The sequence below is a fragment of the Balaenoptera borealis genome (assembly GCF_965194805.1).
Source record: "Balaenoptera borealis genome assembly, chromosome: 13".
Lineage (NCBI taxonomy): Eukaryota > Metazoa > Chordata > Mammalia > Artiodactyla > Balaenopteridae > Balaenoptera > Balaenoptera borealis.
The window spans coordinates 56,945,009-57,089,187 of record NC_138870.1 but is presented as its reverse complement, the minus strand read 5'-3'; the positions used below and the strand labels follow the sequence as shown (position 1 = coordinate 57,089,187).

The 144,179-nt window shown below is 41.0% G+C and overlaps 2 pseudogenes across 2 annotated transcripts; both read left to right on the top strand.

Annotated features, from left to right (window-relative positions):
- The first annotated feature begins 85,086 nt into the window (after positions 1–85,086).
- On the top strand, positions 85,087–89,312 carry LOC309609566 (lipoyl synthase, mitochondrial pseudogene; annotated as a pseudogene). The gene has a single exon. The product of its transcript is annotated as a lipoyl synthase, mitochondrial pseudogene (transcript).
- A 13,996-nt stretch (positions 89,313–103,308) lies between these two features.
- LOC309609581 (ubiquitin carboxyl-terminal hydrolase isozyme L1 pseudogene) lies at positions 103,309–122,789 on the top strand (annotated as a pseudogene). The gene has a single exon. The product of its transcript is annotated as a ubiquitin carboxyl-terminal hydrolase isozyme L1 pseudogene (transcript).
- Positions 122,790–144,179: the final 21,390 nt, after the last annotated feature.

The window sequence follows — 144,179 nt, the reverse complement described above, 5'->3', positions numbered from 1 at the left end:
CGCCTAATCCTGAGGATTCTGAAAGTGAAGTTGTCTTTGCCAGGCTGGGAACTTTTACAACCAAAATGGAAAAATAAAGGCAGCTTTGAAAACTATAGCAAAAAAGTATGACGGTGCAGAAACAAAGGTAGCATGAGGAAGGGAGATGTCGGAAAGAAGAGAATGGGCTGAACTTATAACCTGACGGTATCCTGAGGGTATCCTGACGCAGAAGGCATTTTCGGTGGCTTTTCAGGTCTGTGGTTCTGGGAGACAGAGAACCACGTGTCAGGTGACTCAGGTGGATCCAGGGAAGATATGGAGAGGAAAATGAAATGAAGTGAAGGGTGTGAAATGGCAAAGGAAACTGACAGATTTGTGCAAAGAGAAACAAGCCAGACAAGGTTCTCATCCACATATTCACATCTCAAAGCACTTGAGCATTATTATGCATGGCTTTATTGCATGGCTATTTTAATACGCTTTATTATATAATTTTTAATAAGACCGTATAAATAGAAATAAGTTTACATGGCCACAAGAAATTTGGTTTAGAGATTTCTCACTTTTGAGAGTAAGGTTGCGCTCTAATCGATGCCCTAAGGGTATTTGTGCATCTGATTTCCCTAAGAAGGTGAACGGACTTTTCTATCACTTGAGGTTTTGTTCCAGAGGAACAACTGCCAAGTGGAGTCACCACCACGTGACCTTGGAAGATAAAGGATGCCTCTGAGAACAGGATTCACATGTAACTATTTTTGCCCAAAGAAACCCTCTTAAATGTATATCTTGCAAGAACTTTTCTGGGCTCTGCTTCAAACTAAATTGGCCTGGATTTTCACGGGGTGCACTGACAAGTGTTCAAGGCTGGACAATGAATCAGAACCTGGTATCACTGGGACGCTATTCAGCACAAGGAAGACAGTCCTTCAGGTCACCCATTGAAACTGGAGGTCAAGGACGTGAAAACTGGCCCGTCGCCTTTGGCGTTTTCTGCATTCCAACCTGTACGACATTATGAAACATAACCGTACCCTGTACAACCAGGTGTAAAGTTTTTTGTCTGGATTAGTCTACCTTTGTTCTTTGCTTCCACAGCACAGAAGACCTTTAGATTTAGTTTTGTGACATTGTACCTTCTGTAACCCAAATGTCCTCAGGCTCCACCAAAAAGTAGATACAAATGAAGTCATTTCAATATTTATGAAATACATTTCCTGCTCTTGCCTGCAGCCGCTGGTACATGCAAATCAACTCCCCCCTCCACTCTTCTCCCTCCCACCCACCACCAGGGAATCTTTGGGTTCCCAAGTATCTCATATGTACTCTGAACAAGCTGGCACCTCTGGTCCCTATGTGACATGGCTTTCCTTTCTCTTTCCAGATCCCTTTCGCCCTCTTCCTGTAAAGCCACTTAAGAACTCCTTTGGTGCCAAGGTTAATGGTGCCCAGCACCACCAACCATGTCCAGGCCAAAGGCATGAGTTCCCGTGGCTCCCAAAGCCAGCAGTTCCAGTGTTCCAGGCTTTTGTTTATCAGGTGTTTACCGAGTGCCCACTTTTCCAGACATCGTGTAGGCACCCTCCGCATCCCTGTGCCCTACTTGGCCACTTGGGCCCCTAAGTGACGCTACTTGAGTATTTTGGAAAGGTCCTGATGAAACCAGCTTCTTTAATTTTAACTAGTAATTCACTGAGCAGGGATTCAAAACCTGTCCAGTAGCCAAGATAGAGGAGAAAATTATTCTGCCCCTTCCACTGACCTCCGCCCTTTCCTCTCCATCAGGAGCCCTTCCAAGCAGACTAACAAACATTTCTTCATTCTTTTCCTAGAAAGTGCAAGTCAGTGCATGTTCATTCATGCAAACTGATTGTCAGAGAGGTCATAAACCCTCCAGTTTCAGGCACAGCTGAGTTCTCCCTCCTAGTTTTAATTTAGCTATGACATTCTGCTACGTTATTCTGTTAACCTATTTCTTAGCTTTCCTACTAGCTTACCAATAACTTAAGAACTTGTCAACTTTATTCTCTTCCCTCCCCACACAGTACCTAAAATGGTGTCTCCCATATCATTATTTAATTGAATTGATAATGACCTTTCACGTGAAACCCTAGTAAATCCCAAGGGATATGACTCCATCTGTTCACAGAGTCACATTCAAAGGAAACACAAGTCGGCCTGCATAACTTGAGGAAAAAATTTATTATCTTCACTACTGGTAAAGTATTAGCATTTGGTATCATGCGTTCACTGTCAAGAATCTCCCAGAAGGCTGATCTTGGTTATCATTCCTTCTCATCACTTCAGTCACTCCTCTCACACCACAGCAATTACAAAAACCAACCAAGCAAACAGAAGCCAAAACCTCTTCTACTTGTACTTATTTCTTCTCCATCTAGCCCTAGCCCTTCTCCACCTTCCCCACTTGTGATACCTCATTCTCTGTTCCCCTTCCTCCAGCCTCTCACTGTGAAAAGCCGCCTGTGAAGTATAGTTTCATTTCTCATTTTGGTCACTTTTTAAATGAGAATCATCAACCTGTAGGGAAAAAAAGGATCTTTCAGGAGCTGACTTGGAAATAAGCCTATGAGAATGATACAGTAATAATTTTTCCATGTTAAACAAAAACAAAGAGGCTGTCTGCTGATCTGTATATTAATTTTAAAACTGAAAAACAAAGTTTGAACTGAATCTATCTTTAGATCTTTCTGGCAATTTTCTCTAAAGACGAAAAGTTCTGACACAAAATATGAGCGGCTATAGAAGGTATTTTTCTGCAGTATTTTGACAAACTACTTCTGTGATATTTTTGCCCTACTAGCAAACTACTTCTGTGATATTTTTGCCTTATGAATTCAGCCAGCATAGAATTGTCAGAGGGAACCTGAGAACAAATTTTAAACACTACACTCAACTCGTGTTTAGGAAAACAATATAGAATGAAGAGCATGCCGTCTGGATACTTTTCTGTGCACCTCTCTACAATAGCCATCTATTACTGTGATTATCTATTACTGCATTAAAAAAAAAAACACTGCAAAATGTATTGGCTTTAAATAATAACCATTTTATTATCTCATGATTTTGTGGGTTGACAAGGCTCAGCTGGGCAGTTCTGACCCATGGGATTTGGGTCAGGGCTACAATCATCTGAGGACTTGACTGGTTTGCGGTGTCCAAATTGGTTCACTGGCACATCTGGTGCCTTGACAGGCATGGTTCAAAGGCTAATGCCTTCCATCTGTCTTTTATCTATCTGAGCTGGGAGGCTGGGTATCTCTCTCTCTCTCTCTCTACTTAGTCTGAGGGTCTCTCCTACTCTCCATATCACTTCTCCAGCAGAATTTCCATGGAGCCTCAGGACACCCAAAAGCACAGAAGCTGCCCGGCCTTCTTCAGACTTAGGTGTAGATCTTCCACATTCTGTTGGTTAAAGCGATAGACAGGGCCTTCCAGACTTAACGTGGAAGGGAGTGAATACTAGAAGATGTGGTTCACTGGGAACCGTCTCTGGAGGTTGGCTACCTCTACCACATACAATTCACTGGAACAACTCAATGTCCCCTTTAATAGGAAGCATTTTCTTCTATCGAGAACATTGTTTTAACCTGATGTTCTTTTTTTCAGTTAAATTTCCCCAAAGTGTCCACCAGTATAGCTTTGGAGTCATTACATACATGTTTTGTTCTGAAATAAAACTGTGTGTGCTTTACTACAGAAAGAGCAATATTCACTATTTTAGATGATTTAGACATCTAGAAGCCCGAAATGAAAGCTTCACTAAAGATCACTAAGTGCGAAAACTCTGATGAATAGAACTATACACTTAAACCTAAAGACATAAAGCAGAGTTTCCCAAAGAATGTTCTACAACATTGGTGCTACAGATTATAAACGCTATTGTATGGATAAGGAGTTTGGAGGAAATGCTAGGTTAAACAAAGTTGATTTTTTTAAAAAAGGAGAAATTTATTAGATCTTTAATATGCAAAGTGGGATAGAGTGTTTTGTTTCCTTAACTTCCTTGAACATGAAACTTTCTGTCTTATCCCCAAGAAGTGAAGTTCCACTAAATACTCGGGGAAAATGATCTCTAAAGCATCATGCGCTGTGAAGATCACATTCTGACCCAGTGCCTTTATGCGCTATACTTCATTGGTGTAAAATATACCCTTAAAGCATGGGAGTTACATTAATCATAATAGCTGATGAGATTATTGAGCATTTATGTGCCACATAATGTGCTAAGTACTTTATATCCAGTTAATAGTGCACCAAGTACATCACACACATTATCCCCTTTAATCCTCCTAATAGATACACTTAATAGATATTATCATTTCCATTTTATAGATGAGGAAACTGAGTCATAAAAATACATGCAATTAAGAGGTAGAGTGATGACTTGAACCTCTGTTGGTATGACGCCATAGTCCATGAGCTTAACTACCGCTCTATACTACCTTCAGTTCTGCACATCAAATCAAGTTTTCTGCTTCTAACGTTAATGTTTCAGTTCACTTTGAGATTCCACAACTTCAGAGGAAACTAATATTCATCAAGCACCTACATCGTGCCAGTCCTTATGCTTTTATACATATTTATTAGGTGGTTTAGTCCTTAAAATAACCATGGAAGAAAAGTATTGAACATTTTGTGAGGGGGGAAAAAAATAAATTCCCTTGCTTTGATATTGAATGTTTTGCCAACATGGGATAAGCATCTCATAAGTCCCTTCAGATGATTTCTCAGGAACTCACTCAGTTCTGAAGTACAGACTACCATCCCTCAAATTCATCTAAAGAATTGCTTCACTGAAGTACCCAGAACATTCAAACTGATTCAAGCTTAAATAAATCCTTCCTCCAACCCTTGAAATATCTACTTGGAGTCCTAGTGAAAATTATACAAAATAATCTGTTTGGAACCTATACGTATTAAATTCTATATCGATGCAATAGCTTCTCTCTTAATTATATGCAAATTAAAATAAATGAATGGAAATTAATAGTACAGCTTGAATCTATACCTCTTTGCACAATGCCATTTCAATATAGCAAAATGACCAAAATACCCATGGAAACATACTTACTTATGATGTCATTTCAAGATGGAATCCTGAGCACAAATTTACAAGGCCTCTGAGGGTTCACTGAAATAGGAAGAAACACTAAAAAGAAACAGTAACAGCACAGTGGGTTAGATGGGGGTGTGAAGAATGGTGGTCATTAGTGAATGAGATATTTCAACACATTTCCGGGTGACAGGAAGCAGGTGGGAGCCCCTAAGCCAATAACTGGCATGGGATTCCCTACAAGAGGCGCTGCAGTGAGGTGAGAGCTTTTCTACCAGTAGCAGTTGGAACAACCCCAAGCTCAGTTTTTAGGGAAGAGGGAAACATAGAGCTGATGAAATGTTTTTAAGTCTATGTGGAAACTAAGGTCTATGTATGAAAAACTGTTTTAATTACTCAATTCCCACCTCTACTCAGAGGGCAGTCAGCCCAGAAATATAACCTAGAGATGAGAAGAATGGACTGCGGAGCATTGGTTCAAAGCCTGCTTCTGTCACTTATTAGCTGTGTGACCTTGGGCAGGTTATCTAACCTCTCTGTGCCTCCATCTCCTTGTGTGTGATAATAATGGTAGCTAATCCAAAGGATTGTTGGGAGGAGCAAATGAATTTATATACGTGATGTTCTTAGTGCTGGCACACGACCGACCGTTATATCAATATTAGCTATCGTCTTTATCAGCAGCAGCATCGTAACCTCCAGAACAAATCTCTTGAATAAACCAAGGAGATTGTCTGTGGTTTATGGTATGTGAATTGGAGTCTCCAAGTAAAGCCCTGCTCAACAGGGAGCTTGGGGGACTAGTAGCTAGCTGCTGGCTCCTTGCCCCACTTACCCTAAGGCGATCCTGTCAGTGAACTCCTCCTCCCGAGCAGCAGAGGGCTTTAAGTTAGACTCCCCACCAAAGGAGAGGCAAAGTGTATCAGGAAATAGAGCCACTAATGTAACAATGAAGTGAACCCACCCCAACTACTTGGTCATTTGTTTGAAATATAAATAGAAAACCAAAGACCACTAAGCACAATTTACCAGCATCTTTGTTTTTTTACTAGTCAAAGTAAGTTTTTATCTTATTTTGATTATGTTTCCAACTTTTTTGAGATGTAATTGGCACGTAACATTGTATAAGTTTAAGGTGTAAAATGTGATGATTTGATATCTGTATATGTTATGAAATGATCACCGCCATAATGTTGGTTAACACATTATCATCTCACATACTTACAAACAGCAAAAACTGATCCCAGAGGAATTGGAGATAATTCAGGGAGCAGAAGAGAAGTTAAAAAACATCAACAAACTCCAACTAGAAATCTCAGATTTGAGATGATTTCATACCTCCCCCCTCCAAAAAAAAAAAATATATATATATAGCCATTAAAAGAAGAAACCAAGAACAACAACAACAAAAAGAGCTCTTTGGTATTGAGAACGTGATTTCTTAAAATTCAGAAAAATTTAGAAGAAAGCTAGAAGTTAAAATTGAGGCGATTCCCCAGGATATAAAGCATGATGACAACAAGATGGAAACTAAGAGAAAAAAAAAGTGAAAGCCTTAGGAGGGCTAATTTATAGGAATTTCACATAAAACTAATGGGTTCTAGGGAAAAAAAGTCAAAATGGATCGGCCAGGTGTACCAAGGATTAGGTTGGAAACACCTCCCGTGGCTGAGGAAGGACTTAATGATTCAGATTGAGATGCTCTGTGAAGGTGGAACAGGGGAATGACGTCCGCAGTGCTCACGGCATTAGGGAACTTCAGGACACTAAGGCCCAAGAGAAGATCCTGAAATGAAAAACCAGTGAGAACAATTACATTATTAACAAGTAATAAGAACCAGATTAGAATGACTAATGCAACACTAGATGCTTAAAGCAACACTAGATGCTTTAAGCCGATGCAGTGATGCTTGCCAAGTGTCATCCATTCACCTTCCTACTAGTGGGTAGGGTGCTGATTGCATGGTCTTTGTGAGCCACACCAGCCTAGACACGAAACTAAGATCAAGAAGGTAATGACAAAATAATTTTTCTTGTTTGGCCTTCTTTAGCAAGAACTCCAGCTAGCCCTCAGAGTCCTCCTAAATAGTTTAGGATTTCCCCAGCATGACCTGCATATCACTCATCTTGACTCCAAAAGGTAGCAACACACCCCAAGTTGCAAGCAACTCTCTTGCAAATGTCCATTTGTCAAGGTTGTTACTGTCAATGCCAATGTAGCCAGAGGGTCTGCCTTTGATAACTGTCCCGAGCGAGGCCGGCTGTCACGGCGCTTCACTGCACAGGCCATATCAACAGTCTGCCTGGACTTGAATCCCAGACCCATCACGTTGCTAAAGTGTAACCTTGGCCTCTCTAGGCCTCACATTTAACATCTGTAAATTGGGGATAATAATATTTATTCCACAGTGGTTTTGAGAAGATTAAATGAGATAATTATATTTAAGAATGTAGCACAGTGCCTAGTACATAGTTAGTGTTTGATAAAGTTTCTGTATATTAGCAAAAACAAAACAAAATCTCACATGTCATGCCATTGAGACCCACCAGTGTACACACCCAAAATGCTGCTGCCCGAGCATTGCACCATCTCCCATTGGTATCAAAGCTGCTGTTGCCTTGGGTAACATTTCACTCAGGTGAGCTGTCAACATAATTCTCTTGATTTATGAATCTATTTACCTTCTAATTTAAGCACCCATTCTGAGTGGTGATAGAAATTTAGTGAATTTAGAGCCCTGCTCCCACTTCCCAGGTGGCATGTAGATTTCCAGGGGATTACACACCACCTTTGTGTTGCCTGGGGGTGGGGGGTGAGTGGCACCTAGTCCTTGGGTTCCCCTCACTGTGCTATACTTTCATCATCAACAAAGCTAGCTGCTCCTTCTCCCCGACTCCCAGTTGGAAGGCCTTTAGGACGTAGGTCTCTGACAGTACCTGTGTTTCACTCTAGAGCTTCAGAGAATTTTCTGGGGCTGGCTCTGATCCTTCACCATCACTGGCTCCACAGTGAGTGTGGTGGACATTGTTCTATGGATGACCTGGCCACCCAGGCAGGTCTCACGACTCTTGCTTATTTCTCAAGCTCTGATAATGGGCACAGATGCACTCTCCTCAGCTCCAGATTCCCTGGTCTTATCTGGATTGTTCTGTTCACTTTCTTCTCCTTTGAGGACTCTGGCTGAGAGTTAAGACAAAGAAAGATGCAGTCCCGTTTGAGTGACCAGCATCTGCCACCACAGCTTCTTTCCAGTCCTTCTCCTTCTCCTACTCTGGGATGACCCTCGTCTCATGGTGGAGGAGGAGAAGAGAAAAGCCATGATTCTACAGTATGTGCTCTCTGCCTGGAGACCTTCGAAGGCCTATTGCTTTTGGCTCCTCAGCTATGACAGCCCTGAGTTGGGACACAAAAGACAAAGCAGAGAAGGACAAGGAAATGCAAAGTTACACAGAGATATTTAGGAAAGTGTAGTTGTTGTCTGCCCCAGTTTTGATAACTCATAGATTAGTCCCAGGTATCATGTATTGAGTGAGAACTTACTAGATGCCAGGCGTTCCTCTAAGCGCTTTGTGTATATTAATTCATTTAATCATCCTAGCAACCTAGGAGGCAGGTAGGATTTTATTCCCCCTTTTCCAGATGAAAAATGGAGGCTTGGACAAGTTAAAGAAACTTGCCCAAGGTCACTGAGGGTGTCCAGGGGAAAGGTGGAATTCTAGCCTAGGCAGTGTGGTTCCAGGGCTGGGACCTCCTCCCACCTATCCCAGATTGTGAACCAAGCAGCCCCTGTGTTTTTCCCTGTCTCTGATTGCAGCGCAGGGCATGAGTCTATGGCTCAGGCAGAGGACTGTTGGAGCAACAGGCATGTCAGGGTCACCCCCTTGCCCACCCTGTCCTTGAAGCCAGTGTGCTTCCTGCACCTCCCCCTTGCTTTGGATGGAGTCACTGTACTTACTATGTGAATCCCTCTTAGATGGCAACTCACTATGCCTCTGTGGGCCCACCCCAGCCCTCTAGACTTCATCAGGATAGGCTGTGATACCTACTTAGAGAAGCAAAACATGGTCTAATGGAAAATACAAGCCCAGCTTCAACCACCACCCCACCATTATAGCTATGAGACATCGATCAAGTTTTTTAATTATCTCTGAGCCTTAATGATTTCATCCCTAAAATGGGGATAATACTTCCATCATAGGGTCATTAAATGTGTGAGGGACTTAGCACAGTGCCTGGAGCATGGAAAGCAAAGCACAAAGTAGATATTTGACTCTTTCTTTCATGTAACTTTGTGATGAGCATAAGGTGCATTCGAACCTGTGGTGACATAAACCTATTCCAGTTGCTCTGTGTGAAGCCCTCTGCTTGAGGTCCTTTTTCCTAGAGGGTCAGTCCCATTTCTGGTTATGTGCATGTCAGAAGCAGTATGCTGAAAGATTCACTCTTAGCAAAGATTTTTTCCTTAGAGAACCACTGCTCCATGTCTATTGGGTTATAACCACGGTTAAGTCAATCAATTTTTCCCAAAAGGAACTGGACACATTATCTTAAATTAATGTGCTTAATAATAATGTTAATAACTACTATCTAAAATGAATCTATATAAATATTTATCTACCCAACTTAGGAGCACCTCAATACATTAGGCAAATGCCAACAGCCATAAAAGGAGAAATCAACAGCAGCACAATAATAGTGGGGGACTTCTAACACCCCACTTACACCAATAGACAGATTATCCAGACAGAAAATAAATAAGGAAACACAAGCTTTAAATGACACAATAGACCAGATAGACTTAATTGATATTTATAGGACATTCACCTGAAAGTGGAAGAATACACTTTTTTCTTAAGTGCACACAGAACGTTCTCCAAAATAGATCACATTTTGGGTCACAAATCAAACCTTGGAAAATTTAAGAAAATTGAAATCGTATCAAGCATCTTTTCTGACCACAACGCTATAAGATTAGAAGTCAATTACAGGAAAAAAACAGTAAAAAACACAAATATTTGGAGGCTAAACAGTGTGCTGCTAAATAACCAAGAGATCACTGAAGAAATCAAAGAGGAAATCAAAAAATACCTAGAAACAAATGACAATGAAGACACGATGATCCAAAACCTATGGGACGCAGCAAAAGCAGTTCTAAGAGAGAAGTTCATAGCAATTCAAGCTCACCTCAAGAAATAAGAAAAATCTCAAACAATCTAACCTTACACCTAAAGCAACTAGAAAAAGAAGAACAACGAAAACCCAAAATTAGTAGAAACCCAAAATTAGTAGAAGGAAAGAAATCATGAAGATCAGAGCAGAAATAAATGAAATAGAAACAAAGAAAACAATAGCAAAGATCAATAAAACTAAAAGCTGGGTCTTTGAGAAGATAAACAAAATTGATAAACCGTTAGCCAGACTCATCAAGGAAAAAAGGTAGAGGACGCAAATCAATAATATTAGAAATGAAAAAGAGATTACAACTGACACTGCAGAAATATAAAAGATCATAAGAGACTACTACAAGCAACTATATGCCAATAAAATGAACAACCTGAAAGAAATGGACAAATTCTTGGAAAAGTACAACCTTCCAAGATTGAACCAGGAAGAATTAGAAAATATGAACAGACCAATCACAGGTAATGAAATTGAAACTGTAATTAAAAATCTTCCAACAAACAAAAGTCCAGGAGCAGATGGCTTCACTGGAGAATTCTATCAAACGTTTAGAGAAGAGCTAACACCTATCCTTCTCAAACTCTTCCAAAATATAGCAGAGGGAGGAACACACCCAAACTCGTTCTACAAGGCCACCATCACCCTGATACCAAAACCAGACAAAGATATCCCCAAAAAATAAAATTATAGACCAATATCACTGATGAACATAGACACAAAAATCCTCAACAAAATACTAGCAAACAGAATCCAACAACACATTAAAAGGATCATACACCATGATCAAGTGGGATTTTTCCCAGGGATGCAAGGATTCTTCAATATACATAAAACAATCAATGTGATACACCATATTAACAAATTGAAGAATAAAAACAATATGATCATTTCAATAGTTGCAGAAAAAGCTTTTGACAAAATTCAACACCCATTTATGATAAAAAACACTCTTCAGAAAGTGGGCATAGAGGGAACCTACCTCAACATAATAAAAGCCATATATGACAAACCCACAGCAAACATCATTCTCAATGGTTAAAAACTGAAAGTATTTCCTCTAAGATCAGGAACAAGACAAGGATGTCCACTCTCACCACTGTTATTCAACATAGTACTGGAAGTCCTAGCCACAGCAATCAGAGAAGAAAAAGAAATAAAAGGAATACAAATTGGAAAAGGAGAAGTAAAATTGTCACTGTTTGCTGATGACATGATACTCTACATAGAAAATCCTAAAGATGCCACCAGAAAACTACTAGAACTAATCAATGAACTTGGTAAGGTTGCAAGATACAAAATTAATGCACAGAAATCTAGTGCATTCCTATACACTAACAACAAAAGATCAGAAAGAGAAATTAAGGAAACAACCTCATTTACCATCGCAACAAAAAGAATAAAATACCTAGGAATAAACCTAGAATAAACCTACCTAAGGAGGCAAAAGACCTGTACTCAGAAAACTATAAAACACTGATGAAAGAAATCAAAGATGGAGAGATATACCATGCTCCTGGATTGGAAGAATCAATATTGTGAAAATGACTATACTACCCAAGGCAATCTACAGATTCAATGCAATCCCTATCAAACTACCAATGGCGTTTTTCACAGAACTAGAACAAGAAATTTTACAATCTGTATGGAAACACAAAAGGCCCCGAATAGCCAAAGCAATCTTGAGAAAGAAAAACGGAACTGGAGGAATCAGGCTCCTGGACTTCAGACTATACTACAAAGCTACAGTAATCAAGACAGTAGGGTACTGGCACAAAAACAGAAGTATAGATCAATTGAACAGGATAGAAAGCCCAGAGATAAACCCATGCACATATGGTCACCTTATCTTTGGTAAAGGAGGCAAGAGTGTACAATGGAGAAAAGACAGCCTCTTCAGTAAGAGGTGCTGGGAAAACTGGACAGCTACATGTAAAAGAATGAACTTAGAATACACCCTAACACCATACACAAAAATAAACTCAAAATGGATTAAAGACCTAAATGTAAGGCCAGACACTATAAAACTCTTAGAGGAAAACATAGGCGGAACACTCTATGACATAAGTCACAGCAAGATCCTTTTTGACCCACCTCCTAGAGTAAGGGAAATAAAAAGAAAAATAAACAAATGGGACCTAATGAAACTTAAAAGCTTTTGCACAGCAAGGGAAACCATAAACAAGACAAAAAGACAATCCTCAGAATGGAAGAAAATAGTTGCAAATGAAGCAACTGACAGTGGATTAATCTCCAAAATATACAAGCAGCTCATGCAGCTCAGTATCACAAAAACAAACAACCCAGTCCAAAAATGGGTGGAAGACCTAAATAGACATTTCTCCAAAGAAGACATACAGATGGCCAACAAATGCATGAAAAGATGCTCAAATCACTAATCATTAGAGAAATGCAAATCAAAACTACAGTGAGGTATATCACCTCACACCGGTCAGAATGGCCATCATCAAAAAATCTACAAACAGTAAATGCTGGAGAGGGTGTGGAGAAAAGGGAACCTTCCTGCACTGTTGGTGGGAATATAAATTGATACAGCCACTATGGAGAACAGTATGGAGGTTCCTTAGAAAACTAAAAATAGAACTGTCATACAACCCAGCAATCCCACTACTCGGCATATACCCTGAGAAAACCATAATTCAAAAAGAGACATGTACCACAATGTTCATTGCAGCACTATTTACAATAGCCAGGACATGGAAGCAACCTAAATGTTGATCAACAGATGATTGGATGAAGAAGATGTGACACATATATACAGTGGAATATTACTCAGCCATAAAAAAGAACAAAACTGAGTTATTTGTAGTGAGGTGGATGGACCTAGAGTCTGTCATACAGAGTGAAGTAAGTAAGGAAGAGAAAAACAAATACCGTATGCTAACGCATATATATGGAATTTCAAAAAGCAGTAGTGATGAACCTAGTGGTATGGCAGGAATAAAGACGCAGACATAGAGAACAGACTTGAGGGCACAGGGAAGGGGAAGGGGAAGCTGGAATGAAGTGAGCGAGTAGCATTGACGTATATACACTACCAAATGTAAAATGGATGGCTAGTGGGAAGCAGCTGCATAGCACAGGGAGATCAGCTTGGTGCTTTGTGACAACCTAGAGGGATGGGATAGGGAGGCTCAAGAGGGAGGGAATATGGGGATATATGTATACATATAGCTGATTCACTTTGTTGTACAACAGAAACTAACACAATGTTGTAAAGCATTTATACTCCAATAAAGATGTGGAAAAAATAAAATAAAAAATAAAAAATAAAATGAATCTATATACAAAACAGATTTACAGTCATTGAAAATAAACTTATGGTTACCAAAGGGGAGGGGGAGAGAGGAACAAACTTAGGAGTATGGGATTAACAGATACAAACTACTATACATAAAAGAGATAAGCAACAAGGATTTACTGTATAGCACAGGGAATTACACCCAATATCTTGTGATAACCTATAATGGGATATAATCTGAAAAAATATATAAAACTGAGTCACTTTGCTGTACACAGCACAATGTTGTAAATCAACTATACTTCAATAAAAAATAACAGCTACGATTTGTATAGTACTCACTATGAACCAAGTACTGTGCTAAGGTTGATTTGATTTTTACAGTGTTGCGAGAAAGGAGATCTTGTACCCATTTTACAGAACAGATCACTGAGATTTAGAGGTTAAATAACTTGTGTATAGTCATAAAGCTAGCACATGGCAGAGCTGGACTCTGAACAGTGGGGTATCCATCAGAATCCAAACCCATGCTCTCCACCACTGCTTTAAAATAATAGTAATAACAATAGAGCATAATGAGAAACTTAGTTTCTATACTCTTTTTTTTTCCCAAAAAATTGCATATTAATCCAAGTCACATGTTCCATTAAGGCTTGTTATATAAGGGCAATGACAATAAAGTAGAACTGGTCTTAGTAGAACTGTTTACAAGACCAAGGAAAAGAAAGTCTAAGAGAATTTTCAATTATCTGAACATGTACTGTACAGAATCTTTGGGAAGAGGATACTTAAAGCAAATTATTGAAATTTTGTTTCCTGGTTTTATTTAAATTTTCAATGAATGTATTCACTGGGCCTCTCTAGCATACTGATAAGAGATAGTCCCCAGTTGACATCTAAATTAAAAAGTCAAAATTTCTAATAAATTCGATGCTGATTTATTTCACAATTGGTGTTCACAATGATACCCCGTAATGTGAATTCATTTGGCCCATTCACTTGGGGCTTCAGTAAGCAAACTTCCTGAGGGGGGGTAGTGGGAGTTTGGAAATTAAAAAATAACAGATTAGATTCAACAGATAATTGACACATCACTGTTTAGAAACTATTATGGCTTTAACAGAAAAGAGAATCCAATACCCACACCCTTTTATAGACCTGATTAACAAGAAATTTTCTCCAAGCAGATGGAGCATGAAAATTGTTGCCCCTTGGAATCAGTTGTCTAAAACTGAGTTTAATATTTTCATTTGGTTTTCCACTGTTATTATTATTATTGCCATTTTAACTTATGCATTACAGCCATAGCATATGCCTCTGGGTACAAGAGGCAGGAAAAACTCAATTTTAGTGTTTGTCTTATTTGCACTTCACTTGAAGCAAGTTGGTTTGCCACATGGAGTGAATAAAGCTGTCATGTTATTTTTTTCAAAAAAGAACACAATAATTATAATAGACTATGCATTCATTACTGAGTAGATTAATTTTTTTCTTCCATTGAATGGCATGAAAAGGGGGATAATTTCAAACTGAATTGTGCCTGGTGAATCATGATGCACATTTCCAACCTAGGCATATAATAGGTCCTGGCTTTTCTACCAGTGTTTTCCAAACACGTTATCTTTTGAAGAATATTACAGGCACCCCTCAGAGATACTGTGGGTTTGGTTCCAGACCACCACAATAAAGCAAATATAGCGATAAAGCGGGTCACACAATTTTTTAGTATCCCAATGCATATAAAAGTTATGTTTACACTATATTGTAGTCTATTAAGTGAGCAATAGTATTATGTCTAATAAAAACCCAATTCACATAACTTAATTTGAAAATACCGTATTGCTAAAAAAAGTGCTAACCATCATCTGAGCCTTTGGCAAGGTGGAATCTTTTTGCTGGTGGAGGGTCTTGCCTCAGTGGTGATGGCTGCTGACTGATCAGGTGATGGCTGCTGAAGGGTGGGGTGGCTGTGGACATTTCTTAACAGAAGACAGCAATGACGTTTGCCGCGTGGATCAACTCTTCCCTTCATGAACGATTTCTCTGTATCATCTATGCTGTTCTATAGCATTTTACCAACAGAACTTTCAAAATTGGAGTCAAAGCAGCAGCAGGGTTTGAGAAGATTATCAACTAAGTTTATGTAATATTTCAACAATCTTTATAGCGTCTTTACCAGGAATAGATTCCATCTCCAGAAACTACTTTCTTTGCTCATCAGTAAGAAGCAACTCCTCATCCCTTCAAGTTTTATCATGAGATTGCAGCAATTCAGTCGCATCTTCGGGCTCCACTTCTAATTCTAGTTCTCTTGCTATTCCCACCACATCTTCAGTTTCTTCCTCCACTGAAGTCTTGAACCCCTCAGAGTCACCCATAAGGGTGGGAATCAACTTCTTCCAAACTCCTGTTAATGTTGATATTTTGACCTCTTCCTATGAATCACAAATGTTCTTAATGTTATCTAGAATGGTGAACCCTTCACAGAAGGTTTTCAATTGACTTTGCCCAGATTCATCAGAGGAATCACTAAAGCCTTAGGAAATGTATTTCTTAAATAATAAGACTTGAAAGTCAATATTACTCCTTGATCCATGGGCTACAGAATGGATGTTATGTTAGGAGGCATGAAAACAACATGAATCTTGCACATCTCCATCAGAGCTCTTGGGTGACCAGGTGCATTGTCAATGAACAGTGATTTTTTGAAAGAAATCTTGTTTCTGAGCAGTAGATCTCAACAGTGGACTTAAAATATTCGGTAACCATGTTGTCAACAGATGTGCTGAAATCCAGGCTTTGTTGTTCCATTTATAGAACACAGGCAGAGTAGACTAAGCATAACTCTTAAGGGCCCTAAGATTTTCTCAATGGTAAATGATCATTGGCTTCAGCTTAAAGTCACCAGTGCATTAGCCCCGAGAGTCAGCCTGTCTTTTGAAGCTTTGAAGCCAAGCATTGACTTCTCCTCTCTAGCTAGTCCTAGATTGCATCTTCTTCCAGCATAAGACTGTTTAGTCTACATTGAAAATCTGTAACCACCTTAATTATCTTAACTAGATCTTCTGGATAACTTGCTGCAGTTTCTACATCAGCATTTGCTGCTTCAGTTTTCACTGTGATGTCATGGAGACAGCTTCTTTCCTCAAACCTCATGAACCAATCTCTGCCAGCTTTCAACTTTTCTTCTGCAGCTTCCTCATGTCTCTCAGCCTTCATAGGAGAGAGTTAGGGCTTTGCTCTAAGTTTTGTTTCAAGGAAATGTCGTTGCTCGTCTGATCTTCTATCCAGGCCACTAAAACTTTCCCCAGATCATCAATAAAGCTCTTTCACTTTTGTATCATTTGGGTTCACTGGAGTAGCACTTTAAATTTCCTTCAAGAACTTTTCCTTTTCATTCACAACTTGGCTAACTGTTAGGCCAAAAGCTAGGCCTCTTGAACCAATCTTGGCTTTCAACATGCCTTCCTTACTAAGCTTAATCATATCTAGCTTTTGATTTAAAGTGAGAGACATGCGACTCTTCATTTGAACACTTAGAGGCGATTGTAGGGTTATTAATTGGCCTAATTTCAATATTATTGTGCCTCAGAGAATAGGGAGGCCCGAGGAGAGGAAGAGAGATGGGGGAATGGCAGGTCATTAGAACAGTCAGAACACATACATATATTCATTAAGTTTGCTGTTGTATATGGTCATGGTTCATGGCACCTCAAAACAATTACAATAGTAACATCAAAGATCACCAGTCACAGATCACCATAACAAATATCATAATAATAATTTAAAAGCTTGAAATACTGTGAGAATTACCAAAATGTGACACTGAGACACGAAGTAAGCAAATACCGTTGGAAAAATGGTGCCAATAGACTTGCTTGATGCAAGGTTGCCACAAACCTTCAGTTTAAGAAAATGCAGTATCTGCAAAACACAAAGCAAGGTCTGGCTGTACTCAGGATGCAACAAAAAGATGTTGTCTGGCTTATATATACTAATTTTCTGCAGGAAAATGTAAATTAAAATATAACCTTTGACTCCCAGAAAGTACTCTATGTTAAATATTCGGCTTTCTTCATTTCTTGGGGACTTGAATTCTCTCTTCCTTTTTTCTCTTTTTACATTGTCTCCTTGACATTCTCAGCTACCATCTAGCCATTGCCAAATCCTTCTTTATATGTTAGAGATCTTAGCTATGTTCATACCAGGATTCAGACATGCCTGGCCCTGCCAGGAGGTTCACTGTGGTCGGCCCCTCAGAGCCCTGTTTGCATGAAGTATTGAGATCTCCCTAGGAAATAGCTCATTATAAGAGTGGAGAGAGTGGAGGGGAAGATGTTTGTTTCAAGATAATGGGACAGGGTTGGAGGAAAGGGTCATTCGGGCAAAACATGATCATTCAGATCATTCATTCCCCATTCAGTGGAGTGGAGAGTATAAGTAAAAACCTTTTAAGAGCTGTTTTACCAAAAATATCTTTAGACAGTGAGAGCACAAAGAATCATTTTCGGTAATGTAGGTAACACATGGTCATATAATAATTAATGTGTATTGTACACTTCCTAATCACAGAACACTTACCATATATAATCTTAATCAAACACATTTTCATAATCATCACAGTGACCCTATGATATGGTCATTTTTTTTTCCATTTTATAGATAAACTATAGAGGAGATATAAATATATCTTGTCTATGGACATGCAGCTAAAAAGTGGCAGATGCAAGATTCTAACTCAAATCTCTGATTTTAAAATGTACACTCTCAGCTACATTGCAGTACTGTCTTCCACCAAGACAAACTGGGGCACATTGGAACGCGGAACAGAAACTGTAGGCTGTAGAAGTCATTCATGTGTGCCTATGTCTGCGGTGTAAGATGGGAGAGTAGCAGACCACTCAGTATGGGAACCGACACCTTCTGGCCCTAGTCACAAGCCTCTCGTGGGCTTCTGGGCAACCTCTTAGCTGCTAAGACAGGAGGAAAGTGGTTCCTGGCAGATGGTAGCCTAGATGACAGCTTTGAGAATACAAGTGAAGTAACTCCTAGGTTTCCAGAATAATTAGAGGGAAATTCAAAAGCATTTGAAGTTCTGGTAGAGTAAACTGGGGACAGAATAAAATGAATTCTGTTTTGTTACCACTTTATGACTCTATTTTTAACCTCTGACTGGTTAGGCCTAGAGAAATAGGTTACGCTAAGAACCCCCCAAGTCAGGATTTATCTGATATTGAAACAAGGAAAATGGCCCCTCGTTTTTACGTTTTGATGCTTCTTAATGTCAGTTTGTGACTTCTGGGAGAGAGAGAGAACAACTCTGGTTTGCTCTGTTTTCTTCCCTTTGAGCTTACTGAGGAACAGGACAATTTCTGCCTCTTTTCCCCCTAACCTCAATTATTATTCAAAAACAATTGCCAGCTACAGGTCCTTTACCAAATGAAAAAAGTGCTCAGTCACTAAGCACATTTGGAACACTGACTCTGAACAAGAGGCACAGAGCAAGGTCCTGGGGCCTTCAAAGATGACTAAGCTGTGGTTCACTCCTCTTAAGCAATTTCATTCTTGTGGGAGACGGACAGGTATGTAACTCATCACACGCAAGACAGAATAAAACAGCTAAGTGGAGGCCAAGTAACAAAATGTCAGGGGGCTTGAGGCATTGAGTGCCGTTTGTGCACAGGGACTTGGCCCCTGTTCTCCATCAATACTGGCTATGTTTGGGGTAAGCACTATTTCACATGATTCTTCCTGGCTTTCCCACTCCATTCCTTCAGTTATTTCATCCATCATGGTCTCTTTCTATAGACACTTCCTTTCTCCCCTTCCACATCTTTTCTCAGACACCCACTAAAATTACTGAGCTCCTCAGAACTACCTTAAAATCAAGCTACTAATGACACATTCTTGCCAACCCTTACTCTTTAGGTCCATCTGTCTTCTTGTCTGCTCAGAAGAGTCCAAAAGTATTTCTCGATCTTTCACAGTCTTTACACCACATGGGGGAAATGCATTAAAGCTAGTTAATAAGACCACAGACTAAGGGCAAAGCACTAAGATCGACTTTTATGTGCCCAATTACCACCTAAGATGTCAACTATGCACCAGGGGGTTCATAATGAGTGTGTGAGACAGAGCGTCTTTGAAATGGTTTGGCCTTTTCTCTTTCCTTTATAACCCGGTGTCTATCTTACTCTACTGAAGAAGCAACTACAAAATGCAGAAGAGAACAGCAGTAAGGAAAAACCTTCATGATAGCCAGGGTTTGTCTGTTCACTGCTTTATCTCTACTACCTAACACATAGGACTAAATGAGTATTTGCTGAAAGAGAGAGAGGGAGATTGAGTTAAACATTGGACTTGGCTTGTACTAGATGAACTCCAAGGTCCCTTCTTACTGAGATTTTATGACCGAGTAAGAGGGAGAACTTAAATTTGAAAAACTACATTAAACTCATCAGGTTGCATTGTTTCCTAGACCGTCCTCTCTGTATACACAGATTGCTAAGCAATGTGATGGCCAACATTGAGATCAAGTCAGGGAGAATAGAATCAAGGCAACAGAAAGAATTTCAAAAGGCCATTTATTTTATCCCCAGTTGGCAACTAAGTCATTCCGTAAAAAGATGTAGGATGATATAATGGAAAGAGCACAGGCTTTGGAGCCAAACAGAGCTGGGTTTGAATTCCTATTCTGCTGCTCACAAGCTGCATGTCTTCGGGCAGTTTAACAGCTTTGAGCCTCTGTTTCCTCTTTTATAAAATACAAACCATAAGAAAATATCTTAGAGGGTTTTGTGGCTTGCACAGAATGACACATAGAAGGACCTCAAATTATGTTAGTTCCATTTCTTCCCAAAAATCTATGCACATAATTAAATATTTAACAGGTATGCCTCACTTTCCCTTAGGATAGCAGCATCTTACAAATTCCTAGTCTTAATTCTACAAATTTTGTAATTCTGGTCTTTACCTTTTTTGTTTTACTTACTTTTGGTTGGAATTTCAGTTGAAAAATATCACTATTGCCAAATCTCCATTTGTACAATAAGCTTTCATAAACTCAGAGATCAGTGTCAAGTCCCTTGTGTGTCTGTTGTAAAACCCAGCACTCACTCCTCATTTGTCAGAGGTTTTTGAAGAAAAGAATTCTTTTAAACACCTAGGGTATCACAAGGTCTTAACCTGCTCTGAGACAGGAACTAGTTTTCACTCTACCAGGCAGAACCTAAAACATTAATAGGAATTCTAAGTGTGGAAGAAATATATCAGTGCTGGAATAAAAGAAAACATGTATTATCTCCTTCTACTAAATGAAGGTTAAACTCTCTCCAAAGACTCAAGTTTAAAATAGTTATTATGCAGCCAGTCAACCTGCAAGGTGACAGGAGACAGAAGAATCTTTGCTTCTAATGGGAAGTGTTTAAAAATGGAGTAAAATCTTCTAGACCAGGGACTGAGTCTTAATCCTTGGTGATTCTCCAGGACCAGGGTCATGCCTGGCACCCAATACTAACCAGAAATCTCCATTACGCCAAATTAAAATAACTTTGTCACCTCCATAAAAACTATAAGACTATACAGTAGTACTTTTAAATAGAAAACCAGAAAATATAGAAGTTAAAACCTAATAATATTAATGTTGTAATTATTATTTTTAAAATGGACTTGCTATTTCCTTAAGAAGAATGTTCCCCTTTTAAGCCAAGAATATCACTTTATTTTTTTTTAAAGCTATTGAAAAAATATTTCAAAGGCTGTTAGTTCTGGGTCATAAGCCACTAACTCTTTTCTGGCTCCAATTAAAAATACTCAGTAAGATTTACCAAAAAATGGATTTGTCTCTGTGGAATAGATTCATTACTCTGTGCTTCTGCTTGCAGTAGACAGAGCCATTCTACTGTGTTTGCTCCAGAGCTGCCATTTCCTTTGGCTGACATTCATTCACGTATACATAGCAATGAACAGTTTTCATAAATGCATGAGGGAAACTTATTTAAAGCGTAAAATACTCCAAATATGTCAAAGTCCTCTGTCATGCAACTCAGTAAGAATGCTGGTAACTACCTTATGGGGTTGCAGTGCAGTGTAAGTGGGATAATGAATAGAAGTCACTCAACATATGTCTGGGACATAGAAAGTAGTTGGTACCAACTTAATGTTATCAGTAATCATAGGAGCAGAGTAGTAAAGACAAGATGTTCATCTATCAAGCAGTCCTGAGTTCAAATCCCAGCTCAACCACTTTACAGCTATGTGATTGGGGCAAGTTTTTTAATCTCTCTAAGCCTTAGTTTTTCCATTTACAAAACCTGGACACTTAGGGCACGTACCTAAAAGCATTTCTGAGAGAGTTAAATTAAAGAATTTAGCACAATGTGGTATGTCGCTTGGTATGTATTCAGTAAATGCCTTTTATTGCTGTAATCATTGTTAATAATAATAATTATTTTTGTCTGTATTTTTCTCCAGGGGAAAATGGTTAATAAACTATATATCAAGAAAAATACTCAGTAAAACGCTCTGTAACATTCTATCTCTGAATACTTTAGGTAGCATGGTAGTATAAATAATTCTCTTTTATTAATTTTTATTTATTTAATTGAAGTACAGTTGACTTACAATATATTAGTTTCATGTATAAAACAGTGATTCAATATTTTTCCATCAATATATTGTACTCCATCTAAAACTATTATAAAATATTGGCTATATTACCTGTGCTGTATATTACATCCTTGTATCTTATTTTATACATAATAGTTTGTGCCTCTTAATTCTTTTCACCAATCTTACCCCTCCCTCCACCCCTCTCCCCACTGATAACCACTAGTTTGTTCTCTGTATCTTCGAGTCTGCTTCTGTTGTTATATTTGTTCATTCGTTTTATTTTTCAGATTCCATGTATAAGTGAAAACATGGTGTTTGTCTTTGCCTGGCTTATTTCACTAAGCATAGTACTCTCCAGGTCCATCCACGATGTTGCAAATGGCAAAATTTCACTTTTTTTATAGCTGAGTAATATTCCTGTGTGTGTGTATATATATATATATATATATATATACACACACACACACACACACACACACACACACACATACATACATATGTGTTTATATATCTATCTTCTTTATCCATTCTTCTGTTGATGGACAGTTAGGTTGTTTCCATAGCTTGGCTATTGTAAATGAAGCTGCTATGAATACTGGGGGGCATATATCTTTTCAAATTAGTGTATTCATTTTCTTCATATACATACCCAGGAATGCAGTTGCTGGATCATATAGTAGTTCTATTTTTAGCTCTTTAAGGAACCAGTAATGCTCTATTTCTTGATCTGGGTGATGACATAGTTCAGGTATTACCCTTAACACTCAGGGACATGTTTAAAATCACATGAAATTCAATAGTAAACAATACAACAAAATTCTATCATATTCTACTTTGTTGAAGTTCATCTTTGACATATAAAACATCATAACGATGTACTGATTCAACCTAATGTGGGGAAAATACACATAACTGTTGAATGAACTAGTATATCCTGTAGCCCCATACAACCTGCACTAAAACATCTCCTTTTCTTCCCTCAACTATAGCTCATTTGTATGACCAATGATGAGTTTGGCTCCACAGCCCTCAAAAACTCTTGAGGTTTTCCCATCATATATTTCATCTTTGGAGCTCTAAGACATTTTACAAGCTAATTCACATGACCCCTCAGAGATTGAGAACTAATTAATATAGGACATTAGTGACATTTTAAGGTCGCAGGCCCCACTTTAGTCTAAGGGTTTGAAAGGCTACTGTTTAATGACAACTGTTCCATTCTCAGAGATTTCCCCTTTGTGATAGAGAGGCAGCTGCAGTAACCTCAGAATGTGCTCCTCATGTTTAAATACAACCCCCAAAACCATGCCTCTCATTTCCAAAAGTTGTAAGAAATATTTCAACGGCATCTCGATGGCATTGGCTTGACCACATGTCTATTTCTAAACCAATCCTGTGGACAGGAGAATATGAGGCTTTGTGTGGCCAAGCTTGGCTGGGATACCATCCCTAGGCCAGGGTTAAAGGCAGCTCCACCAGGACCATATATAGTGAGAGTGGCAAGTGATAGATTCCCAGTTAACTGGGGATGGACTGGATTATGATTGGCCCAAAACTAACAAATGTCTACGACTCTAGGGAAGGTCGATGAGCCATTGGGAGATAGAATAACAAGACTAGGACTCTTTAGTTAGGAAAGATGGAAGCTAAGAAACCACCTAATGGAAATCTTTAAAACCATAAACATTTTATATGGATGAATATCAAACCCTTAATTATTATAATAAAAATGCCAGTTTTGAAATTTTGAAGGTTATTTCAGGAGTAAGAAGGGAGAAACACCCAAAACTCCCATGACTCCCTTTGAAATATGAGCCACATGACCCTCTAATGCAATCGGTGTGTCTCCTGAGCCTGGGTTGTCCACCAGCCTCAATCTCATTCAACTGAACTAGCATGGGACTGCTTTACATGCCGTTTTAAATCTTTGGAAAAGTTTAGGGATTAAGTAAAGCAGAAAGACACAACTGGACTATAAAGAAAAAATGTTTTCCATTATTTCATTTCCACATCCAACAGAGAGAAGAAAATGCAGCTGTAATCCACAGACATGAACCAAGAGAGTGAGAAAAACATGATGCAAAATTTGAGGAAATGGTGCTTGAGACCAAAAACAAACCAAACAAATGGTGGTGTTTTAGAGCTAAACATTTATATTCAAATTTTTTGTTTTTAATTTTTCAAGTTATAGCACATATAAAATAATTATATATTAAATAAAATATTATGTGTTGTTATTATACATAGCCTCCTAGTTGACAGTTGACTATTTGATAAGCCCTTTTGCTTCCTTTCCATCTTACTCTGTTGAAGTAAGTCTGATAAAGTTTGATTTATTCACTGTAGGTTATTTTCTCAAAAAAAGCTAGAAATCCTTAAAAATGTAAATGTGTCCTTTGGGCAGGCTTCATTTTCTTTTCTTTTTTCCTGGGGTATTATTGTGCTTTCCCAGTGACTTAACCACCAAGGAATGATAAAAAGAATGGTCTGTTTCAAACACTTGTGGCTCATTATGGGGACTGAGGGACAAAGTTGAAATAAAAGGTCACAATGAGGTTTGATTGTTCTTTGTGTTCTGTCACAGACAGGGATAAAGGCACACCTTGGAGAAGAAACTGTATAGGAAACTGTAAAAGAAACTTTCCTTTGTAAGTTATGCAAAAAGCACAGATAATGTGCATTTACAGAAAATAAATGTCTTCAGGGTATCAAACATGGTTCCAAACTGTGCCAAGAAAATTTGAAACAAAAGCTTTTAAAAAATATATGGATGCTACATTTCTAGAAGTTTAGGATCTATGAACCCAGGATACACTTTTTTTTCATGGATTTGGGGTCAGTGTGGGGCAGACACTCACTGCCTTGCTCACCTGTGCCCACTGACCTGATCAAAGGTGTGCCAAGAGTAAAACTAGATTTGCTCACTCTACCAAACAGCTATCTATGGGACTCATTCTCTGTGTCAGAAATACAACACTGACCAAGAGAAAGCCTTTGCCTAGTGGAAAGTCTAGTAGGAAGACAGAAATTCAATAAAAAATATTGAACTGTGATTGTAGTAAGAGTCACAGGGCTTCCCTGATGGTGCAGTGGTTAAGAATCCGCCTGCCAATGCAGGGGACACGGGTTCGATCCCTGGTCCGGGAAGATCCCACATGCTGTGGAGCAACTAAGCCCATGCGCCACAACTACTGAGCCTGCGCTCTAGAGCCCGCAAGCCACAACTACTGAGCCCGCGTGCCACAACTACTGAAGCCCACGCGCCTAGAGCCCGTGCTCCACAACAAGAGGCCACTGCAATGAGAGGTCCGTGCACCGCAACGAAGAGTAGCCCCCGCTCACCACAACTAGAGAAAGCCCACGCACAGCAACGAAGACCCAACGCAGCCAAAAATAAATAAATAAATAAATTTACCAAAAAAAAAAAAAAGAGACACGAAGTATAAGCAAGGGTGTGACTGAAGTGTCCAACTAGGATATCAGAGTGGTTTGGGATAGAAGGAGGGACATCCAGGTTGCATCTTGAAAGAGTTAGATGGGGCATGAAAATGGCAAGAAGAGAAAGCAGTAATATCTCAAGCAGAGGGAACTACATCTTCCAAGGTTCTCAGATGGAAAGGAACACGATGTGTTCCATAAGCTAAAAGAAGACCCACAGGAAGAAGGCAGGGTGAGGGTGAGGACTGAAACTGGAAAGGTAAGTAGAGGCAGAACACATGGCATCTTGACAGAGTGAGGATCTGAAGCTTTAGAAACTAACAACAATGGAAATCCATGGGAGAGGTGGTGGGTTGGTTTTTGTTTTTTCCCCAAGTGCATGTCATTGTCAAATTTTTTATTTTGAATGATCCCCTTTTTCACAATTTGGGGAATCAACTGGAAAGGTATACATACAGGTATAGGGAAACCATTTGTGTTTATCATTGTGGTCCAGAAGCTGATGATGGTGACTTTGCCCACTAGTGGTGGCAAAGTTGATAGAGAGAAACAGAAGGGTTTGAAAGATATTTAGGAGGCGGAGTCTATAATTTAGTGGGCTGAAAGGAGGTAGGTGCCTGGCATTGGGACCTCCAAAGGCAGAGGATGATTTAGGAGAGATTGAGTTCAGTTCTTAAAATGTTGTTTGTGTCATATCCAGGTGGAGAAAGGAGTTGACAGTTGGGCCTGGGATGCAGTGGAAAAGTCTAAACTAGTTATATTTGCAAATTTATTTAGTAAACATTTTCAAATGCTTACTAATTACCAGTCACTATCTAAGCACTTTACGAATATTGTTAATCTTCCTAACAGCTCTCTGAGGGAAGTACAACTGTTAAATCCATTTTACCTATGAGAGAACTGAGACCCAGAATTATTAGAGTCGCCCAGCTAGGTCATGAGCCAGAATTCAAACCTGGGGCCATCTGGCTCCAGAGTCCACACTCTTAACCACTAGGCTGCCGGATGGAGCCCAGGAATAGAGTAGGTGTGGGTGAGCTGTAGACTAATAAGAGGAGAGAACAGAGCCCTGAGGAACTCAAACTATTAAAGGTCGGGAGAGGAGAGTGAACTGGCAGAGGAGACCGATCACTTGCACAAATCCGTGAGGCCCATTTATCCTGGCAGGTCTGTCCAGCAAGGCTCACACTCTGAAGTCAGCAGATCCCACAGGGGAGTCAGACAGTCCTCGTCTCCATTAGCCCGGACACGCTCCCCACCAGCTCCCAAGTCTGAGGTTTATCCTGCTTGAGAAACCAGGACAGAGCTACCACGCCACTTTCTAAACTCTGCACGATTGGTGTTCCTCCAAGGCTGACTCTTTTGCCAATAGCTTGACTTGTATTATTTTTGGTAAAGTACCATGTAGCAAGCTGTTTCTTAAAATATTTCCAGTCTGGAGTGCTGTCAAGACAAAAATCAAAAAAGAAGAAAACTGGGAGTGGAGGGTGACAGCTGAAAGAGAAAAAGAATAATGAAAGAGGTTGGAGGAGCCACCCCCCAAAACTGTTGAGGAAAGAACATAATCTTCTAAGTGAGAAGGCTGGAAAGCCATCAACACATTCCAGTCAGTCTTAATCTCAAGGGACTGCCACCCACTCATGCCCATATCATTCCTAAGTAAGCAATTACCCGGTTCCTTTTCAGTGATGATGTTAGTTAGTTGGTGCCTACTCCCAGTAGAATTTCACAGTACCTCGGCATCTGAAAGCTGTGTAGCGTCATATTTAAGAGCACAAGCTTTGGAACCGGCACGGTGTGTGTGAATTCTGGCTCTGTGCTAAATGTATGACTTCAGGAAGTTACTTATCTATGGCCTCAGTTTCCTTATCTGTAAAATGGGGATGATAACAACACCTACTTCATAGGATTCTCATGAAATATCTGATCTAGTATCTGACGCACAGTGTAAATACTCAAGATGCATGAATTAACCTTCTTATTTTTATTACTATTAGAAGGGCTGGTGCTCTCCAAATGCTTTTAGCAACATAAAACCATGGTATTTTCAAGAGTACCAAGATACTGTATTAATAGTCACTCATGGTCACAAGCCATTAAAGGAGGGTTTTTAAACTTAATTTGAGCAGTACAAGTTGAAAGACTCTCAACTATTGTTTGTATCAGGGAGCATTCAATCAGAGAAACAGAAAGATTGTGTGCGTGTTCACACATGCATGTGTGTGGAAAGAGAGAGACAGACAGACAAACTGATATTTGTCATAGAGATTTGACTTTATGCAACTGTGGGATCTGGTTCGTCAGTCTCGTTAAGTCTGTTGCTTCCTGTCTGAGACTGGAGCTTGAAGCCACAGGTCAGGCCGGCAGGAAGGGAAGATGGATGTAGAGTCAGGAAGAGCAAGGACAGCCTGGAACCCACAAATATGAGCTGGAGCCCCGAGGACAGACTGAGACTTACCTCAGTTCTCGTTACCTCTGGCCGTGGTTACATGGCTGCCCTGCAGCAGTGGGGCCCCTCAGTCCAGGGACTGAACACACACAGCTGGTCCAGGAGTCAGATACGCTAAGGAAGCCTCAGGAAGAAGGTAGGCAGTTGTAGGCCCACGTGCTGCTTCATGTGAATGAGGTGAGGAAGCAAATAGACAACAGTGTGTGTAAACTACAAAATGGTGGTTGCCTCACTTTGCCCTCTAAATATCCCGTTAAAATCTCTTCCCGTATGCTAACACATATATATGGAATCTAACAAAAAAAAAAAAAAAAGGTTATGAAGAACCTAAGGGCAGGACAGGAATAAAGACGCAGACATAGAGAATGGACTTGAGGACGCAGGGAGGGGGAAGGGAAAGCTGGGACGAAGTGAGAGAGTGGCATGGACATATATACACTCCCAAATGTAAAATAAATAGCTAGTGGGAAGCAGCTGCATAGCACAGGGAGATCAGCTCCGTGCTTTGTGACCACCTGGAGGGGTGGGATAGGGAGGGTGGGAGGGAGGGAGACGCAAGAGGGAGGGGATATGGGGATATATGTATACGTATAGCTGATTCACTTTGTTATACAGCAGAAACTAACACACCATTGTAAAGCAATTATACTCTAATAAAGATGTTAAAAATTTTTTTTAATTAAAATAAATAAATAAAATCTCTTCCCACCCCAAATGGAAAGGGAATTCCGGGAAATGTCATTCAGCTGAGCCAATTGTCGATACATTACAAAACCACTGAAGGGCCCTTGCCATAGATATTTGCTAAACTGCCATGTGCCCAGTGCTGTGCCAACTGTTTTACCTTCCTTATCTCATCCATTTTCACCACAACCCCATAAGTCTGTCTGTCTATCACAAGTGAGGAAACTGAGGACAAGAATTCCTCTTGGGTAACTTGGCCAAGGTCAGATGAGAGTTATATAAATAAGTGATGAAATGCACAGCTAAGTTTTGGAGTTAGTGTCTGCATTAACCAGATTTTCTATAGTATTAGAATTCCTCTCCAAAATAGCTTAGCTAATAACTGCAACAGATAATCATCATGACGTTCCTATCCCTGCTCTTGTTAAAAATAATAGGGCAAGATTGGCCCAAGGTGCTGATGCACCTAACGATACTATTAGACTCTTGGAATCTTATGAAAGTAAAGTAATTTTCAGGTACTGTTTATGTATAAATATTATTCTCTTAAAAATGAAGTAGATATCAACACCAAATGGAATTAAATTATTCCTTAGGCTCAATCTATTTCATTTCAAAAGCTATGAATTAATTTTAGTTAATTCTAAATGTAAGTCATAGCTAGTGTACCATTATCTTATATGTGGGCATGTAATTTGCATCAATTTGCACTGAATTTAATAAGAATTTAAATGGAAATCCTCACTTCCTCTTAGTTAAGAGTAATCAATATCTTTGAAGCTGAGATCCCTGCAGGCAACCATGGGATGCCGCCCACAGAGGCAAAAATCCCAATTTACTAGTTAAAAGCTAGCTATAAAGAAAATGTGAGGTAATTGCTGAGTAAGATACAGATCCTGCTGCAGATAATAGCTATAAAGTCTGGATATAAGGTAAAAAATTGGTAACTGAAGTCACTAGAGAGTGAAGTAATACAACCCTATTCTTATGGGGAGTTAATGCTCGTAAGAAAGGAGTTGTATAAAGTGAGTTTCCATTATTGTCCTTTTAGCCTGGGACCAGGTATGGTCAGTAGTGTTTCGGTGACAGTAGGGGCACTGGTGAAAAACTGCAGTCTTTTTGTCCTGGGAATTCAAAAGCCCAAATCTGAGGAAACCAGTCACTGAAGAGAGATGGGGAGCTCTGTAAGAAAAATGGTCAGAGAGGGGTTCTCCAATTTCTATCTGGCTCTTACTCTTAATCCCTGCTGAACCATTCATGTGCAGAACAGATGCAAAACAGTTTTGCTAAGACAAAAAATAGGAGCCGAGTTTGGACCTGCTACACAGAAATTGAGTTTCTAGTTCAAGTATGAACCAAGAAAATTGTTTGCTAAAACAAAGTAAAGTCATCAGAGAAAAGTATTAGACTCCACTCTCCACAACTTAACATTCATATTGTCCTGGATACAATCACCATCACTTGACAGGTGAAGAAGAAAAATGGAACATACTCTTTTTTTTTTTTTCCAAAGAGCAAGACTTTTTCTTATTTTTTCAAACATAGGGTGTTAGTGGTACAATAGTAATATTTTTTTCACCCATACTCTTAAGAGAACATATTCTTAAGAGAAAAATTAAATTAATCCTAAATTAATCCAAATGTTAGACTTAGCTGCTTGGAAATCCTTATCTGTTATCATGATTCTATGTGGTTAAGTTCTTAAAAAATGCTCATAATGGCAGGATAGGAAATTTCAGCAAAGATATTAAATCAATAAAAAGAACCAAATGGAAATTCTAAACCTGAGAAATAAAACATCCAAAATAAAAAATTATCAGATGGACTTCAGAGCTGAGTGGCAATGACAGAGAAAAAGGTAAATGAACCTGAAAGTAGATCAACAGAAATTATCCAAAGTTAATATCAGAGAGAAAAAAAGATTTTTAAATGAATGAAACTTCAAAGACCCAGTAGATTATGTCAAATGGTTGAATATACATGTAATTAGAACCCCATAAAGAAAGAAGTTAGAGAACTGTGCACGAAAAAAAATTGAAAAATAATGGCCAAATTTCCCCAAATTTGATGAAACATATAAATTTACAACTCAATATGTTCAAGAAACATCAAGCATGACAAACATAAGAAGTCTTTGCTTTGGAACATCCTAATCAAACTGTTGAAACCTGAATATAAAGAGCAAAACTTGAAAACAGCAAGAGAAAAATGACATTACATACAAGGGAATGATCATTTGATTAACCAGTTGCTTCTTGTCAGAAACTATGGAGACCAGAAAAGATTCCAAAACATCTTGAAAGTACTGAAAGTACTGAACCACTGTCAGCGTAGAGTTCTATATCTGGTTAGGGCAGGGGGTGGGGGGAACCTTCAAGAATGAAGATGAAGTTGAAATAAAGATATCACATAAAGGAAAACTGAAAGAATACATCACCAATAGGCCTGCAGTACAAAAAAGCAAAATATACTGAAGGAAAATAATTCTGAATGGAAGTCTAAATCTTAAAAAAGTGTCACAAATGAAAATATCTGCATAAATACAAAGACTGTATTTTTTGCTTTTTCTTCTCTTAATTCCTTTACAAAGCATATGGGTGTTTAAGAATTTAAAGGGAGTGCACGAGACCACCCTCATTCTGATACCAACTGGAACTTCCGGGTCCCCAAGACCAGGATTCCATAATTCATTAGAAGGACTCAGAGAGCTCACTGAAAGCTATTATGCTCATTGCTATGGTTTATTTCAGTGAAAGGATACAGATTAAAATCCATCAAGAAAAGAAACACATGGCAGAGTCCAGGAGAGTTCCATGAGCTTCCAGCTCTCCTTTCCCAGTGGAGTCATGGAAAGTGCTAACTCATCCCAGAAGTGCTGTGTGACAGCACGCATGCAATACTGCCAACTAGGGAAGCTCACCCAAGCCCTGATTCTCCCTTGCATAGACATGGTAGGTCACCTGCATGGTTGACCTTAGTTTCCAGCCCTTCCAGAGGTTGAGCTAATACCACGTGACCCAAAGTTCCCACCATCAATCACATTGTTAGTATCTGGTGTGGCTCAAAGCCCCCAGATGCTGGATATCAGGCAGGACATTCCAAGAACTTGGGAATCACCTCACAGGAGCCAAGGGCAAAGGCCAGATCTCTCTTTGAGCAAGACTAATTCTTTACTGCACAGTGTTTAAAGTCAAAATTATAATATTGTCTTGTGGTGTTGATAATGAATGTAGATGCAGCCTAGGGGACAAAGAGGAGATATGTATCCCTGGTTTGAAAGGGTTCTGTATTTTATATCAAGTAGTATGAGGTTAGTTGTAACTCGGTCTGCAAAAAGTTTAAGATCTACTGTATACTGTAATCCATAGAACAGTCAAAAAATGCAAACAAGTATAGTTTAAAAGCTGGTATGAACATTAAAATGAATTTCTAAAAAATTAAATACAGGCAAAGAGGAATATAAAACCCTATTTTCAAGAGCATCAGAAAATTAAAATATTTAGGAATAAATTCAACAAAAGATTGTAAGACCTATACACTAACTTCCTTCCAAATGTTCTGTAATTTTTAAAGAAGATCTAAATGAATGAAAGCCTATTCCATATTCAAGGATGAGAAGATTTAATATTATCAAGATTTTAATTCTCACCCAAATTATCTGTAGATTCAATACAATTCCATTGAAAATCCTATCAGACTTATTTCGAAGACATTGACAAACTGATTTTAAATTTTATATGGAAAAGCAATGGACCTAGAATACCTAAAACAATTTTGAGGACTTAAATGGTTGGAGGAATGACACCATCTGATTTCAAGTCTTACTGTAAAAGCTGCTGTCATCTATACAGTGTGATGTTGACATAAGTGTAAACACATAACATCAGTGGAACAGAAGAGAGCTCAGAAATAGATCTGTACTTCTAAGGTCAATTGATTTTTTTTTTTTTTTCCTTAGCCAAGATGTCAAGGTAATTTAATGGAAAAAATGATAGTCATTTCAACTAATATTGCTGAACCCAATGGATGTCTGTATGCACAAGACGACCCCTACCTCAAAACAAACACAAAAATTAACTCCATGAATTGGATGTAATGTAAGTGCTAAAGTTATAAAACTTCTAAAAAAAAAAACACATTTTTTTTTTGGTGAAATTGGATTAGGCAAAGATTTCTTAGGCAGCAACAGAAAAGCATGAAAATAGAAGAAAATTAGATGAAATGGACTTCAATTTTTTTTAATGTAAACTTGAAAAATACATTTAAAGTAACTAGAAAGGAAGTCACAGACCAGGAGAAAAGATTTGCAAATCCTAGTGCTTGTATCCAGTATACAAAGAACTCTTCCAACTCAATAAGAAGGCAAAGAATAAAATTTTAAATGGGCAAAATATTTGAATGGGCACTCTATAATAGAAGATATACATCTGGCCAAAAAGATGTATTGAAAAGATGTTCAATATCACGAGTCATCAGGGTAATTACAAATTAAAACCACACTGAGAAACTACTAGACAACCTAGCACAATGGCTTAAATTTAGAAGAATACCAAGTTTTGACAATGATGTGAATCAGTCAGAACTGTCATACATTGCTGGTGGGAATGCAAAATGGTACCGCCAATTTGGAAAACTTTAACCATTTCTCACAAAGTTAAACATATATATAACTGAACAGTCCTATTCCTAAGTATTTACCTAAGATGAATGAAAATGTATGACCGCACAATAACTTGTGCATGAATGTTTATAGTAGCAGTGCTCATAATAACCAAACAGTCCAAATTTTCATCAGCTGATCAATGAGTAAACAAATTATGGTGTATACACACTATGAAATACTACCCAGCTGTGAAAAGAATGAAATATTGACATGCAGCAAAACGAGTGAACCTCTAGAGCCTTATGCTATACGAAAGATGGCAAATAAAACAAACTACATACTGTATGAGTCTATTTGTATAACTTCTAAAAAAGGCAAAACTATAGTAACAGAAAGCAGATCACTGGTTGCCTGGATGGCTAAGCTCAGGGAAGGGAATCAACTGCAAAGAGAAATGCATATACTTTCTGGGGGGATAGAAATGTTCTATGTTTTGACTGTGAAGGTGGTTATATGACTGTATACACTTGCCAAAGTCATCAATCTGTATACTCTAAATGGGTGAATTTTCTTAAAAGTAAATTATGCCTCAAAGCAGGGGAATAAAAATTAAAAAATAAAAATAGAAAATATAGGATCAATTCCAGGACCTACTCATGAAATATGTCTGTAGGGTCTGCTGGTGATGCTTGTGAAATAAGATATCATGCAAAAGAAAACAGGACTTAGGTCATTGGAACTAGGGGTTTGGGATTCTTATCCAATTCAGTCTCTAGAAATGTCTTCTATCAAGAGACAACTTCTCTAGATCTCAGTTTCTACATCAAAAAAATGAGGAGCATATTTAGATGGTCTCTGACGTCCCCTACAAATGACTAGCTCGTGTGCTTCTTCTACTCTAGTTCTTGCTCATGTCAAATATCACTAATTAATCATGGCCAAACTCTCATGCAGCCCAGAATTCCAGACTCCTTGTCAACACAGCACTCCAGGCAACTAGTACCAACTGCCAAATTGTGACTTGTGAGAAATTTTGTGTGCTATAGCTGCTCTAGAAAATAAGTGAATCTCTATAACCAGTATGAATAAGGATCTTAGGAACATATCTCAATCGTTGCTTACTGTAGTGCTAAATAGTTCTATTAAGCTAACTCAAGATGGAGACTGGGGGGCTTCCCTGGTGGCGCAGTGGTTGAGAATCTGCCTGCCGATTCAGGAACACGGGTTCGAGCCCTGGTCTGGGAGGATCCCACATGCCGCGGAGCAACTAGGCCCGTGAGCCACAATTACTGAGCCTGCGCGTCTGGAGCCTGTGCTCCGCAACAAGAGAGGCCGCGATGGTGAGAGGCCCGCGCACCGCGATGAAGAGTGGCCCCCACTTGCCGCAACTGGAGAAAGCCCTCGCACAGAGACGAAGACTCAACACAACCATAAATAAATAAATAAACCCAAAAGTTAAAAAAAAAAAAGATGGAGACTGACTAGTGATTTCTATATGACAAGCTAGTGTAGAGCAAACCATGGTGCAAGGAAGATGGACGAAATACTCTTAAGTTTGTATTGAAGTCAAGCTTTGGAAATGTGATCTAAATGTGGAATTCAAATAAACCCTACCAACATCTCATGGGCTTGCTGTCATGCCCATCCTCCTGCATGAAGCCATTCTTTTCTGATTACTATACACAGAATAATTTATCATCCCTGAAATCCTTGCTATTTCTGATCATTCATGCAGTGTGACCCTGATACTGTCTTTTAAAAAAATTACTTTCATATATGTATCACCCCAAGCTGGGTCTAGCTCAGCAGAAAATTGTGCCATGATCTATTAGTGATGTCTGCATGGGTAAGGAGACCATGTCATGTGCCACCTCGCCACCCCTTTTCTGAGCACACTTAAGTGGTTTACAAATATTATCTCATTGAACCCTCACAGCAAAACTCTAAAGTAGGTAATATTTTCTCCATTTTGCAGATGAGAAAATTGAGTTTCTGAGAGGTTGCCTAAGTTTCCCAAAGTCTCTCCCCATCCCCCCAACCCGGAGCCCCACCATTGTAAATGATGGAGTTGAGCTTCAAAACCTGAACTTTCTCTACCATTCTGTGCTGTTTCTCTTTATAACACCTCCCACACACTCAGTTCCTGACAAGAGGCTAGCACAAAACAGGTTCTTAGTAAACGTTTTTATAGCCTTAATAAATGGGAGCTATGCCAACGTGGCACACAGCAACCTAAAATAGGGGGTTATTTTTTAGACAGGTGTGAAGCTGAAGGCAAGTCTGAATCACAATGACAGAATTTTTTAAATGGCAGCCACATTGGAAAATAAACAAAGTATTTACATATCTGTAGATCACAGAGGGCCGTGGCCAGATAAACAGGTCTTCAAGTGATTAACAGAAGAGTCATTTTTAGTACACTCAAGACAACAGTGTTAAAATCTATATGATAATTAATCTATCATTTTTTTCATGGCAAAAACTGTCATCAAATGAGATTTTAACCATATTACTTGGTGCTTAAAATTCTTCTTTGGGTTTTCATGCGTATCAATGTCCACAGCTCAGTCCTAAACGGTCTTCATGATCAGATCAATATCTTTACCTTTAGCCCTATCCTTACATTCATTCATCTGACCAGCTTCACCTCAGTCACACCAAGTTACTTAGCCCCTTCACGTATCGTGTGGTTTTACATCTTCTCTCTCTTCACATACGGCATCCTTTCTCCCTGAACTGCCCTTTTACTCTTCTTTACTCTTCGACACTGATGTAAAGCTTCACCTCTTCTCACAACTCTCCTCTGACCCCCCTGAGCCTAGTCAAAGGTCCCTCGTTCTTGCTCAGAGTAGAACCCTGGATTCGTCAGAGCACCTTTTCTTTGTTTTTCCTTTCTTTTTTCTGTTTTTTTTAAATTGGAGTATAGTTGCTTTACACTCCTGTGTCAGTTTCTGCTGTACAGCAAAGTGAATCAGCCATACATGTACATATATCTCCTCTTTTTTTGGACTTCCTTCCCATTTAGGTCACCACAGAGCACCGAGTGGAGTTCCCTGTGCTATACAATCTGTTCTCCTTAGTTATCTATTTTATATATAGTAGTGTATATATGTCAATCCCAATCTCCCACCTTTTTCATTTTAATTGTTGATTGCATTTTCACTCTTGTACCTGATCATAAGCTCTTTGAAAATACAGATCACATCTGATTTCATAACTACATCACCCAGCATAGTGTCTGACACATAATCGGAGCTCAGTAATTAGTTTTTGAATTAATATCAGTTCTGTTCCTAGATGACACATGGATATAAAGGACAAAGGAAAAGAACAACTATTTATCATCAGGGGTGGGCACGGGAAGGCCTGTGTGTCTAGAAGATGCAGTAGTTTATCTCCAAGTTTCTATTAGTCAATCTGGTGAAGACTGCAGTATTCACCAAATTACATTTCCCAGTCTCACTTACCATTTGGTTGGTTACATGAAGAGTTATGGTGAATGGAATATATGCAGGAAGAATGTAAGCCACTTTTCAGCATTGCTGAGAAAAATCTCCCGTGCGTAATCCTCCATTCTTCTCGTGGTCTTCCTCCTATCTCCTGTTGGGTGATGCTAGCGTGACTTTGAAACCTCAGTGCAGTGGAGCCACAAGATGGAAAGAGACTGGGTCACTGAGTCACTGCTTGGGTGAGAGCTGGTGCAGAGCGGCCCAATTAGAAATATCCACCCTGAATGTCATATCGCTGAGATTTGGGGGTTATTTATTACAGGAGCTTATGTCACTTATCATGACTAATAAAGTCAAATAAGAATTCTATTTGCACCCATATTTCTCTTCCACAAGATTCTGCAGATATCTGAAAGAGAAGCTTTTAAGGCCTTAAGGGAGAATCATTCAATTAAGTAGCACTTATTAAATCTTCAAACTGTGACGAGCTCACAAAAGAGAAACTAGAAGTTGCAAAGGAAAACATTTCAGAATAGACCAGGTGGGATGCAGACCCAGAGAGGCCCTGAGATGTGTGGTGTGTGCGCTGTCAGAGGTTTGCCTGTAGAGGGGTTTCGAGCTGGCCACCTTACCGTCCCCTTCTGGCCTATGTAGCTGTACAGTCAGCAGAAATACAGCTTGCTTGGCTCTTTTAGTGACCAGCTATGGAGAGAACCAAGTTAAGATTGTAATTTCAATGCATCCTGAGACTTTTGTGTGTGGGAAAGCCAGGAAAAAGTGTGGGTGGCAGGGGAGGGGTCTCTCCTTGGAACATTGCCCAAAGGGGGCCTCTTTTTCCCATCAACAGGCCCCTTGCCTGATCCTTTCTACTCCCAACTCCTGTTTTCCTCCCTGCAAGCGATAGTGTTTCTACCACTAAAGCCACACTCTGCCTGTCGAAGTAGCAGCCAAAGCCAACTCTAAAGCTGTCGTTCCTGGCAAACAAGAAAGTGGAGAAAACCCGTGAGTGAGGGCACTTATATAAGCAAACAACCTGAGGCCGTTACCTTTAGGTATCATTACACAAGGGATGACTTCCCTGTGATACTCCTGGGGACATCTGGTTCAACTCTATTTCACTTGCATAAGATCTTAAAATAGAATGTGACAAGACAGGATAATGCAAAGCTGAATGGATATTGTAGGAGCCTAGGAATTACCGGGTGTGATCAGACCCATGGCTTGGTACCAAGAGAGCCCCAAACCGAGTCATCACTCAATTCTCAAGAGTTCATCTCTAAAGGTTAACGTGGAGGACGTCTCTTGGGCTGACTTCTAAAGTTCTTTGTGATTCTCTCTTATTGAGGAGCAGCTCTGCAGCAGCCATGGAAATGCACTACTCAAATCTCCTGCTGTGAGAACGTAACTGATGGATGGCCCCAGTCCATCACAACATTCATGCCCAAGGCCACCCTTCCCACAGTCTGCTCTCAGCCAGTTTCTGAGTATGAAAGGGATACTAAGGCAAGCTAGTTTTTGCAAGGTTGCAAGGATTTTCTGATTCTTGACTTTGGCTCAAGGACTCCCACTGGCTTGGCCAAAACTTTCTTAATGCTGCAGTCTTAGATTCTGCCAGTCGAACCTTGCTTTCTTCCTTCTCTTCCTCGTGGGGATTAGACCAGCATGAATGGTGTCCTCCGTCCCTCCTCTTTATCCTTCACAGGTGTTTCCCCCAGTAAATCTCTTGCATGTCTAATGCTATCTTGACGTCTGCTTCTTAGAAGGCCCAAACTAAAGCAAGATCACATCTACAGGTGGTGTTCCAAGAATGAGTCTGTGTTCTAGGATCTTGCCATAATTGCTGTAAGACTAGACAACTGACCAAAATGGGACCATGGAATACTCAGTTCCAGGAATTTGGGGTGCAGAGGACAGAGACATGAAAACTGGGGTCCATGGAGCTCAGGCATATTCAAGAGCTCCTTGGAGAAAAAGCCTATGGGTTCCAATGTCAAGATCCTGAAGCTGCCTTCATACCTTTTTCTCCTGTATTTTTGTTTTTAACTATTCCTTTATATTTTTATGATTCTTCAGTTTCCTTCCACTGAATTCCCTCTTCTTCCTTTTTCTCAAGCTAGTCATAGTTGATTTCTGTCACTTGCAACTAGATGAGTCTGAAGGACACACTGAAGCACAGATCAGATTTCTCCTGTCTTTTATGGTGCTGCAAAGTTTATCCAGATCCTTTCCTAACTCATTTATGTATCAGTCCTCTGATGCCATCTCTGTGGTATTAAGTTTTACCCTCTGTGTGAAGTAGTCTTTATTTTTAAGTTGTGAAAAATCTTCATTTTTCCAAGGTATTGAACATAAATCTAAAACTCCCAAAGTGTTTAAGTTAAAAACAAAGAAACAAACATGACTCGGAAAGGACAGTTTAATAGTTAGAAGTTATAGGAAAGGATTTGTCAAGCATCATTTGCTAAACCTCACACAAAAACAGAAGGTGCTCAGAAACTATAAAAGGGAGTATCTTGTCCTACCTTGGGCAGCTAGTTAGGAAGGTCAGAAAGTAAGATTACTTAAAGCAAGATATTATTTTCTGTCTGGGTCTTAGAGGAATTTTTTTACCTTTCGAATGTTGAATCACTAATAAAATAGAAAAGATCTTAGATAATGTGGGGGGGGGGGGAAGAACCACTGCAAGAAGACACAAAATGAAGCAAAAACAGAAGATTACAGATTATGTTCTCTGATGACACTTTACATCTACCCACAGCTCTTTGTCTGGCAATGTCAGCCTGTTTCTAAATGCCCCTGAGGGACATCTATGAGGATGGAACTCATCAAAGTGCAAATGACAAAATGGCACTAAATCATATCACTTGTTCACTGTTAACCTAGAAATCACAGTCAGAGCAGAGATTGGCAGCCCAACGTTCTATAAACTGTTGGAGACATCCATGTGCTAAAGCAGGTCACACCACCTCTGAAAGTACAGCTGCTGCTATGTTTTCAGTTTTATGAGAAAAGTTTGTATTTCTTCACTTGGTTTTCTGAGTGATTCCAAACAGATGGGAGAACTTTTAAGGGTTGTTTTTAAAGGCTCCAGAAATCTCTTTTGTTTTTCTTTCTTTTTAGTCAAATACCAGTCCATTAACCACACTTAATGAGGGAAAAGTGAAAAAAGTTATAAGCATAATATACATTCAGAGACATGGAATCTTTGTCAAATAAGCTGCTGTGTGGTCTAGATTTTCCATCTAAAGAATTAGGTGATACACTGGGAGTCTATTTGGCCTCAAGAGTTCCCAAATATGTTTCCAAACACCAGACAAGCTTATCATTCGGGCTGAGTGGCAAAGTCTAGATATATAGTATTATACATCATTACGTTGAGTACAGCACCCCAAAGTTCTCCTGGGTAATTTCAAAAGCTTTTTATTTCGTTTGGAAACAGAAGAAGACAGATGATTAGTCATCTGCTTAATCTCCAATGACAGAAATAAAGAGCACAATTTTATTTCTGGCCTGACTTACTTCTGTCTTCATCTTCTTAGAAGCAGAGGAAAAATGGCAATCGTTCTGTGGAACATTCCTTCCTGTGTACGCTAAGCAGAGATCAAAGCATACCTTTCCCTCAGAGGCCCAGTGACATATTTTCCTCCACAGAGGATCTGGAGCAAGGTGAGGTCGCTGCCTCATCTATGTGTGGCTAGGATGTCAGCCCCAACTCTACTAGGCCTCCTAAAATTACTTCATATTGACGGATAAGGTCTAAATCACAAAGGTTCCATCCCCCACCTCTTAATCACGGAGAGTCCCAACTTTTACGTGATCCTCTTTCTAGTGAATTGGGGCAATCTCTAGGGAATGCTTCTGTGTTCTACAGATTTGGCTTGCTTTGTACTTGGCCATGCACTAACTCTGCACTGCTGATTTCTTCTCTCCTTATTAGGTACGCAGCTCATGTAACAGCTCAGCTCTGCCCGCCAGTGGGCTCCGTGGTCTTTGCTCCCAGCATTCTATTAGCCATTGCCCGAACAAAAACAAAACTCTTCCCAGGGACAAGCAATAATTTGTAATGCACTTAAAGGGCAGTCTAAGTCCAGTTGGAGAAGAGGTACAGCTACACACAGTAACAAATGAACCAACGTTCAGAGGGCTTCCTAGGAGCCATGCTTTCTGTGATTTTTCTTTCATTCTTGCTACAACTCTGAGTCACATACTACTCTTATTAACGTAAATTTACAGATGAAAAACTGAGGCACAGAGAAAGTTTTTTTTAAAAAAAATTGTTAAAGTCACAGCATTTAGTAACGGGTAGAGCTAGGATTTGAGTCCAGGCAGGCTGGTTGCAAATACTGGGGCTCTTCACCATGATGCTGTATTTCCTCTCTGCCTCCTAGTTAAGTAAACGTAATCTGCAAAGATGCACCTTTTGTTTGCCGTTAAAATAACATATTGCATTATCTTCTCACATCTTTTGGCCTCTTGGAGCTCAAACTTTTCCCCTCCGGAGTCTTGACTCCCCATGTGCATATCTAACAGAAACCCACAGGGATGGTCTGCCCCAAAGATAAAGTCTCCAGCTCTTTGTGAAACGTGAAGCATTCTACCCAGAATTCTGAAAGTTTTGTTTTTATTGTCTTGCTCGTTTAGTTTAGTTATGTCTGTTTTCGGAGTCTGTCCTCTTCAGCTAAAAGAGGTGACTGGCTCTTCCCTGTACAAAAGGAAGCTAGGGGTCCATGAGGCACCTGCCCCACCCCCATTCCAGTGGACTTGGTTTCAGGTTTTTAAATCCCTCTTGACCACCGTCCTTCCTTGGTGAATGCTCAAAGTCAGTGCCTGTAGCCACTGATAATATGCATAGTTCCTTTAACTTGGGTGGCCCCTCTCCGCTGGCTTGTCCCTACCTCTTTGAACTCTTCTTGGTTTTATCTTCTGTCCCAGGAGCCCATTCTTGGTCTGCCTTTCTTCCCACTCGGACCATGCCCATCCCTTCAGCTAGAACAATATGCGGCTGTTTCCCAAGCCTAAGTCTTGAGTTTCCATCTCTTCCCTGAATTCCTCTTCCATATAAATACTAAACTGCCTTTAGGATATCTCTACTTGGATGCCCGAAGGTCACCTCAAATACAGCACAACCACCTCGGCATTGCACTAGCTCTTTCTCTGCCTTGGAGTGATCTTCCACTGGAAGGAAGGGAGGGAGGGACGGAGGGAGGGAGGGAGGAACCATCTCCTTGCTCCCATCTCAGTTTTTCCCTCCCCCAGCCACTCTGCTTCCAATGCAAAGATCTAAAATGCACATCCAGTCATGTGGGTCATAATTTTAAACAAATCCTTCAAATCCCTCCTCTATGCATAAATACTTCCCATGGTCCTGGTTTTACATGCTACCCTCACCAGCCTCACCAGCCTCATTTTTGACCACTGTCCCATGTGCATTTTGCGCTTTACCCAGCACTTCCCAAATAGATGGGCCATGAACAAATGGTCCTGTGGCCAAAGAAATCTGGATAACTCATCACACTGTAAAAGGTAGACTGAAGCCTATAAAACTTGTTAATAGTTTATTTGAGCAAAAATCAATTCGAATTGGGCAGTACTGAATCAGTAGTTAGAGGTACTCCACCAACAGGAGCCAGGGGCAAGGTGTTTCTAGAGAAGACAGGGAAGCAAAGCAAGGAAATAATTTGATTGGCTCCAGGTTCAGCAGTTACACTATTTGGGAAAGCCTAGTTGGCTGTCTGTGATTGGTGGTTCTTCTTACCCTTGAGGCATTTGCAGTAGTGATTCTGGCTTGGGTTTTGTTTGCTTAGGTACACCACCAAGGCGATAGAGCCACCTCAGTGTGCTGGCTTCCTTGTTTGATTTCTTTAATGATATTCTATCTCCATTTCAAAGAATCACAAAGCGTGTTGGCATATTAAGAAAATCACGTCATTAATAAACCCAATCAAGCAAGCATTCAAAAAGGAAAGCTGTTTAAGTTTGTTTAGTCCAGGTTTCTCAAACTTTTTTTGTCCAGGAACCCCATTTTCTGAGGAACAGCTATGAACGAGATCTCATGGAACACAGTTTGGGAACTACTGCTCTGTAAGACCCCTTATAGTTCCTTGAACACCCTGGCTCTCTCATTCTTCCAGGCTTTACTTTTGTAGTTCTTGTGTCTAGAAGGCCCATCCCACTTTTGATGCCTAAAAAATTCCTATAATTTCTATAAGTCCATCCTACAAAGCTGAATGCAAGGTCACTTCCTCTCTGAAAACTCTCCTCAGGGAGAATTAGTCACTGCCTTCGGACTCCCCATTGTATCTGGTACTCCCCTCTACCACAGCGCTCACCTTGCTTATTGTTCCTGCTATTTTCTGAATCCCCCGCTAGGCTGTGGATTACTAGGGAGCTGGGGTCATTCTATACCCTCCATCACCTATTACAGTATATGGAACATTGTAAGTGTTTAAAAATGTGGGAAGTAATAGTCTATTAGGGGACATACAATTGAAGCTTTTCTCCATGGTATCAAACATGAGGATGGGGAAAACTATGAGGGATGGATTAAATATTTACTCTGATTCAATTATGTGGAAAGTGTTTCACCTCCTTTTGTGGGAAGGTATAAAGGAAATAAAAGGCGCAGCCCAACAGGAGGTAGTCTGGCTAGGACCTTCCCCCCACCTCTGACTAAAATGCATTCAACACTCTGAAAGTGACTTAACGAGTAGTCAAGATTCCTAGAATCAATTATTTCCGTTGTCGCCACTGCCCGCCTCTAGAGACGGGAAATAAACAGCCCACATAAAACACAGATGCCTCCCAAACCACAAGTTTGCCCTGGAAACTGGTTACAGTCATGCCAGCTGCCTGTGTTGTTACTTTCCACAGATGCTATCCACAGATGGGGTTACTTTATTTTTGTAGAAAAAAACAGCCTAAGGAAGCAAGCAAAAAATAAACACATGACCCTTTCCAACTGAATAATGACAAATGTGAACATTTATTTCAGATTTCACATTAAACAGGAAGTCAAGGAGTTGGGGTCATTCAACCTCATACCAGCCAGCATCCATTGTAGAGTATGGACCATAGCAAGTGCTCAAAAATGTGTGATGAGTGGATTTCTGTAAAATGTATCAGATTAAAAGATTTCAAGAGGTGCATAAAACCAGGCTATAAACCTGTTACCTTGCAAGGCTGTCTTAAAATGAGAACTAACCTTGGCTTCTGGTCAACAAAGAAAAGACCGAGTGGGTTAAGGCTGCGGAATTTGTTGCTCTACTATTGAACCAGCAGATCAGGGAATTGGGGGGAAGGCCACAGGGCGGAGGGTGGAGATCGCTAAACAAAGTCTCTTGCCATTCAACTGGTTAACAAGACACCTTACTGTGCAACCAGCCTGAAAGCTATGTATTACCGTGCAAAATGGTTATCCCTGCCCCCTGCTTCTTTTAGCAATGCCCATTCTCTAGGGTTCTGCCTAAGGTAAACATGAAAAGGCCAATCATTTCTAGGTCCTCCAAAGCAACTTAGTAAGTCTGTTGTCTAAAGAACTAGGTGGAGGACAGTGATCTCTCACCAAATAGTCTTTAAAAATATTTTTAAATCAATTGCAAATGACTTAGAGTAACTCTTACTTTCCTAGTGTTGCCCAGGAGACAGTTCTGTCCTATAATTGTACCCAGATCAATATTCTGCTCTTCTCTTTCCTGTTCTGTGTTCTGGAAGGCTCGCCCCGTCAGTGCATCACCTGGGCTCCTCTGCCCTCTGGCTTCCAGTTTTGTGTAGCCTGTGAGAGGCACAAGCAGGAAATCAAAAGGTGGGAAAGGAAAGAAGTCAGGGCATCTCTTCTTGGCCCTTCCAGCTGTACGTGATGCTGGTGGTGGCCACAGGCTGCTTGACTACGCATCCTTCTCACAGCTCCAGCTCCTTCCCTCTTTTGGCCTCAAGGTGGAATTCCACAGTCATTGTCATTGGCTGCCCCACCATTGCTTGTTGATTCCCTTAAATCTTCTCCCACCAGTGCAATAATTTCTTCAAGAAATTTTCAGCTAAACACTTTGAGTGTGCCTTCTGACTGATCCACCATGTTAAAGAGTTTCATTTTTATCCTAAGTATCTCAGAAAATCATTGAAATATTTTAAGCACTGTGGGAGGAATGTGGGAGAAAAGTCATAATTAAATTCGAATTTCAAAAATATAACTCTGGCTATGGTTTGGGAAAGAGATTGGAAAAAGGCGAGAGTACATATGGGTAGATCAGTTAGGAGATGACTGTAGTGGTCCAGAGGAGAAGTGATGGTGGCTTGGACTATGGTGTTGGTAAAGGTGAAGATGGAGGATTCAAGAGATGTTTGAATGTAAAATCAACAGAACCTAGTGATGGATTCAGCATGGAGAGAGGGAGGTAGGTGAGAGATTGAGATGTCAAAAGTCACTCCTTGGTTTCTGGGTTTTGATCATGCTATATGATAAGATATGTAACATTTGAAGATTTCTGGGATAATGTAGGGCATATTCATTTTGAGTTGTCTTTAAGATATCTAAGCAGACAAATGCAGAAGTTATGATTCAGAATAGAGGTCTAAACTTGAGATTTGCACTTGAGAGTTGCCTCTCTGTTGGTGCTAATTAACCCTGTGAATTATGACCCCTGGGAATGAGAAGTGCTTTCAATGTCCCAGATAGTGCTCTTCTGAAAACTCATGAGGGACCCTGAAAATGAAGACAATTGAACAAATATGTGAAGTGAACCTGCCAGTTGTTTTTTTATTGCCCAAATCAGATGCAAACATCTTAATACAAGCACTAAATTTTTTAAATAATAAAAAAAGCTATCTTTCATTAAGTACATATTATATCATTTTTCATTACCCAAGTCTGATGCAAAGTGTTTTAATGCCTTATGAGAGGATGCATGCTAAGTGAACAAAGAGATATACTTATGTTCTCAGAAAGCACATGTTTTTTTACCCTGAAGAACTAGGACTTTATATTGCACACATTTAAGTGAAGTTGTCATGGTGACTAACTGCAGAGGATTGCTATCATTATCTGTACCGTTCCTTGTCCCAGCAGTATGGCCTAGGTTCCTATTCCTCTCACCCATATCCAATGTGAAAAACAATTTTTTCTGCATCCAGAGTCCTTCCTTCACCAATTGCCAGAGAAATTTTACTAGATTCTTATTTCTATAGCCTCTAAGCATATTTACTGGATCTGATCATGCTATAGGATCCCATTTTTATCCTTCTTATAATTAAAATGGCTAAATCTGAACATGGAGAACAAAAATATCCATTTTTGTAAATGCAACCAGACAAGGCCGTCTTTTGACAGAGCAAAAGACATTGCTTTAGTTATAAACGTACATACGTGTCCATACAGACACAAACGTGTACTGAAACATCTCATAAAACAACTTACTTTGCCATTTGCAATCTACTCTGAAATTTTCTATTCTCTCCTACTTAGGTTTTTACAATGCTGATTGAGGTCCACCAGCTTGTTTTCATAATCCACTCTTGGGTTACCACCTCCGGGTTGGAAACATTCTCTAAATCCTTGTTCCTCTGCCAGCGTCACGGTTGTGTTACACCATCAGTGCATCCTTGGACTCTCACAATGACCTGGTGCTTGTCACTGACTTTTGCTAGTTTTTGACCCAGAGTCACTAGGTGAAAAAAGGAGGAAGAAGGACTGGTGACATGAGCTGAACGCAGCTTTGTGTGCGTGTGTATATGTATATATGTGTATATATATACACACGTGTCTCTCTTACAGTTCCAGGGAACTCACCATTTTGTCTGCTCTAAGGAAGTTGATGATTTTGTTTGTTATATCAGACAGGCACCTTTAGGAGAAATTCTTGCCTGGATTTAACTATAAGAGAAGTTGTGTTTCTGCTGAGCAATTGGTACGTGTTTAACTTAAGGGCACAGTATATTCTGAGGATGACCAGCCTACCATTTTCTTGTTGGCTGCCAGAAACCTTCAAGCTAAACACAAGTGTACATTCTCTTCATTTCTATTTTTTTTAATTTTTTATAATTTTTTTTTTTTGGCCACACGGCGTGGCATGCGGGATCTTAGTTCCCCAACCAGGGATTGAACCCGTGCCCCCTGCGTTAGGAGCATGGAGTCTCAACCCCTGGACCATCAGGGAAGTCCCTCATTTCTAGATCCAAGTTCCATTCTTATTCTTATCTTGCCTTCATCCCTATCTATATGCTATTTTGTATTTTATATATCTTTGAAAACCCTCTCTGATTTTTATTCCTCTCAGGAATACAAGTATACACAGGAACAAGGGATATAAAGAAAAATGGGAAGCACTGCAATGAGGTGGTTAAGAACAAGAGGTCTGGAATCAAGTAGCTTGAGTTTTGTGGGCACATTACTTGACCTCTCTACATGTTGGTTTCCTCATCAATTAGATAAAGGAAATGAGAACGTATTCCTCAGAGGTTTACTGTGAGGATTAGGACATAATGCGAAGTACTTTGCAGAGTTTGTCACATATAGTAAGTGCTCATTTAATATTAGCTATTGTTGTAGAAACAAGTATATTTGAGTTTGTATGTGACTGTTTCTGGACGCACAAGCACACATGAACACGTGTGCACACATCCCACTGGTATGCTGGCACGTGGCATGAAGAAACATTAAAAGCTCTTTATTGATCTGAAGCTGGTGGGATGTGTGAAGAAAAGTCTTTTTCATGACATCCTAGTGCCCTCAGAATGTCCACATGAAATTTTTGCTAAGTAGTTGTTATTCGTCAACTCTGACTGCCATAACAGAATACTACAGACTGGGAGGCTTAAGCAACAGAAATGTATTTTCTCACAGTTCTGAAGCCTAGAAGTCCAAGATCAAGGTGCCAGCAAGTTCCCTTTCTCATGAGACCTCTCTTGCTGACTGGTGGACAGCTACCTTCTCACCATGTCCTCAATGGCCTCTTCTCAATGTGAACAGAGAGAGAAAGAGATCTCTGGAGTCCCTCTCTCTCCTTATAAGGACACCGGTTCTATGGAATCAGAACCTTCTGACCTCACGTAACATTCATTACCAGTTAGGGCTTCAACATACGAATTGTGGGAGCGGACACAGTGCAGCCCATAACGGTAGACATTGGCAGAAAGAAGTACAGGAACTGTCAAGGAGAGAGGAAAAGAAAACAACAACAAAACCTAGAGTGAGATTTTTCCAGCATGGAAAGGGGAGGAGAGGGAGAGGAAAAGGGGTCGTGTGAGGGAGGCCCTCCTCCACCAGAACAAACAGTTCAGAGGAGGGCAGGGCTGCTTGTTGACACTATCCCAGAGGCTCTGCTGGAAAAGCCCTGGCTCTCCTCTGCTTGAGAAGCACAGCTGCAGATGATGTGAGCTAAGCTGGGGTGTTGCACGAGATGAGGCATCTTCCCATGCCTTATAGAACTGTGGCTGGTTGGACCAGACCTGCTATGGGAACTGTGTCTTAGTGTCTTAGCTTGCCTCAGGACCATCAAGTGTTCAGTATCCTCAAACAGACCCTCACTACCTTGTCATTTTCTCTTGACCAGTCATCATTAACAAGGGTATTTTTTCAGATTTCATTTGCAAAAATCTCTAAGTAATGTCCTTTAGATGGAATTACAACAGGGAGCAGGTAATGACACTGAGTTAACAATCTACCAACTCTTACAAAGCTAGGGAAGCGAGTGTGTGTGTATACAGGTAACAGGCAAGTTTTATCATAGGAGAATCCTCAAACCAGTCACCTTGCCTAAAATGAGTCAATAGGAAAGCTGATATGAAAACTCCTGAGTTCAAAATAGCCTTCGATTCAAACTCCAGCTAAAACGAAAGTGAACTGGGATCTAGATGGGATAATGATCAAATCTGAGCAAATCTTCCATAAATATCACACAATTTAGCTCATTGTTTCTACCTTTACCAACAATTAAAAATACATCAAAAATGAAGATGGAGAAGGCAGAGGAGGAATAGGGAGAGGGCGAGCAGTGAAGAAGAGGAGTTGAAGGAGGAGGGGAAGAGGAAGGATGGAGAGTTCTAGGTCCAATTGTCGCCCTTGAACTTCCAGTCTTTGAACTTAAGTGTGAATATGTTACACTTTTTGGGCCTCAGTTTCTTTCTCTGCATACTCACGGGCTATTTCATAGCAGTGGTTTTGAAAGCTTTGTTGTTTATTTCTGTAGTTGTTCTTTTGTTCCCTTTTTTTTTTTTTTTGCAATGAAATTCCTTTTAATAAACAAAAGGTTATAAATACTCATATGGAATTCAGACAAAGGCAGAGCCCCTGGGAATGTTAGAAGGGGGTGCAGAGCTCACTGCATTAGGCAGCTACTGCTCTGAGGGACCCCAGAGAGCATCTGCAGAAATCTGGATGCTGGTGTAAGCCCTCTCCAGCCCGACTCTTGCTATTGTCCTTAACCAATCCTCTATCAGGAAGTCTCACTCTGACGCCATCCACAACCCACGCGGTAAGCCTGCTTTACGGTGACTGTGCTTCCTACGTGAAGTTCTGTGAGTGCCACAGGATTGAAATTTTTTTCACTCTATACTGAATTTTACTCTCTAAGAAACAGCAAGATTACAGTGCAATTACAGACGTTTTCAAAAATTTTAACGAATTAATATCTCTATCCTGGACATAAGATGCCCACACCATGGGAGACACTGTGTCATCAGATATACTGGCAAGACTCCAATCACAGCTCAGGTTCAGGCTGCTCCACACCGGCTCTCTCTGCCACAGCACAGCCTGACTCACCGCCATGTAGAAGACCCACACTGAAAAGTCTGGCTTGAAATGATTGCTGGAACACTCCTGGGAACCCTTCCACCACCACCACCATCGTGCATATGCACAGCCGCTGCAAAGCCTAATCTGAATTCACAATGCTGCAAGGAAGAGCCCGCCTAAGAGTTCTGTAACCCAAACCTCTGTCCGGGAGCCAACCATTTAACCCACTGGCATCAGACAGCTCAGCAAATGAACTAAATTTAGAACATCCAAGTAAGCATTGAAGTTCTTTCCTTATTGTTTGGGTCCAAAGAGCTATTCTGGACATCACTCCATTAAACAAAGCAATGTAACACAAGAAGCAATGGCCAAAGTGAATTTCCTTTTGGAAATGAGGGAGGCTCTTGGCTTCTCCGTGGATTAGCCCCGCAGCTGTCACTCACTGGCAAGCGACAGAGCCAGGCTATATATATCAAACAACACGCATTTTGGGGATGACTTCAGGACTCCCCACATTTGACTACTTTTGGTCACAGACCTTCAGAAATAGTCTACTTGGGCCATTTTTTAAAAACTACATCAGGTTAAAACGTTGTTCTCCAGCAATTTGTTCCCAGAACAAGGTATTTCCAAGTAAAGAGCAATTATGTGGAATCTACCATCAGGCCACAGAAAACAGAGTAAACACTTGACGTATTTAAACAATCATGCCTGTATTTCTCTTCTGTTAGCGTAAAGCAACTCACTGACTCCAAGTATTTGTCCCTTTCAGTCCCAACCAATGCTAGGCAGCTGCAAAAACAGCATTTGCAAATTCTAAGATTTCAGAAAAGCTCACAGAAAGAATATGGTTCCCCAAGATAAGATTGCAGAGGCCAACTAGCATATCAAGGGTCTTTGCTTTAGGCTGGAATTATATTATCTTAATGTAGTAAATATTCTTTTTAAATCTCATGCTGATTCAATGTTTTGATTAGCAGTTTATCTAAGTCTGAGTAATTAAAAAAAAAAAGGACAAATTTTTTCATACCAAATGTAGTTTGGTAGATTGTATCTTTTCAAACATGGGACCCAGGAGGGGACAATAATAAAAGGAGTCCTTGAGGGTGAAAATATGGGAAGCTACTGAGAAATCATTCTAAGGAAGTAATTATGGAAATGTAGCCACATACACAAATTATCCCAGTCCTGCCTGTGATAAGAGAAGTATAAAGCAACATGAAAGACCAGTAACAGAAGATTAGTTAATAAATTATAGTTCACCTATATAATGCAAATACTAAGCCATCATTAAAAAAATGCTGCAGATGTGAATTTATTAAAGGGAAAAAATATTCATAATATATTGCTAAGTGAAAAAGAACAGATTATAAAGCAGTTTAATGATGAGGGTAAACCCTAAAGAGGGTTTGTCTCTAGATGGTAGGATTATGTGTATTTTATAATTTTCATTTGGTTATCTATAATTTCTAATTTTTCTCTGTGCTCTTGTAATAAGGAAAAAAATGAAGTGGAATATTAAAAAAAAATCAAAATGCCCTGGCCAGCAGAGAAGGGAAGTTATGAGGCTGAACAACAAATAGCTTCAGGGTCATCAAAAATGCAAATGAAATAGAATAAAATGTTGTTGAAATAAATAGATAGCGAATTAGAGAAAATCCAAAGTATTGAATCTGGGTGACCCGTGTCTTCACGCCTGTGGTCTAGGGTTTTTTCCCATGGCTCACTCTTCTCCCATATGCATAAAGCTTTCTCTTACTTCTCCAGTCCTTCCTTGTGAACTAATATTCAGAATCATATTAAAATTTTATTATACTTTTTTTTAAAGTAGCTCATTTAATTTTGTATTAATGTTAGCCTGTTTTTCTAGTTCTTTCCATCCCCCTCCCCCCTTATTCTCCAACTACTTTGAAAACCCTTTGTACACAGGAAATATCCTTATAGTTTTGTTTTTTACTGTGGGCCTTTTCTCCCCTTGAGTCTCACCATAGTATGGAACATAACCAGTCCAGAGCCTTGCAAGTAGTATGCATTCAATAAACCCTGTCACAGTTGTCTACGTGACCTTTTCTTTCTTTCTTTTTTTTTTTTTAACCAGCCTGTAAATTTCTTGTGGGCTGGGTCATGTCCTTCTTATCTGTGTACCTCCTTTAGTGCCTTATGATAACTTATGCACGCAATAAGAGCTCAGTAAACACTGGTGAACAAAATGTGTGACCAAATTATGAGGACTGACTCTGGCTTCTTTTATGTTTACTAGACAATTCTAAGCCATTTCTGTTTCTCTTTAGCTCAGAAGTTCTCAATGCTGAGCCAGTTCTGCCCCCTGGGGACATTTGACTATGTCTGGAGACCTTTTTAATGTCATGACTTAGAGGGAGCGGAGTTGTTACTGGCATTTAGTGGATAGAAGCCAGGGATGATGCCACACATCCTACAATTCAGAGGACAGACTGCTACAACCAAGAATTATCTAGTCCAAGATGTCAGTAGTGCTGAGTTTGAGAAATCCTGCTTTCACTGTATATGCACTTCTTAAAGTCATGACACTTTTTTTTTCTCCTTTACCTCCCCTCCACACACACATAGCTTTTAGAGAAGGTCTCCAAGATTAAGACTGAAATCTGCAAGCCTATCTGGGCCCAGTTTTGTCATCTGTTTACTGATGGGTAAGACGTGCCCCACCTATCTTTCAGGGTTATTGTGAGGGCAAAATAAAAGAATCAATCTTCAAATGCCTTTAGAGGCAGATGGAATATATTAATAATCTCTGCCAAGATACACACTGAGGGGGAAATGGGAGATTTAGTAGAACATGAATCTCACTCCCTCACCAATAAACACATTTATGTTCTATTCTGAGTCATCTAATAAGCATTTATTAAGCATTCTCCATAGAGAATTTAAAAAATGCTACCAGGTTTTTGATAGAAAGAAATCATGCAATTTTAAAATATGAAAGTAAAATTATAATCATTTCTGGGCTCTAGGCAACTAGAAATATTTTTGTTAAGCTGGAAAATGTTTTCCTTATTTCTCTATATGGGCATAAAGTAGGACTGCAGAAAATGTGGCTAACTTAAACCCAGGACTATTACCATGCCTGCTTAATCAGACAGTGATCATTTTTGCTGAAGATTTTGCTGAAGTCTTAATTTATATGAACTCTGCATCCTTTGGTTTGGCTGCCAACATATAAAGGTTGACACTCCTAATCCATAGATCACATTTGTTGGGAGCTCAGTTCCAAGGAGCTGCCCAGAGAAAACAGCACAATCTTCTGAATGGAAGGTGTGAGTCCTCAGAACTTAAAAATTTAGATCTTAAACAGAACATAACAATGTCGAAAGGCATGCGCAATTGTTTTAAAATAAACCAAGTACACTGACTCTATGGTCAGGCTCCAAAGCATTGATTTGGTCTGTCACAGTGGTCTAAAAACATGCATGAGTATGTCTCGAGGAGCCCCATGCCCGCTGCTCCTGGAACTACAGAACTGTGATTTTATACGCATGCTTAAGAGACATGTTGCGTTTTCCAATTTTTCCCTAAATTTATGACCTTGGTTTTGCAAATAGGGTCCCTTTGAGAATATGAGCCAGTTGGGGAGCTCTGCAGGAGGAATAGCTGTTTTCAAATGTCTACAAGAAGGCAAAATGTCAAACACACTTATGACAATTTTGAGTCAAAAATGTAGCTGTGTGAATTGATAACTTTGTCATCTGTTCAATGAATATTTATAGAGTGACTTTTATGTAACTATAGCAAGAGTAAGGTATTGTGTTCGAGGCAAAGAAGTAAAGAAGAGCTTGCAATCTACCTGAAAATATACATGCATGAAAATATGTCATCCAAGATATGTCATCAGACACTGAATGAGACATGCCAAGTGAGCAGCAAAGCCAACGATTTCTATAGGTGACAAAAAAGGTATTATGCGATATAGAGTGACAGAAAGGATTCATGGGGGATAAAAGACTTGGACTTGGCCTTGAGTGACAGGTAGATGGTCAGGTGAAAAGGAAGGAAAGGGAAAACATTTTTGAGAGGAGCAGTAATGAGAGATATGACGCAGAGGTGGAAATTCATTGATCCATTCAAAAGAACCATCACTAAAGCCATTTTTATTATATGTCCGAGATGCTGTGCTAACTTCCATGAGTATAAAACTGAATTAACCATGCACTGTATAGCCTTATAGAGTACACAGTCTAGTTTAAGGACATAATTACAAACACCCAAATTATAATGCAGTGATCTCCGAAGTGAGGTGCAAACTCTCCAGGGAATGTGCAAGATGATCTGTTGGGGTACAGGAGAAAATAACAGATTTTCTAATTATATTTATTTTAATGGAATCATTTCAATTTGCATAAAATTGAATTTATGCAAAATTCAATAGTATACAAATGTACTGCTACCGTAGTTTACATCATTTATAAATAACTAAACATGTATTAGAGATGAGTGCTCAAAATTATTTGCTGGGAATAGGGCAAGATCAAAAACTAGTGGAAGCCTGCTGTAATGTTGTACCTGTCCCACTGGAAGAGTAAACATATCCTCTGGGAAACCAAATCCCTGACGCTGGACAATGTCCAAATGTTACCGGATGAGGGGTGAGGACGAAGGGAAGGAGAGTGGTGGGAGAACAGGGTAAAGAAGGGCAGATTGGCGACTACATTTGGGCAGTCTTGAGGAACCCAATGTCACGAGAGCAGAGGGGTGTTATCGATGAGCCGAGGGGGCTATGATAGGCTGTGCAGAGGCCAGTTCCCATCTGCAGAAGAAGAATGTCTCATTCCAAAACGCTACAGAAATTCTAGCTAGAGAAGAACTAGGCGACAAAAAGGCCAAGATGGTTTGCTTTGTTTGACTTTGCTGATTCGCAACTAGGTCTAAAAGTCTCACCCTTTCCAGTAAGTTCAACACTCATGGCTCATACCCTTTGGGAGCTTACACCCACAGACTATTTTCTATACAAGAAAGTAGGCTTCCTTTAAGAAACCACATAAGGCTGAATTCCTCTAGCCTGTAACTTCCAAACTAGCCACGCTCTGAGCAGATGTCACTGCCAAGGTGAAATCATCCCTGCTGTCCACCAGGGTCCCTTGGACTTTCCAGAGCAAAGACCATAGGCACATTAATCCTCATTCCTTATGCTCGACTTAGGTATTCAAGTGGAATTTCAAGTCCCCCATATCCCTGATTTAGCCTTAATGTGTATGTGGATGAAAATCAGCTTACAAAATATTGCATTCAAGCCCAGAGGAAACACTGCTCAGTACCTTTATTTTGTTACCACGGACTATGAGAAGTGCTCGAATGGTCCCTGGAGACAGAGAGCATAGTTGGAGTATGGTAATTATGTTGTACTAATATACTGTTGGGTGTTAGGACACAAAGAAATCAGTGTCACTTGTGGCTGCTGGTTTGCCTGGCTGGTAATATATTAAATGCATTATATTCATTGTACTTTAATTCCAACCGGAACCCATAAACCTCATAAGCACAATTAGAATACAGACTAACACCAAGAAGGTGGTTTAACCTACTATATTTTGAAATTATTGTGGCCGCTGGTAAGGAAAAGATATTCCTCTTCTGAGAGCTTTAAGTTACTAATTATCTGTGCCCTCGGGAAGCAGAATGTTAACAGAGGGGAAACTCCAAATTATTCTAGAATAAATCCTTGAATTTTCGTGGCCTATCATAAAAAGGAAGTATTTCCTAAGAAAAATGAAATGTTGATAAATCCTTGATCATCATCGTAACATAGGTAACATTTTTCTACAGAGAAGAACAAGAGTTCTACTAAGATTCTTCTCCATCACACCTCACAGTGACGAGCACTCTGAAGGTCACCTGAGGCTCCTGTGAAAAAAGAAGTGGTTCTGGTGGACCGACTCCATTTCTCAATGTTGAACTGGAATGATCTAATAAGACCACACTGGGGAAAACAGAAAACGGCACAAACTAACTAGAAAAAAAAATTACAGCATGGAGAGTTATTTTAACTCGAAATTAAACAAAATGATCCATCGGCTTTCAAGTTTAGCATTCTCTGGACAAGAAAGGTATATACCTAATTTTTAAAAAATAAGAAAAAATATCTAAATCAAAATGCTTTTGTTATATGATCTCCTAGTGAGAAGATTTGGAAAGAGCCATCTATGCTTTCTCTCCATTCCAATATTACTCTTGCTTCATTTATCACCTGTCTGAAATTTCTTGAATGCCTTTCTCAAAGTGATAACATAGTAATCCATTTGAGTATCTCAAAGACAGCTGGACCACCCTAATAATCTAGGGCACTCAAAAGTTATATTTAATCACATGTAACCTCCTGTGGAAAAGTTCTAAGTTTTGCATTAGAGCACATAATAAATAACAGGCTAGAATCTGGCACTTCCCTTAGTGGGGCTTTGATACTGTTATTTCCTTTTTCCTTCTAGCCTCAAAGCACTTTCTTAGACTTCGGTTTGCTGTAGTTATCTAGGCTCATTGTACAATTACTGCCTATTTGAGAAGGTTACAATATTCTGTTCAATATATAACAGTGTCATAATTTACATTTACCAAGATGGATGGATAGATGAACTGATGGATGAGTGTAGGGAAAGATGAGTAAATCCTATGAGAAGCAGGAGAGTTTGTACACTTACCAACAAATACAACATACCTATGATAGCATTCGTTAATAACATGTATCCAACAACAAATAAATACTCAGACTTCGCTTTCTCTTACTCAGTTAAAATTTAATCCTCACTTGAAATGAAACATATCTGAAACACAGAGTGGTTTAAATTTTCCAGAAATGTATCTTCCAAACACTATAGTATAGATGACTGTATTATAACTAGTCCATATTTTTTAAAATCTATCTTTAGTGAATGAATATGTAATGGCCTTCAGCCATGGGATGAGAAAAAAAAAATCCACCACAGGCTATTAATAGTAAATGTGTACTGTCCGTGGAATCTGAGCTGGAAATATCTTCAGAGATAATCTGGTCTAAAGTCCCAGCCAGTGCAGAAATTCCCAATAAAACATCCTGGACAGATGGTTATCCTGTCTGTCTAAACCTACCAGCAACCAGGAAATAGCTTAGAAGGCAGTTCATTCACTGTGGAAGTCTCAGTTTTCTCAAAACTCTTTCTTTCTCGTGGGATGTGCATTCTTGTAACTTCTTAGTCGCCTTCCAGGCTACTAGATCTGTGAAACTATTCTTTAAGGGACCCAGGCTCAGATCTAGTGACTGCCACTTTCTCTCAAGTGTCCTCCACTCATTAGATAAGAGGATAAGAACAAGATGGGAGAGTCAAAATCCTGGATATCAAAGTTATCCCCCCCAAAACATTAGAGTCTTATAAGGCATGTTGCTTCCAACACTGACATTTAACAGGAATAAATGCAAGGCTGTAACACAATTCAATAAACCGATTGCTTCATAAATGATGGAAGAGACTTAGCAGAAACATGTGTTTAAAAAAAAAAAAACTACTGCTGCTTCTCTTTCCATTGAGACTTCAAATACTGAAGCTGTACCTAATTAAAAATAATTAATGAGAAACTACACATGAGTCAGTAGTGTGACACTGGTAAAAAAAAAAGTCTGAACAATCTTAGCTTGATATTAATAGAAACATAATTTTCTTGAAGGAGGGAAGTGAGATGATCACTTTTTAAAATCATGGTCAAAACACATCCTTGAACTCTGCCTTAGAGGTTTTGGGACAAACTGAACATGTCCAGAAGAGAGAGATCAGGATGGCAAAGGATCTGGAAGCCAGATCAGATGTGAAAAGGGAACTGCAGTGGTTTAACCTGGAGATGGCAGACTCAAGATTGTGTTGTAGAAGAAGGGTTGGTCTCAGAAACAGAGAACCAGGGACACAGATGAAAACTACAGGAAGTCAGATTCCAGCTCACTGTGGATAAAAAGGATTTTCTAATGCAGAAGCTGCTCAGAGACTAGTGGGCTGTTTCCTCAAGCATGAGGAGTCTCCCAGTGTCAGCGGTGCTCAAGCACCATCAGATGTACTCATGGTGGAAATATGGTCAAAGGAAAGCAAGGATTGTGAACAGAGTCAAATGTTTATTGAATGCCTATTACTTGCCAGCTTCTGGGCATCCAGCCTCCACTAAACAAGACAAATACAAGTGCTGTACTCCGAGTTTTTCATCTAATTGGAAGGGGGTTGGATTAAATAGCCTTTAAATTTCCTTTTAGTTCTGAGATTCTAGGATACTATTAGCCTAATATGCTCTATTATACATAGTATTACACAGAACTGGGAAAATGTGTCAAAAAGTGACTTCACAAATACTTTGGAGGAGAAAGCTTTTTATAACATTTGTTCCCTGATTCAACATTTACTGAGTGTCAATTATGTCTTGAGTACTGAAGTGCCCCATAAAGAATAACCTACCCTAAAGGAGGTCACAATTTGTAATTTTAACCACCCTTTAAAGACTGTTTCCTGTAGTACTTTGGCCAGTTCAGAGTCACAACACCAACATGTAAGATGACCACTGATCTATCTTCCATATAGCAAGACAGTTTTGAAAGTGAAAAGGGTGCTATTAATAATTGCATCAAGACAACAGGTGTAAAAAAAGGACTGTCCAGACAAAACTAGGACATCTGGTCACCCTATTAATAAGTCCCTAGAGCAAATGGAAGCCCAGGCCCTCTGAGAATAATAAATCCTCTTTGAAGTTGAAGTAGACTGGGCAGCAATTGGTTTGTCAACCCAGCTCCTCCCCCAACTCCTGGAAAGTCCTCCTCCCCACTTTGCCCATTCCAGAAATGTGATTGTTAGTCAACCTTGATTCATCCACAGGTGGGCACCAGACCCAATCAGAGTCTGTCCCTGGGGACATTTTGAGAACTGGTCCTCTCCAGTAGGGAGACCCACGAGATATCAAACTTGAGTGCTGCTGGTGAGAGAGTGCTCTATGTCCAGAGAATGAAGTCAACTCAGAAGGGCGATCGAGAAGGATGCTGGCAGAGTTTGACTCCCCAGTTTCAATTCTCCTGATGCTCTCTCTACTGCACACCAGTATTTCCTGTGATTTGGTTGTTCATCCTTTCACTTATGAGAGAGATACCAATATTCTTTTAATATTTTTTCCCTTTTTACTCTAGGTAGTTTGACTTGGGTTTGTGGTGCTTTCAATCCAAACTGCACAGACTAATTCAGATGCAAAGAAGTACTTTAAGTAAAAAAGGTGGCTCTCCAAAAGCTTGCCATTTGCCTTTCTCCCATAGGTTTGGGCCTGTTCTAGTTCCCAGGAAAAAAAAAAAGATGTTTAAGCCATTCTGAGGCTTGGCATCAATTCACCTTTGCTCTTCACTCACCCCCAACCTTGAGCATATGTTTGAAAAATAAGCTCACACCTGGCCTCTGAGACCCTCTTTATCTTTGCCACCAACTTGTTTCGCTGGGCGTCTTTGTTGGTCCCTGTTCCTGAGTCTCTGTTCTGGTAATTTGCACTCATCACAGGTCTGTCTGAAGTCAGGGTCCCTGCCATGACTTTAACCATTTCCTTCCCTAGGGACTAACTCCTTCAGCTGTGGATGTGGCCCTGACACCTGCAAAGGATGCTTATTAGACTTTATTGTACTTGGCCTCTCTGTAGCATTGAGGCTTCTGGCCCTGTCTTCTTTCTTGAATTTGTCTTTTCTTTTGACTTCAGTTATTATATCAGCCTCTTCGCATTCTTGTCCCACTGTTCTAAACACTTCTCAATGTTTTCTAAAACCATCTTTTTCTTTGTCCATTGAAAAAATGTAGGAGATGTTGGAGGATCCATCTATTCCCTCTTCTATTCTTCCTAGACAATTTGACTGAATCTCATGGTATCAACCACCACCAATAGGCTGATGGGTCTCTATTTTTCTAGGCTAGGTCTTTCTTGAGCTCCTGGTTCATAAATCTGTTTATTGGACATCTTCTACTGAGAGACCCATTAAGCGCTTCAAACTCAAAGCATCCAAAACTGAACTCATCTTTTCTGCAAAACTATTCCATCTCTGAGATTCTCATTGTCTTTAAATAGCATTACTATCCACCCAGCACCTAAAACAGAAGCTTGGGAGACCATCCTAGCTCCTTCCTCTCCCTGGCACCACATTTTAGAAGTCACTATGTCCTATTAATTCGACCTCCTAGTAATTCTTGAAGCCGTCCCTAGCTATCAACTCTCACTGTCAGTGCCTTAGTTAAGGTCTTCCTCCTTTCTTTAACTATTGCAATGGTAGCTGAAATGGCCTTTCTTTATCCAGTCCCACTTCTTTCAAATAACCTTCCTTTATGCTGCCATCATAGCCTTTCTAAAATACTCTCAAATTCAAAATTTTCCAGTGATAATTCTCTAATTATCTGCAAAACAATGTACAACTCCCAGTAAGACTTGTGAAGTCGCTCTTGATCTGGCCTTGCCACACTTCCTGGACTCTTGTTCCAACACTTCACCAGCCATAAATGGAAGGCCAGCCATACTGAACAGTTTGTCAGCTTCTTAATGGGCCACTCCCTGTTATCTGTTCGTGCAGGTCATAAAAACCATTTGACTCTGCCTGGTTCTTTTGGAATGTCGACTCTCATTTTGTTCCCTCTTGAAACTCACATTGTGAGAAGCTCAAGTCACATGGAAAGGCTACGTGGAGGTGCTTCAGGGTCAGCTGAGCCCAGCCCAGGTGCCAAACATATTAATGAAGAAGCCTCCAGATGATTCTGGCCCCAGCTATCTTGAGTCATTCCAGCCATCCCAGCTGGGGCCCCAGGCATCATGAGGCAGAGACAAACCATCCCTGCTGTGTCCTCTCTGAATTCCTGACTCACAGAATCAATGAGCATAGTAACACAGTATTGTTTTCCGTCACTAACTTTGGGGTAGTTTGTTATTCACCAACAGATGACTGAGACACCCTCTTATAATATTGTGTTATCTGGATTGAATAATCCAGGATACCAAAGTATCCTAGAATAATAGTATCCTAGGATACTTCTCTCTGTCTTCAAGAGCTTGTCCCACAGTTACAGTACGTTCCGCAGTGCTGTGACTGTTGCCTTCGTGAAGGGTATGTTTTATTCTTTTTCTGCCCAGTGCCTAGTACACAGAATATTTGCAATGAATCTTGTTGATGGGATCCCTGAGCCTTCTTTCTATCTAGTTACTTAGTACTGTGTCTTAGGCATCCAGTGGGACCTTCCCCTGCTCTGTCTTTTATTCTCAAGTGTTGATAGGATCCCCTTTGTCTCTCAAAATAAGTCCTTCAGCAACCACAATTCTAGCAGTTCACCCGGCCCCTTGCCTACTGAAAAACTCAGTCTGTTTCAACTCAGCAGCCCCCCACCCCACCCCCTTTGAGCTTGAACTAATTATGGAAGGCGTGGCAGGGGTCCTAAGAAATGTCATGGATCCATGTCTGCTGGTACCTATAAGGAAAAGTGGGGGAGAAAGACATTCATGTTCTGAATACCCACTGTGTGTCAGGATCTCTGCAAGAAGGTCTCCATGTACTATCTGACCTAAGCCTCTCAGCAACCCTGTGAAATAGACATTTCAATTTCCATTTTACAAGGAAAGAATGCTGAGGTTCAGTGAGGTTGTGATCTACATAGGGCCACCTAGCTGGCAGAATGAAGGATCAACCCAAGCCTGCTTGCTCCAAAGCCAATGTACTGTAGTTCCTACAAGCCATGCATTCAGGGAAACTCTTGTGAGAGGGTTGATGGATAAAATTTTACAAGTTGAATTTTGTTTCGATGACTTTAACCACAAAGAGGAATTATTCTCTTATCAAATACTAAATATCTAAAAACAACATAATAACTAGAATCAATCAATAATACTTCAGGATGCCTATGTTTATTCAAGGGCAGGTCTGACTGAGAAGGAGGATAAGGGAAGGGAGAGGAAGGAAGCAAGAACACACAGAAAGCCTGAGGGAGAGGAAGGAGTTGTCTCAAGGTGAGGTCAGAGGGAAACTGCAGAAGGGAAGGCCTGGAATCTAAGACAAAAGACCTTTCCCTGGAGACTTGGGTGGGGTCGTGTCCTGGGGAAGATCAGAGGATTTAGGACATCCTTTTGTATAATACAGACAGGAAACTGAAAACTTCTTTTACCTCTAAGCAGAGGAGCTTGAAAACTTTGTTAAACCAAAGGCTACAAAGAAACATCCTCAATGAAACTTGGTCCATAGGATTATACTTTTCAATTTTCAATAATGTTAATTTCTTATCATGCTTTTTACTTACACATAAATTGATTTTTTTTTTAATTTTCATGGTTGTCAAAAGATTCATGCACAGAAAAGTTTGGATAAGGATCAATTTCTATTTCTTTTTCATTAGATCAATACATTTTAATGAAGGACAATTGATTAATATTTTAGAAAAAAAAATAAGACTCCTTTCCCCAGGCATTATTGATCTATGTCTGAGCCAAAGAATTACCAAAGGCTAGTCTCTGTTTTTCTTGTTGAGTGAGTCCTGGGATCTTGGGTCACACTGCCACTTTGATGCCATTAGAAGATCAAATCAGTGCATTTTGGCAATCTATAGTGTACCTAGCATCCCGTACCTGAATTAGATAGAAACAACTTTTATGTATGTGCACGAGGAACTAGGAAACAAGATCGTATGTTTGTAATCTGGTTTCCTAAGCAAGAAACTTAGAGGTTGCTTGATAAGATCTGGTTATACAAAATTAGTGAGTTTCCCTCTAAATGAGGACTCATTTCTCGCTCTATCCCTCTGAGGTGAAGTTACATTTATGCCAGTGCCCCTGCTGGGGCTTGTTCTACAGTTGAGTGAAGATGTGTTATCTATTTTAAGACATGCACACACATACACACACACAAAACTCTAATTTCCACAGAAGTGCATTAAATGCTATATAAAGTATAGCAGAGAACAAAGACTCCAATGCTAAGTCATCCAGGTGGAGCCATACCAGCTTCTAGGACTCAGTTCTGTTCTTTGCTACATTCCACAGTGAAACAGTTATGGAAATCCTATGATGACTGCTCCAAGAAGAGAGAACTCCATCTCATGTACTTTGTTCTGTATCATTCTCTTCACCCACCAAAGACATATGAAGCTTCTTTTATATCGTAGGGGCTTTACCAGACTCTGGAGATGGGGAGGTAAGTAAGATAGACTGGTGCCCTATTCTTAGGAAGCTTACATTCTAGTGAGGGAGCCAAGACAATAAGAGAAGCAAGTAAATGAATTGACAACCCAGTTACAGATTATGATCATTGCCATGAAGAACATAGGCAGAATAACTGGATAGAGAGTGATTGTGGAGGGGAGGGTGTCTATTTTAGATACAAGTGATTGGGGAAGTCATCTCTGGGAAGATGACAATTGGACTGACCCTGATGGAGAAGAAGAAACCAGCCACGGAAAAGAAGAGCCAGAGTGGAGCATTGTGATCCGAGACTGTCATGTGCAAAGGCCCTAAGGCAGGATACACCATGGCATGCTTTAGAAACTGTTAAGAAAAAAAGATAAAGTGAAGAATTCGAAATACATGAAGCAAAAAATTGACAACTTAAAGGAGAAATAGGCAAATCCACAAATCACAGTTGGAGATTTTAACACATAACAAATTACCATAAAACTTAGCAACCTAAAACAGCAAGTATACATACTATATGTATTCTCTGTATATTCTGTAAGGCAGGTATTCTGAAACATCAGCCCACAGGCTGGGTGGTTCTAGCTCAGGGGCTCTCATGAGGTTGCCATCCAGACATCACCTGGGATTGCAGTCTTCTGAGGCTTGACTGGGACAGGAGGACCCACTTTTACTCTCATGGCCTCAATTCCTCACCAACTGTAAGCAAGAGGCCTCAGTTCCTCACTACATGGACCTTTCCATAGGGCTTCTTGAGTGTTTGTAGGATATTCAGCTGGTCTCCCAGAGTGAAGACTCTAAAAGAGAGAGAAGTTACATGCCTTTTTCATCTGGTCTCAGAAGCCACACACCATCACTTCTATCATATTCTATTCATTAGAAGCAAGTCACTAAGTCCAGCTCACACTCAATGAGAGAAAGAAGGACTATCAGAAATGTGGTTATTTTTCAAAACCACTGCAGGCATACTAATTTAAATACGTGCTGTGAGATACCCAAGTGGTAAGACCAAGTAAGTGGTCTTCCTCGTGGAAAATGCTAGTCTCAAGTGAGAGGAAAGAGGCCTGGGCTGGAGATACAAATTTGAAAGTCATCGGCATAAATGGGAGAGATGCAAATTTGAAAATAGGCAACATCAGTGGTATTACAGATTGGGGGACTGGATAACATCATCTAGGGACAAAGTGCAGCAGAGGAAAGAAGGCCTAGCCCTGAGCTCTGGGGCCCACTCTAACGTTCAGCAGTTGGGTAAAGGAGGAAAAGCCAGTGAAGGAGAGAGCCGAGTAACCAGTGAGGTAAGAGGAAGACAGAAATGTGTGGTATCATGGAGGTAGAGGAAGAGTGTTTCCATAGTAATGATTAGTACAAGAGTAATGACAGCATTTATTGAGTACTGTCTATTGTCCTAGGCATTGTTCTAAGTACTACCTGTGTATATGAACATTTAGTCTTTTTTTAAAAAGGATTCTTTTTGTTTTAATTTGTTTATTTTATTTATTTATTTTTGGCTGTGTTGGGTCTTCGTTGCTGCCCGTGGGTTTTTCTCTAGTTGCAGCAAGCGGGGGCTACTCTTTGTTGCGGCACACGGGCTTCTCACTGCGGTGGCTTCTCTTGTTGCGGAGCACAGGCTCTAGGCGCGCGGGCCTCAGCAGTTGTGGCACTCGGGCTCAGTAGTTGTGGCTCGTGGGCTCTAGAGCACAGGCTCAGTAGTTGTGGCGCATGGGCTTAGTTGCTCTGCAGCATGTGGGATCTTCCCGGACCAGGGATCGAACCCGTGTCCGGTGCATTGGCAGGCGTATTCTTAACCACTGCGCCACCAGGGAAGTACCAACATTTAGTCTTAATAACAGAAGGTAGACACTTTATGATTCCCTAATTGTAGTTAGCAAATTTCTAATCAAGACATGAAATATTTTTCCAAAGTCTTGCAGGTAATTCAGTGGGAAGCTGGGAGAAGGAAGCGGTTGCTGGGTGAAACCAAACCCTGATTAAACCCAACTCTCTGCCTATCTAGTGCCTGTGCCCAGGTGCCTAAGAGATTTTAGATCTTTTCTGTCCTTATCTCACGCAACCTGTTAACAGTTGAGCAAATATCTACTTGGTGCCAGGCACTCTTCTAAGTACTGAAGATACAGTGGCGAGTGAAATATTTTAAAGATCCCTGCCCTTTGGAGTTTCCCTTTCAATGGGAGATACAGATCATAAGATAAATAAATAAAATATACAGCATGTAAAATAGCAGTAAGTACAAAGGTGAAAGATAAAGCTGGGAAAGGAGCACGGAAGTGGTGGGGTGGCCACGCAGACAGTTTTAGATGGGCTGCTCAGAGAAGGTCTCGACAGCAAAAGGACATTTCTGTAAGGCCCTTAGGGGAGGGATGAGCCATGCAGATATCTGGGGAGAAATTTTCCAGGCAGAGGGAAAATTAATTAAAAAGGCCCTGAGGCAAGAGTGTGCCTGGTGTGTGAAGGAAGAGCAAGGAGGCCAGAGTGGTCAAAGCAGAGGAAGTAAGAAGGGTATCAGGAGAGAGCAGAGAAGGAATGGGGTCAGACAGGTAGGGTCTTGTAGACAGAGCCTGAGCTTTGACTTTTATTCTGAGTGAGATGAAAAGGCATCGGAAGGTTTTGAGTAGATGATTTATATGACCTGATTTGAGTTTGAAACGGGTCACTCTGGCTGCTTTGTTAACAATAAACTATATGGAAGCAAGAACAGAAGCAGAGGCAAAACAAAACAAAAACAAAAACAAAGAGTAGAGACCAGTTGGGAAGCTATTGCAGTAATCTAGGCAGTAAGTGATAATGGCTAAATCAGATTATTAACAGTGGAGATGGTAAGAAGTGGTTGGACTCTGGAAATATTTTGAAGGTAGAACCGACAGGTTTTGCTGATGCACGGGATGAGGGATGTGAGAGAGAAAAGGAAGACAAGTATGACTTCAAGGCTTTTGGTCTGAGAAACTTAAGGAATGGAGGTGTCATTTATTGAGATGAGGAAGACTGCAGAAGAAGCAGGTTTTTGGGGGGAGAAAACGAATTCAGTTTTGGACTTATTAACCTTGAAGTGCTTTTTAAATATCCCCATGGAGAAGCTGAATAAGCATTTGGACACATAAATTCATCTGGAGCTCAGGGAAGAGAACCAGAGTAAGATATGAAATAGGAAGTAATCAGAGCACATATCTGGAATTTAAAAAAACATGCGATTGGATGAAACCACCAAGAGGGCAAGTGTAGCAAGAAAAGAGACTCAGTTTACAGACTGATCCCTGGCCCTCTCCAATGTCTAAGGCTATGAAGAAGAACCAGAAAGGAGTCTCACAGGAATGTACAGAGAGGTAGGTGGAACACTGGGCAAGTGTGATGTCCTGGTTACCAGGTGAAGTAAGTGTTCCAAGGAGAAGGGCAATCAAATGCGGCTGATACATCAAACAAGAGCATGGACCTTTGGACTTAACACCGTAGAGGCCATTGGTTGATCTCACTAAGAGGCGTTTTCTTGGAGTGGAACAAGAGATCGGTGGGGTAAAAGCCTGACTGCAGTGGATTCGGGAGAGAATGGGAGGCGTGAAACCAGAGACTTCGAGTGTAGCCTGCTCTTTGGAAGAAATTGGCTACAAAAGTGAAGCCATGTGTAACCATCAGTCCAATCCATTTCACCTGTAATCTGCCATTGCTAATCAAGGGTGTTTTTTTTTTTTTTAAACATCTTTATTGGAGTATAATTGCTTTACAATGGTGTGTTAGTTTCTGCTTTATAACAAAGTGAATCAGTTGTTTTAATTGTTACTACAGAAGACTTGCATGTCCTCCAAGCAGCACGGAGCCTGAACAGTATCTTCGCCCAAGTTCTTTTTCTAAGAAGTTGCGGTCAGCTGTGTCTAGTTCAGTTGAACCAAGAATCAGCTGTGTCTAGTTGGAGCTGAACTGGTTAAGACTGGATAGGACCACGGACTATCCAACTGGGCACACATGAGTATCCCCTCAGTTACCTTTTGATGTCAGAGGGCCGAAAATCCACCTTTAGATGCTGCTAAGCGCCTCCACGTTTGAACGTGCAGAGGCCTGGAGCTTAGCTGCGCCTGCGCAGAACCACGATTCCCGCGCCTTTTTCCAATCACCTTCCCCCACGCTCCCCACGCCTCCCACGCTCCCCAGGCCCCCCACGCCGCGGACCGCCCTGTGGCTTCATTCCTCCTCCCATAAATACCCCCAAGCCCTGGGCATCTGGCGAGGCTGCTCGGAGACTTTATCTCTTCTCCTCGCTTGGCTGCCTCATGAATAAGATCTCTCTGCCACAGACCTCGGCGTCTCAGCATCTGCCTTGCTCTGCGTCGGGCAAAATGAACCTCCAGCTTTACTGAGAAATTAGAGAATTTTTAGACATTTCTCTCCTAAGCCCTGCTCCAGCATACGAGGGCCTGTGCTCCTGTCCTCACCTCCTTCCAGCCCTCCGTGGAAGAGGTGGCTCTCCTGTACTCCTGTCGCGTCCCAGCCTGCTTCCTTCAGACTGGGGCCTTCACTTGTTATCTTCTCTCTCTGTTAATCCTACCTTCTGCTGGTTTTCTCTGCTCAGCCTATAAATGCGTTTTCCTCTTGCCTGTTTTAAACTTCTATCTCTCATGAAGAAATGAAGGTTTAAGCTTGCTGTGTAGACTTCCTCAACTCTCATGCACTTCTATGACTCTCCACTGTGAATTCGACCTTCCTGAGACCCTCGGGCAAAGGCTATCACTGCCACTGGAATTTCGGAGTGGAAAGGGTTGGGGGGTGGAGGGTCTTCACTTTTTTTGTTCTTGTGCGGCTTGTGAAGCTGCAGCCCACTGAGATCCGTGTGGGTACAGCTCTCTCTCTCTCTGAATCTGTGCTAAGTGGGAAGAGGCAGTTCTGGGTTCAAATACCACCTTGGGCTTCTCTGGCTACATATCTTTGGGAAAGTTACTTATTTTAGCTACAAGTTGTCACAGCTGTGTGTCATTAGAGTTAAATATCTGCCATGGATTGAGGATTTACAATTAGTTGGGCAGGGCTGGTTCTTTGTATGCAGTATCTCCTTAGGTCTTATAGCAACTCTGTGAGCTATTTTGATGATTAGTCCCATGTTATAAATTAGAAGAGGGAGGCAGAGCTTAAGCAACTTGCCCCTTTAGTCGCTCGGCCAGTAAGTGGTAGAACTAGCATTCTTAAGCTCTACTTTGTCTCTAAGCCCCTGTTTACTCAGTTGTATATGAAATAAAATACAAGGTTCTTTACCAGAAAGACATTTTTCTCACGAATGTCCCAAACCATAAGCATTACTTTCCCCAACTGTTCCGAGAGCCCCTATCTTAAGGGGCCAAATCCCCCTCTCCAGAAACCTGAGTCCACCTAGATTCCTTCCTCTCCCTGATTCCCTGCACCTCTTCTAATATCCACCTCCCCTACAGTCTACCTCCTTCACGTTACCTGTGTCAGCTGGTCATCCCAGCTCTGGTGACCCTCTGTACAACTCAGATCCACATCACCTTTCCCTACTGCTGTACTCCTCATCTCCGGAGAGCCGGATCTGAGACTTTCTCCCCTCTCCTTATTTGGCTGCGTTTTGAATAAAACCCCTTTTTGCTGCAGACCTCCGCGTCTCACCCTTTTCGGCTTGCTGTGCTTCAGGCAAAATAACCTAGTTCACCTGGTTTGGTAACAAGTGGAAGAAAAAGAAATGGGAGTGAGAACTGGAGGAGAAGTGGGGCAAAGAGAGGATTTTGTTCTTGCCACATTGTTGCTCTTTTTTTCACAAGGGAAGCAACACGTACTTGTAGGGCGCTGGGGATAATGTAGAGTAGAGAAAAATGTTTGATGCACGAGGACAGGGCGGAATTACTAGGACAGTCAACGAGTAGGTGAGAGAAGGTGGGATCTAGCACACAAATGGAGAGGTTGACCTTCGCGAGGACCATGACACCTTAGTTAACACACCAGAAGGCTGGACACAGATGCAAGTAATGGGTCGATTCAGCCGTGTGCACTGTGGAAGTACTCTTAAACTGTTTTCTGTAAAACTGGATAGTAGGAAACAAGGTTATCTACTAGACTGAGAATGGGAAGGTATTGGAGCTCCGAGAAGACAAAGCATAAAATATTCAGGAACTAGGAGTGTAGATAAACCAGAGGAATGTAGTGTAGCCTCTGGGCAGTGTGAAGAACCTGTTAGTAGTGATCACAAATTTAAATTCATGTCAATCAGCATGGGTGTGTGGTTTGCTCCAAATCATCTTAGCTGTACTGGTGCAGAATAGACACCAAGAGCAGTTTCAGTGGAGTAATGTGGGAAGAAGCCAAATTGGGAAGATTTGAAGAGGAAATAGGAGGTGAGGAAGCAGAGATTCCAGATTTAGACAACTTGTCCCAGAAGGAACAAAATATACAAAATGTATGCAGGTAGGGGATGTGGAATTGGGAAACGTAAGATTTCTTTTAAAAGTGGGAGACATTAAAGTATGTTTGTATACTGTGGACTGAGCAAGTAGAGAAGAAATTGATGATGGAGAAAAGGGCGGGGGGAATCAAGGAAGGGGGTAAAGTCCTTAAGCAGGTTAGGGGATAGAGAACACAGATCACAAGTGCAGAAGCTGACCGCTGGTGGGCACAGGTTTGAGCAGGTTTGTAGAGAAGACCGGCAGGAAGGTCAGGTTTCCACTCTGAGGGCTTGTATTTTCTTAATGATAAGACGAGGTCATTAGTTGAAGAAGGCAGGTGTGGGAAGTTGGAGAGAAGGTGTGAAACAACCATCTGGAGGAAGACATAAGTGCACTTCTGTGGAGGCACAGTAAGATTCCTGGCCGTTGACAAGCACCCATTTGAGGTTTTTATCCAAAACTTATAGAGTCAGTCTGGTTCTGTGATTTTTCTGTTTGTTTTTTTCAAGTAGCTACTGAGGGTGGAGAGTTGGGTTCACCAGGGAAACCTACAAGACGACAGAGCTTTCTCCATGAAAAATATCCTACCTCCAGAACCCAGGGAGGGTGGCAGAGAGGGGAGCCAGAGGGTGACACTGTATGTTATTCTGACTGCTGCTCCCTTTAAATGAGTTTCTATTTTAAGAGCCTGGGGATCAATAGTGCTTAATTTAATCAGCTTCTTGCAGGTTAAAAGGAAATCAAAAATCTTTATGAGCACTGGAATAAGTTTTCATCAGAAGCTCAGGCTAATGTGCCGAGAGTGTTGTAGGGCGAGGGAAGATGGCTTCTCTGTTTATTCCAGAAGACAGTTCTGACCCTGCCGGGCATTCTTTGGCTTGGATCCTGTTTCTCTGGATCTTACCAGGCCGTGCTAGTTGCTTAATTCAGGATTTCTCCTTAACCCCAAGCTATGATTTTGAGCATAGCCTACAGAGTCATCCCTGTCATCAGTCCTGACCTCAGCACAGAGATTTTTAGGAGCTCTAGTTCAAAACTCAATGGACCTTAACCTCCGCACTCGGGGATGTGCGGACTTTTATTATATGGTTTCAGCCTACCTTCCTAGTTCATATCCTACTGCTCCAGCTACAGCAGGCTGCTTGTAGATCCCTGATGATCCAAGCAATTCCCCCTCTTCACCTAGAACATCCTTCATTGCCTGTCAACCGGGGCAGCTGTTGTTGTTCCCTCAAGAATCCTTAAATCTCACCCCTTCAAGCTTTCTCTGGTTCCTTTTTTTTTTTTTTTTTTTAACATCTTTATTGGAGTATAATTGCTTTACAATGGTGTGTTAGTTTCTGCTTTATAACAAAGTGAGTCAGCTATATGCATACATATATCCCCATATCCCCTCCATCTTGCGTCTCCCTCCCTCCCACCCTCCCTATCCCACCCCTCTAGGTGGTCACAAAGCACCGAGCTGATCTCCCTGGGCTATGCGGCTGCTTCCCACTAGCTATCTGTTTTACATTTGGTAGTGTATATATGTCCATGCCACTCTCTCACTTCGTCCCAGCTTACCCTTCCCCCTCCCTGTGACCTCAAGTCCATTCTCTAGTAGGTCTGCGTCTTTATTCCCATCTTGCCTCTAGATTCTTCATGACCCCCCCCCCTTTTTTTTAGATTCCATATATATGTGTTAGCATACGGTATTTGTTTCTCTCTTTCTGACTTACTTCACTCTGTATGACAGACTCTAGGTCCATCCACCTCACTACAAATAACTCAATTTCATTTCTTTTTATGGCTGAGTAATATTCCATTGTATATATGTGCCACATCTCCTTTATCCATTCATCTGTTGATGGACACTTAGGTTGCTTCCATGTCCTGGCTATCATAAATAGAGCTGCAATGAACATTTTGGTACATGTTTGCAAATGAAGCAACTGACAAAGGATTAATCTCCAAAATTTACAAGCAGCTCATGCAGCTCAATATCAAAAAAACAAACAACCCAATCCAAAAATGGGCAGAAGACCTAAATAGACATTTCTCCAAAGAAGATATACAGATTGCCAACAAACACATGAAAGGATGCTCAACATCATTAATCATTAGAGAAATGTGAATCAAAACTACAATCGGATATCATCTCACACCAGTCAGAATGGCCATCATCAAAAAATCTACAAACAATAACTGCTGGAGAGGGTGTGGAGAAAAGGGAACCCTCTTGCACTGTTGGTGGGAATGTAAATTGATACAGCCACTATGGAGAACAGTATGGAGGTTCTCTGGTTCCTTTTGTCGTTAACTTCGCCCTTAGTACTTATCTGGCTCTGTAAGCACTGAGCACATCGTGCTGTGATTTATGTGTTCATCAGTATTCCTTGAGGGACTTTGTCAAATTTACCTCTGTAGGCCCAGCACTTAGCCCCATCTCTCACATATGATATGCACTCGAATAAATAGCAGCATCAGATCCAACTTGTGGAGCAAAAAATAATGATTCAAGAAACAGCTTCCACCTTTTTTTTTTTTTAACTAAGTCCTAAACTTGTTTCAAGATCTCTAGCATTTGGGGGGTCAGTATGGTGAAGTAGTTAAGTCTTGGGGTTCTAATCAGAGACTGGGATTTGAATCTCTGCTCCACTATTTATTAACCAAGCACCTGTTTGTGCCTCAGTTTCCCTATATATTTAATGATGAAAATAAGAGTATCAACTTCATAGAGTTACTATAAAAATTATACAAGACAGGGAATTCCCTGGCGGTCCAGTGGTTAGGACTCTGCACTTTCATTGCTGAGAGCCCTGGTCAGGGAACTAAGATCCCACAAGCCGCGTGGCAGGGCAAAAAAAAAAACACAAGACAGTGCATGCAATGTGCTTAGCTCAGTGTTTTCCGTGCTGGGCACATAATAGGTAATAAACATTAGTTATCATAATCATTATTATGAACTAATTATCTGGAAGCCAGATTCTTGCTTATTTGTTTCTGCCTGAGCCCTTGTCTTGAAACCTTAAGTGTCTTATTTCCTCTTTGAATGCATCTCTGCCTTGCATCCCTCGCCTGCTCTCCCCCATCTCTTCCAAACTACCATCCCACCCCAGATGCCTGGTCTTCTAGAGGCAGGACCCTGGCACTTGACCTCTAAACGCTGCCTCCCTGAGGTTCCTATTACCACGTGCCCCCCACTCCCGACCCCGCCTGCCTTTGCAGGCACTGTCATCTCTAGTGTGGTCTCATCCTGAATCCAGCTTCTGCCTGGGCTTCATACCTGGCTGTCAGAACACAGGTCTCCGCCTTCCTTCCCTCCTGCACTGACTCTGCCTCCATCCCCAGTATCTGCCCCACCCCAGCTTTTCTGGGGCCCTCTGGATCTGTATGCAAGGGCCATGGTTAAATTTTCCCCTCCATATCTGGCCACAGTGCACATTTTACATTTGCTGTGTGTACTTTTGCTGAACAATAATGACCAGCCCTGGGACTACACACAAAAGAGTGTACTCCTGACCCAGTTAAATTCTTTTCCTACAAGGATCCCCATTATCCTTGTGCAGTATCCAAAAGGTCTTCAATTTATCAAATTGTTGGCCGTTCTAACCAAGTCATGCATATTAGATTACACTACAGTTTGTTAGTTTCAACCAGAGTCATCTAAAAGACCCAATCATTTCATCCTAGCTGGAGCTCTGAAGCAGAAGCATTCCAGCGGTAGACGATGGTGGTTACACATGCTATGGCTTTCGCTTTTTATTCAAGTGAATTTCCCAACCAGAAACTTCAGGCCTATGCAATATTTTGACTAGAACTCTCCACCCCACTACCAACAGTCTAAGGAAATTAGTGGGTTTTGTAGCAGACGTAAATACTTGGAAATAAGGAGAATCCCATATTCTAAGTATTTCCCAGACCTCACAGTTAGAAACGATGTGGGCCAAATCTGTTTGTCTAAAGTCTCTAAAGTCGATTGAAATGGCAAATTTAACAGAGATAAGGAGCGAGGGAGAAACAGAGACAGAGAGCAAAGCTGCCTCTGGAACTGATCGTTCCTGGATAAACTATCCTTAAAGCAGAGCTACCGTTATGGTAAGTCAGTTCAACAAGGCACTTACTTCCATATCATCAAATGAGTTAACTTTATCTACGAGACTATCTTTTGTTAATTTTTACTCTCATAGAATGTTACTATATTATGTAAATTTGTATGGCCTTATAAGAAATAAATTCACATATAATGATTATGTTCTACTTATACAATTATATTTTACAAAGGAAGACATATATTTAGACCCAGGGGCTTCTGTAATGTGAAATAAAATCCTTTTAGTACCAAAGATACATTTCCTGCAAAACCAAATGGAGGCAATTTCTCTTACTTATGATTTCTTTATACTTAGGAAATAAGGCAATAAAATTATTCCATGCATCATATCAGTGGTTAGTTAACCCGATATGGGAGAAGAGGTGAGGGCTGGAGGGAGGGAAATCGCTGTTTACGACATATTGAGTGATGGTTCATTCAACAATCAGGATTCCTTTCCTCCATGTTAAAAGAAGCCGTAGAGGTGAAAGGGACTGACTCGTTCCCCAACCTGGAAAAGATGCCATGCAGACACTCTGGAGGAGATGGACGGAGAAAGAGCCCAGCTCTCTCCTAGGGCTTCAGCTTCAAGCCCCTTTGGGGACTGGAGTAGAGATTCACATACAACTGCCTTCCAGCAGCCCCTCCCACATGGAGCTGCTATTCTGCAGGGCCTGTTACTAAATATAGCACCTGCATTTCAGACTGACAGAAGAGCTCCTGCTGTGTACACTGGGGAGCTGAATCTTCACACTCTCCTAATATGGTAAGCCCTGCAGCCCATCAGCCAGGGAAGCAAGGGGGGAAACCAGAGGGTGCTAACATGCGCCTTAAGGTTAACTCTTTCATGGAAGGCAGAATGCAAGCTAGCTTGACCACTGGTCACTGCAGAGTCTCCATTTACTAAGAATCTGGAAACGAGGATCCAGTCCCCTTTGCAAATAGTGGTATTTGCAGACAAACACTAGATCAAGGAAGCTGGGCAAAATAAACTGCCTCAACCCAAGGGTCACTGAAATAAAACAGGGAAAGAAAAATCAAGAAAAAAAATTCTCAGGAGGGTGGGAAAGGCAGTAGAAAAGAGGACAGCAGAGGGACTGACAAGTACAGTACATGCCACCTCTGCCCCATAGACTGTGTCAGTATGTCACAGCAGCTGCACCCACGGCAAAATGGCGAGCAGGTGTCCGTGTTGGCCTTTGATTACAGACCCAACAGCGGGCAGAGACTGCAGAGCATGGGTCCCCCGGCCACTGGCTGTTCTTCCCAGCCTGCTGGAGACCCCGCCATCCCAAGGACTGGGCCATTCAGCATTTCAGGGTGTCTCCCCAGAGCCAAAGGACTATGGCCCTTGCAGGAATAATAAGAGGAAGCCCATGGTTAGATAATCAATGTCCCTAATAACTCACTAAAGTGTCAGGGTGAAATACGAAAAGCCTCCTCCTCTCTTTCCACGGGGGAAAAAAGGAAAACCACTGTGGCAGCTGCCCACTCGGAGTGCTGGGAGGACTGGCGAGTTCTTTCTTGAGCGGGGGTGATGGCTAAGAGAACGAATGAAGTTTCAAGACGTCCTAATCTCGCTGCTCTATCCTTCCGCTTCTCAGTGCCCTGCTGGCTTCCATAGTTGAGTAGTAGGGTTGTGAGTCTACAAAGGTTAGGGAGGGTAAGGCCTTGTCTAGGCAGTATAAAGTATTTACTCCCTCAAGGGTCAAATGTGGGAACTCTTTTTTTTTTAAACATCGTTATTGGAGTATAATTGTTTACAATGGTGTGTGAGTTTCTGCTGTATTACAAAGTGAATCAGCTATACGTATACATATATCCCCATATCCCCTCCCTCTTGCGTCTCTCTCCCACCCTCCCTGTCCCACCCCTCTAGGTGGTCACAAAGCACCGAGCTGATCTCCCTGTGCTATGCGGCTGCTTCCAACTAGCTATCTATTTTACATTTGGTAGTGTATATATGTCCATGCCACTCTCTCACTTCCTCCCAGCTTACCCTTCCCCCTCCCTGTGTCCTCAAGTCCACTCTCTACGTCTGTGTCTTTATTCCTGTCCTGTCTCTACTTTCATCAGAACCTTTTGTTTTTTTTCTTTTTAGATTCCATGTATATGTGTCAGCATAAGGTGTTTGCTTTTCTGACTTACTTCACTCTGTATGATGGACTCTAGGTCCATCCACTTCACTGCAGATAACTCAATTTTCGTTTCTTTCTATGGCTGAGTAATATTCCATTGTATATATGCACCACATCTTCTTTATCCATTCACCTATCGATGCACACTTAGGTTGTTTCCATGTCCTGGCTACTGTAAATAGTGCTGCAATGAACATTGTGGTACATGACTCTTTTTGAATTATGGTTTTCTCAGGGTATATGCCCAGTAGTGGGATTTCTGGGTCGTATGGTAGTTCTATTTTTAGTTTTTTAAGGAACCTCCATACTCTTCTCCATAGTGGCTGTATCAATTTACACTCCCACCAACAGTGCAAGAGGGTTCCCTTTTCTTCACACCCTCTCCAGCATTTATTGTTTGTTGATTTTTTGATGATGGCCATTCTGACTGGTGTGAGGTGATTCTCATTGTAGTTTTGATTTGCATTTCTCTAATGATTAGTGGTGTTGAGCATCCTTTCATGTGTTTGTTGGCAATCTGTATATCTTCTTTGGAGAAATGTCTATTTAGGTCTTCTGCCCATTTTTGGATTGGGTTGTTTGTTTTTGTGATATTGAGCTGCATGAGCTGCTTGTATATTTTGGAGATTAATCCTTTGTCAGTTGCTTCGTTTGCAAATATTTTCTCCCATTCTGAGGGTTGTCTTTTTCTCTTGTTTATGGTTTCCCTTGCTGTGCAAAAGCTTTTAAGTTTCATTAGGTCCCATTTGTTAATTTTTGTTTTTATTTCCATTTCTCTAGGAGGTGGGTCAAAAAGGATCTTGCTGTGATTTATGTCATAGAGTGTTCTGCCTATGTTTTCCTCTGAGAGTTTTATAGTGTCTGGTCTTACATTAAGGTCTTTAATCCATTTTGAGTTTATTTTCGTGTATGGTGTTAGGAAGTGTTCTAATTTCATTCTTTTACATAGTTGTCCAGTTTTCCAAGCACCACTTATTGAAGAGGCTGTCCTTTCTCCATTGTATATTCTTGCCTCCTTTATCAAAGATAAGGTGACCATATGTGCATGGGTTTATCTCTGGGCGTTCTATCCCGTTCCATTGATCTATATTTCTGTTTTTGTGCCAGTACCATACTGTCTTGATTACTGTACCTTTGTAGTGTAGTCTGAAGTCAGGGAGGCTTATTCCTCCAGCTCCTTTTTCTTTTTCAAGAGTGCTTTGGCTATTCGGGGTCTTTTGTGTTTCCATACAAATTGTAAAATTGTTCTAGTTCTGTGAAAAATACCATTGGTAGTTTGATAGGGATGGTAGTATAATCATTTTCACAATGTTGATTCATCCAATCCAAGAACATGGTATATCTCTCCATCTGTTGGTATAATCTTTAATTTCTTTCATCAGTGTCTTATAGTTTTCTGCATACAGGTCTTTTGTCTCCTTAGGTAGATTTATTCCTAGGTATTTTATTTTTGTTGCAATGGTAAATGGGAGTGTTCCCTTAATTTCTCTTTCAGATTTTTCATCATTAGTGTATAGGAATGCAAGAGATTTCTGTGCATTAATTTTGTATCCTGCTACTCTACCAAATTCATTGATTAGCTCTAGTAGTTTTCTGGTAGCATCTTTAGGATTCTCTATGTGTAGTATCATATCATCTGCAAACAGTGACAGTTTTACTTCTTCTTTTCTGATTTGGATCCCTTTTATTTCTTTTTCTTCTCTGATTGATGTGGCTAAAATTTCCAAAACCATGTTGAATAATAGTGGTGAGAGTGGACATCCTTATCTTGTTCCTGATCTTAGAGGAAATGGTTTCAGTTTTTCACCATTGAGAATGATGTTGGCCTGGGTTTGTCATATATGGCCTTTATTATGTGGAGGTAGGTTCCCTTTATGCCTACTTCCTGGAGAGTTTTTATCATAAATCGGTGTTGAATTTTGTCAAAAGCTTTTTCTGCATCTATTGAGACGATCATATGGTTTTTATCCTTCAATTTGTTAATATGGTGTATCACATTGATTGATTTGTGCATATTGAAGAATCCTTGCATTCCTGGGATAAACCCCACTTGATCATGGTGTATGATCTTTTTGGGGGCTGTTGGATTCTGTTTGCTAGTATTTTGTTGAGGATTTTTGCATCTATGTTCATCAGTGATATTGGCCTGTAGTTTTCTTTTTTTGTGACATCTTTGTCTGGGTTTGGTATCAGGGTGATGGTGGCCTCGTAGAATGAGTTTGGGAGTGTTCGTCCCTCTGCTATATTTTGGAAGAGTTTGAGAAGGATAGGTGTTAGCTCTGCTCTAACTGTTTGATAGAATTCGCCTGTGAAACCATCTGGTCCTGGGCTTTTGTACGTTGGAAGATTTTTAATCACAGTTTCCATTTCAGTGCTTGTGATTGGTCTGTTTACATATTCTATTTCTTCCTGGTTCAGTCTCAGAAGGTTGTACTTTTCAAAGAATTTGTCCATTTCTTCCAGGTTGTCCATTTTATTGGCTATAGTTGCTTGTAGTAATTTCTCATGATCCTTTGTATTTCTGTAGTGTCAGTTGTTACTTCTCCTTTTTCATCTCTAATTCTGTTGATTTGAGTCTTCTCTCTTTTTTTCTTGATGAGTCTGGCTAATGGTTTATCAATTTTGTTTATCTTCTCAAAGAACCAGCTTTTAGTTTTATTTATCTTTGCTATCGTTTCCTTCATTTCTTTTTCATTTATTTCTGATCTGTTCTTTATGATTTCTTTCCTTCTTCTAACTTTGGGGGTTTTTTGTTCTTCCTCCTCTAATTGCTTTAGGTGTAAGGTTAGGTTGTTTATTTGAGATTTTTCTTGTTTCTTGAGGTAGGATTGTATTGCTGTAAACTTCCAAATGTGGGAACTCTTGAATGTGGGCTGGCCTCACTCCTCACTGTTGGGCAGTGATGACATCAGTATAGCTGGCCAGTGATGTGGGTGTATTTACCTTCTGGAACCCTACATTATCAAAACTGCTTTCCATATTTTATTTTGTCAAGGCCAGAGTCCCCAAGAAGGACATTCTAGGAGGTCTCTAAATTAGAAGTGAGACAGTGGTTGGGCTTTTTGTGACATAAGGCATGGGCCCAGACTCTGCTAGCTACCATCTCCTACCTTGTGAAATGCAGTGTGTACATGGAGGGAATCCCCACTCCCAGCCCCACCCAGTGTGTGACTGTTCCACCTGTCACTGCCTCTCTGAGGGCTCCAAGGACCTCACCCTCTGTGCCCAGAGTGGCTTTCAGTTGGGGGGTTAGATGCGGGCTCTGCTAAGTTTCAGGGTGCAGGTGGGTGGCCTTCCGCTGAGGGCTGAGGTCCAGGCAGCTTGTGGAGGAAAGTCCCCCTACTCGGATGGGAGCCCTGCCTCACTGGCCCTTTCCCTGTATAATCAATAAGGAGATGGCCATCTGTAGCTTTGCTTGGCTTCCACACGGCTCTTTGGCAACTGGCTGTCCTCTGGCACCTCTGTACTCTCTCCTCCCTCCCGTGGACCCCCAAGTCTGGCCCTTTCAGGTCGAGTCCCCCCTAAATCTCTGTGCTCCAAGAAGGGGTGGGGTGGGCAAAATCTGTTGTCCCCTTCGTCCTTAGCACCCCTGCTCTGTTTTTCTTTTCAAGCTCTGTTCTTGCATAAACTCTTAAGTGGAATGTTTGGTTCCCCCTCAGAACCCTTGCTTTTGATTCAAATGAAACCCCATTAGTAACTGGTTCCTGATACAAGAACCAGTTTAGGATGTTTGAAGGGCAGAAATAAACAAACCTGCAATTAACTATGTGTTTCCCTTCTGGTTTTTGGATACAGTAATCTAATTCTCCTTGTATCAATGTAGACCCTCTAGCTACTATATAGAAAGTGTCAGGAAATGTGGAAAAGAAAGAAAGGCATAAAAATTAATATATAAGATCTGATATTGTACCAGTTGAAATGTCTATAGACTATTACAAAAGAAATGATATCCAATTGGCAGGAAAGGAATGCTGAAAGTTTAAAAAGCATTATTTCATTTTCAATAAAACATAGATTAAAAATTCTTCGTCAGAACTATTATCACTGCCCATCTTTGCACCCAAATGGGGAAAAAAATAGGAAGGTGGACACTTTTCCAGAGTTCTTCTTTCAGTGGTCAGTTAACTTCACTAATTCATAAACTAAAGCTACAACTTAACTCCAGCCCACCTGCCCCATTCCACCCAGGGTTGGGGGAGATGCCTTATAGCAAAGCTTGAGACTGCTGTGACTCTTTGCATCAGAAGCCTTAGGCCCTAAGAAAATGTGGACCATGAACTGAACCTGCTTATATTCACAGATGATTTATACTGGAAATTAATATTAACCAATAGTATTCATTTACTTTGTTCAACAATTATATTTTTGAGTTCCTCTATGTGTTATTCTCTGTTCTTGCTGATGGAGATACTGCAGACAGAGGTCCTACCCTTTGGAGCTTTTAGTGGAGGAAACACACACACACGCACAACCCAGAAAAACAAATAACATGATTGTCATCATTACTATGAAGGACATAAATAGGGTGATATGGTGAGTAAAAGAGTATGTACAATACAGGCACTATTTTAGAAAGCATGATCTGAGGAGAAAGACCTCTAAGAAGAGGACATTTCGAGTTAAGACAGGCCTAGAAGTGTAGAGGTACTGATGGAAGAATCTGTTTCAGATGCTTGAAGGACAGAGACGAAACCAGTGCATGGCTCGAGCCTAGGGAAACAAGGGGAAAGAGAAGAGAATGAGATTGGTCATTAGGGAGGGATCAGAAAAAGCCAGGAAGAAGTTGAGATTTTTATTCTAATTTCAGCACGGGAGAGTGTAGCAGGGAAAGGACGGGCTCTGATTTCCAGGTGAAATGTCAGCAACTTCTAAATCGTGCTCTAATAATTAGTAACTATAGCTTTATCAAAGAGGTGACAATGCAGATATGGGTAGATACCTGCACATCATCTTAGCAACTCAAGGCTCTCCCAGTTTCAGCCTCTTGAAGTTTGAAAATTCTGTATCACCAGGAACCTGAGTCATTGCAGGAGTGGATCCATATCCTAGAAGATACGAGTAGGAATGCTCTTTTCTTTTCCCTCTGGGTCAGGAACCAGCAGGATCTTCCTCTGATTATATCCAAGAAAGGTAGCAGCTCCTGCCAACAACCTAGATAAAGGACCACTCACCCACCAAGTTATAGAGAAAGAGTATTCCCCTGACCTTGGTACTACATTTGAGGTTCTAGATTTGCACAAAGAAGGCCAGACTGGGAAAGACAGACATCAGGCGAGGCAACAGTTAATAAAAGGGCACGCGAGGATTACAGTGACTTCAGCAGCTGCGCTGGGGGTGGACTTTCTTCCCTCTGCTTTTGGCTACCATGTTTTTTGTTTTTTTTTTTAATATTTTAATTAATTAATTAATTTATTTATTTATTTTTGGCTGTGTTGGGTCTTCGTTTCTGTGCGAGGGCTTTTTCTAGTTGCAGCAAGCGGGGGCCACTCTTCATTGCGGTGCGCGGGCCTCTCACTATCGCGGCCTCTCTTGTTGCGGAGCACAGGCTCCAGACGCGGAGGCTCAGTAGTTGTGGCTCACGGGCCTAGTTGCTCCGTGGCATGTGGGATCTTCCCAGACCAGGGCTTGAACCCGTGTCCCCTGCATTAGCAGGCAGATTCTCAACCACTGCGCCACTAGGGAAGCCCTTGGCTACCATGTTGATGGCTTTCTTATAGCTTCTGACACCACAGTTCATCAGCACTTAAGTGAAAATATCTCCAATAGACTCTTAGCTGCCACCCCTCCAACTTACTTTCTGATGACATAGCAGGGCCAACAAGGGAAAGGAGACCAGTTGCATTTAATATGGAATGGGCTAAAGAGAGATTTTTGTGGGTGGAGATCCTCTCTTCATGGTTGAACACCTAAACTTTCCGGAGCTGCAAATAGAGGCAACATGACTCCCAGGCCACAGTAAGGCCTCAAGGGTCCCAATAACACATCACTTAATATCAATAAGGTTTCTTTCACACGTCTTCCTTAGTCTCAAGCTACAAAGAGGGTGAATTGGAGGCGTTTATGAAATACTGTCCGAAGAAAAGAAGCATAAATCCCAGGTCTAATTATTAATGCTAGCCAGCTTTCAGATGAGCTGACATGCCCTTTGTAGGGCTTTGGGTTGTTAAAGCCTGTGGATCAATATCAGTTTAAAGGTGGTTTCTCTCTGTTCACCCGTGGAACACAACAGAGGAAAGCGTTCTTCCTCAGATGCAGCAGAGAGATGTGTCTTCAACGTGGGCAAAGAGGTAGACAGCAACCATTTGTCATAATAAACATTAGCTGAGCCATTGCATTTTTTAAGCACAGATTTATTGGGTAGGTTTGCATGAATGTGTGCCTTTGGCAAAGTTCTCAAGGGCTGTCTGTTTCATTGGGGAAAAAACACCTCTCAGCCAAGGCCAAGAAAACGATTTCAGCTAAGAAATGAACTGCTGCGGCTCATAATATAACCCATGAAATAATTGTAGCCAGAGCCAGAAAATGCAGTCATTAGAAAGGCTTCAGGAAGAACCAGGCTGTGACAACACCCCCTTCCCCACCCCAGATAACTGTGCTTTCATCTTTATGGCTTCCACTACAGGAAGATGACCTTAGGTTGACTTTCAAGTCCTAAATTTCTCTATGAAAGAAAATATTAAGAAGGAATAAGAAAATTATAGAAGGGGCCAAAAATTTGAATAGAAGGGGAAATTCTTACGAGTTTACTTAGAAAGGAAATCATTAAATTCTTTCGAAATGATCTTTTCTCTTCAAGTGCAAAAGAAGGACTTGGGGAGGGGAGAGACTACAGGCAGGACACACATGGTCAGATCAAGTCTTCACAGACCAACTGCTGAGAATAGATGGAATTAAAAGCTGGGATTGAATTAGGTCACCTTAGCACTTTGATCAGGGAGCCCGTTTACCAAATAAGATGCTGCTCAATATTTGGCCGTTACAACTGAAGGAAGAGAAGAAGGATTGATTGTTGTAGTAGCCACTGTAGACACGCACAGAGACAGAGCATCTCCTAGGCAGGTGGGCAGGAAGGCTGGTCTGCGTGCTCCGGATCCTGCAGGTGCTCTCCTCTGGCTCCTTTCTCCGTCCCCACTCTGTACCCCAGGGGCAAGCTCTCCACGCTGCCCGCTCCCAGACTGCTGACTTCTGGTTGGGTCTGAGGCTGGAGTGTGAGAGGAGAGACAGCCAGCTTGGGTATTTCCTGTCTGCTCTGCCTCTGCTCCTTGCCTTCCTCTGACAGGCAGCAAGCATCCTGCCAGGTCACTGCCTCCAGGGCTCGTGTTCTCAGTGGGCTCGGTTCCCCTTCCTCCAGCCCTGCAGGTGATAAGGGCTGTCTGCTCTCTAGTCTCTGGCTGCTTCACCATGCACTCTCTGCTCCCTCGCCCCTTCCTCACCACTCACAGTAGCCCCGGGACTACATTCCCTTCGCTTAAATCGCTTGCGTGGAACTGTATTCCCTGCCAGGACACTGAGCCATACAGCCCTGAATACATGTTCACAGAAGAAGACTCCAGCTCTATTCTAAGGCAGATGGTTATGGTATACCATGGGTACCTCATTTAGCTTCGATGCCTTAGTGTGGAAAATAAGGTAACATTCGTACAGAACTTAGACTGGTGGTTCACTGTTTTCTTTAGGCACTTTCAGCAGGATACTCATGTCTTTTATACACACATTATAGGAAGTCTGGGCCCGAGCCCCCAGAGAGCCACAGTCAGATTTACATTTTGGGGGACCCAGCAAGAAGGTGCAGGACAGCAGAGGTGAGCTGCTGCAGGCTTTCCCACTGGTGTTAAGAGAGCTTAAGGACTCTAGAAATATCCCCCAAGGTATAAAGGGATAGAAATATTTTGCATTTATTTTTATTCCTGGCTGTGAATAGGTGGTCAAGATAAGAGAAAGATGAAAGAAAGATACAGGAGAGGAGAGGAAGGGGGATGTGGTAGAGAGGGAGGGGAGGGGAGGGAGAAGGGAGGGGAAGGGGAGAGGAGGAAAAAAGAGAGAGCTATTAATTCTTTCTTAAATTTCAGCCAGGGCTAAATTAAGTCTCTTTTTTAGAAAACTAAATAATCTTACTTGCAGAATTAATGCCAAGAGCTTTGCTTTGAAAAACGGGCCAGCCTACATAGAGATACGTAATTTACAACCTGGAGCTCAGATGCCTTTCACAAACACCCTATCTGAAATACCCCTGTCCTCCATAACCCACTGCCCCATCATGTGTTTTATTTTTTCTCATGACACTTAGCACCACCTGACATGACATTACAGGACTTCTGTGAGTGTCTCTTGTCGGCCCTGCCCCTGGCGTGCCAGCTCTTGGAGACCAGGTATGCTGTGCATGCCTTCACCAGGGCCAGGGCGAGAGTGGGCATCAAGACCAAGGTGAGAGAGGGAATCCAGCGAGTCTGGGAACCTCCAGTGGCCATTCCTCCTGCAAGGCAGATGGCTGAGCGGCGGTCACCAAACAAACACCTATGACTACACTTTGTCTCAGGAAATCGGAATGGGGGACACTTACTTATTCAAGGGCGATTCTCTCCCAAAATTTTTGTGAAAACCCGATTCAGGGTTTCATTCACATGCTGTTAGTGGCAGAGAATGAAGTGTCCCTTTTTCTCTTCCTTAGTGCTGGATTTTCTTCCTGTGAAAATAAGGAAGAAAAGACTCCAGATGGAGAGCCTCACATTGTCGGCAGATTTAGAAAAACTCCCCTGGAATTTGTACAGACTGACAAGCGAGTCATCTTCCATCTTATTGCTTTAATTTTAGGCTTCAGAGATGCCCAGCTCTGTTGTTCAAATAGTTTTATTAAAAATTTGTGAGGAGGGAAAAGAAGTCTCCGTGGGCCTGTCTGATTTCATTATCCCTGGCACAGCACACAAACGGAGCAGGGCTGCCGAAGGCTGGAGATGGCCGTCTGTGGCACTGGGGGGAAGTGAAAGCCTCTGGAAGCTTCCAGTACTGATCACAGATGTTCTAATCTGCCAGGGGATCTCACAGAATCACGAGTCTCAATATATAACTTAGTGCATATTTCTCAGTCATTAAACCACCAGTATCCTAGTCAGAAGACAGACACCCACCTATCCCCAACCTTTAACTTGTCCCTTTAGTCTAACTCCTATTGCTCCTCTCATTAGAGAAATTCCATTCTCTAAGAATTTTCCGAGTCCAGATTGAGCAATAAAATGCCAGCCATTCCTCTGTGGCTTTGATGGATGACCCCAGCATTCCACAAAGAGAGGATACTGCCGTTCAGATTGTGATCCAGACATTTGAGTCCCCCAAAGTCTAGGTACAGACCTGACAATATCCTGAAAGGCAGGGATTTGCCTGATGGCACCAACTGAAGTGGAGCCCCTGTGGAAAGGGCAGATGGGCTTGTGTGTGCCCTCGGAAGGAGCATTAGGTCACATGAAGGTAGTCAGCCCAGTGAGACAAGCTACCTTCTCCCATACATATTTTTCTGGTTGCCAGGAGAGGTCTCCAGCCTCAAGAGTGGCCCTGTTGAAAGATGCTCAATTGAGTTTTGTGAAGGTTTGGAGCAGCCCTGTTGAAAGATGCCCAGTGGAGTTGTGTAAAGGTTTGGGATGAGTAAGGGGATCGTAGGGGGTGTACTAGCAATGCAGGAGGACACGTAGAAAGTAAAGAGCCCCCAGCAGGCCATCTGGATTCCAGCTCCAGCTCACTCCCTGACTCCATCACAGCCTTTCTCAACCCAAGATAAATGTTAGGATCAACAGAGCTTTTAAAAAATACTGGTGCCTGGACATGACCCTCAAAACAATTAAATAGGATCAAATCAGATCCCCACCTGAAATTTCTCCCCACCTGAATTTTTCTCCCCACCTGAAAGTTCTAGTAGAAAGTATAAGGTTATAAAAAGTTTGGGAAAAGTTTAAGTGCAGAATTGCAGAGTTAACGCCAAGGATGAGTTTCTTTGGTTTCTCCGGCCACAGTCTCACGCAGAGGGATGGGGGTGGCATCGCCAAAACCAAAGGGTTTTCACGGCCAAAGAGGAAGGTAGATGGAAGCTGACCCAGGAGAAGGGAGGGCTGCTTCCACCGCTCAGGCCCCAGTGCTGTCAGGCCAGGACCTGATTCCATAGCTGCTTTGGGAACTTTGCAAATTCCTGGGCCAATGCCCAGGGCTAGAGAAACCACCATGTCTACGTAAGGCCCCAAGCATCTACCTTCAGTTCTTTAAGATCACACCTACCACTGAAGATCAAAAGATTCCTCACTCCCTCTACCAAGTCCCTTCCAACTCAGCTAAGAATTTTGTCCCTGCTTAACCTCCTTCCCCTGCTCACAGGAGAAATGAGGGTAGTTCTTTTTTCTTCTCTGTTAGGGGCCTGTATTAGGCCTGGTGATGGTCCCGATTTTGACTCGCAGCATCACGGCCCTATTCAGGGGGTTTGCACAGTGCATGATCTGTATGACTGTAGATGATGACCCTGAGTAGGCCATGATTAGATAAGCATGCCACAGACACAAACGTGCAAATGACTGAACACACACTCACGCACACACACTCACACACACAGAGTCAGTAAGCCACCAGCATGGCAAAGAAAGAAAAATAGCAACAACGAAACCAGAAGACTCATTTTAACCTAGACGGTGATCAAACGGTTCCATGTAAACTGTGATTTTAGTTGCTTCTTCCTCAGCCCTAGAAATTATGCTTTCCTTTGAAGAGCTGATGTAGCACTCTACATGATACATTCACTACTAGAATTCAGTGTTCTGATTCTCTCTAGGATAGTAATAGAGACTGGATACATGTCCTAGTGTCTCATTCTCAAGTTATATAATTAGTAACTACATCATGCAATTTTTCTTTTTTTTAATCCTGCTACAAGACAGCAGCTCATAGGAGGCAAAGCTGAAGTTGTTCAGCAGGTTCAGTTTTTTTTTAAGTACTCAGGCTTCTTTCAGCCACAAGTCATTATTATCTGTTTCTTCTTTATCGTTACCATTATTATTATTACTATTTGACCACTGTTAAGGGAATGTTCTCTAGAAATTTGAGAGTTAGAGAGTGAGAGGGAAAAGGAGTATGACATTGAAATCATCTCAACTACAGCTCTTTGCATCTCCTGAGGAGCCTTTCAGAGAGGGGTTTTCTCTAATTTTCATGATCATGATTTCTATCTCATGAGGTGATTAGGTCTTCTCTAATTTTCGTCAGACACCAGTGCATGTCATGATTCACTCTTTGGCAAATAACCCTGCGGAGGGCAGGGAAGACTAAAGGAGAGACGAAATCAAATCATATTAACTAGTAGGCACTAAGTCTGTAATGGGATAAATCAACTCCCTTTTCTTTTCCTTTTGGTTCTTCAGTTATATAATTATTATTATCCACAGACTCAGTCTATCTTTTCCCAGAATATATAATCATACAGTTTACTTCCTAGGGCTGGACCTTTGGTCTCTGATCTTCTGAAATGTTGGTTTCAGCTCACTGACCACCTTGGGAGACCCACAGAGATCTGCTCATAGTGGGTCATAGTTAGGGACTGACTTGGGCACCAACTGGAGTCAGCAGCTTTGTAAAATTGCACTTTCCCTCAACAAAGAGAAGTAGCTCCTTTGGTGAAAGGCATCTCAGCAGAGCTCATGGTTGAGGTTGATCTATTGTTTTCTTGGGAGGGGGGGCATTTTTTCTGGAAAGTACCAAAGAGCTCTCCATCAGTCTGGTAGTGATCCGCCCGCCCCGGCCTTCCATTCTCTCCTCACTACAAACACACACCACACTTGCTTTCAAGCCTGTCCACCGCTGGGGATGTCCTTTTCTCTAGCATACACAAAAGATGAGAATAGCATCACCACTGACTGACACGTCTCTTAAATTTTGAGAAGCAGTGTTGGCAACTGCAACCACAACAAACAATCCATATCGAGGGCCCACAGTTCTGCCTCGAACATGGGAATTCAGGCCAATTCAAATATTTCCAAAACACCTCTCAGAGCCAAACTCTCAGATCCGCACACTTAAGGGGCAAACACTCCAGCCCTCATCTCAGGGAGCTGTTTTTAAACAGCCCTCTGCACTAGTGTTTGGGTTAAGTATATGTAAGAAAGTCAACACTTCACAGATTTCTAGTTACCTCTAGATCTAGTCTCTGAGATTTGAGGTTGTGCAAATTCAAAGGTTAACACTCTAGACCATAGCTATGTCCATGAGTACAGTCCAGTACTAATAGTAATTAGCATTAAAGAGAACCAAACAATATTCGAGTTGCTTCTGTATCCATTGTGTCTGATGTAATGTGAGGAATGGAGAAATGTGAAATTACGTAATTTTCAAGAGACCAAAATGGTCTGTCAATGCTGAGGAAAAAGATGACCAGGACTCTTCCTGGGTGGCATAGAGTGACCTACACTTACTAGGAGAAATTTCCATACTTATGACAACATTCCTTCCAGATTTTCCAAAACAGTTCCAATTTCTATCAATTTGCCCTCTTGTTGCCATAAATATCCTTGTATTTGTCATACTGTGTACCATATATTTTTGGTTTATAGTCAGCATAATTAAAGCTCACTGCAACTTTTGGTGCATACCCAGGCCGTTTAAAGATAGGTCACTCTCTTTTTTCTTCCATCTCTCTTTTCCTGGGAATTAGTGATCCCTTGGCCCTGCTAGAAAAAAAAGAGAGGTATGTCTCTATGCTGCGGGAGTGCAGTCCGCACCGCGGGCCCCTGGGTATTTGGAAGATATTTATGCAGTCCACTCAAGTAAGTTCCTTGCCAGATTAAAAAAAAAAGGGATTTTTACAGAATGGACCAGACCTTCAAGATTTTGTATCTGGTGATCTAGCAGACAAGAACGCCTGGGATGAATATAAAGGAGGCGTAAAATGCCAGAAAGGAGAACGGTTAAGACTACCTCCATGGCTAAAGACAGAGATTCCCATGGGGAAAAATTACAATAAACTGAAAAATACAATGCAGAATTTAAATCTCCATACAGGGTGTGAGGAAGTTCAGTGTCCCAATATTGGAGAGTGTTGGGGAGGCAGAGAATATGCCACTGCCACTGCCCCAATCGTGTTGATGGGTGACACATGTACAAGAGGTTGTAGGTTTTGTTCTGCTGAGACTGCAAGAAATCCACCTCCACTGGATGCCAATGAACCCTACAATACTGCAAAGGCAATTGCAGAGTGGGGTCTGGATTATGTAGTCCTGACGTCTGTGGATCGAGATGATATGCCTGATGGAGGAGCTGAGCGCTTTGCAAAGACTGTGCCTTATTTAAAGGAAAGGAATCCGACAATCCTTGTGGAATGTCTCCCCCCTGATTTCTGAGATCTTAAAGCAATAGGAAAAGTTGCTCTGTCAGGATTAGATGTGTATGCACATAATGTAGAAACAGTTCCAGAACTACAGAGGAAAGTTCATGATCCCCAGGCCAATTTTGACCAGTCTCTACGTGTACTGAAACATGCCAAGGAAGTTCGACCTGATGTTATTTCTAAAACACCTATAATGTTGGGTTTTAGGTGGGAATGACGAGCAAGTATATGCAATGATGAAAGCACTTCGTGAGGCAGATGTGGACCTTTTGACTTTAGGACAATATATGCAGCCAACAAAGCGCCACCTTAAGGTTGAAGAATACATTACTCCTGAAAAGTTCAAATGCTGGGAAAAAGTAGGAAATGAACTTGGATTTCATTATACTGCAAGTGGCCCTCTGGTGTGTTCTTCATATAAAGCAGGTGAATTTTTCTAGAAAAATCTAGTGGCTAAAAGATAAAACAAAAGTCCTCTAACACTTAACAAGACATTCAAGATCACAGGAATTTTAAAACTTTGACTCCAGTTGGTAACAGAAGTGATGGCAGAATGCCTAGACTTCAGTGGATATATCCCAGTCTTTTTGTCTTAAGAAAAATGTCAATAAGTTGTGCATATTTAATTATAATAATTCATTTGTCTTTTAGCATATCTTCTTTGTCCCAGTAAACAATTGCTTGTTATGATGTAATCATAAAACATCTTTGTAAGAGTTTACTGTTAAGAGTATAATTTAAAAAAAAAAAAAAAAAAAGAGTATAATTTTTAAAATACCTTAAAAACTTCTGGAAAATCAAAAAAAATAAGTCACTCTCAAATTTGGAGACTATAACCGTACTATATTTAAAGGGGGGAGGGAGACCAAATCAAGGTTACAAAAGTTGTATGATTTAAATATTGGCATTTAACAATTTAATACCTTTAACCACCCCCCCATACAATGTAATATATTCTGTTTGCAAGAAATTCATAGAATTCTGTGTGCACACAGACACATACACACACACCCTATGTCTGGTGTGGGTTTCAGCCTTGTCCTTGGATCCCCTCATCTCTGGCTAGAAGTTTATTTGGAGAGCATGTTAGACATCTAAATGAAAGGTGCTTCATGACTTTGACCCTGCAGGGTAGGAAAAAATAATTTTTCCTCTACCTTTCTAAGTTATTGGCCAGGGCCCCTGGAACAAAAGACCGATTACCAAGAGAAAAACTCGAAGAGAAATTTATTCACATGTATATCTCACATACATGGGACACACCGAGGGAAATGAGTAACTCAAGGAGGTGGCTTAGAATTCAGGCTGAAATACCACCTTCTGCTGCATCAAAGAAAGGACTGTTGTGGGGGCAGGTCAGGGGTGGGAAGGTGACCAAGAACAGTGACACGGCAAACAGGGTAAACTTCGTTACACAGATCGCAGCCTGTGCCTTCTCCACGGATAAGCCTCTTCTGACTTAGAGCCAGCCTTCTCTTCCTGGTCCAGACAGCGAGACCCCCTCACAAATGGATATTTCCTTTACAAGTATAAATTGTCCTTACAAAAGGGCAGCTTTTATTCTGTTTTTCAGAGCTTCTCTTCTGTCTGCTCTTTCTCAAAACAATCCTTATGTCTAGAGGCCTATTTTGGGGTGGTGTACGCTGGTGTCCTACAATAATACGAAATGCCCTTCTGGCCCCCAGGTGAGGGGCCTTATGGTGAATGCTCATAAAGCAGCCCTGAATATAAGCACAAGTCCCAGTAAACACAGTCATGAGCCTGATGGGAGAACAGCAGTCTCCAGAATCCGGGCGGGAGCTCTGTCCTCCTAACGCTTGGCTTTGGTGCTCAGGGCCTGGGAAGAGCTGGACAGAAAACCCTGCGGCCTGGAAACAATTTCACAGGCGGATACATTTTTGAAACTGAGGGATTGTTAGAGCTCAGACTTTTGTGCTCTTTTCCACAGTAGCTTTCAGTGGAGCAACATGGAAAGCCCAGACAGAGTCAGCTTTCCAAAGCTGTCTGTCTTCCCACCTGCTCCTGCTGGGTGTCCTGGGGTCAAGGGAGGGAAGCTGGCCCATGAGAGAGGACCATCTACTTGCCTACCCCACTGGGAGAAAACCTGCTAAAAGCAAAATGAAATCTTCCCCTGGGGCCATTACTCAGTAGGCCCAGCTCTGAACACAACGCTGGTGGGGAGTTTTAGGGAAGTTTTAAAACATAGAAGTGGGCATTTACCTGTGTATATGTACCAGCATTGGAAACCTCCATCCTCACAGGCCCTATTCCTGAGGCATCAGCACCAACTAAAGTTGTGGTCAGATGCTTCCTACTAAATTAAGGGAAAGAAATATAACATGGCAACCTGTCCTAAGTAAGACATAGGAATCCCTGTACATTCCTCCTCTTGAATCACTCCCTCCTTGCAAGCAGGGATTGGGGCTGGTTTCATGGAATATCCTTTCTAGATTTTGAATGCAGCTCCTCCCCCATGACTCTGTCCTTCCCAACAGCTGTCCAGGGTCTGGGGCACTTCATTAGGTGAAGCCTTGGGTCAACTGTATGTCAGATTCCCTAACCCCACATTTATTTTAGGGATTAAAGAATGGAGGGAGTAGGAAGCAAGGGATACTCAGAATTTAAACATTTTCCCAGATCCTTTGCCCCAGGTAGCATTAAAAAGCCTGAAAACCAAGTGCTGTACTAATCATGGGGCCTGTGTCTGGGAGCTTTCAACCATCGGCCTGCTCAGAGCGCTGAGGAGCAAATAAAATTGCCAAGGGTTTAACAATTATAACAGCTTTTGTTCAGCACCTTTTATGTGCCAGACACCATGCTGAAAGCTTCTTATACATGAAATTATTTAATTCCCCTCAACTCCTGAGAAGTTTATATTATTTCCCCCCTTTTTTTGCAAGAGAAGAAACTGAGGTTTAGAAAGGGCAAGAGGCTCGTCCAAGGTCACACAGTGAGGGTTGGTGAACGCAGGGTTCAGAACCACACTAACTCCAAACAGCAAGGTGACAGAAAGGGAATATGTGATTCAGAAATTCTCAGAGCATTTACCGCTTATCCCAGTCATTTGGGACTTTTCACATAATCTAAAATGTTGCATCAATTTTCATTTCAGGTTTTATAATCACACCAAGACTGCAAATTCCTTGAGGTCAAAGACTGGGTTTTCCACTTCTCTGTGTCTTCAAAGTGCCTAACATAGCAATTTGCACAACATAGGCAATTAAAAAATATGTATTAACAAATCTAAATGTGGTAGAGGTAAATTAGTAATTATTAAGTGAGTTGTTTAAAGAAAAAAATGAGCCTTCCAAAATAAAAATGGAAGAGGGTTTGTTTTCGCCATTTCCCAGGATGTGGGTCATTTTTAAAAGGCAAATTTTCAGCCCATCTGGAGTTCCAAAGGAGGGAAATAACCCAGGTTAATTAACTTCTGAAATAGCTCCACTGCGAATGAAGAGGGCAAGTGGAAGCCTCCGCCAGCATCCTGAATATGTCAGCGGGAAATGATCCCAGCAAAGCTTCAGTGTAAATCAAGCTTGGTTCCCCGTAAGCCCCAGATTCTCACAACTTCAGAGACGCATCCTTTGATCTTTTCACCCTCTCCTGAGGGCTTATAGCTTCTGCAGTGGCCGGAGGGCAGGAGTCACAGAAGCTCAGCCCTGGTGCCCACGTGAGCAGACAGGGGCTGTGTACCATCAGGAGCCAGTGAGATAAGCAGCAAAATCCTTTAAGCAAAGACCCTGGGGGCAGAAATGCCAGAGACGAGGTACTGGAATGTTTAGAGATTTCAATCTGCAAGGAGAGAGAAGGCTTCTAACATCCCAGCCTGAAAGAAAGCCAAGTAAGGGGGTCACGCTTCTTTCCTCCCTCAAGGGTTGCATCTTCTACGCTGTCCCCTTTTGAGCGGTGTGCCTGTGCCCCTGGCCTCACGTGCACCGGAGTGTGCGTAAGCACATGCAGCTACCCTAACTGTGCTCAGTTCCCTCTTTCTTTTCTTTATCAAAGTGCACGGCTGTGATTCTCCTAGACGGTGCTGGACTCCAGGCGGCCGTCCCCCTTCCTAGGGGCAGCTGCACACCAGACAGTATAAAACGAGGACGGTAACACCAACGCGTTCGAGCGAATAAATCCCCCTCTCCCTTTGGTCCTCTATTAATGCAGCAGTATCTGTCACCTAGATTTTGTTCTTTCTCCTTCAAATACACAAGTAGGAAGTGTCATCCCTTAAGACATCTTTCTGGGGATGGGGAGGACTTTTTTCCAACATTTGTCTGACACCATTTCTGGCCACAATCTGTGGCCTCTTTGTGGGCCATCACCCTCCCAGATGTAGGTCTCAGCCAGCAGTGCACCTCTGTGCTCAGGGCCCGGGAGAGGGGAGGGCCACCCTCCCAAATGTTCCCTTGGTAGCGCACACTACTCCTCTCCCTGTGAGGCCAGAGCCTGCCACCGAGCTCTGGTTTCTCCCACTGTGATGGGGTACGCTGCCAGTAGGGTCCTGGTGCTGTGTCTGCCATTTTGAAAATGAAAATATCTGCTTCTAACTCCAGTGACCATCTGTTTGTAACCTTTACGCCTATCCACAGGCCAGCATGAAACTGCCACTGTAGCCTCTGGGTCTCCTGGACTTTCACAGCGGACTAGCCACCAGCTTCCTCTTGCAATCTTTTGAACAGCCAAGAGCCGTTGTCACGAGCTATTCATCACTACAAGCATAGTAGACATTTTTAAAGGACTGCACATTGTATGTCACTCCCAGTCTTCCACGGTGAGGAGCAAGAAAGAGGAAGAAAGGATCAGAAATTAAAATACGAAAATTTGCAAACCCACAGAGTTCATTACACCTTTCAGAATATAACTGGGTAGATTGAAAAGAATTGTTCATGTTATCAAAGCAAGTGGAAGAAATAGGATTTAATATTTCTGGATAACAATGACATACCAGAAGAGGAAGAACCTTATTTAAGGAGTAAAACCTGTGGGAATTTAAAAACACCTGAGGATGTGTGATATCCATCTCTGGAAGAGATGGGATGATAAGAGATGCAGTAATGATATTGGTTGGGATGCTACTAAAGCAAGTCTAGCTTAAAAGCAAGTGTCAAACAGAAATTTTCAATTCTGGGTAGTCGGCATCTTAGCAATCAGAACCGTAGAAGACATTTTTTATTCGATGCCAGTATAAGATAGAAGACCCTGGTTGCCCAGCCAGTTGGCCATGTGTATCATTCATCATTTCTTGGTTACCAAGAAAATTATCAAAATATGAGTTTGCTATGCCACAAAGCAAGCAGGGATTTCAATATCCTATGTCCTCAGGGAAGAGGTATAAATCTAGATTGGATGGGCCAGTGACGTGGGGGGGGGGGGAAGGGACCAATCTAGTCAACTCCTCATGAGTAGCTGAACAGTCAGATGAATAATATAAAGAGGGTATAAAGCATTCACATGCGAATCAGCCAACCTGGTGCAGAGGGGCCCATGGCAGGAATCCAGCAATCAGATAACAATCGAATCTTACAGGAAGTGGCACTGCATTTCTAGGCATAGACAGTAAAAATAACGTCTAGAATTTGTAGGTGTTCCTGGTACTGTTAATAACAATAACACACCTGCCAGGCTCTGTGCTAAGAGCCTCACAAATTTTATTTGACCAAATCCTCGAAACCAGCTAATGAGATGGGTACTATTTTTATCTCCTATTTTTAGATGGGGAAATTGAAGTTCAGAAATGGTAACCCCACTGGTAATCGCCAGAGTAGGGATCTGAACTGAAGCTCAGGGTTTTTCACCCTGTAGAATCTAAGGAAAAAATGTATCCCTTCATTAATACCATGAGGCAGATACTATTCCCTTCATTGTATAGATGGTGAAACGGTGGCTCAGTTGGTTGACTTGTCCATGGCCCACAAGCTAGCAAGGAGCAGACCTAGAATTTCAGCCCACATCTTGTTTGAAACCAAAAGCCAGAGCATTTAGGGTTGAGAATGGCCCTTATTGGCCTTAGTCAATCATGGTAATCCATTGACCAGTGATGGTTCAGGAACTTAGACCAGTCAGTATCTAACATTTCCCTATCAGGCAATTTTTGCATCAATAATTGTTATGACTAAAATTGGTCCAAGCAAATGAATTGGAAGGACTTGGGTTCCAAAGCTCAGGTTCAAAGATCTCTCTCTCTCTCCTCACCCTCCTCCAAAAGTGAATGGAAAAGCATATGGCACCGATTGTTACTCGAAGCCACCACACTACCAAGTAGAGAATTCACCTTTGGATGAAGTCTTCTTTGTAGATGGCTGTGTGAAGAGATAGAGGTAACCTAAGCTGTTGATGACACAATTAAATGGTAGGATCGACCAACCTTGAGGCTGGATTCCTTTTTGTATGAGCCAATAAATGTCCTCACTGTCTGAATAACTTTGAGTTGAGTAACCATTCTCTGCAATGAAAAACATCCTAACAAATACCTACCCCATGAGTCCTCCTCAGAGAAGAAAGGGAAGAGTCATCCGAGCCCTTATAGATGATCTAACTCACGTGAGGGAGTCCACAGTGTGCTCCTTTCACAGATGAGAAAGGTAAAGTCCAACATGGTTATGTAACTTGCCCTAGGTTACATAGCTAGTAAGCGACAAGGCTGGAATTTGTACCGAGGAGGGTCTAACACCAAAGCTTGTGTGTTTTCCAATATGCACAATGGAAATCTTGGCCAGTAATCTTCCAGTCTCCTGCAGAAGTTAGGTGAGGGCTCACTGAGGACAAAACCTAATAAGAAATCTGGTTTTCACAGCAGATTGCCGGTCTCAGCAAGGAATTTGGGTCTTGGACACAGACAACCTGTTGTATGACTGGGCCAATGTGGCAGGAGAAGAGAGAGGCTGGGATTCAGAGGCTAATCCTGGCACACTGGACCTGGGTTGAAGGCCAAAGCATCACATTCAGACTCTACCAGATAATGTGTGTGAGGTTACTGATATCTCTTTCTGCCCCAGTCAGGACCAGCTCAGCCATCAGTGGAGAACACAGCAGCTTAAGTGGAAACTCTTAAAGACAGAAGCTGGTAAAAAATAAAGGAAAAAGGGAAGGGGAGTAAATCCACAGATATTAGGAACATGATTATTATGAAAGTGGCAAAGTGACTCCCTGCTAGATCTTTGCTTTATCTCAAAGTATCAGCTCTTTCTGGCCAATCTGCACTATATCCAAGTTTCTCATATGTTTTTAGTGCATTTTCACATATAACATATTGTTTTCCTAAAACTGGTTATTATTCTGTCCTGAGTTCTTGCTCAAAATTTACATTTGCATCTGAAACTCAAAGTACTATGGTACCTGGCTACCTTTCCCAGAGCTGGCATATATGTCTGCTGACATTGAATACTGCACTCTTTCTTGTAGAGAGTGCCATTCATGTGACTTCACTCAAATGGTGCAGTGCACAACCTGAACAACCATACCCAGTAGTCCTGCCTGATTCTCCAACTCCTTGTCCACTATTTGTCTAAGACTACTTTCTTAATTGTGTTTGTGCCTATTTTCACTATTACATATGAGATAGATTGGCTGATGGTTGCCACAGTTTCTCAAGTCGTCAGTGTAAGAAAAAATGTTCCGGCTTTGGTTTCATTTCAAACAAAATGTGGGCTGGAATTTTAGGTCTGCTCCTTGCTAGCTTGTGGGCCATGGATAAGTCAACCAACTGAGCCACTGTTTCACCATCTATACAATGAAGGGAATAGTATCTGCCTCATGGTATTAATGAAGGGATACATACTAAATGAGATAAAACATGTCAATGTATATTTTTGTTATAATTATTAATATTATCAGAGTCCCTAGCATGATGTCTGCAACTGAGTAGATCTTCAATAAATATTAATTCTCTTCTCAAATTTCTATATCAATCTCAGTCCCTTCTCTGTGCAGGGAATGAACCTTGTCCAGCAGATGCCTGCATCCTAAGTGAAGTGTACCCTGTCCTGAATGTTTGCCAAATGGGTTGGGGAGCACTTTGCAAGTGTGTCTCTGTGAGAAGTTCTGGGCTGAGAGAGGAGGGAGATAAATTCTCTGGTCAAACATTTGAAAAGTACTGCATTCTCTACCTGCTGTTGGAGATTCTTACTGGCACATAAAGGCTTTGAAAAATCAAATTTCAAAGACTTTGAGAAATACTTGGTAAAACATTTAAATAAAATAAGGTGGCCATGGATTTTTTGTCGCTTTGGACAAATTAACTTCTCATGACTGTGCTCCATAGAACATATACTGTGAAGTGTCAGTTTAGGAATAGAAACTAGGAAACTTGGGTACACCAGGGAGAAGGTTGGTGTAATGAAAACGATGACACTAAGGGGTGCTGGGGCAAAGTTCTTATGCAAAGTTCTAGAGGGGTCTATAGTTGTGACTTGATGTGTACTGTTCCCTCTGAGCAGAAAGGGCAAAGTATGAGGAAAGAGAAGAGCAAAAGAGAGTAAAAAGGAAGAGCAAAACATTCACTAGTTCAAGCGTTTATTGAGCAACTACTATGTGAGGGATGCAAATATGAATAACAGTGTCACTTCATTAAGGAGATAAAGCAAAACAGAAGAAAAAGAAACCAAAAGAGAAGGGGCGAAGGCAAAGAAAGATAATAGATTAGAAAGGGGGTAGAAGATATATTTGAGAAAGCCTTGTCAATATGTCTAGGTGACATGGATTCCAGTGTGTTGTACCTCACACGGGCTGTCTGAGCAACCCATATTTAAGTGCAGGGCAATGCCTCACAAATGAATTGATTCCCGTCCTTTTTTTTTTAAGTGAATTCTCCCAAAAGATTAAAATTTTCTTTAGGAAAATAAACAATAAATAAATGTATTAGAAAATTACAGTTATTAAAATGGGCAGCTGAGGGCAATAATGAAACCGCCACAATATTAACTCACATTTGTGGTGCATCTCTGAAGCTAATATGATGGGCCAGACCCGAAAATGGCTTCAGAATAAACCTGAAACTTGAGAGGAGGCAGTTTTTCAAGTGTGTGCCTTGGGAATATGCACCCCATTCTGTCATCTCATTTGCAGAAAATTGTGAACAAATTGTCTTCAGTGTGGAGGAAGACCAGGAAAAATAAAGAAACGAAAAATTAGAAGCTGAATTCAGAGTCAGGCTCAGCATCTGGGAGGCAAGCTTCAGAAACTCTGGAATATTAATGTTCTTGTTGGAATATTGAGCTCATCACTGCCTCCTGCTTGTCCTGCCCTTATGTCCCGTCAGCTCACCTCCAGCCCCCAGCCTCCCTCAACCCTTAGAAAATGAAGATCCACCTTCTACATATTCTCTTCTCTTATGCTGATTTTTGTATTGGTTTAGCCCCTCCTGCCTGCATCCATCCACTCATTCATTCTTCAACAAATATTGATTGAGTTTCTACTGTGGACCTACAATGTAACAAGTACTGTGCTAGGTGTGGAGCCCTCAAAGAATCTGTTACCCCCTCCAACTTTATGGAAAGATTTCTCTTCTCAGTAATCATAGATTTTATAGGTTTTTATTTTGCATCTTAAAAATATTTGATTTTTTTTTTTACAGTACCTCAGGAAAAATACAGACACACTGAATTGTGTTTCACAATTAATGTGGCTGACTTCATTTACTCTCACGCTTCATATTCTGTCACTTTTTTGACACAGGTACTGTGTCTCCTACCTGCGTAGGGTTGTTGGGACTTTATTGGCAGGACCATTAGCAGGACTAGATAGTTATATAGCAGGACTATATAAGTTGGAGGAATGAGGGCTGCCTTACCACCTCCTTCTTTTTCCTCCCAACGTGAGAGTTCGCGCACAGAGGTGAGAGTTGAATCCATAGATTAGATGAAGTGTTCAGAACAGTATATCGCAGCGCAGGGGATGGAAAACCTTTTCTGTAAAGGACCAAATAGTAAATATTTTTGGCTTTGTGGGTCATATGTCTCTGTCACATCTAGACACATGCCCGCCACACTAGGGCAAAAGCAGCCATCAACAACACAGACAAATGGGCATGACTGGGTCACAGGAAAATATTGTCAATGGACACTGAAATGTGAACTTCACATAATTTTCCCACATCATAGAATATTCTTCTTCTTTGATTCTCTTCTCAACCATTTAGAAATGTAAAAACCATTCTTAGCTCACAGGGGATAGAAAAACGAGTAGGGGCTGGATTTGGCCTCTGGGTGGTCATTTGTTTACGCTTGTTGCAGTGGAAAGAGAGTCATCTCAGTGTGTGATCAGTGTGTGAACATGGCCTATGTCACTTACCAGCTGGGGGTCAGAGAAACCAATGTAATATCTTTGGGCCTCTATTTTCTTACCTGAAAATGGGAATGATAATTTTGCCCTTGCATGGATTATTAAGATTAAATGAGAGAGACAACACAAACAAGGCATTTTCTCAGGAATAAGGGAGGTTGGTGGGCTGGATCAGCTGATGGGGCATGTTGCTGGGGGAGAGGAAAAGACCAGCAGGAGGCAACTGTTCCTTGCCTGAAACAGAATAGTCACTTAATCAATGACAGCTGTTGTTATTGTTATTACTACTACCGTTATCGTTCAAAGAACTAATATATAGAGAGAAGTAACAGGTGTCAACCACAGATTCAGAGGTGGAAAGAGGAGGTGAAAAAGGAAAGTAAGAAGCAGCAGGAGACAGGAGAAAAAAGCTGTAAGAGGATCTGATCCCCAAATTCTCCTGCTCTGATCTCCCTCCCAAACCCAGAAGTGGATCTCTACCTCTCTCTTGAATCTGTTCACTAGAGTAGCCCACGAGCATCTCAAATGGAGTGTGGCCCAAATTAATTTATCTTCCTCTAATCTTTTTTTTTTTATTTAAAAAATTTTTTAAATTTTTATTGGCATATAGTTGATTTACAGTGTTGTTAGTTTGAGGTGTACAGCAAAGTGAATCACTTATACATATATCCACTCTTTTAGATTCTTTTCCCATACAGGCCATTACAGAGTAATCCTACCTCTGCTTTTCTCTAACACTTTCCATTTCTATTAATAATACCACCAAGCTCCAAACAGCTGGGTCATATTTGATTCCTCTTTCTTTTTAATCCTAAACTTTAAGTTTACCTTTTAAATTTTTGGCAGGTCTGTATTCTCCTAACCCTGCCACTCACTGTCTCCTAGACTCTTAATAACCCACTACCCAGGCCAACACTACAGTCCAGCTCTCAATATCCTCCCAACTCCAATACCTCTGACCCACAGTTTATTCCTAGGGGAATGTCCCCATCAGAACCGAAGCACAGAATAAACCCTTGTTAATCAGAGGTAAGTGACCTTCCAGGAACTGCCCCGATACCCCATCTGACATGATTTCCTACAGGCTAACTATGCCGTCCATGCCTCCATTCCTTGGTATCTCCTGTTCCCTCAGCATGGGCTGCCCTTCTCTTCATTCTATTTCTAAATTCTAGGAATTCTTCAAGACTTTCTTGTAAATGCTTTCTTCTCCAGGAAGCCTGCAACCAAAAGAAATCTTTACTTGCTGTAATCGTCCATAGCACTTATCTGTATTTCTTGTCCATCATTGACTATCTTAGTGTTATTTATGTACATGTTTTATCATTTGTACTAGACTAGTGCTTCTCAAACAGAGGCGATTTTGACCCCAGGTGACATTGCCCAGGCAATGGAGAAATACCAGGAGATGATTTTGCTGGTCACAATTAGAACGGAGGGAGGGAGGAGGGTAGTACTGGCATCTATAGTGGGTGGGGGCTAGAGATGCTGCTAAAAATCCTGCAAAGCACAGAACAGCCCCCACTGCAAAGAAACCTCAACAGTGTGAGGGTGAGAAACCCTGGACCAGACTCTAAGCTCTTGAAAAAGGGTTTCATAACCCCTTCCTTTGCATTTCCAACAGTACCTAACTCAGTCTTGCATATGGTCATTGCTAAATGAGTATTTTTTGACTTAATGAAACAATACAAGTTTTGGAAGAGGATTGACTTAATGAAACGATACAAGTTTTGGAAGAAGATGCGCAGTCCTGAGGGATGGCGCCTGATATGGTTTTACAGTAGCGTACGCGTCCATGGGCACAGTAGGTCTGCTTCTGTGTGTGGAAGGAGCCAGGGCTTTCCCATATCTGCAGGTTTTCATCGTCTCACCTGGTCACAGGGTACAGCTGACCGACTCAGAGGGTCTCCTGGGCATCGTCCTTAGTCCGGTGATGGACAGTTTTAAAAACTCTTTCAAAATAAATTCTTTTTTTTTCTGTAGGAGGACAGATGAAACGATGCTTCATTTCCCTTTGCTAGTTTAGCATGCTAGGCATATGTCTTGATTCTGAGTGAGCTGGATGAGTTTAAACATGTCAAGGTCATCACACCCTGAAAGCTGGCTTCCTTCCCTCAGCGAGGCCTGCAGCGAAGCCATCCCAGAACGACTCAGACTTTGCAGATTGTCAAAGAGTATGTTTCTGTGGCTGCCATTAACTCATTTTTTAAACAACCCTCATATTAAAAAAAAAAAAAAAAAATCCCTGCTGAGTTTTCTCCGAATTTATACCCACTAGAGTTTAGGGCTGCTTATTTTTAATCTGCTCTCAGAAATAGAGGACCACTCAAGGGACTACAATACAAATAGTAACAGTAACAACTAAATCCTGCTGATTTATAAAGCACTTTTTACCATAAGCTTTCCCATTTACTAAATTAACAATGTGACCACCCAGCAGTGGTCAAGATGGAGTCACCAGTCTCTTTCATTTTTCTTCTCTTTGCTGTTCATTGGCACCCTCTCCATAGTGGGGACAGGAAAAACAAAAAAGGGACACTCATCAGACATTTTTGCTAAATCTTCATTTTAAGCAATGGTTCATTTTAGGTTTGTTAGATAATCTAGGGATTATCTACCTTCTTTATCCATTAACATTAAAAACTGCAACTTTTTGGTAATTGGGTTTAAACCGAATTGTTCTGGGTAAATCTGAATTTGTTAAATAATTCCTTAACTTTCAGATCTCACTTCTCTTCTATCAAATCATCTCCCAAGTTATTTCTTACTTCATAAGAAATAAGACTTTTAAAATAGTTATTTCTAGTATAGGATATCATATCAAGAAGTAAAATGTGTGATAATCCTATGATGCAGATATTTATGAAGAGTTTTTCATGCAAGAAGGATCAACTTCCTTATACGAATTTCTCATCCACCCCTACATGAATACCATGAAGACTGCAGCATTACTGAGGCTTGCCTATGAAAATATAAATAATAAGTAAGGATTTGCTAACAAAACAGCCGGTAGTTTATTCCGTATCCTGGTGACCTCAATCCCTAAGTATGAAAACATACTCGCTTTTCAATGACACTTTTATTCCCATGTGTCACTTTGTGTCTGAAGGTCACAAGATGGGATGTCCTGGCTAAGTGGCATCATGAAGCTGCGTTCCAAGTGAGGAGTGGAGGACTTGAGGAGAGGCCAGTCCACCCTCGCCCCACAATCTGCAAAGTAAACATTTCTGAATTTGATTTTGATTTGCCTCTCTTAAAGATACATTTATTGTTGATACTGAACAAGGTTTTTCACTTTTATTTCACAGAGCTTCTAGCTAAGGTTGTCCATGTTACATGTATAAGGTGCTGTATCATTAAGGTTACTGGGTACAACATATCACATGCACTGTCTTATTTAATCCTCTCAACAGCAGCATGGGATCGGTTCTGCTATTACTCCCATTTTGCAGATGCAGAAACTGAGGCTCAGAAAGGTTAAGAAGTTTGCCCAAGTTCACATACCTAAGTAGTGCCAGGACCAGCCATGTATTTGAGCTCAGGTATATTTAATTCCAGAGCCCGTATGTATATATGTGATATATGTATATATGTGTATATGACATTATTCATATTACAAACCCAGATGCAAGTGTTAACACTGTCATTTGATGTTTGTCCTTAGTAAATTACTTAAAACTTCTAGCCAATCTCATTTTCTTCAACTGTAATGGAGATAATTCCATAGTGTTGTTACTATGACAAATAAATGAGAGAATTTTCCAAAGTGTGATAAAGCAAAAAATAATTGTGATAGCTGGCACCAGATTTATACTAAGAGACAGAACCATCTTGGAAAAGAATATCTCAAGCTTGGTGTGAGGCTGTGGGTAAGGGTCAGAATAATGTGAGGAAATAGTGAAAATGATAAACTCTCTACGCAAGAAATAAGCAGTGCTTGGAGGAAACTAGAGAAGGGAGGAGAGAGCTTGGGGAAGAGAGCTGAGCAGGGCTTGGGAGCCTCAGGAGAAAGGTACCGAGAGAAAAAATTCCAAGGGCGATGAGGCCAAAGAATTTTACAAAGGATATCATTGTCTAGTATCCATTGTTAGGTTTTCTCTTTCTCTGTGATGTGAATAGGTTTCACCTCAAATACCTCCTCAATCCCCGCCCAGAGAGGCCTTCCTCAAACCTACTCTAAAATAATGTCCCCATCACCTTCTTTTTCATACTCCACTGAACTTTTCCTCATTACTTTTATAACTACTTAAACCTTTTATACACATACACACATATCCAGATAGAATAGAATAGACAGATGATAGATCTGTCCTTGCCACCAGGATGCCAGCTCCATGAGGACAAGGAAAAGTGTGTTTGCTACTAGAGCCCTTAGAACAGTGCCTGACACCTAGTAGATGCTGAATATATTTTTAATGAATTAATGAATCAAGGATGCTGATGAAACCAGGATTAATGAGGTGGTGTCCCTATCCTCATTCAAGTACAGTCCTGTCTTTATTTTTGTGTCTGAAATCCATAAATTTCCCACTATTTCTTTGTTTCACCAGTGAACTGTCTTGGCCCCCTATAAATTTGTCTGTGTTCATTGTTAGAGAACTCAGAGATGCATAGTTAAAGGGCAGATTTTTATCTCAGGGACGTGGAGTTAACAGTTTTTTTCTTACTTTATAGTCTTCCATTAACTTGCTGTTTCAGTACAGTGGTTTCTGCAGGGATGGGAGATGAGATGCCTTTAAAATGCACCCCAGAATGCCTGCAAATGCCCTCTTCTGTATCCTGCAGTGGTGGAAGGGGTTCCTTGGCTCCAAAAGAGGAATGAAGTCAAATGAGTACTAGGAATCTGAAACATTACCCTCTAAAGAGTAGAAGCAAATTAGACAGTAACCAAATAGGAAACAGGAATATTTATTGTACTACAAAATGTGACTTCCCATACTCTGAACCGCACAAGAAAATCAATCAAAGTGCTGTAGAATCTCTTCTTGTTTCGTTTCATAATCCCAAAGATTATAACACGAGTTGATCTTGTACTTTTTAACACTGATTTTGGACTCTCTCCTCCAAAGAGACAGTCCAAAAACGTTTTAGGAGAGTCACCATCACTGAAATAAATAGCTTCCCGATGTAACCAGTCAGTTAAATGCACACATTTATTAAGATAATTTTAAATTCAGGCACACCCTCTAATAAACTTATGCATATTTAGTTTATGGTACATTAACTTTTCCAGTATGCATGTCAGTTAATTAAAAAAATGGTTCATTACAACTTTTACAAATTATTTATGGGAGAACTATATCTTCTCCAAGAGTAAAAAAAAAAAATTACTTACTTTAGAAACACATAGTGTTGGTCAAACATTTTAAACTATACAAATAGTTATAAAAATTACTATTCTATACTGCATTAATTTCCTTGAGGTTTTTACTTTAAAAAGAGGCCTTTTTTTAAAAGGGTACGTGTTCAAAAGACATTCCTGATTAAATGCCATAATAAGTAATAAAACTATTAAGAAGGAGAAGGTAGGGGGAGGGGAATGGAAGAAGGAGAAGAGGGAGGAAAGCAAAAATTTCTGGGTGACAAAAATTTCCAAATTCCAGCCAATATCCCAGTAATTTTATATAGTACTCACTATAAAAATTTTAGTAAGTCAGACATATTTATCAGGCACTTAGAGTTTCATTCCCAACCTTGGTTGACAGTAAATTAAGATTTATCCTTTTTGAGCTGTTACTATATTTGTAATTTGAATTTAGTGGCCAATCTACCCAGCCTTGCCAGTTCCTTCAAGCTAACACAGATCTTTTTTCACATGGCCTGGATAGGCCACTTCAAATAATTTACCAGCGAATTCAGTCAAAGAAGCAGATCAGTAATGTACACAAGCTCATTCATTATAATCTCAGAAAAAGTCACAGGAGTATATTATAAATAATAGCACCCCAGGAGAGTCATGGAGAAAGGCTGGCTTAGAAAGTTCTCTGCATCACAGAATGTGCTCCTTCATTACTTTGTTGAGGCTTGTTCGGTCTTCATTGTATGCAACAAAGATTTCTCATAATGAGCTGGTAAATGCACTGTGGCATATTTCAAGAAAATTAATTAATAGTGGGAGAGCTTCACGCTGAGGTCAGAGGCACTTTGGTGGGGGCAAGGAACACAGAGGTATCCACTGCTAGACAACAAATCAGGGGCTCAGTTCTAGTAACGACAAAAGAGTCTGATTCTGAATCATTTGAGAGACGTAAATTGCTCTAGAAAACTAGAGCTACTTATAGACCGCTGGCCTTGAAATGAAACTGCCACTAGGGAAAATGGAAAGAGAAAAGCTTAAATATATTCCCTCAAAGTTCCCTAGAGCTTTTCTTTATGCCCAGGGCATTTCTGGTGGAAACAGCCGTAGGAGACCAGAGTGTTGTTTTGAAAATTACTCTTGTCTTTTCGGAACATTGAGAAAAATATGCATTTTAGTTCTTCCACTCCTGCCTGCCTTTTGAGCAAAATTAACTTTGGAAATAGTTTCTCTCCCGATTAGCCAAATTATTTAATTTTGCTCATCTGAAAGTTATTTAAACTATTGAGTCAATGTTTCAGCAATTTTAAAACTTCAAAGCCAAATTTATTAATCATTTATACCACATATATTTATTTGAGCTCCTATAGGGTACTGGAGAAATGGCCATGAAAACCCGACAAGCTCCTTGCTCTTATGAAGCTTATTTTGCAGTTGGGGCAGGGAAGGGAGGGGCTACAAAAGTAAATAAATAAATGAGAAATCTAGCAGATGGTACTTAGTTTACTGAGAATCAAAATAAGCCAGTGTGACAGAGGGACAAGAGGCTATTCTAGATTGACTGGTCAGGGAAGTCTTCTTGAAGAGGCAACAGTTGAGCTGAGGATTGAATGATAAGGAGCCAGCCATGCAAAGATCAGGAATAAAAAGCGTTTGGGACAGAGCAAACACCCAATGCAAAAGCCTTCAAGTAGAATGAGTCTGGTCTGTTCTAGGAACAGGAAGAAGGCCAGGTTAGGTAAGTAGGATGGACTGAATCCCAGTCCAGAAATGAGAAGCTAGGTCTCTCCTCTTGATTGCATTGGGAAACATCAAGGCAGTCAATTCTGATCTGATTTCTGTCCCCTTCCGATATAATTTGCACTTCACTGTTAATTAACCTAAAACATCATGTTAATTGATTCAACTTCCATGTTCAGAAACCATCTTATACACCATCTGCCTGCAGAAGAAAGTTCAAATTATTTAGTTTGACATTTCCAGACCTCTAAAAACTTACACTAACCAATCGGTACAACTTTATGCCCCTCTGCTCCTCCAATAAATATTCTCCTCCAGCCAAACCTTCACTCCAACACTCCTTTCATTTTATCCTCATGATTTTTTCCTCCTGCCATTCCCTGTTATATAGCATGAACCTTTCCCGTCTCAACAAAATTCGTATCAAGTTCTCAGAAGTCTTTTTGAAACTCTCAAAAGAAAATTCAACACAAAGTGACTTAAATAAAAAGAGAAATTTCCTGGCTTAAATAAATTGAATTATCCAAAGTAAAATAAACTTTAGGCAGTTTTATCCAGAGGTTAATGATGTCATTTACTTTGAGATCACCTTGACTCTGTATGGCTCCATGTGTTAACTTCATTCTCAGGCTGGCTTCCTTCAGGATGGCAAAACTGGCTGCAAGAGGCCTTGTACTGGCTTGGATAATGTTTCCTTAAAACTCATGTCCACTGGGAACCTGTGAATGTGGCCTTATTTGGAAATAGGGTCCCTTGATTCATCTTAATCAAGTTAAGATGAAGTCAAACTGGGTTCAGAATGGGTCCTAATCCAATGATTGGTATCCTCATAAGACTAAAGAAATTTGGATACAGCTCTCTCCCTGTGTGTCTCTATGTGAAGATGATGGCAGAGACTTGAGTGGTGCAGCCACAAGCCAAGGAACACCAAGGATTGCCTGCAACCACCGGAAGCTAGAAACGTGCAGGGGAGGGATTCTTCTCTAGAGCCTTCAGAAGGAGTGCTGCTCTGTCAGCACTTTCACTGTGGATGTCTAGCCCCCAGAACTGGAAGAGAATAAATTTCTGTTTTAAGCCGCCTAGTTTGTGGTGATTTGTTACAGTCACCCTAGGAAACTAACACAACCCATCTCTGCTCCCCGACCACACAGGGGAGTAGAGAAAGATATATCTGGTAGTTCCCAGGGGAAAGGAGCTTCTTTTCAGAAGCGTCAGCAACTTTCTCTTGTCTCCTATGCCCATGTCTGTCTGAATCAATCATGGCATCCAAACGTACTTGGAGCTGATAGATTGTCTCTCCCATTTAAACCACAAGGAAAAATGGTAGAGGGATTCCTACCCTTTCCCCCTAAAAAAAAAAACAAAAAACCACATAGCATTTAATTTATTTCCTTTGTTAGGGAAAAAGTTAAATATATGCTAGGAAAGGAATCAACTCTACTATTTGATAGCAGTTTGCATGACTTTGGCTGGGGGTTACAGAAAACCTGACTCTATCTGGCTTAGACATTGAAGAAATGTACTGTCTCATATAATAGGAGATCTAGAGGCAGATCAAGCTCCAGGCACAGTACAAATAGGGCTTCAGCTCTGAATCTCCCCTATTCTCCAGCCTCAGCCTTCCTCCACGTGCCAGGGGCCCTCATGATCTCAAAAAGACTGCCAGAGGCCATCAGGGCAACCAACATCCTTTTCCTGCACAGTAGGAGAGAATAAAAATCTTATTCCCAATTATGAAACAAAGGTCTTTCCTTTTAGACTGATTGGACCCATTTAGGTCATGTCCCTAGACCATTGCTAGGGGAAATGCCAGTCACTGATTGGCATTAAGTTTGGCTCCCTGAACAAATCATGGGGGGGAGGGGAAGAAAGAGTGGATAGGATTACCATGATGACTTCACATTAGACTAATCAGGATTCTCCCTTGGAGTTTAAGAAAGAGTTTGCTTTCCCTGAGGTATGTGTCCTGCATGGGAGAGGGTTTCTGAAAAATACGCAAAGAAGGGTGAATGGATGGTGGTTAGGCAACAATATTGTCCATCAAGGCATCCTTTCAAGTGCAGATCGGATCCCACCTCCTCCATGAAGCCTCCCCAGATTACTCTAACCTGAAGCAAACTGAATTCCTTCAGCACTTATTGCTCACACTGACATTTCACACTTACCTTATACTTTTTAATAATACTTTTATGTACATATTTCTAATCTCCTGATCTTAATCCTTAAATTAGAGTATGTGTTACCCTCCTCTGTGTATGGGACAATCCCTCATGTATCACCTTGCCCAGAATATTTCATGCTCAATAAAAATCTGTTGCTTAATTGAGTTACTTCTAATATAAGCATAAAGAAGCAAGCAGCTTTGAAACTTAGCAATAGAGATATAGATCCAGCTCACTAATTCAGTTCTTCCTTCTTCCTAATATAAAATCTCCTCCTGCTCATTATCTCCCAGGAGTCTTTCATACAGACATATTGGTGGTTCTCAGTCTTCGAATCCATCTGTGCTTGATGAAATGGTAAGATTTTGAACCTAATTAAATAGTGAGAAGCACCGATAGTACATGACTTGACTAATATTTTGAGTAAGAATCTGGACAAGATACAAAAACTAAAGTAGTGGCTGTTTTTCCTCTTCTCTGGGTTGCGCTTCCTTCCGTAGTTCGCAAAGATGCAGCTCAAACCGATGGAGATTAACCCGGAGATGCTGAACAAGGTGCTGGCCCGGCTGGGGGTCGCCGGCCAGTGGCGCTTGGAAGACGTGCTGGGCCTGGAGGAGAAGTCTCTGGGCTCGGTGCCCGCGCCTGCCTGCGCGCTGCTGCGCCTCTTTCCTCTCACGGCCCAGCATGAGAACTTCAGGAAAAAACAGATTGAAGTGCTGAAGGGACAAGAAGTAAGTCCTAAGGTGTACTTCATGAAGCAGACCATTGGCAACTCCGGTGGAACCATCGGACTCTCATTCACGCAGTGGCCAACAATCAGGACAAACTGGAGTTCGAGGATGGGTCAGTTCCCAAACAGTTTCTTTCTGAAACAGAGAAGTTGTACCCTGAAGACAGAGCAAAATGCTTTGAAAAGAATGAGGCCCTCCAGGGAGCCCATGATGCCGTGGCATGGGAAGGCCAATGCCGGGTAGATGACAAAGTGAACTTTCATTTTACTCTGTTTAACAACGTGGATGGCCACGTTGTTCAAGTCTATGAACTTGATGGACGGATGCCTTTTCCGGTGAACTGTGGCACCAGTTCAGAGGACTCACTGCTGCAGGACACCGCCAAGGTCTGCAGAGAAGTCACTGAGCGCGAGCAAGGGGAGGTCTGCTTCTCCGCCGTGGCCCTCTGCAAGGCAGCCTAATGCCTCGTGGTGCGGCACTTCGCTTTCTCTCCCCTTCCCTTCATCGTGAAAGTATATCCCTACCTATGTGGTCTCAGATGCTTCAGTACTTGTAGAGCACAGCTGTTCTCCTTCGGTTCTGCAGATAAGCACTTACCCTCATTGTATGTCTTATACCTCAATATCTAATGCTTTAATGGCTACTTTGGTTTGTATCTGTAAGCTAAGGCCTTGGATGTGGCTTAATTGTCCTTAAAAGGAAGAAAATTTTTCTGCTGCTAAGAGATAAAAAAACAAACAAACAACAAAAAAAACTAAAGTAGTAATACAAGTTTCATTATAGAAGCTGAATAAGATAAAGGAAGGATGACCTCTTCAATTGGGCAGAGATGTTTTCGTCATTTTTTTTCCCATTTTAGTAACAAATCACAATTGTGCTTACCCATTTCAACGATAGATTTCTCAACAGATGCTAGGTCTAATCTAGTAGTCATGCATGAAAGTTTTGAGTTCCATTACTCAATATATTATTAAATTTCTGTTATCTTTGAAAATGATTACACCATGTTTAGTAGCAAAATTTTTAAGAATGATTTCTTATCTAAAATCTCAGTGATCTAGCATGGATTTTGATTATTATTTGATTGAGGCTTGTCAACACTTTGAAGATGTCTTGAGGATATCTGCAATTTTCTCTACAAATGAATTCTAGTATTTCCAATGGTTATTATTGTTACCATTAATGAACAGTATAATGTCCTGGTCTAGATACATAACCCAAGTGATCAAAGTGGTCAACACTGTGTTTCAAGGAGATTTCATCTTTCAAAGGATGAAAGTAAATAATTTAAGTTCTTTATTAAAAAATAGAGTTGAGAGTAAAAATGTCTAGATGAAATCACCTTATTTTCCCTCTAAGAAGGAAATGGGAGCAAGAAAATCGGAGGCACACATTCCCAGCAACCTTTCTCTGGGTTAATGGAAGTAACAAGGGCTGCCTTTATAAAGCAGATAACTAATAAGGACCTACTGTATAGCACAGGGAACTCTTCTCAGTACTCTGTGGTGAACTATATGGGAAAAGAATTTAAGAAAGAGGGGATATATGTATACATGTAACTGATTCACTTTGCTGTGCAGCAGAAACTAACACAACATTTTAAATCAACTATATACTCCAATAAAAATAAAAATAAAAAAAAGAAGACTGCCTTAATTGTGAAATGGATTACCACTCATTTCCTACCCTGAGTAAGCCTGGTCTCATTTTTAAAAAGAATTTGAACCAAGAAGAAGTTGAACTCCAATAGTGATTCAAATCTCCAGGAACATTTCATGTCAGCTGGCCATATTCAAGTCACTAGAGTAAGGAAGAATACTGCCAGAGGGTTCAACACCCAAATTTTAGTTCTGAGCACTTCCAGGCCCATCCTTTCCCTCTTGCCTTCTAATTAGTTATGTATTTAACTCTGCTGTAGATCAACTTCAAGAGCTTTCAGGGGGTTTGGGGGAAAGGCAGGTGGAGAGAGAGCATTTCAAGGACAACAGGATAAAAACGGCCTGAACTTGGCTTGACAGAAAGTATTTCCAAGGCATAAGATAAAAAAGATTCCCAATTTCCCAAAAAGAAACTGGTTTGGGATATTGAGGATGAGGGCTCTGGCAGGTTACATACACGAAGGCCCTCCTTACCCAGCAGGCACGGGGAAGCAATGAAATGTACTGGTTGAGGGACCCATCGGCATATCTGAGTCCAAATACCAGCTCTGCTCCTTACTGTGTGACCTTGAGAAATTACCTAGCTTTTCCAAGCTTCAATTTTCATATCTGTAAAATGACAGTGATAACAGTTCTTTCCCTGCAGGGTGGTGGTGAAGGTTAAATGATCTAATCCATGTGAGGCAGCTAGCGAAAGGTCTGGAGCATATTAAACATTCCATGAATGTGATCTACTATTGCAATTATTAGGGGGAAGCCAGTCTGCTTGGGGTCCACTCTTGATCCTCTGACCCATGGCTCTCAGCCCACCACGCAATTTTCTACAGATGGAAGAGGCTGCTTCCCTATTTCTCACCTCTTTGCTGTCATTTTGCTTCTAGAATGGTTTATGTCAAAAGAGATGAAAATAATAATGTATCTATTTACATCACATTATCCTTATTTTCTTTCGACTCTCAGAAATGCCCTGGTGTTATCGAATTAGGCACATTTTGAAGATGACACCCCCCTAGAACTAATCAAACTGAACAATTTTTTATTCCTTGATATTACCCTGGATTCTCATCCATTAAGGTAACAGCTGCACTACTTTTAAAGAAGGCTGGGAACACACGTGGCAGACTTTCGGCACTTGATGACTGCAATCGTGATTGTTTACTGAATACTAATATTCTGTATGTGTTATGTGGTTTAGCTTTCTAATGCCAACACTCATTCACTGCACATAACCATAAGTCTGCAGGGAGGAGAGGCATTTCTGCTCAATTCAAAATCTTTTATTCCAGTTGTCTGCTGAGCTTTGTAACTCTTTATTAACACTAAACTCTCACATACTAAATTTCTGAATAAATCTAATGAAAGATAACCATTTAAAAACCTTACCTCTTGAGTACCAAGCTAGTATTTCAACATCGCATAACCTTCTAACAATGGAGTACTCTTTGAAATTTGTCGCTATGTCTGAGACATACATCTGATGTGTCCTGTACCCTTAGATGTCCTCTGTATTTGAGACGTTACTGACACTGTTATTTCTCTTTCATACAAATGTCTTCTAAAAAGCAGGTATAAAACCAAATGCCTTCTCCCTTTCTCTCTAGGCTACGTCTCAATAATTCTAACAATGTCTGCATGACAAATGAAAACTTCATCATTTACTTACTTTTTGTAAATGATAGAAAACAGCTAACCATTTGGTATTACTTCTGACTAAAGTTTCAGATGTTTGACCCACATCACATCTTTAGATCTCACTTTTTATCTGAATACTTTGGTGGATTCTCCTTAGAGCACGTATTTATATACACCCTTCAAATGGTAGAAAAACGAATGAAACACAAGACCACCAAACTGTGCTGCATTTAAAAAACTGTTAATATTCTGTTGAGTTGCTATACTCTGAGAAAAAATTATTTTCCAGCTTTTTAAACCTATGGCTGATTACTACTGCTTATGTTTATTGTTCTTTTTTAAAATGCTTTCCTGCTTTTTCTTCTGAGTATAAATGTGATATATGCTCATTATAAGAATTCAAACAGAGCAGAAAAGCACAAATATGATATTAGAAATCGCTTGAAACCCCACTCTCTAAAGACAGCCACCATTTGCATTTTGGTGAATGTGCTTAGAGTCACCTATGGATTTGTATATGTAGGTGTAATTCTACATCATGTCAAAGATCCTGGCTTTTCCAGTCAGCAATGTTCGGACATTTTTCCATGCCAATAAATGCACAGGTATGCATCCGTGGTTCTCATTATGTGCTCCATTCCCTTCCAGATAAGAGTAGGATGTGTAAGGGGAATGATGTGGAAACAGGTAAAAGGGTTGAGCGACACTGATCTCCATCATCAGAGTTCCTAATTTTTTAACTTATCCCTTCACGATTGATGTTTGTTTCCAATGGTTCACAATTATAAATTTGTTGGGTCCCAGTGCAGAGACAGTAGTTTGAAGGGAGCCTGGGTTAGACCCACTTGCTGATCTTGGAGAGCCTCCCAAAGAGGCAGGAGGCAACTGGGACTCGCCCTGGAGACACAGAAGCTGGCAGCCACCATTTCTGACAGCTCATTCTACTGCAAGAAACTGGTGCTGACAGGTGCCACTTTGGAGTCTTCCCTCTAACCTACTAGAAGCAGGGGCTTAACTGCCCATCAGTGGGCCAGCACCAGTCCCGGACACCCCAGCCCGCCATGCTGGGACCCAGGCCCACGCCAGCAGGTGGGCAGCCATTGCGCAAGGCAGGGCCTGGCAGCCAACCAGGCTGGGGGCCAACCCTGCCTGCCAGTGTGCCTACAGTAGTCAGCCCACCACAACAGAAGAGCCCACGCAGCCCCCAGAGGGGGCCCCCGAGAGCATACAGCTCTGGTGACCAGAGGGCAGTGTGCTGCTGGGCCCCATAGGGCATCTCCTACATAAGGCCACCTCTCCAAGAGCAGGAAATGTAACCGACCTACCTACTACATAGAAATAAACACAGGAAATTAGGCAAAATGAGAAGACAAAGGAATATGTTCCAAATGCAGGCACCAAACAACACCTCAGAACAAAAACTAAATGAAGTGGAGAAAAGCAAAGCAATCTACTCAAGAAAGAGTTCAAGGTAGTGATGAGAAAGGTGCTCAACAAACTCAGGAGAAGAGTGGATGAACACAGTGAGAATTTTAACAAAGAAAATGTAGAGAAGAACCATACAGAATTGAAGAATACAATAACTGAAATGAAAACTATACTAGAAGGAATCCACAATGGATTAGATGATACAGAGGAACAGATAGCAAACTGGAAGACAGTAGTGGAAATCACCCAGGATGAACAGAAAAAAGAATTAAAAGAAATGAGGATAGTTTAAGAGCCCTCTGGGAAAACATCAGATGTACTGACATTCTCATTATAGGGACAGAGAAGAGAGAGAAAGAGGCAGAGAAATTATTTAAAGAAATAATAGCTGAACACTTCGCTAACCCGGGAAAGCAAACAGACATCTAGGTCCAGGAAGCACAGAGAGTCCCAAACAAGATGAACCCAAAGAGGACCATACCAAGGCATATTATAAGTCAAGTGGCAAAAATTAAAAATAAAGTAAGTAAATCTATCGATCTGTGTAACTCTCAACTACCAGAAGACTAAAAACGAATTCTTTTTTAAAGAGCCAGCCTCCTCTTTTTCTTTTCTCAGTATATTGAACATATTGAAAACTAATGTATATAAAAACAAAAACCAGGCACCTTCACTTAGACGCTTGCATGGCCGTGGCTGGGGTTTGGTTCCTGATTCTTATCTCTACCTTGGTTCTGAATCATGTTTCAAGGTCTAAGTATAGAGATTACTGGTCTTTCATTCAAAAAGAGGGTCTTAAGGATCAATGGAAGAGAAACTGTGATATGAGACTTGATTTTATCTTGTCCCCACTGATAATCAGAATATCATTTCACCTAGTAGTGAGTTACTAAGATTATCTCATTCGGAAACAGATATTAAAGCTACTGAGAACCCTCAGCGAATGATTGTGTCAAAGTGTCCCCTCCATTCCTCAGCCCCAGGGAAAGGGAGAAGCGACAGCAGTGTATTTTGACGAGGAGTCCTCGTATTATCTACCCACCAAAGACCTCTCCGTATTTCCCTCTTTCTCTAGCTACTTCTGACTTTTTAAGGTTTTCATTTCCTCCATTTCTCGTTAAAGTCCTTTCCTAATCTTGCACTTCTTCTCCCAGCAGAGCATGTTGTAGAGAGAAATTCTTTTCATCTTTAGGACCCCGCAATCTGAAAAGAGGGAAAATCTTTGTGAACATTTATACCAATCCTTTCATTCTTCAGATGAGGAAAGAGGGTCAGAGCCAGAATTAAAATTGGGTCTGGGACCTCCAGCCCAATGCTTCTCCTGTTAGCTACATCTGTGAAGTTAATGTTTAAGTTATGCATAGTTAGTTTTTAAGTTAACTGTGGTCTGTAATGCCAGCCCTGGGGCAGTCTGTCCGGTCTGGAGAAGTCACACCCACTCCAGCAGCTGAGCCCTCTTACTGATGGCTGCGTCTACATCTGATTAAAAGTGGGGAAGTTCCAGCCAGTGGCTGCTTGTCCCAGGCACCCTTTCCCCATCTCACCCAACAAAGTCTAAACCTACCGTCTCCATTCCTAATCGTCTACAATTCCTGCATTTCATGACTGGTAATAGGGGAACGTATGTTCCAATGAAAGGCTCTATTGCAGTGCTTTGCTGTGCTTTGCAGTGTTTTGACAACACGCATCTTTGTTCAGTGTATTCTCCTCAGAGGACATTAGAATTTACTTTATTTGAATTCTCATGACATTTTTTCCCTCTCTTAGAGTATTGGGTATTTAAGAAAAGCATTATTTTAAAATTAAGGTTTCCATTAAAAACTACTATTTATCTTTTCCTGTATTTTTTTTTTTTTTTTGCAGCAAATTGTGACATTTTCCTATTATTGTAGCAAGACAAATTCACTTTGGGAAGATAAATGTCACATTTTAATGAAAACCAGCTTCCAGTGTGGAGAGGGAGAGTGATCCTAAAAGGGGAACCAATGTGCGCACACTTTGACATTTCTCATTCTTCTTAGCCACAACATTAAGATTTACATTTATTTTTTAATATTGGAGAAGTTACCCTATAAATCCCATCAGGAAGATGAATGGGATACATTTGGAGCTCATTGACCCTCACAAACTAAATCCAGAAAAAACTTCCTGACACAAGAAAAATTTGCAGTGAAATGGGAGATGAAATAAAGCAAATGAGAATTGGAACAGGGGGATGTTCTGGAAGGGGCCACATGAGCATGCCACATAACACAGGAGAGCCACTTCTTCCATTTGAGGTTGGGGAGAGGAGTGGTGAGCCCAAGGTTAAGCTATGTGGGAATTTTACCTCCGTGCATTGGCTCATGTAAGGTGAGCTACATGCCTAAACGAGTCTTTTTTATACGCATAAACTCATATCGTTCATAGTGGACGTTTATCTTTTCTTTTTTTTTTTTTTTTAGCTGTCCAGCATCTGAACCTCCTTCTTAGGTCTGAGGAATTTCTTTATTTTATTTTATTTATTTATTTATTTATTTTTGCCTGTGTTCGGTCTTCGTTGCTGCGTGGGCTTTCTCTAGTTGTGGCGAGTGGGGGCTACTCTTCGTTGTGGTGCGCGGGCTTCTCATTGCGGTGGCTTCTCTTGTTGTGGAGCACAGGCTCTAGGCGCGTGGGCTTCAGTAGTTGTGGCACACGGGCTTAGTTGCTCCGCGGCATGTGGGATCTTCCCGGACCAGGGCTCGAACCCGTGTCCCCTGCATTGGCAGGCGGATTCTTAACCACTATGCCACCAGGGAAGCCCTGGGGAATTTCTTATACTGTGAGTCATGGCTGAAAGCAGGGCCTGACCCCCACTACAGAAGCAGAAAAGAGTAGATACCACCAGCTTTTCCCATTCTCCAAGGAAAAGAGTACAGGTGTGCTCCCCTGGCTTGTTCAACCAAATGGTCTCACTCAGGTCTCGGAGGCAGGAGCAATTACTGCAAATAGGAATTCAGTCCAGCTTCAGGGACTACAACACCCAGTGTCCAGTAACAACAGGGGAAGCTGAGGGCATGCAGCAGCTAGTGCAGGTAGCAGTAAGGTTACCAGAGGCCCAACCACTAGTGGGCAGCAGCAAGCATCCTTCCCAGACTCATCCTGTGGTTGACACTGGGCTGGGAGTTTCCATGCCTCTCATATCTCCTAAGTTTCTGCCCAGTTTCCCAGCTTGATTTTCTAGAAACCCTTGCTACTGAAAGTGTGGTCTGGGAACTTGTTGGGAATGCAGAATCTGGGCCTCACCCCAGAACCACCCAGTCAAAGTATAAAAGTGTAGTATAGGGCCTTGCACATAGTAGGGCCTTCATGAATATTTCTGGATGTATAGATATATAATAATGTGTTGAAATTGGGTTCAGCAAGATCAATCTGAAATATATTTCTTCAAAACATATGTATGTGAACAGCCCTTAAACCAATGGCTGCACTCCGGAAAAAAACATGAAGTATTGTACATAATGAATTGCATTTTAAATGCATTTTGTTGATATATAAGAGATTCTCGTGTAAACTCATTATGCCTTTTCAAAGTGGATAATCACCCTTTCATTTATCTGTGTTGTTGACTTGTATTCTTTAAAGCAGGGCACACCACAGTAAAGATTACTGCAATGAAATAAGTTGTTACTGAGATGACCACTGAAATTCTCTCCATGGCCCTCATTATTTAGGTCCTTGTCTGTCTTTCTATGGGTTCCCTAAAATGCCAGCTGCATGTGATCTTGGTGTGTATCCATACCTAGCTGAGCACCCACGATGCATACATAAAACAGTTCTCTTTACAAAGTCAGCCAAACACTACATCTAAAGCACTGCACTGTATTTTGCTACCTGCAGTTATTGGACATTAAGGGCAACCTGCCCTTCCAGTTGTCATCGTGCCAGCCTCAAGAGCCTTCAACAGCCATCTCAAGACAACATTGGCAGAATGCCACTAATACAGTGCCTGAGAGAACACCCAGCTCTCCCATTTTCACCTAGAAGAGAACAGCTCCTGGAAAGCAAACTTATTTTTCAAAAGCTTTGTTGAAGAAAGCTGGAGAAGTGATAGAGGGAGAATTGGAGGAGGAGGAGATGGTACCACTTTGCCATCAGACGATCAGCCACTTAATTACTTGCTCTGTTCAGCAGAGTTTCTTAACCCTGTGAGCCCTTAGTGTCCTCCTACTTCGTCTGGAGCTGGTAAGAATGTTTATCTGACAGGGTATTGTGGGCATTAAGTGTGAGAGTGGATATAAAGCACATTGTCAGGCACATAATTATTGCTCTGTAAATATTCGCTACTACATTTGCTGTATTCCTACTTCAAGATGTGAGGTCGTCAACAATTTATGACATGATCTAAAACTAGTCATATGTCATAGATTGGATGATTTTCAGTGAGATAGAATTTGATCCCCATTCTCCCACCCCAAACACCACAACTATTAATACCTGCTCACCATAGATTTTAAGAAATACTGTGATGCAGAAAAACAAAGCACAGGCTTTGGTGTTAGATCAGGATTAGAATTACAAAACCATAAATGTTATCCCCCTTTCCCCTTCCTAGGGGTTGCCAGATTTTTATTTAGGTATCAGTCCCTCCTCCCCACAACCCACATGCTGGAGGGGAAGCTAACTCAGACGGTGGACTTAATGGGCCTATGGGAAATCCCATCCCCCTTGCCAGGGTGACTGGTTCAAGAAATCAGGCCTCAGCCAATCAGGGCATTTAATCCCCTGATACAAAGATTAATTTAATAATGGACCAACGAACTGTGAGGAGAGACATAGCAGCCATGAGAATGCATCTCACCTCCTGTCGCAGGAGCGTGGTTGACCAAGGGCTCCAGGTGCTGCACTTTGAAATCCATCCCCTGGTTTATGGATCCTAAGGGTACTAAGACAGACTGGTTCCTGGGAGACACTGAACTCCTTTGTCAACTGATTTTGGCTAAAGGATTTCCCTGAGGCTTTGCTCAGAGGGCACCGCAATGAAGGACTCTTTCTCTCTCTTTCCCTCACTGCACAGGAGACTTCTGGCAAGGTCTGACAGCTCTTCCAGCCTTCCCAGCTCCTTATTTCGTTTCACACTTGCACTTTCTCGTATAAAAGCTCAGCACATATAATCCTACTTTGATGTCTGCTCTTGGAGGACCCTAACACAGGGGGTTTGCTGGAGGCTTCTAGAAAATAAGCCTCTTTGCTCTTCTGAAGGGGCTGGGAATGCTGCTCTTTCTTCCTCTGGATTTCATGAACATCATGTAAAGCCTAGAATTGCTCTGGTCATTTTCCCAACAAGAGTTCTCTTCTCCAGGTTAAATGTCGCTAGATTCTTCATCATCTCCTTATATTAAACGGTTTTTAGGCCCTTTAACTATCCTGGGCATACCTAGAGAACAAAACTGTCTAGGAAAAACAGAAAATACAGCAAGAGTGTATTCTCCCTTGCTTCTCATATTGCAGCATTATATGGCTTGAGCTTTTAGAGAAACTGTATGTACATATTCTTAGGAATTCGGTAGCCACCTTGACCTGTTTGAAAGACTGACACATAGAATGCAACTATCAAATGCTTATTAATTCGCTCTTCAGTAAATGGAGCAGCAGAGAACACAGACTCCAGATCCAGACTGAGTTCCAATCCCAGCTTTGCCTCTTACAAGCTGTGTGTTCTTGGGAAATTTAATTAACCTCCCTGAACCTCCATAATCTCCTCTGTAAAGATAATTACAGCACCTACCTCATAGTGTTCTATTAATTACTTACAAAGTATTTAGAGTAGTCCTGTACATAGAAAGTGCAAAGTAAGTGTTAAATAATTAAATATTTTAAAGCACCGATCATTGCCACCAGAACTAGAATTCACAAAGGTCAATGACTTAAGCAACTCTCAACTGATTTGACTATTGTTCAATGCCTTCTTCTTACCCCACATGACTTTACCTCCTGAACTCACACCTATAAATCATGATGGAATGTATTAGGCATATGTTCTTGTTTGGAAGGGAAATATTTGAAATTTCTTGTAGGTAAGCACCATAAGTCCTATGAATAAATATACATTCTTTTCTCCACTTCCCCAGCTTCCAAAGTGTTTCTAAAATTCTCCTGGGATCTCCTGTTTAATCTAAATGAAACATACATTCATTTTCTTAGTATATATTTTGGAAGTGTTTTGCACTTATAATCAGCTTTGGGTTTAAAAATTGAAAAAGAACTCTCAGACCTTATCTTTACTCTGAGTGTAAGGTACAGTGAAGCAAGCAAATGCATCCAAGTTATTTGGATACCATTCAATTCCTATTTCTCTTGTGACATAAGGTGAAGAGGTGAGAGGATGATTTACATACTCAGATAAGTGAAACTGCTAGCAAGACAAAGATTTTTGTGATTTGATTATCTGATGGTTTGCTTACAATGAGTAAACAAAGGGGTTGATTCCCTACCATTCATTCCTATTCTTTTGTTTAAGCAGTTTATAGTCCCAGAGAGTATAACATATAAATGATGCAGACTAGAGAACTAAATGCATACTTCTACACCAGGTCAGCACTGGGCTTTCTCTTGCTGTTCTCCTCTCAAATGTCTGCAAAATGAGTAGTGTAAGGAATAGTTCTAGATTAGGAGAATTTTTCAGGAAATTATCTTTACCTGTCTACAAAATCACACACTACAATAGTAATTGCAAATAGTGACTGATTCAGGTACCTCACCTTAATCATCTCTGGAAATATTTCTTTATGCCATTTATTCTTAATATCTGAACCCACCTTCGGTAATGTAGTATGCAAATTTTTGTTGATAAAAACAAAACCTACATCATAGCATAGACTATATGTTTTTGCTACCTTTAATTTAAGCCAAAATATCTAAAATACACAGAAACATAGTTACAAAGTAGTTTCCAGAGTAATTTCCCATGAGGGACATTCCTTCCCTCAGGAAGCTTGTAATTTTTTTTTGTAACCATCTTTACAATCTACTGAAAAGAAGAAAAGAAAAAAAGCCAGTTCCATTCCATATACACAGCAAAAGCCAAGCTGTTCAGAATTCCTTCTGGTTGACTGAACACCTCCCACACACACACACTTCCTGACCTTCTTCAGAAGCAAGTTTCAAAGCTTTCAGGCTGAGCTGTGCCTTTTCCTCAAAGATCTAGCCCCTTGAACTTTTCTAAGGATTGAGTCTCTCCTTCCCCCATGCTTGGTGCTCCACCAAGGAAAGTCTTGATATCTCTGGGATAACTTGGCCTTACAATGAAAACTGTAGACAAGCTGATAAATAACAGCATGAGGAGACTTTAATTAATTCACTTTCTCCCATCAGGCACTGACACATGGAGACTGTACTACAGCTAAACTCTAAATAACCATGAAATATCAGAAGAGAGGTGTAGCCTCCACATTCCCAAGATGGCATGGTGCCGGAGGAAGCATCTGGCTGGGTTTTAGGAACCCCGTGTTCCATTCTCCCTCTGCCACTAACACACTGGTGACTTGAGGTGGATCCCTGATGATGATGTGCATGGCACATGTTCTTTGCACACCACCTTCAAATCCATCAGTACATTCAGTCAGAAGATCGCTTCCATTGGCCCATGTCCACACCAACCCTCCCTCACCGCACACACCACCATTGCCCCCGTTTTACTCTATCTTGCCATCACTCTGAGCAGAAGATAATAGCATTTTTTTAAATTGCAGTATAATTGCTTTACACTGTCGTGTTAGTTTTCTGCTGTATAACAAAGTGAATCAGCTCTGCGTATACGTATATCCCCTCCCTTTTGGACCTCCCTCCCCCCCCCCACCCATGCCACCCATCTAGGTCATCACAGAGCACCAAGCTGAGCTCCCTGTGCTATACAGCTGGTAATAGTGTTTTTAAGCACTCTTGGTTCTGGGGAATATTCAGAGCACCTGCCTACTCTAAAGCCCCACCATTAATAGGTGTTTACCTAAGCAGATAAGTTTTATTTTTAGCCAAAGCTGACTATAGTTGGAATGGTAAATCTTACAGTGCAAAAAAATAATTCACTTTAATGAAAATAACCACAACTTATATAGCCTTTACTATATGCTATCCGTAGGAGTATTTAAAGTTACCTCCTTTGAAACAATATTCTAGTGAGGTAGGCATCACCATCTAAGTTTCACAGGTGAGACCTGGCGCTTACATTACTTACATTACTCTAAGTCACGCATCTTCTTAGACATGGAGCTGGAATTCCAACCTGGCTCTCCTGACTTCTACACCAGCAAAAGCACCAAATGCCTCTTCTGTTTTATTTTCCACACTGTGATTTTATCCTTCCTTTCACCTTCTGTGCCCACATAATTGTTACCTCTTCCTTAAATATCCACTCATCTCCAGGTGAGAAATTGTCTTTAAAACTTAAGACTATTTAAAGCAAATGCCTCCATTTTGAAATGGGTGTGAAGTAAACCCTCTTCCCACTTCCTCTGCAGGGCACACCTGGGTCTGGTCCATACTGGGTGTGTCTGGACAAAAGGGAGGCAGGGCGGAGATTGTGGACAGCTGTACCTTTGTGAGATCTCTAGAAAGGTCAAAGTCTGCCTTCTAGGATTGTGGGCAGAAGGAAGGAACGTCCATATGCCGATTACACAGTGTCCGATTACACAGTGTCCTCATTCCGTCATCCCACGTGGAGTCACCAGACCTGCCCGTTTTCTACAGGTTCCAGCTGATCCATCCCTACAGGGATGGTGGGTGTCTTGTGAAAATAGCATGTGCTTTGGTTGCAAACAACCCTGGGTTTGACACCACTTCTGTAAAGAGGTGACTTCTATACTTACCTCCCCTAGTCATTTGGAGGTTACATCAAATCACATGGAAAGCGCATTGCATATGGTAGATGTGTGATAAACATCCATGGCTTTGGTCTCTCCTCTACTGACAATTCAACTTCCTTCCATCTTCCTGATGTCAAGGGACAGTGGGACCCTCTGTGCCTTCCCCTGAGGGTGGAACCCAGCCTCCCTCAAGCCTCTGAGGCTTCTGAATCAGCCTCTTGCCCCTCCTGCCACTGCTTAGGGCTCCCCGCCTTTCCTAAGTCCCTTTCATCTCTCCATGTCATCTCTTTATTCAGTTTGCAACAATCATCTAACCTCAGGAAGCTTTGCATTGTTGCAAACCAGCAGAGAGCCCTAAATCTTATAGTATTTAGTCTGAATTGCTTGATGATTCATCACACCGTGTTGTTTTCTGCTTATCTTTCTCTAAGACACCCCGTGCCCCCAACCTGGTGGCACTTACTGCATCCTCAGTGCGGTGTTAATGGAGGCATTTGCTTTAAATAGTCTTAAGTTTTAAAGACAATCCTCAGTCCTCGAATGGCCACTCATAGGTGCTTGTTCTTCCAAGGTTACACAATGCGACCCGCTGATTCTGTATCTAATAAAAACATATTAACTGGACTGGAAAATTAGCCTGACTCTGATTTCCCATGACTTCAGACTGCTATGCATGGCTTCTGAGAAACCAGACTTTGGGAATTGCCCCCTTTTTCTGCCTCAGAATTCAGGTGGAACTCAGGGAAAAAGTTAATGCTCACCCACCAACTCTGTGGTCGTCAGCCTCCAAGATATCCCCCAATGATTCCCACATCCTGATATTCACACTCTTCTATAGTGCCCTCCCACGCTATATCAGGGTTGGTCTGTGCTACGGTCTGAATGTTTGTGTCCCTGCAAAACTCATATGTTGAAGTCTTAATGCCAATGTGGCGGCATTAGGAGGTGGGGCCTTTGGGAGGTGCTTAGGTTAGGAGGATGGAGACCTCATGAATGGGATTAGCGTTCTTATAAAAGAGACCCCGCAGAGGGCTTCCCTGGTGGCGCAGTGGTTGAGAGTCTGCCTGCCGATGCAGGGGACACGGGTTCGAGCCCTGGTCTGGGAGGATCCCACATGCCGCGGAGCAACTAGGCCCGTGCGCCACAACTACTGAGCCTGCGCGTCTGGAACCTGTGCTCCGCAACGAGAGGCCACGATGGTGAGAGGCCCGCGCACCGCGATGAAGAGTGGCCCCCACTCGCCGCAACTGGAGAAAGCCCTCGCACAGAAACGAAGACCCAACACAGCCAGAAATAAATAAATAATTTAAAAAAAGAGACCCCGCAGAGATTCCTTCTCTCTTCCACCATGTGAGGATGGTAAGAAGGTGCTGGCTATGAATCCAGAAGAGAGCCTTCACCAAAACCATGTGGTGACCATGCTCACACCTTGATCTTGGACTTCCAGCCTCCAGAAGTGTGAGAAATAAATTTCTGTTGTTTACAAGCCACTCAATCTGTGGTATTTTGCTATAGCAGCCAGAATGAGGTAAGACAGTTTGTGTAACCAATAGAATAGAGGAGGAGGGACAGGATATTGCTCTAGAGGCTGGATTATAAATGTCACTGTAGCCTCTGTCTTGCTTTCTCTGGATCACTCGCTTGAGTGGAAGCCAGCGGCCATGTCTTAAGGACACCAAGCAGCCCAGCGGAGAGGCTCACATGGAGAAGAACTGAGGCCTCCAGCCAACTGCCCTGAGAGGGAGCCTTCTTGGAAGAAAATCCTCCAGCCCCAGCCAACATCTTGCCTGCAGCTTCAAGGGAGACCCTGAGACAGAACAACTTTGTTAAGTTGCTCCCAGTTTCCTGATTTTCAGAAACTGTGGAAAAATAAATGTCTGTCTTAGACTGACATGTTTCAGAGCAAAATTTTATGCAGCAAGATATAATACAAACTCTCTTTCCTGTTTGCTACTACCTCTCTCTGCCTGCAGAAGTGTCCACCACCCCATCTGAGGTAAACCACCTTGACTTATAATTGAAAACAAGTTATATGTACTTTAAAATTATTTGACTGTCATTTTATTACCAGATGACATAACCCAACAAAGTCAACCTAACAGATATTCCTTAACAAGAATATCTGGTTTGTAATATCCCAGTATTATAATTGGGAACAAAACATAAAATACATTTGCAGTTTTTTCCCTAGAGAGTCAGGGTTTTAATGGGATACTTTAAAAGAACTTGAAGAAAGCTGCAACAACTAGTATTTTGAAAGTCAAACACCCTTAGTCATTATAAGACACAATAAAGAAAATAAAGTCATAAATCACCCCCTAAGGATGCTTTTGTCATCCAAAGAGAACGTCTCTCAGAACAGACTGATACCATGCACACAAGGTACACACCTTCCACCACCTTCTATTCAGTACCTTAATATGCCAGGCATCAGGGCAGGAATATACAACATATTTCCTCTGGAAATTCAGAATCTATACACTCTAGAGAGAAACAATCATTGGGTCACAATTTTGTATTCTGCTTTATCTAGAAAACACACACGCACACAAACTATGTATCAAATATAGACTATTTACATAAAAAATGTTAGTTTATAACTACTTGCTCCATAGAGGTGCTCAAAGCAGATGATTAGGGATGAAGTAAACTCCAAGGAATTTTAAAGTCAGGCATTTATTTATAAGTTAGAAAAACATGACAGGCCGCACACTATTTGTAAGGCTTAGTACAAATAATAATGCAAGCCCCTTGTTTGAAAATCATTAAAAATTTCAGGATAACCGCAGAGTGTTAAATTAAGCACAGGGTACATCCTGAAGACAGGATACATTTTGTAGCCTGTTAAAGAGCTTTCTCAGGAGTTATGTACTAGAAGAAAAGAGAGTTAGGACCAGAAGGCGTCAGTGGACGGCTCACTGAGTGACACAGAGAAGCGTTTACTGGTGTAACAGTAACTAATATTTCTGTCATCTTCGTAGTTCCCAAAGCAATTCCCCCAGATGCAGTATCTCACCGAATTGCAGCAAGAATTCTGTGAGATATTAACGTTATACCTCTTGTATAGAAGGCAAATTGGGGTCGTCCAAAGTGGTCAAGCGACTCCTTCAAGGCCTCTCAGCCCGCACAGGACCTAGATGCATGTCGCTTGACTACAAATCCAATTTTCTTTCCACGAGATCAACACAGTCTTGTGGGTTACAAAGAGGCTCAGAACTTCACGTGTGCAACCCAGCCACTCACTAGCGACAGCTGGGTGACAGGTGGCACTGACAGACTGCGTGGATCAGGTGTTTCCACACCTGTGGGTCTGACCCAACTTGATAGCCAACACCAGACCAAATTCCCTATTCCTGACCCCTCCTCCCCACCCTCTAACAATAGCATCAGACCTCAGCCCTCCATCAGTTTCTGGACTGGACAAGTAAAGTGCCGGTCAGCTGAGCAAGCTCCCGCTCAGGTTCGCCTTTTATAAGATCTAGGAATCTGAGGCAAATGTCCTATGTTTGACTGTTGCACAGTCTTTTTTAATGTAATGCATGAATATTTACCGTTAATAGCAGCTTAGGACTCTCAAATTATAGATATCATTCTAACTGATCTCTCGTCTCTTCCAAAAAGGTAGATGAGAGCCAGAAGGAAACATGCCAGCATAAATCTACACTTGAAGAAAACAAAGTTAATAGTCACTCTTAAGCTCATTTCATTCTCTCCATTCTTGTGCTAAAACCATGACAATTTATGTGGTTTTTGGACAAATTTTAATTATGAGAGATCTAGAAGCAAATTATTAAAACAAAACCCACAATGTTCTTTATTAGTACTACTTTTAAATGACATTACTTATGAAATATTAGCTTTTAATTGGTGAATATATAAATGTGATTAAAATATTTCCACAACCCTAATTTATAATATTTCCTTCTTGTTTCATGTTTCCCGCTGCAGGAAGTCCAATGTTGAGTATAAGGCTTTTCCCTCAGATTCCAGCTTTATTTCTGACTTGCTGGAAGGCACTGGCTCAAGCTCTTAACCTCTCTATATTTCAGTTTTCTTGGCTATAAAATTGCGAGCGCACAGTGCTTGCCTGGTTTGCACGGATGCTTGGGAAATTCTGGCTCTAGGAGTGCAAGACACTTTAAAAGTACAAAGTATCATTATGTTTACTCTCACAACTTGCTTGAGTGTATTATAGCACAAGTTTCATTGTGCTATCATACAGGAAATACATATTTCAAAATAATGGTAAAATGGAAATTGTACAGGTTTGGGAATGGGTGTTCTGAGATCCGGCAAGAGTCAGAACGTCTTGAAAAATATTGTGAACCTTCAAGTGCCAAGATAAAAATCAAACCCAGAGACTATTCATATCTTACAATAAAAGAGAGAAGATTTTCAAGAATGGCATATGCTTAGTCTCCACTGTGAAGCCAATATTAATATACATTAAGATATTATGACACATATTATGTAATAAATCATATGTAATAAGACATAATATATAATATATTATCATCCACCTTTGTTTTATTGCTATTATCCCATTTCTTGTTCCTTACTGCAATTAGGTGAGGAGTATGAAATATCAGAAGTGACCAGATAAGGAAGTTTCATAAAAGAATGGGAAAGCACAGCAACAAATGAAGAGGATGTAAAAGTACAGGGATGAGAACTTAAAGGATGGAGAAAGAAAAACAGGGACCTTCTTGAGAGGCTTCCCGAGGTATTTTGTCCACTCCTGTTTGGGGTCCTTCTCTGTTGTGAGTGGTTCTTCCTGGTTCCCCCTACCCCCCACCAGGGGCCAAAATCCCAAGAGGGATATTCCCTAGCATTAAACAGAGGAAAGGTCAAGGTCCAAGCCCTTGAGTAAGATGCTTTTCTAATGAATGATTTAACACTCCTCCCCTGACCCCAGCAATCATGCAATGCTATGTGTTTGACTGGCTTTTTCTAAGCTCTCTGTTTTCAGACTTTATTTCTGCAGGGGGGCAGTGGGAGCAGTTTTAGGTTCACAACAAAATTGAGAGGAAGGTACAGAGATTTCCCATATCCCCCCCGTGCCCACACATGCATAGTCTTCCTGACTGTCAACATCCCCCAACACAGTAATGAGCTCTTTTTTTTTTTTTTAGCATTTTTCCCTGGCTTGTCCCCAAGTAGCCACTTCCTCTCAGCTCACCCTGTGTTTTTTCCCTCCCTATTTCCCTTCATTTGTTTTTCTTGTAGTTCTCCTACACTTTATTTTATTTGTCTTCTGAGCCATCATATCCTCTATTAGCTGAGGTTATCTCTGGGGCTGGCTCGCATCTAGACAACATTCATTTTCTTCTGATCCTACTTTAGAAGGGAATTTCAATTAATTATTCATGCATTTTTTTTCTCCCAAAGGGGTGATCGCTCAGATTGGCTAAGGTCCCCGCCTGTCCTACACTGTTACAGAGTTTCATCATCTGGAGGCCATCTGTCAGGTAGCACGCAAGCCCACACTTCCCCTTATTGAAGGACCATCCCACTCCCAGGGCTGACTATCCAGCCTGCCTCCGACCTCATCCATACCTTGGCTCTATTTTTCGCAACTCCTTCCTTGATCACTAGGTATTGTCAGTTGCAAATTCAAGCACGTGAGAGAAGAAAGTACCCTGAACTCCATTCCATCCCAGGACGCTAAATATTATCAGGATAAGCTCAGCCTTAATCCTATGGTAGTATTAACTGAAGGCGTTTAATTTCATTTTCTGCAGATGACTTCTTCTATAAAGCTGTGTTCATTCCCAAGCTGCTGAGGCAGACCCAGGAGCAGCCATAGGAGAAAGTGTGCGAAGGCAAAGGGACTATACCTCAGACATCCTTTCTCTAGGGACTGTCTCTCAGCAGCTTTTCATAGTAAGTGGCCTTATGAGAATTTCTTCTGCTTCCTCCCCACCTTTAAAACAAAACAAAACAAACAAACAAACAAAACTACTATCTTGATTTTCCAGCGTACATGCACCATTTTAAATAGGTTAAGGAAATTTCCATGGCACCTCTTCTTAAGAGGCTGCCTTTTGTTCCAAGAGTTTAAAGCATCTAAAAGATAGGATCCTGTACTTAAGGTGAAGGAGAGATGCCAGGATCACGGAAATTGGAACCTAGAGAGGGGAAATCACTTGTTTCACAAAAGGACTGATGGGGAAGTTAGGATGAGATGTTTAGCTGTTGTTTCTTTCTCCCTAATGCCCTGTCCATGTGCTCAAGGCTCAGGGCCACTAATGATAAATTACAGTGGCTTCTACAGAAAACAGTGGACTTCTTGAACCAGAGCTTCCTAATATTCCCTCTTATAATAGCACACTGTGTGGTTTTTTTCTTTCACAACTTTATCACAATTACAATAAAAAAATGTATCTGTTATTGCAAGTGATATCGAGTAACTTGCAGCAGACCAGTACTTCTGTCCAGCAAAACAAGAAAGGTCCCAAAATGCAGAAATCATCTGTCTGAAGGCAGTGGAGAGCAGCTGAGGGGCTGGGACGGGAGTGAGTAGAGTCAGAGAGGTGAGATGACTCCAACAGCTGCTCGCCACCCACCAGGATGTTCACCCATCTGGGGTCCTGGCAGGAGCTGAGAAGCTGGGGACAGAGAAACCAGAGAATCTGTAGTCGAGACATGGGGGGGCCTCCAGCACACAGCTGGATTCCCCTTCAGGACGTTTCCTGAGCTGGGGGTATATGAGGACTGGAGACTAAAAAGCAGAAGCAGAAAGCCTCTGAAAATCATCTCAGTTTTCAGCAGCCTCGCAAGAGGAAAATTGGAGTTTGGGACCTGCCAAGAGGAGGGGCCAGGTGAAGACACCAGGCTGTCAGGCCAAGGTTGGACCATTATCTGGCCTCACACCAAACCAAAAATTAAATTGAGATGGAGCAAGACCTCAATGCGAAAGTGAAAACGGTAAAACTTCTGAAACGGGAAAAAATCTTCATGACCTTGAGGTAAAATTTCCTTTTTTTTTCCCAATTAAAAAATATGATGCTCTATTTTGCTTCTCAAAACACTGCAGCATTCTGAAAGAAATCAAACCTTTGTATTAGGAGTAAGGATGGAGGTTGCCTGTGGGGGTAAAGGGGCAGCTGTAACTGGGAGGGGGCGTGGCTTCTCATCCTGGGTGCTTGTGTTCACTTTGTGAAAACTCATGAAGCTCCACACTGGCTAGACATACACTCTTCTGTAGTATGCTTCGCTTCAATAAACACATTACATGAAACGGAAGTCTTAGCTTTCTAAACATACAAAATGAAAAGAAAAAGAAAAACACAGAATGCTGCAAATCGTGTGATTAAAGTCAGAAGGCACTTTCCTTGAAGCAGTGGCTATCCACTGACAATGAGGAGTTTCTGACAATGAAGAGTTTTTCAGTTTGTTCTCAAACCACCAGATTTAACTGAAAATAATCAGAACACTTCTCATGCCAACCGATGTCCCTTTTCCATGCATAAGAATGTCAGCAGAATGTTACGTCACTACAGTGTACAGGAAAACAGGACAACCTGAAGCGGGGCCAACAGATTGGGCCTCATCCCTGAACTCGCTACGAAATGTGCCGCCTGAATTCCCTGGCAGTCCAGTGGTTAGGACTCCGGGCTTCCACTGCAGGCGGCCCAGTTCGATCCCTGGTCGGGAACTAAGATCCTGCAAGCCACCCAGAGTGGCCAAAAAAAAAGGTGCCACCTCCCACAGCATTACAATACCAAGCTTGGGCCACAGAGGTTGCCCAGTTTGTTTTGTTCTTTTTACAAACTATAGGTATGTACCGTTGATAACTCAGGATTTCTAATGGATAACACTATGTTACAAATAAATTACAAATAATTTTAAATTCGAGAAACATTTTAATTGCCCTCTCGTATGAATCTCTAAGTTGATGTAGTAAAGACAACAAGAGTGTCTTTTTATTTCAAAATTATTTAGAAATATGAACTTTGATAGCATTTCTAGGTGCTTCTGACACCCATAAACACTTCTTGGAAACCACGTGCAATTTCTAGAGCGCTTCAAAAACCACAGGGTGATCATGTTCCAGGTGTGCGATTAAACTCAGAGCAACGGATACCTTCTCAAATGGAAGGTGGGTTAATTAATGCATTTGTCCTACATGTAGTCACATAATTAATACAGTCAGCTCTATTAATTATTCTCCTCCTGATCCTCTTCATCCCCATCTCATACTCCTCATCTTCCTCCTCCATCTTCTTTTTCCAGAAAATGTTAAATGGACCCTTTATCCTATCACTTTTCTTTTGATCATAGTTGGCGACATCCTTGTCATTCATCTCTTTCAACTCTGTTGCCTTTTTATAAAGTGATTTTTCACTATCACTCAAATTATTCCATGTTTTATTTTTCTATCACTGTGTAACAACTTACTACGATCTTAGCTTAAATCAGCGTCCATTTATTAGCTCATAGTCCTGTAGCTCAGAAGTCCAGCATGGTGTGACTGGGTTCTCTGCTCAGCGAATCACAAGGCTGAAATCAAGTTATCAGCCAAGCTGAATCCTCATCTGCAAGCTCTAAGTGGACATCACTTCTGGGCTCATTCAGGTTGTTGCCAGAATTCAGTTCCTTGTGGTTGCAGGACTGAGGACCCTGTTTTCTTGATGGCTGTTGGCCAGGGTTCTCTCTCAGTTCTTTAAGGTGGCCTGAATTCCTTTCACATGGCTTCCTGCATCTTCAAGTCATATCCCCTTCATTCTTCATATCTCTCTGACTTACTCTTCCATCAACTGGAGAAGGCTCTCTGCTTAGAAAGGTTTTGTTGATTAAATCACACCCACCCAGATAACCTATTTTAAGGCCAACTCTGCCATAGAACACAATCACCTGAGTGAGTGATGTCTCATCCCTTTTATAGGTTCCAGGAATTAGGGTGAAATATCTTTCACCTGGGGGCATTTTATTAATTTTGCATACCATACCATGTCACCAGCTTTTTGGCCACATCTGCAGTGGAAATGCCTGGGTTTGTGGATTTGCTCTTGGGCAGAGGTCTAAGTAGAAGAGGAAGAAGCCAGATGGGTTATGAGGGTATTTGGATATTGTGATCTTTTTTTCTTGCCTCCCTTAACTCATCTCCAATCCTTCATTTCTTGATCAAAGTGCACTTTCCCGTTTCACCAAATATGTATTTCTCTTTCCCACACATTGTATCACACCTCAGAGCACTTGGAAAATGCAAAGATCACCGGATCTCTGGATTTTTCTCCACAAAGATGGCATGAGCAGACATCTCACCTTTTGGTTTCTTGGGGTCTCCTTTGCTATCCTGACTGTATTGTTTGCTAGTCCAGGCAACACAGCACATAAAAATTTCCCAGCCTTGCACTAACTGCTGCCACAGAACTGCCTCAGGCAAAGATTTCTTAAGACACAGAAAGCACTAACCCTAAGGGGAAAAATATTGATCAATTGGACTACATTAAAATTAAGAACTTCAGTTCTTCAAAACCATCAAGAGAGTCAAAAGATAAGCCACAAATTGGAGGAAGAGAGTTTCAATACTTATGTCTGACAAAGGACTCTTCTATGGAATACATAAAGCAGTCCTTCAAATCAATAAGAAAAAGGAAGAGAACTCAATAGGAAAATGGACAAATGTCAGAAAAGATAATTCACAAGAGAAGATATCCAAACAGAAAATAAACATATGAAAAGGCATTCGATTTCATTAGTCATTGGGGAAATGCAGATTAAGATCATAATGCAGATACCACAACATACCCTCCAAAATGACTAAAATGAAAAAGACAGACAATTTAGAGAAACCAGAACTTTCATACCCTGCTGACCAGAGTGCAAACTGTGACTACTTTGGAAAACTGTTTACTAGTATCAATTAAAACTGAATATACCCATAGCTTATACTCAACAATTCCACTCCCAACAGAAATGCATGCATGTATTCAACAAATGGCATGTACAAGAATGTCAACTGCAGTATTATTGTAGTATTCCCAAACAGGAAACACCCCAAATGTCACCAACAGTAGTGTGGATACAAAAACCATGGCATATTCATTCATTCAGTAGAATAATATGCAAGAATGAGAATAAGTAAACTATAACTCACACGCAAAAAAGGATGAAACTCACAAACTTAATATTGAGTAGAAAAAGCCAGTCGCAAAAGAGTACATGTTATGCTTACCTTTTTATAAAGTTTAAAAACAGGCAAAAGTAATCTGTGGTTTTAGAAGTCAGAATATTAACCCTGGGGTGGGGGGATTGTGAGTGGAAGGGGGCACATGGAGGTATCTGGAGGTGCTAAGAAGATTCTTGATCTGGGCATGAATTATAAATGTGTGTGTTCATTTTGTGAAAAATGAGCTGTACACTTATCATTTGTGCACCTTCTGTATGCGTTTTCTACTTCAACAAAAAGTTTACGTTATGCAAAGCAATTTATGTATCTATTATCTTTCCTACCCATGAGTGTCGAACCACATCTGTTTTGTTCACTACAATATCAGCAGCCACTAGACAGTGCCTAACACTGTTTCTTATTTCTTATTCTTATTTTAACCCCTCATCAGTGGAGTAACATTTACCTGTGTTTTACCAAATACCTTTAGATATTGCAAGGCAGGTGTTTCAGATCAACCAGCTTGCAGAGGAGAGAATGCAAAGCAAAATGCAGTAAGGAGCTGGAATTTAAGCTCCCTGAGGGCAAGAGCTTTTGTATTGCTTGTTCACTTGTTCTGATAACTTTATGTGTATAAGTCATTTAATCCTTACAACAACAGGCGAGGTGCCTCACAAATGAGGTAACTGATGAGAAAACTGAGGCTTAGAGAGGTTCAGTAACACACTGAACCTCTGAAACTGCCAAGACTCACCCTGAATATGAGCTTGATCACAGCACTGTGTTGTTGCCTCTGGTCATAGTAGTCACTTGAAAAGCATTTGTGGAAGGCATCCATAAAGGACCTCTCCAACATCCCTATTTTTCTCCTCCCACTTCTCCACACAGTCGTCATTACTTACTAATAGTCGGGTCTCAGGGTGGGCTTGGGGGCTGAGCAGCTGGGGGAGGGAGGGCAGGTGAGCCTTTTAGCCCAGCCTCCCAGTTTAGAAAGTCTCAAATACAGACTTTTGACATCATTCCCAAATAAGCATACACACGGCAGTAACATTCATTCTTTTGACTGGAAGGAATCGTCCATCACACCACCTTAAACTTGGACCCCACTCTCTACAGCCCACCCTACAGAAGTGTTGCTTATAAACAGTGTAATCTTTGGAAAAGCAAGATCACTATACCATGCTTATTTAAGTGCATGTGTTAAAATTACTAAGTTTTTAAACATAAACATTTAAAAATGAACCGCAATGTTTGTAATTCTGTTTTGGCCTTTCACATTTTAACCTGCCAGGAATATTAAAAAAGAAAAACTGGAAGCGGCTGAGGCGCTGTGATTTGCGGGGAGACCTGGCTGATGCGCAGGCGGGTTCTGTGTGCACAGTGGCATTGTATGTCCTGCCAACCCCAGGGGTAACCACCGCCACACAGGAGAGACAAAAGGGGAGACCTCGGGCTAATCTGAATCACTAAAACCCACAGAAAACTGAAAGCCTCATTTAGTTTCAACTTTCTACCCTGCAAGTCTTGTTCTTAGGGTGGCTTTTAAATAGCAACAAAAATGCTTGATTTTCCTTTCACTTCCTTCCCTCCTCATCTCCAGCCCCTGGTGGAGGTTCTCCTGAGGTTTTGCTGACAAAGGCAAACAATAATAACACCTTCCACTGACAAAGGTTTCTCAACAGCTCACAGACCCTTTCCCTTCAGTTCCCTTCTAGCCTCTCAAGAGCCCCATCAACAGCAATTACTAGCTTGTTGACGGTCATGGTGACTGTCACCCCGCTCCCCAAAGTGAAAGTGACTTGTCCCAGGTCACAGAACCACTACACAGCCAAGCGTGGATCTCACCCCGCAGATGGGGAGAAAAAAAATATAATACAGACCATGGACCGAGAACTTTAGTATTGCCTTAAAACTACCCTTTGCTTATTGATGCCTTCACCTTCAATTACAAGGAAAATACAAAAAAATTTTTCAATTTCAGTTTGGCAGTTTTACCATTTTCAACTACTGGAAAAATTAATCCACTTCAACTTCTTTTAACATGCACTCTAAGCCTGTAGAACTGTCTGTGTGAATTAGGAGAAGGAATTAATTTTCACATGTTGCAGAAATCAAAAGGCGCAAGACATATTCGGCAGAGGATGAAGCCATGCTATTTCAAAAGGGGGGGAAAAACGAATATAGCATAAAAGGGAAAATATTTCAAATTTGTAAGGAAAAATATTTTTCACTAGAAAAATTTCCTCATGCTCTCATTTTTGTTTGGCGTAGCCTCCCCGTGGCATTCCAAGCAATCTGTCTCTTAGCACCACAGCTGTGAAGTATATACACTTAAGGAGAGTCAGTCGGTTCTAACCCCTCCCCCGATTTTATTAGCCTCCTGGCTTTCACTGGGTTTCATTGTAGGCAGTGTCTTGCCATTGGCTCGCAAACTGTGCTGTCTAAACTGTTTCATAATTCTATTTTACAGAATAACATTTTCATCTAATAGAAGTCAACACAAATGGTAACAATCAGATTTACAGTCACAAAACCACATCGCCATCTTTGAAAAACAATTTATTTTGTAGACTATTATTCAGGCCATCCTAGAAGAATGGGCTAGTTTAAGAGTAAACTTAACTACAGACTGTATATCAGAAATTTGCATCTGCTAGATTAGGAGTCCACAAACTTTTTTTTTTTTTTTTTGTAAAGAGCTAGAAAACAAATACCTTAAGCTTGGCAAGCTGTACAATCTCTCTCTCTACTACCCAACTCTGCCATTGCAAGGAAAGCAGCCATAGACAGTAGACAATAGGTAAATGAACAGAAGTGGTTGTGTTTTAACAAAATGTTATTTACAAAAACATACGGCAGTCAGATCTGTGACATGGAGCCATAGTTTGCCAACCCCTGATGTGGGTGATGGATATGTTTGCAATTGCCATTCAAAGGCTGACCCTAGACTCTAAGTCTTAAACATCTGTTTTGACAACTTACCCAGAAAGGTGTGTTTATGTGTGTTTGGGGGTGGGGGTTAAGTTAAAATTAAAATGAATTTTCTCATGAGAAAATATTCAAAAGAGTAGGTACTTTCCAAATATGTTGAAGGATGCATTAGTTATTTTTCTATATCACAATAAAATTCATATAAAATAGGCTACTGGAATGAAAAGAATCTTTTTTTTTTTTAACATCTTTATTGCAGTATAATTGCTTTACAATGGTGTGTTAGTTTCTGCTTTATAACAAAGTGAATCAGTTATACATATACATATGTTCCCATATCTCTTCCCTCTTGCATCTCCCTCCCTCCCACCCTCCCTATCCCACCCCTCTAGGTGGTCACAAAGCACAGAGCTGATCTCCCTGTGCTATGTGGTTGCTTCCCACTAGCTATCTATTCTACGTTTGGTAGTGTATATATGTCCATGTCACTCTCTTACTTTGTCACAGCTTACCCTTCCCCCTCCCCATATCCTCAAGTCCATTCTCTAGTAGGTCTGTGTCTTTATTCCCGTCTTGCCACTAGGTTCTTCATGACCTTTTTTTTTTTTTCTTAGATTCCATATATATGTGTTAGCATACCGTATTTGTTTTTCTCTTTCTGACTTACTTTACTCTGTATGACAGACTCTAACTCCATCCACCTCACTACAAATAACTCAATTTTGTTTCTTTTTATGGCTGAGTAATATTCCATTGTATATATAAAGGATATTTTTAAAAATGCTGGGATCCTGATATCGATACACTGAATAAACTGACAATACCCAACTGAGCCTTGAGCACCACTGACCTTGACCTTCAGCTTTGCCCAGGAGCAGAGTCTCCCTTCCAGGAATTCTAGAGCACAAAGTCAGCGGCACGGGTTTCGAGGGCGAGCTCCTCCTTCCATCTTGGTGGCACTGTGGGCGTTACACTGATTGTGCTTTTATCCAGGCAGAGCACATGGCTTGTAGGAAGCTCAGCATGACTTTTCCAAGGCCACTCTTACTTTCTGATTTTTGTCAGTGGTGATGGTCCTTTCCTTTACTTGAGCATTTTCCTGAGATTTTAACAGACACTTCCCAAGGAGGATTTTTATGTAAATTTCAAACAAACCAGTGAGTTGAAAACATCTCGTGCCAGGCGGCACACGGTGGGGCATCAGCGGAGAGCAGTGCCATTCCCTTTGCTGCAGAACCTTCCTCTTGCACGGAGCTGCCAGCCTTAGGCGTAAAGCTCTGGCAGGCAGTTTAAATGATTGTTTTACAAAATCAGTACTTGTGTACTATTATAACTTACTCCAAAATATGCAAGTAAATTGCATATACATCAAAAGGGAGTGTATTTTTTGGCCTTTAACCATTTTGTAGGCTGCCCTGCAGAGTCCCAGGATAACAGGAACAGGCCTGCCCTCTTCTTTCTCAGGAAACAGGAGGCAGCATCTTGGGGTGGAGCAGAGGAAAGGTCTGTCTCTGAATTCTTTCCCTGGCTGACCCTGGCTTAAAGATCTTTCTTTGTCTCCAACTGAGCTTTTCCAGTGGCGTAACAACCACGGCACCTATTTTCTACTACTCTTTTGTACTCTGCCTGATTGCAATATTATTTTCATATTTGTCCCTCCTCCTTGAGGTATTCTTACAAAGGGAGGGTGCGGGAGGCTCATCCTTTGTCATTGTCAACATCTCCCAAATAAATAAGTGGATGAGATCTTCCTTTATTCATTCTTTGACTCCATGATGCCTTCTGTCTACTAGTCAGTGTTCCAGGGCTGGGGGTAAGCAGTAAACAAAACAGGCAAAATTCTTCCCCTTGTGGAGTATACATTCTAGTGGAGGGAGTTGGAAAATTAAAAATAATATTAGTTTAACAAGTGGTAAGTTCCGTGGAGAAGAGTAAAATAGGAAAGGGAGAAAAGGATGCTAGAGGAAGGGCAGGGGTATGATTTTGAATATGGTAACCTAGGAAGGCCCCACTAAGAAGGACGCATTTGACCAAAGACCTGAAAGGAGAACTGAGGGAGAGAGCTGTATGGATTTCTGGGGGAAGAGAGTTCCAGGTGGAAACAACAGCAAGGGTCCCATGCAGACTGCAGGAAGCAGCCCCAGGCACTGAGGCTGGACCAAAAGGGAAGAGGATTAGACCATGAAGAGGACATGGGCATTTATTCTAAATGAGACAGACCAATTACACTTGACCCTTGAATAACACGGGTTTGAATTGTGCAGATCCACTTACATGGGAATTTTGAGGATGAATGTCATCATCATCATCATTCCAGGAGGACAGGAAACTAGAAGCAGCCCTGCACCTCCCGACAGGGAAAGATAAAAGCAGGAAAGACTTCTTGAAGAGAAAAATAGTCATAAGAATTCATTTTAAAAGCGGCTGATGGTATGATTATGCACTGGGATCCAATTTATTGCATGAATTGGGATGAGCCTAAAGGGACATCTCTTCAGCAGCAATTTAGATCCCTAGGAATTTGGCTCAGCTCTGAAACAGTATTTATCCTGGAGGAGAATATACATCTATAGGAAGAGAGATAGAATTCTGGAAAAACATGGTGATGATTCCACATGAAAAACAAATATAGGAGACCTTGGATGACTTGGATAGAAACTGTAATGTATTAGCAGTTCCAGGAAAAGCAGAAGACAGATTTGTAACTGAGCAATGCAAGAATGAAATAGTGCTATGCCAGGGAAGAAGGGATTGAGTTAATCAGCTGCCAAGTGCTTTTCCATTTGAGACAGATAAGGTTTATAGCAGGCAGCAGGAACAGCCAAAGACTTGATATACATGGAGCTCATAAAATTATCTGAATGTATTCTGTGCTGTAATGGACATCTGTCACTTTTTTTGTTTGTCTGGCATCCTTTACTGCAGAGAACGGCCCCTCTCCAATCCCACATGATTCTCTTGAGTCTGTCAATCAAGGGGCCCTGCTACCTGTGCCACAGGGATGGACTTGTGCCACAGGGATGGACTTGTGACCCAGGGTGTTCAATCAGGATATCCCATTTCCTGGGCCACAGTGATTGGTCCAGAGGAAGACACATGACCTAAGCATGACCAATCAAGGTTTTCTGGGGGGATTGGTACAGATGCTGAAAGTCTCTCCTTTTGAGATTTCTGGCTGTCAGGACCACATAAACCTGGAGCTTCCTGGAGCCCTGTTGTTACCATCTGGAACAAGACTAACAAACCCAAACCTAGACAAGAAGAATCAAAAGAGAAAGAGGGAAGGAGGGAGGGAGAGAGACACAGAGACTGAGATTCCTGTTGATATTATTCAATTGTTTGCACCCCTTGATTCAGTCATAACTGAAGCTGCCACTTCTTGGGGCTTTTCAGTTATGTTAGCTGATAGTTTACTTTTTTGCTACTTTTGCTGCTTTCAGTTTGAATTAGAATTTTTTCCATTTACAACCAAAGAGTCAACTAAGAAAGGTTTGAAAGAAATGATGAATTTAACCAAAGGATAAAGGCAATTTGTGGCAAACTAAACTGAAGTACATAATTCAGTCTACCCAAAAAAAGATAAGACATGTTTAAAGACGTTATGAAAGATTCGGGTAAAGATGTAATTTGGGGTTAAAATGGCCAGGGGACACCTTCTGCCAAATCAATCCCAAAAAGGACAGGAGCATGACTCCCATGGACATGGCAGATAGAAAAATCCTCAGTGTCTGTCTGTGTCTTGGGCAGAATCCTTCTGGAAGTTTGTAACCCCTATGACCCATGTCCTGGTCTTGAACTTCTGATAAATAGTAACTATATCACAGCCCCAAATCTATTAACCCAGTAGCCTCAGCACACCTGAGATAGTACAACTGCTCCGCTCCAATGGGAAATGATTTTACAATTACAGGAGGCTTAGAATTAAACATAGGATCATGAAGTAAATTGGGCCTGTAGTATTAATACTATTTATTAATAGGTTTGGGAATAGAAATTATAATTTGTGTGTTTAAAGTGTTAGTAGTGTTTAAGAAAATCTGACATATTAGAGAATCTAAAGAATTTAGCTTCATGATTTCAATTTGAAATTTATACTTAATTTATTCTCATTATCTTAAGTTGCAAAGTTCTGATAATTTGATAAAGTTTGTATAGTCTTTGAATGTTTTGACTCATTATGTTTTTAAGGGCCAATTTTTAGAGTTACAAGTACTTGGACTTTGCTTGTTGAGGTTTAAATCAGCCTTGTCAAGCATCTGAATTGCTTGATATATTAAATTGTAAATATTGTTAAAATCTTAGGGGAATTTAATTGATGGTTGATTAATATGACTAATTGTATAGAGGATTTTAATCTGCTAAAACTGAATTAAATAAGTGGAAGGATAGTTGTAAATTTTATAAAAATTACTTGGTTTATAAGTAAAATCAGAATTGCAAAGTGATCTTAAAGGCCTAAGAGCATTATAGTTTTAAATTTGTAGCTTAAGTTAATATTATTTCAATATTCAAATATCTATTTCCTTTCTGTGCACAAAAGCCCTCGCTTCTCCCAAATTGGAAAAAAAAACGCATCAACACACATGGTAAGGAATATCATTATAGATGTGAAAGCCATAGATGAAACAGCACTTCTGTAGAGAATGAGAAACACAGGGCCTGTATGGGGCCTGAGATAAGGCAAAGGATATACAAATATTCATAATAAATAATGATGAGCCAACTGGACCAGCTAACCAGGAAGTAAAAAATAAGATCAAAGAATCAACAACTCAGGTGGTAATAACCCAAACTGATTCATTCATTCATTTGTTTTTATTCAACATATATTTACTGAATATGTACTACATGTCAAGTTCTGTTCTAGCAGTTCCAGGATACAGACGAAGAAAGGAAAATACGGATTACAGTTTGGATGTGAAAAAGACAAAAAGAGAGTAAGTGAAGTAATTGGAAATGGAGGAGAGATGCCAGCAGAAGATTGCTTGGAGAGAGGAAAGAGCAGGTTGTCTTGTCTCAGATTTCTCATTTTCGCCTGATGTCAGTGAGCATAGGAAATGAGGAGCAAGAGCGTCTCAAGACATCCACAGACGACAAAAAACAGTTCAAAAGAGAAGAAAATGAGGGTAACACATTCAGTAATAATAGACGCCAGGCACAAAAGAGAAAAGGCTGGAGGGGAAGGTAACCAAGACAAGTGGAAGAGGCAGCCGGCACAGTCGTCAATGAGAAGAACGAGGGAGGTTCAGACCAAGGCTTACAGGACTAATTAAAATGACACAAATACGGGTTAAGCACAGCAGAAAGTAGGGATGGGCAGTACAAATAACAGGAAGGGGAAAAAAACAAAACAAAACCGTGAAGGGCTAAGTCTGTGGGACTCTGAGAAGAAAATCTGGAGATGAGCTGAAGCACAAGAAACAAGCCTGAAACCAGAACAGCTTGTTCCAAAAGACTGGGGTTGCGCCACACATGGATCTGGAGAGGGAGGGAGACACATGGTCCAAGGACTGCTCAAGCAGAGAAGCCTGTGATCACGCTGTAGAGAAAGGAGGGTGAGCTGGTTCCTGGGCCTTATTGCTCCCGAAAGAGCAAGCCTTTGGAAGGCCTGCTGACGGCCCGTAGGCAGACAGCCAGAAAAATGGAAGAAGTAATGTAAATGACGATTTGGGGAAGGGCATAATTCTGTTCTGATTATTTAAAAAATATTCCCCAAACATAAGTTAAATATAATCATTCTAGAAGAATGAGAAAACACAGATAACCAAATCAAGTATGAGAAAAGAAAAATCGCCACCCTAAACAAGACAGTGACATTTCTGAGGGAGAAAGGGCCCCTGACTTTTCTAATTAGTTATTTGAAATTTTCTGTAGGGATCGCCAACCCATCCTCACCCTGAAAGTTGGTAGTGATGGTTCATACCCAGGAAAGGTAGTAAACAAGATTGCCAAGTCCCAGTCGAGAAAAAAAGGTTTTAATCAACTAATCTGAAATATTCCCTTCAAGTTCCTGTAAAAATATGGTGACAAGAGCTGTAAACGTTTCCTTTCAAGCATTCATCAGACTACTGGTTAGCACACAATGAGAAAACAGTGCTCCAAGACCAGGGAAAGAACCATCCTAAAGGATTAGAGAGAACAATATCAAGCGCTCACATATGCCTTTTCCCACCAAACAGACTGGAAAATTTCATACTTCATGGGCCCTTGAGTAGAGAGCTCAGAAAGGCCTTGCCTCAGTAGTGCGGTAAAGTTAGTCCTAACCTCAATATTGCTATGGTCTTGCCTAACAAATCTTAAAGGTATGACCTGAAAGAATCAAACTGTTTCCAAGTAACTTAGCTGCATCCCCAAACAAAGGTCAAGAATATCTATAGGAATAATAATTTTTTAAAAACCACTTAACAGGGAAAAATACCCAATGTCTGGTATACAATAGAAAAAATTACCAGGAAGGCAAAGAAGCAGAAAAATATAACCATCATGAGGAAAAAAAAAAATTGTAAATTGAAACCAAACCAAAACTGAGGCAGATATTAGAATTGAGAGACAAGGATATTAAAACAGCTGTTATAGCTGTATATTGTATGTTTAAAAAGTTAAGTAGAGACATAGAAGATATTAAAAAGATACAAGTCAAACTTCTAGAACTGAAAAAATGTTTGAGGTGAAAAATTACACTGAGTAGGATTAATGGCAGATTAAACATTTCAGAAGAAAAGATTAGTGAACCTGAAAAACACAGCAATAGAAACTATCCAAAATGAAATTTATAAAAATATGACATGGGAAGTAGAATACCGTCTCTTGAAGGTAGACTGGTGTGTGTGTGTATATGTGTATATATATATACATACTTTTAAGTGAGTTATAGGTAATAAACCAACAAAACGATATAAAATAGAATCATAAAAACAATTCAATCAATCCAAAAAGAGGCAGAAAAAGAGGGAAAAAATGAACAAATAATAGATGGAATAAACAGAAGGCAGATAGCAAGGTGATAAATTTAAACTTTAGCATATCAATTATCATATTAAATACTATTTAGGCATCCTAATAGTGATTGTCAGGATTAGGTAACAACAACAAAAAAAATCCAACTCTATTCTTTCTGCAGGAAATGCACTTTACATACAAAGAAACAACTAAGTTAAACATAAAAGGATAGAAAAGATAACACCATACTATTACAGACTGAACCGTGTCCCCCGCACCCCACAAATTCCTGTGTTAAAGCCCTAACTCTCCATGTGAATATATCTGGAAATAGTGCCTTTAAGGAGGTGATTAATGTTAAATGAGGTCATAAGTGTCGGGCCCTAATCCCATAGGACTTATAAGAAGATGAAGAGACACTAGAGGTATGATCTCTCTCTCTCTGCACCACCCCGGTGCACAGAGAAAAGGCTGTGTGAGGGCACAGCAAAAAGGCAACCATCCGCAAGCCAGAAAGAGTGATCTCACCAGGCTTCAGCCTTGCTGGTATCTTGATCTTGGACTTCCAGTGTCCAGAACATTAAACATTTCTGTTGTTTAAGCCACCAGCCTGTGGTATTTTGTTGTGGCAACCTGAACAGACTAATACACATGCTAAGATCAATCAAAACGAGGCTAAGTGACTATATTAATGTCAGGCAAAGTAAATATTAGAGCAAAGAATAGCACCAGGGACAAAGGTCATTTCATAATGATTAAGAAGTCATCATCAAGAGTACATAACAATAAATGTCTGTGTACCTAATAAAAACAATTCAAAATATGTGAAGCAAAAACTCATAAAACGCCCAAGAGAAAGACTAATCTACAACCAAAATGAAAATATCAGTACCCCTGTCTTAATAATAGAACAATGGAGAGAAAAATCAGTGAAAATCTAGAAGACCTGAACAAAACTATCCACCAACATGACCTAATTGATATTTATAGAATACCTCACCAAACAACAGCTGTACATACATTCTTCAAGTGTACTTGTAACATTAAACAAGATAGACCGTGTCTCAATAAATGGAAATGAATTCAAGTCCAACAGAGTATGCTATCTAACTATGATGGAATTGAATTAGAAATCAATAACAAAAAGATTTCTGGAAAACTCCCAAATTTTTGCAAACCAAATAACACACTTCTAAATAACCCATGGATAAAGGAAGAAGGCAAAAGGAAAAGCAGAAAGTATTTGAACTAATTGAAAATGAAAAAAAGAACATAAAAAAATTGTGGGATGCCACTAAAGAAGTATTTGTGTGGGGTTGGGAGGGATTTGTAATACTGAATGACTTTATTAAAAGAGAAGAAGTATTTCAAATAAATGATCTCAACTTCCCCTTAAGAAACCAGAAAAAGAACAAATAAACCCAAAATAAGCAGAAGAAAGGAAATAGTAAAGATCAGAGTGGAATTCAATAAAATAGAACTCAGAAAGACAATAGAGAATATCAGTGAAGCTGAAAGCTGGATATTAAAGATCAATAAAAATTATAAGCCTCTAGCCAGATTGATCAGGATAAAAAGAGGGAAGACACGGATTACCAGTATCAGGAATGAAAAAGGTGACATCACTAGAGATTCTAGATATTAATGGGATAATAAGGGTATATAATGAACAACTTCACGCCAAAATTATCGACAATTTAGATGAAATAGAACATTTTTTGAAAGACACAAACTACCAAAGCTAATCCTAAAATTCACATGGAACCACAAAGACCCTGAAAAGTCAAAGCAATCCTGAGAAAGAAGAACATAGCTGGAAGCACCACACTTTCTGATTTTAAAATATATTAAAATAAATATTATAATACAATATAATATATTACAAAGCTATT